General features: G+C 35.2%; 4 protein-coding genes across 4 annotated transcripts in view; 1 reads left to right on the top strand and 3 right to left on the bottom strand.

Annotated features, from left to right (window-relative positions):
- Positions 1–30,698: 30,698 nt before the first annotated feature.
- On the bottom strand, positions 30,699–31,201 carry LOC149795070 (uncharacterized). Its single transcript, XM_089964773.1, has 2 exons — positions 30,872–31,201; positions 30,699–30,826 (listed from the first exon to the last, which is right to left on the bottom strand). The coding sequence occupies exons 1-2, from the start codon at positions 31,199–31,201 to the stop codon at positions 30,725–30,727; spliced, it is 432 nt and encodes a 143-aa protein (XP_089820899.1). The 3' UTR covers positions 30,699–30,724.
- Positions 31,202–32,063: 862 nt separating this feature from the next.
- On the bottom strand, positions 32,064–46,516 carry LOC149795069 (spermatogenesis-associated protein 24-like). Its single transcript, XM_089964772.1, has 6 exons — positions 46,386–46,516; positions 45,460–45,537; positions 38,401–38,463; positions 36,311–36,441; positions 32,990–33,060; positions 32,064–32,610 (listed from the first exon to the last, which is right to left on the bottom strand). The coding sequence occupies exons 1-6, from the start codon at positions 46,506–46,508 to the stop codon at positions 32,375–32,377; spliced, it is 702 nt and encodes a 233-aa protein (XP_089820898.1). The 5' UTR covers positions 46,509–46,516; the 3' UTR covers positions 32,064–32,374.
- A 4,290-nt stretch (positions 46,517–50,806) lies between these two features.
- LOC149795068 (protein FAM184A-like) lies at positions 50,807–115,092 on the top strand. Its single transcript, XM_089964771.1, has 17 exons — positions 50,807–50,950; positions 56,809–57,681; positions 61,452–61,572; positions 65,099–65,280; positions 67,683–67,889; positions 69,121–69,243; positions 80,031–80,192; positions 86,043–86,164; positions 87,079–87,229; positions 91,144–91,356; positions 92,708–92,861; positions 97,206–97,333; positions 97,931–98,115; positions 104,493–104,639; positions 108,059–108,176; positions 110,383–110,490; positions 113,702–115,092. Exons 1-17 carry the CDS (start codon positions 50,807–50,809, stop codon positions 113,861–113,863), a joined length of 3,300 nt encoding a protein of 1,099 aa, XP_089820897.1. The 3' UTR covers positions 113,864–115,092.
- Positions 115,093–140,310: 25,218 nt separating this feature from the next.
- LOC149795067 (uncharacterized) overlaps positions 140,311–144,179 on the bottom strand; it is a 4,539-nt gene continuing 670 nt past the window's right edge. The window contains exon 1 of the mRNA XM_089964770.1: positions 140,311–144,179. This exon is cut by the window's right edge and continues 670 nt beyond it. Within this exon, the coding sequence (XP_089820896.1) occupies positions 140,814–142,331 (1,518 nt within the window). The 5' untranslated portion in view covers positions 142,332–144,179 and the 3' untranslated portion in view covers positions 140,311–140,813.

Genomic DNA, 144,179 nt, shown 5'->3' with positions numbered 1-144,179 from the left:
CCCATTAAATAACACTAGGACTCAATAAATACCCCGTCAAAATTTAGTTATAAACTTGAATTTTCTTCCGATAATCAGTCGAAAGAACAATTTATAAAATAATAACAAACATTTTCAAAATGATTGTGTCATACTTTGTTAATTCTTTATGATTGTTTGAAATTCGAACTTTGTCGCCCAACTTTCGATCATTTAAATATGCATAACATGTTGAAAACTAGTTTTTCGGCTAAGTTAATTTATTCATCAATATAATGAACAATATAAACACTCTTTTTTAATCTGACTTTGCATGGCTTTGTCAGGCTTTGTCAGGCTTAGCAGTATTTAGCAAGACCGCAGCATTACTACCACTACCGAAATAGCAACAACTTCAGGAGGAGGAGTAGGACTTGGCGCGGGTTAAGACTGCTAAAGCTGATGACGTCAAGTAATTAGTGGTTTTGTATTTAAAGAAAAATCAAACGCTACATCTCTTAAAAATAAGATACTAATAAATGATTGCCAGATCTAGTAAAAATTACATCCCTTCCCATGATTCAAATGAGTCCTTGTGTTGGTCTGTTTAGGCATTTTATCCGAACTAAAAGTCTCTTTTAAAAAAATCAAGACAAAGAGACACCTACTTTTCTTTCTCCTTCCCTCTTAGTTAGAATCACAATGAAATTTCATAATACAGCACACAAATTGATTTTCTTCTTCTTTCTTCCTTTCACTGTCTCTCTTTTATTTTTGAATTTCTTTTCTGAGTTGTTTCTTTTTAGTTTCTTTTAGTTGTGTTCCATTCTTGAATTTCTTGATGGGTATGGCTTTTTAATTTTTTTGTTTCTGAAGAAAGCTCATTTCCATGCCTCCCACTAGTACTAATATTAGTACCCCTATTCCTACTTCTTTCACAACATAATTATAATTATGTAGTAGATTTCTACACTATTTTTTTAAAAATAACTTAGTGATGATTTTTTGTGTGCTCCATTACATGATATGGGATCAATTCGTAGCCTCAACCAAAACAAATCAAGTTGAGGTTATGACATCGTAGCTAACCACCCACCTGCTTATTCTCTCTTGGGACACTCTGAAGACAAATGTCCTTCCTAACAATGATAACAGGCATCCTTTCCTTTGTCTCTCTTTTCTCACAATTACTCACCTTTCACTTCTACTTTTTCGTCGTCGTTCAAGATGATATCTGCCAAACCTGACTGAAGACCGGTTTCCTGGTTTGATTAACCATTTCTAAAGGAACCAGTACTTCTCCGACGGAGATAAAGTCATTTTCTACCGCTTTAGTTAGTGCTACTGCAGATACAAATGTGGCCTCACCTAGGACAAATTTACACGACAAATATATACCGGATGTCTCCAAACAAGAAGTTGTACTTAACAATCAATTGGTCTTTCTCGGCCAAATCTTTGTGGGTTTTGTTTTTTGGTCATCAGAGCGTCGATTGTAAATTTGGATTTTCAACAAGGAGACACACAATTGTGTACACTTTTATTCTTCATGTGTACTGGTTGTCTTCTTCCCAGTCCTTCCTTGACATATACAAATGACAGTAACAACAAAGTCAACGTTAGTTTTGCCGCCAACGCCCGTCACACACTTTTTGAGTCACAAAAGCATCAGCAGCTGCAACAATCATTTGGAACATTTGGAGAATCATTCTCCTATGACCACTAGTAACTCTTCGGAAACCAGAACCATCGAACTATGAATAACCAGTTTTTGTATCATTACTTAATGACAGTTCAATGGTTGTGTTCCCCATGAACATTTTACGTTGGTTCAAAGAACCTCAAGTCATACAATTATCACGAAGCTAATTGTGTAGTAGCTTTGGTAGAAATCATCCCACTCAAGCCATGAATATCAACTGTCAAAACACTTTCATCATTGATGTCCTTGTAGATGTTGTTGTTGTTGTTGTAGGGTTTAACGCCATTTTTCAGCACAAGATATGCTATACATTGCGGCCAGTGTTAATGGTGGAGGAAGAACCCTGGAAAACCCTGGAAAGAACCACCGACCCACGAGAAGCTACTGGCAAGCTTTCTCACATACCCACACTGGCCGAATCGGAGACTCGAACCCACGCAGACAGAGGTGAGATGACAATGATCCGTAACGGAGAGCTCTTTAGACCACTCGGCCACTCGGGGCCCCTTCACTGATGCCCTAAACGAAATAGTTCAAGAACAGCTGAACAAAAATTACCCTCTCTTGTCCAAATCCAATAATAGCAACTATTCCTCAACTGACCAACTATACCATGAGAATTCCTGTAGGATAATATTTTAATGTTCAATGTCTTGTCGAAACGATTGCAGTTATTTTCAACGATCAGTGTTGAAAAGCCCTGGAGAAAGCTCGTAAAAGTGTACTGAGTATCAAAATTGCTCATTGTCTTAAAATGCGTTTTACTGATGGCATGTCCATCACATTTTGTCTTGATTTGTATACTATTCTGTATGAATACACTGCTCTTGCTCCCATCAAACATGTTTGCAACGACAATAAATTCTACTGGTATTTCCGCTACCGTGTCGAATTCAACAAAGGACTAAACTTATTGTTTGTGTATTTTATCTTGTTGAGTATAAAGTGGTAGGAAACACTGCCACTCCGTTAATAAAAGTCATTCCATTTAAAGTGGATTCTGCCATCGCTGCTTTTGAGGAAGGTATAACCAAATTTCATGTTCACCGTGAATTTGAATTTGTATATCCTCATTATCTTCCAAAAGACCCATTCATGAAACAATTAAATAATACGTGTTTCTTCAGACTGGAAAATACCGTTTGGGTTACCGAGACATCCCTATAAATTTGCTCCACATTTTTGGCCAATGCATTACTTCTTCCTCGCTGCCGCATTAAGCTCGAGACAGAGAGGTCGAAACCTCTTCAGTTCTCATAAACACGCTCAGAACATTAATGAGAAAAGAAGCAAAGGAGAAGTCAGGTGTATTTGAGAACTAACTGAAAAACAAAAGAAACAATGATGTACTGATATTCTTGCAAATGTTCAAACTAACTGGACAAAGAGAACAAAGTAATACATCGATATTTTTTCGAATGTTCCAAGTCAGAACTTGTTCAGTTTGTCATGCCTCTCACAATCGTGATGACGCGGGAATCCTAATGGGTAGAATTGTATTGTGTTTTGTCTTCGACTACCTCAGCCCTTATCAAATTTGAAATAGAGCGACGAAGTCGATGATTATATAGATAGGAATAACAGTCACTTGAAAGTGAAAGTTAAAGTTCTCAAAGTGGACAACATCAACCCAGGTAAAGATGCCAAAGCAGATCCAGTCCACAATCTCAAGCACTCATTGTTCAGTGACACGGATTTGTACTTTAACAACAAACTAGTTAGCAGCAGCATGGATACTTACTCGTACCGGCCTTACCTGAAAATCTCGATGTGCGGAAAAGAAGTCAAAAATATACAGCTGAATGCTTCCATGGTGCAGAACCTAACACATTGGATGTCTTCAATGACAGTGTTGACAGAAATTGATGATCTTCACAATGTTGGATTTAACGACCATCGAAAGAAAATCAAAGAAAGATGCAAGCAGCAGAGGGGGCGAACAGACCGACCTTAGGAGGGTCCAAAACCCGAAATAAGGCTTCTAACTAAAAATATTTCGAGCTGAACATTTGCTTGAGAACTTCGGTTAATTGTCTAATTTATTAAAATTACTATTACAAAAAAAATGAACCAACTTGAGGTCATCGCCCCCTCTGCTGCTATAATTAATTCATTATGTTATAATAAAATGGTACATCCGGAATCTCATACTGCAAGGATAGCTCGAGAACGATTAGAAGCAATCAAAAAATTTCTCCCTGTTAGAGATTCATTTAGAAAAAACTTGCAAAAAAGTCAAGAAGCACATGTTGAGTACGAAGAAGACATTGAAAAACTATTTAAACCCGTCACTACTGTTACTGGAAAGGTTTTAACCGCAATCAAGGGAAAAACTAAGGAGGAGGTAGATAAGGAAGGTGGAAAGGAAGAGGAAGGTCTTCTTCAAGTAACTGAAAAAATAGCAAAACGAACTAAACAAACAAAAAAACTTTTACGAGTTCTTCCACCTGGCATAGCCAGGGAAATAGCTGCAGCCCAACTTGCACACGAAGAAATACCTGAATATGCTGGTAAAATTCGCACTGACGTCGAACCTGCATATGAACCAGTAAGAGAGAATATTAATCTCATTGAAAAATTTAATAAAGATTTTATCGAAGATATTATAAATTCTAAAGAAGATGATTTACCGGCAAAAATATTCCTTGGTATGCAAAATAAATCTGAAATATTAAAACCCGGCCATGAAAAAGTGAACGATGATAATTTTAAGAGATGGGTATATCGTACACGTTACAACATAAAACGAGTAAAACGTAATGATCTCAGATTCGATACACTTAATGAAGAAATAGAAAGACTTAATAAAGAACAACGTTCTCGACTGCGGCAACGAAAACAACCTTCTCCATCGCAAGAGTCTTCATATCAGCTTCCTCCACCCTTGCAACAGGCAGAAAGACAACAAAAGACTCGTAAAAAAATTTCTGCACCGGTAATGATATTTACACCGGTAGATTCACCACGTGGATTTCAAAGTGATTCATCTGGCACACCCCAGGTCATCACTGAAGTCCTTTCTCCGGCAATGCAACCACCAATATTTAAAACACCTCAAGATGAACCTAAAACAGGTCCTGGTTTATGTCCTGATAATATCATCAATGATGTATCGCGGTTAGAAGTTCTCATAGGGGAAAACGTGCCGGAAATAACTCAATATAAATTGTTAATGAAATATCTGATATTTGTCGAAGATTATTTCAAGGTGGTATTATGGATCGCAGCATTTATCGTTCCCTTATTGATGAAATTGCTGATGATTATCACAGCGACTAAACAATTAATTAATCAGTATATAAAAATGATTATACACACTGCTCAACGTGGACCGATCATGGTCAGAGCGGTAAACTCACGACTGCCAAATTACAAAGTAATTTACGGAGATGGACTTGGTGATGTTGTTCAGGGTTTATTTAGAAGGATGGCTCCAAAAGCAATACCGATTGCAAAACAATTAGGTATGAAGGCTATTGAGGCTATTCGTGAAAAAGCTCCTGGTGCAATTGTCAATGTTGCTGGTAAGGCGTTCTCGGCGATCAAAGATAGACTAGCACGATTAATAAGACGAAAACAACAACCACCACTGAAACTGGCAAGTACTGAGGTTATGCCAGCAAATGTCAGTAAAATAATAAATCAGGCTGCAAATCAAAAACTAGCGGAATTATCTGAAGAAGCAGAAAGAAATATAACAGCAAATTTAATAGCAGGAAGCGGTCTTCGTCGACGATGATCACCATTTGGAAAAATGATAAGTACTATAAAATGTTTAAACGTATGTCCGACCCAGCATTTGACATGGATGCACCGGTCCTCAAAGATGAATCGGTACGTGATTATCAATTTTATTCCTATGACGCAAGACAACCAAATCAGCGGTGGAGAATCGAATTACAGGTTCATGATACAAGTAGATATTTTTTACCCGCTGAAGCGTTTATTGAAGTAGAAGTTAGACTTGTAACGAATGTTGTAGCTAATACGCCATATGCTACTAATTTGCGTGTTGGTTTTGTCAACAACGGAATTATGGCACTGTTTGATAGCGCCACATACATGATCGATGGAAAAAATATTGAATCAATTCAGAAGGATGTTGATGCTGCTACAACAATAATTGGTCTAGCGAGATATTCTGACGATTTTACAAGATCAGCCGGTCCAACAATGATGTTTGCCAAGGATATTACCGACAACGCTGATCATGTTCAGTATACTAAATTACTGACACCACAAAATACTGCAGTTAATCCACAACCAGCTGATTTTGAACACGCAGACAGACCAGGTGCTGAATTTGATATTAAAAAAAGTGTTAATGCGACTTACAACCTAGGATTTGCAACACGCCGAGCAGCGTTGTCAGGAAATGATAGAAATTTTTCATGTGCAATTCCATTGTCTCACATCTTTGGATTTTGCAGAAATGTTAGAAAGGTTATCTTTGGAGCTAAACACACAGTTGTGCTCGTAAGAAAGGGTAATGATAATGATGCAATCTGGCGAGGTGATGGTGTTGCTGATGGTAAAGTAAATATATCAAAACTTTCATTGTGGATGCCAGTAATGATTCCATCTACTACTGAAGAACAAAAATTACTATCTTGTATGGATCAAGGCGGTAAATCATTGCTATCATGGTTAACAGTAACCACAGATGCTGCTCAAAGTTCTGTTAATGGTTTATTTACGTGGAATATAGCATCACAGCAAGGTGTTTCTGCGCCACGACATATTTTTATTGCTCTACAAGATGATGCTCGGACGAATAATCAGGAACATTCACATATGATATTTGACAACCTTGGAGTTAATGAAGTTTCCTTGCGGATAAATGGACATCAAGAACCAGCTGAAGATATATTGTTAAATTTTGATCAAAATCACGTAACGCGTGCATGTCATCGTTTAATGTCATTCATGGGACGTGATCAAAATATAGATACTGGTTTGCAAATATCACAATTAGATTTTACAGGTCTATATCCGATTTATTATTTTTCGCTGGAGCATCTTGATCTTTCCAAACAATCTGTCGTTGATATACACTTTCCAGCTCGTGTTACTAACCCTCCTGCTGATATAGCTGGTCCACCAATTATTCTCGGCACCTACAGAGCAATCGCGATTATACTCAGCGATAAAGCCATGTTACTTGAAGGTGGTAGTGGTCGAATGAGAATCGTTGATGCACCAGTGGAAAATCTTTGATCGTGTTATTTAGAAAAATATTATTTATATAAAAATGTCGTATGGTCATGTTAATGTTACTCTGACCCCCGGTCAGGTAAAAAAGCTTCAATCAAAAACCGCCAACAAATGCGGAACTAAAATATCACTAAAACGAGATCGGATTGGTGGTGGTCCAAACAAATTATCATTGACAAATAATCAGATTAAACATTTCAATAAAGCCCTAGAATCAAAAACCGGAGTTCAATTTCATCTTTCTCCAAGCGCCATCAAAGACATGGTTAAAACAGGTGGTATATTTCCACTTCTCGCGGCTATACCAGCGTTAATAGCTGCTGCCGCGTCAGCCGTAGCAAAAGCAGCCGCGTTAGGTGCTGTTGGAACAGCTGCTGGAATGGCTCTAAAGAAAGCAACAGGAAATGGATATGAAAAAAAGGGACGCGGCTTAAGATTGCCAGGATCTCGTTGGGGAAGAGGTCTAAGGCTTCCACGTTAGACGCTCCAGCATCAAATTTTGATTTACTTGATGCTGCTAAACGATTAAAAATAAAAACCTTCAGAGGTGTTTTCATGCGAGATCAATTACCAAAACAACCAAACAAACTCGAAACAGGTATTATTAATCTCGATGAACGTTCTGGACCTGGTACTCATTGGGTATCATACGTGGTTGATCCACGTGGAATCGTTTATTTTGATTCATACGGGTTAGCTCCACCTGTTGAATTTATCAAGTATGTTGCACCACTTCACGCAAGAACCTCTGGTTCCAGAGTTTGGTATTCAACGTTACCCACATAAACAATGATAGATCCGCCAATATGCGGCCGTGAAGTAATTAATGTACTTAACGATATATCAAAATCATCCAAACCACCACATAAAGTCGTGCATGATTATACAAGCAACCGCTTCGTTGCGCGTAAAGCGTTTTAAACAGCAGATCTTATTATAATGGTTGATATTTACGGAAGAAGGTCTTCCCGCGTTAAGAAAAAGTCCGATGACGTTGATTTGTCAAAGTACGCGACTAAGGATGACCTCGCTGATATTATGAACCTGGCTGGAGTTGACCCAGATGAGGTTGTTATTTTTCAGGATCGACATGGTAAACTAAAAACGAGCAACATCAGATGGAATGATATAATTCGACGAGTACTCGGTGCGGTCACGGATAATATTCCTGTGTTTACTGACAGTGGCAGAATTAGGGATTCAAGTATATCGTTTAAAACCATCAGAGATGAAATTACAAAAAATGTTGCTAATCGCGTGAAAAACACCGGCGACACAATGACGGGTGAACTCAGCATGAACGGAAATAAAATAGTAGTTTTAAGAGATCCAACATCCGACGAAGATGCAGCAACAAAAAAGTACGTTGACACCGTTGACGGTAAATTATCCACGTTGCGGGCCGAGTATGACGTTCACACAAACGCGTTTGCAAATCTCCATAGAAACTTTAGAAAGATTAATGAAACCGCAGAGGAATTCTTCGGCACTCCGTTGGTCGTTGACATCAAACTCGTTGATATCAAAACTAACCTAGACACGATCAAACAAACACAGCAAAACATCGTAGTGGGGATTCCTGAGATCGTTAATAAAACCAGTCTTATTAAAATCCCAGCTGGAATAACTCCCGGGCATATTACCAACATCGTATACACGGTATCATCGGGATTTGCAACATGGTCGCAGCAAAATAAAACCATTAGATATACCGCAACAGTCACTGGCGTGTACAGGCTGTCTGTGTTTAGTGCTGAAAAATTTGAAATATTTACAACGTATCCATGGCGTCATTCAACTGATAAGTTTTCCGGGGTTGTGTCTGTTATATTAAATAACGGAACCGAGGAAATATTTATTCTGGAAGCAGCTGGTAAGAAATTAACCGCAACATCTTTCTGGTGGTGTTTGGAATTTGTAGCTGAAACACCTCAATTGGTTACTGCATAAAATATAATGAGTACCTATATCGACGTTCAAAGATTTAGGTACAATCAAGCGCGTGAATGGCAAACGAACTTAAAAGATCGAGTTGAACAATGTACAATAAAAATTAAAAAGTATCAACGACGATTAGTTATCATCGACGTTGTTGTTTATTCAGTATCCGCTGTTGTTGCTGGAGCTGGAATAATATTATCCGCGGTAACGATGATGGCACCAGTAGCTGTGACTATTTGTGTTTGTGCAACTACGACAATTGCAGGTGTGCTTAATATCATTGCAAAAAAAATATGTACTTGCACGAATGAAAAATTATCCGATTGCAAGATAAAATTACACATAGCAACTGTCGCATACACGAGGTTATCCTCGTTGTTATCAGCGAGTCTCAGTGATGGAATTATATCTGATTTTGAGTTTTCGGAGATGATTAGCGTATACAACTGCGTTGGTATTAAAGGTACAAGTATCAATAATGACGGAATTACTTCAGCAGATCGTGACAAAAACAACCCCGCACAAGACCACGATGATCTCGGTAAGCTCGATTAATCCTGAATTTAGCATCAATTTTCCAACTGCAATTCGCGCGAATGAAATTGCGCTAGCGCAATTACGAGTATACTATAGTTGGCCAAACATCAGATCGAAATCATTTAATGATACACCAGCAAATAACTCACTTGTATTTGCTAATAAAAACAAACCCGACGGAACACCTGACTTGGTTGTTGTTGGAATACAAACTGGTAGTTATGAGATCGAACAAATCAGTGATGAATTTGCTCGTAGAATAAAAACAATAACCGGAAAAGAAGCAAAAATATTGATTAATGTTCATGAGCCGACGCTGTCCTCGACGGTAGAGATACATTCTCCTGATTATGCCGTTGATATTTATCAATCCACGATAAGATCCGTACTAGGTTGGCCTGATGTTCCCCCGGTGTATGAAGGACCACCAGAACCAAAATTAATTGAATTTCTCACGGACGATGCCAAGTTTATAACAACTCCAGAATACCAAAATTTGTATCCATGGACTGACAAGGATAATTATTACATTTTGAAAGATGGTAAAAGATATCCTATGGTACCGTTTTCTATCATTGATTTTGATACAAAAACTTCAACTAATATCGTTTATGAAAGAAATTTCAGATCAGGGGCTAACAAAATTAAAACCGAATACACAACTACATTAACGACATTAGCACGTTTATTTTAAAACTATATCCTGGAGTATCCCAATATCAATCTAAAATATCAGATCATTGCAACGGTACAACATTTAAATCAAATTGTATTAGATCTTAAATATTTTAATCAGACCATTATTGAGGTAATAAATGCTAATAATTATATAGATACAAGAGAAAAAAATAGTATCAAACAAGCATACACTGATCATTATAAAATAACTGAAGCAGAATTATTAAATTTTACACTACCAGGATTTGAAACTGGCGAATTGATAAGATCACTCAACGATATTATCAACAAAAACTTTCCTGAAATACTCGATGCGTGGAGAAAAATAGCACCACCAGCAACTGTTCTTAGATATAATAATGATCCACACGGCGGCGGCACACATGTATCTCCGGGAATCGTTAATATAACATCGACAATCGCGGTTAATCTAGTTTGTGACGTAATCGAAGGCAGTTATCAAATAGATCTTGGAAAATCAAATCAGGCTCAACAAGGATACATCCTATACACGTTCACACCACAAGTTCCCCCTGGCGATTTGATCGTGCAAGTACCAACCAATCCTGTTTATCCACGCACACATAATCAGTATTTGTCACGAATAAATTTCAAACTCACAGACCACCTTAATCGCTTAATTGACCTGCGTGGAGAAGAGCTTGTAATAAATCTATATGTGAAATCGTAGATCTTTGATTTTAAAGATCCAGTAAATATTATATAATGTACCAGCACGTGAGGGTTTTTATACATGACAAAGAAGTACTTGAAAACGCCATCAGAACAGCGTTTTCACAAAACACAGAGCAATTTAACGTTAATTTAGTTATTGATGAATACGGAAGCGAGGATTTCTTATTAACACAAGAACAGTTAGATGAACTCCGTCGAGAACATATTGTCGTGATCATTTGTGACAGAGATCAGATTCTAAATTATGCACACTCCTGTATTAAAGTCGATCAACTTAAAAAAATAATATTTCAGAATAAATAAATAAAAATATTGGTGCAAAATATATCTGATGAGGTAATTGTGTTGAAAAATTCATCTTTTTTGAAATATTTTATTTTTTTCTGAAAATTTGATCATTTCACATAAATCTGAGTATCAACTAACACATCAAATTCAGAATAAATAATAATAATTCAGAAATAAATAATAATTCAGAATAAATCTGAGTACCAACTAACCCATCAGAGTTATAAATTTGATTGATTTGCATAAATCTGAGTACCAACTAACCCATCAAAATTATAAATTTGATCATTTTACATAAATCTGAATACCAACTAACCCATCAAAATTATAAATTTGATTGATTTGCATAAATCTGAGTACCAACTAACCCATCAAAATTATAAATTTGATCATTTTACATAAATCTGAGTACCAACTAACCCATCAATTTCAGAAATAAATAATAATTCAGAAAATATCTGAGTACCAACTAACCCATCAATTTCAGAAATATATAATAATTCAGAAAAAATCTGAGTACCAACTAGCCCATCAAAATTATAAATTTGATCATTTTACATAAATCTGAGTACCAACTAACCCATCAAAATTATAAATATAATCTCAGAATAAATATAATCTCAGAAAAAATATAATCTCAGAAAAAAAATAATTTCAGATTAAATATAATCTCAGAATAAATATTTCTGATCAAAGATCTACACGTGGTCAGGCCAGTCATTTTCACTAGAATTATTACTTTGGATCGTTTCACTAGTAACGGGGTTACTCGCTAACATAATTTTTCTTAATAGTCTTATGCGAGTACTAATTGTTTTCTTTTCCTCGTACTCGTGGGATAACAGTGATCTAATTCTTTCTACTGCGGCAGAGAGAGGAACGAATTCCTTCACCTGATTATCTTCTACGATAGCTAGCGACTGAAACATTGCCGCCTGAATCCGTTTCATGACCTTGTATTCAGATGATAGTGTGTGTATTCCTTGGTTTTTACGTTCTTGTAAAATCTCAAAATCAGAAACTATTTTTTCAGGATTTAGTTCATCGGATATATTAATTTCATCTTTTTCCAATTTTTTAATAGCAACAATTACATCATTGATATTTTCGTAGTTCATTATTTAGTATATATATATTTAAAATAAAAAAAAATATTTCCCCTATGAATATCTATTCGAGTCTTTTAGCAAGTTCAGGGAGGGGAAGGGACAGTAAAACCAAGAACTCGTAGCTTGCCACCGCAATCAACCAAGTTCATCAGGCACACGAAATATTCCCTCTACGAGAGCCCCTAACCCGTCAAACAACGGTCTGGAGGCCCAAGAGGGAGGACGGCACAAACATATATTATGAAATGTAAGCCTCTATTCGAGTCTTTTAGCAGGTTTAAGTATGCAATGAATGAATGACAATCTTAATTAAGGACAGTACAAACATATATTATGAAATGTAAACCTCTATTCGAGTCTTTTAGCAGGTTCATTAAGTATGTAATGTAATGTAATGAAATATATGTAATGACATGAGATTAGATGAAATGAGGCCATTTTCTCCGCTCTCAGAACACCCACCCACCAAATAATCAACCCATGGGTGACACAAAACATGTATCAACCACCGGTGATATGTGGTTGGAAGGGTTCTGAGAGCGGGGGGGGGGGGAGGGGGAGGGGGGCTGGCGGTGCCCCAATTAATTTTAAAAATCGCTAATATGCGTAACCACCCGACCAGTTGTCGGTCATGGGATTCGATCCTGGACCGCGAGCGTCACAGTCCAATATGATATCGATTGAGCTATCGAATTTATCTAACACTATATGTTTCGGAAGTTAATATATAGCTACAGCATTTTTGAATAGATTGTAAATTTCTGTATAGATTGTAAATTTCTGTATTAAAACAGTGGTTATAAATATATTGTAAATTTCTGCATTAAAACAGTGGTTATAAATAGATTGTTAATTTCTGTATTATAAACAGTGGTCATAAATAGATTGTAAATTTCTGTATTATAAACAGTGGTCATAAATAGATTGTAAATTTCTGTATTTCTGAATAGATTGTAAATTTCTGCATTATAAACAGTGGTTATGAATACTTGTGCATTAAAAACAGCGGTTTCTGCCAAGATTTTGCACTAACAGCGTGTTTTGTATTACCACGGCACCACCACCTGCAGATCGGTTTAAATATTTCTGTAAGATTGTAAATATCTGCATTAAAAACAGCGTGTTGTGCCTCGATTTCTCATAACAGGTTTAAAAATAACTCGCTATATTGTATGATGGGAAATACGTTTATTTTTCTATTTTGTAAGTTAGAAACCATAAATATACTTCTACGAGTAATTAATTACGACGTAAATGGTTCAACTAACCAATTACGACCATAAAAATCGGAAATTTACGAAGAAAACTATATATTACAAAGTAATCTCCCTTTTGCATAATTAAAAATTCAGTAGTATAAGGGGGACATACAGCGACTGCAAATAAATGGTTAATAAATATAACTTAAGGTAATAGTGATAGTTTATCTCATTAACAATATTGAAAGGTGATTTTCTGCTTATATTTTTTTGAGAAAGTGGATTTGTATATATTTTCGCGACATAACGTACTGAAGGCATGCAGATATCAAAGTATTTCGAAGCCTCGTTCATTGATTGAAATATAATTTCTTTACCGGTTTCTGTATTTGTAGACTTTACCGCCCTCCTTGCAATTGTTTTACATCTTCCAGTATTACCATGTGTTAAGTTCTCGCTCTGTGTAACAGCTCGAAGATTGGATAAATTATTATCAATTTTCACCCCATTGATATGATCGATTACAAGACCGTCTTTGATCAACCCCTTGTGATACTCGAAAATAAATCTATGACAGAGATAAGTTTTCTTCCCAATAGAAAACAATAGATAACCCAAATTATTAATATAACCAACTGGTACTTTTTCTGACGGTGTCTTATCATACCATTAATATTTGATTCATAGTTTGTTATTGTAGGATGTTGGACAAATTCATTTTGCTCCATATATGATAATATTATTTGTTTAAATCATTGTTTGTCTGAAAACTTAGTTAGATAATCCTCCACGGATTTTATAGCATTTTCACTATTATTATTTTTTTTGTCATAATATCTTTTAAGCTCTCTGTATCGTTTACCACCGCACTTTCCAAATAATTCTGTTTTACCTCGCACTCCAGCACCACATCGCAGACATGGTATTGGTCCTAAGCTTCCACGGTTAACGCACTGCATGTGTTGTCCGCAGAATTCCTTTTTACAGGATTTATTACAACGAGTCAATGAACCCACCATGAGCCATCTGCATTGAGACATTGTATACATAATATTTTAATTTAAATATTTGTTTGAAATATAATATGAACGAATTCGATAGATTATCCCGAATAAAGCCCTTGAGCGGAGATAGATTTAATCTTGACAGAATATCTCCTGACTTGCCAATACGAGATTTGGTTGATCCAAAAAACAAGGGTTTGATTAATAAAATTCACGACGCCAAGAAAGAATTTCACACTGATGGTGCATCTCATGTCTGGTCAACGTTCAAGATTATACGCAACAAAAATATCATTAACGCTATGATGAACGACAAACCAGCAGCAATTATGATTAACTATCTTGATAATCGCAAGTATCTTTTCAGAATAAAATTCGTCGTGTTGACAGAAACAGATGATTGGATTATCCGTGACAAATATGATCCTGTCCACGGTAATAAAAAAACTGTCGTACTAAGTAAAGATTCCAAACCAGGTCTATTGGCTGGCATTGACAAACCGTATTATGAACGAGCATATCCTGTGACCGCGGTTATTTATGGAATCTATGTGATAAATGAAAAACCTAGCATTGATAAACTAGCGCCGATGAAATTTTCAAAAATAAATTGTGTAGCTGAACGAGTAACAGAACATTTTACCGTTTCGACTCGTGGAAACGGTCTAACGGATAAAAGACGTAAAATAATAAACACGTGGGGAGAAATGGTTAAAGATACCGGTGCGTCTATCAAAGATGTCGCTGAGTTAGGAAAAAAATTAAAATTTCCAATAACCGTAGCGACGATAACGGGAGAGATTTTGTATGAATCAAAATATAGATCAAAAGGAGCTTCGATCGAAATTATTGATCATAAGGCACACGCGTGGACTAACGCAGTAACAATATTTCCACGAGATCGAACTGTTAAATGTTATCCCGGAGACATGTTTGATTTCATTAACGAAATAAGTAAAAACGACCCTGTGTCAGTATGGTTATTTCAGTCTTGCGTGGAAGAAAAAAATCAATTTGATCAGTTTGTGAGACCAAATGGCGTTATGTATCGAACAAATCCTCTTCACGAGAAAATGAAAAATCTTGCACTGCAATATATGATGACACTGACGAATTATTGAGCAACTGTTTTACTGTTCCGTCAGTTGCGGCTCATTTTGCTAGAAAGAAAAATTCGTGGAAACCAACTCGGTTTGATTTTCTCAATGACATAGTATCCAGTTGTGTCGAATATGGACACGGCGGATTGTGGAATACTAAATACGATCACAGAGATGTTATTTCAGTTCATATGGTTGCGTGTTATCCCGGAAGTTTTCTTGGATACGGAGATTGTTCTGTGTATTTTGAGCGATTCGGTCATCCGACGCACGAAATGACGCGAGTATCGATAAATGGACCATTACCGGATTTTGACCTAACTGGATTTGCTCGTATCGAGTCATTCGAAATGTCTAAAGGACTTCATCCAATTTGTTATGTTTGGTTTGGAAAACATTTTTCAGAAAAAATGTGGACACCAATAGTACTATTACGGTATATGCTTGATTGTGCGATATTAACACGGTTGATTGTAAGTGAAGCAATTATATCATATCGAAAACAAACCGAGGTTTGGTTACTACATTCGGACGAAACCGATTCGAAGGATCTTGGTAGAAAAATAATTGGCAAATTTACACAAGGAGGAGCATATGATCACAGACGACATTGTACAAGATTGATCATGGACGATGCTGAGTTAGATTTTATAATCGCTGATACAACGAACAAGAACACGTTTATAAGTCGAGAAAGAGTTTTCTTGTCAAATGGAAATAAACTAGGTACAATTGTGAGCTACATGGACGGTGAGTCACCTCAGTATACTCATTTAAGATCATCGATGCTCGCGTATGTTTCAATAAATCTATTATCGATGATAAATAAGGTTTCTACGCTCGCCGTCAGAGTTGCTACTGATTCGTTTTATATAAGTAAAAAACATTCAATACTGTTAGAAGGATTAAACATAGGCACTTATGCTTCATGGGGTTCGTGGAGAATAAAAAAGGAATATATGCTCGATTATTCCGAATCCGCTGATGTTGCGGTTAAAGATATTTACTGTAAAAAATATCAAACGTTGACAACTTCGTTGTTACCATCGGTATACGATCCAATAACTAGACACAAAACGGTTTATCTAAATGGACCTGGTGGCTCTGGTAAAACCACTCGAGCTATCGAACTATTTCAGAATTCAGATATGATTGTGCTAACACCTACACATAGACTAGCGCGAGAGATGAAACAACACGGTGTTAATTCCTGTACTTATCACAGCTTTTTCCGATGGAAGGGTGATACATGGACATCTTTAATGATGGGCGAGAAATACATTCCAAGGATTATAATATGGGATGAAATATGCACTGTACCGCTAGAAACATTAAAAACATTTCTTGATTGGTTGTTAACAAGAAATACTGCTGTGATAATGTGCGGCGATCACGGTCAACCACCACCCGTAGCTGGACCATCTCCACATGGATGGCTGAAAAATTTCGTTGACCACTTCGAAGAAGTATCTAATGATCATGAAGCACTTGATGCAACGTTGAAGGAATTTAAAAAATTAATCAGACTACAACCGAATAAAATACAGTGTGAAGTAATACGCGAGATAATTTCAGAAACACCCATGAAAGACTTTCTGCAAACGTGGCGACCAAACGATTTGATAGTTGCAAGTAGAAAGATAGTTCGTGATACACTTCAGCGGGAGTTGTTTCAGTTACAACGAGAAAAGTTTCCAATGTTGTCAGTTCCGTTATGTTATCGACCAGCAGATACGCGACGGCAAAATATCGACGTTGATATACCAGGACACACCGAATCAAGGAAACAGAATCTTGTATTGAATGATATTGTTGCAGTTGATGTTGATGTTGTTGAAGATGCTCTACGTGCTGATAAATCCCCGTGGACGCTTGGATACGCGATGACGATTCATTCATTACAGGGATTAACTATTACTGATACAGTTGTTTGGATCGTTGATGATCGTATCGAATGGTCGAACTTGGTTTATCTTGCAGTGTCTCGAGTTAGAAAAATATCTCAGTTAAGACGAATCGTCATGGACTCGTCAATCAATGATGACCTCTATCGTCGAGGCCTTGACGAATGTCAAAGCGATATAATAAGAAAAAAATTATCTGGTTATAAACAATGTGATAAAAACAACAAACGCGATTTTGATCTTGCTGTTGATTTTATTAATGTGCTGAAACAACAACAGAATAATCATTGTGCAAGTTGTAATTGTATAATGCTATGGCGGTATCTGAAAAATGATCCAAGACAATTTACCGTAGATAGAAAAAATAACAATCTTGGTCATACACGAGAAAATATCATGTTGACCTGTCTTGAATGTAATCGACATTGTGGTGCTAGTTAAGTGATTTGGGTGGTAATTGTGTGTTATCGGGAATTATCTGTAATTGTTCACGTACAAATCCACGTTGAGGAGCAGTTGAATCCAGTCTGTAGATTGCGGGTCTACCTGAGGATCTTGTCACGGTGGATATCTTATGTGTGGTAACACTCCAAATAGGATCAGTTGCTCTTTTTTTTACCGCCTTCAAGTTCACCGGGCTCGTATAAATACCTAACAGTGATATTACCTAATAATGGTTGTGCTGAAAAATCACGCTGTTGTGTAGCTATATTCTTTTTTGTAATTGCGTTAAAAGGTTTCATGTTGGTTGTTTGAGTAATCTCATTATTTAACGCTGCTATCACATTTGGTAATCTTACCATCCATTCACGAGATCTTTTATCCTGAATCAATTCCTTCGCGTATTGATATCCAAATAACCGCTCAGCAAGTGTTCGATTAAATCTTTCAACAATTGCCTGATCACGATGAATTGCAGTATGTCCTCATCGTATTTTAGTATTATGCTGTTTCATCAACGATGATACTGGACCAAGAAATTCCTTGCCAGGATCATCTTGTAACAGCTGTGGCCATCGTAGACCATCTCGTTGATAAATTCGTTTAAAAGCATCGGCTACCTCAGTTGCTGTTTTAGTCATTAACGGTTCTGCATCTTTATATCTACTTGCAACATCAACAACAGTTAGCGCGTATTTGTACGTTTTTCTACGAATAGTATCATGTGGTAAAAACAGAATATCAGCTTGATGAACCTCATTAGGAACACTGACACTGAAATGTGCAAATCGAATTTGCTTAGGATGCGGTAGATAAATTTGCCATATTGCCTGTTTGGATAACCACGCTTTAGCAGTAGAATGTTTAACCGCTGCTGCATCAGCGAGTTTACTAATTGCTGCTTTACCCTTCCAGTATCCAATTGGTGAATAATAAATCGATTCCATTTATATATTACCAGCCCCTAGTGCTAATTTGCCTTTCATCGCGGATTTTACTAACCAATTAGCTAATTTTTCTTTGATATTTTTATTTTTAATAGCATTTAATGCATGAATTAATTTCACATCTGCAATATGCCTATGTTGTAGATCATTGCTTTTATATGCGACATCATGCTCATGACAAGCTCGATCAATAGTGTTTATTGCTTCCTCGCCTGGTTTTGGTTGATCCTGATTATCAAGCCTGATATCAAGTCGAGTAACAGGACCGCAATAATTATATCCTGGTAGATGTTTTTCTCCTGCGTATTTAGCCCACAGAGTACCTGGAAACTTTGACATCAAATTAGCAATATCACCACCGCGCTTATTAGGTAAAAACGAAAATTTCTTTCTACCGCACACAGAACATTTTCCACCATACACTATTTTTTTATTTTTTGTTATAACCGTAGCTAAATCAGTGGTTGGAGTTTTAACTTTACAGCGTAAACAATATAAATCCATAGATATTTTATACAGCATAGATATAATTGATTTTTCAGCGACAAGAAAACGAGAACCTGTCAAGCACCATCCTGCATTACCAAATTCCATCAGAATGATAATAATAGGACCATCTGGAAGTGGAAAGACAGTTGTTACTCAATCTTATAATGAGATGGTTAAAATGGGATAAATTGTATTTGGTAGCCCCGTCAGTTGATGATCAACGATGTTATAATGTACTTAAGGATTTTAATGAAAATGCGGATAACGGTGTTATCGAGTTTATAACCGATATTGATGAAGCACCATCAGTTGATTCCATAGACGGATTTATTAATAATTTAGTTGTATACGATGATGTGATGCTGGATAAACAATCAAATCCAGCTAGGATTTTTTCTCGAGGTAGACATAAAAATACCGATGTTATTTATGTTACTCAACGATACACACAAATACCAAAAGTGATCAGAGATAACTGTAATATTTTAGTTGTGTTTAATGGAGTTGATACACTTATGTTGCGAAATATTCATCAAACCTGGTGCAGCGGTGACATGGATATAATTAAATTCAGAAATTTCTTTTCACGAGCGCAAGCTACTCCGCACGGGTTTATAACAATAAATTTGCACGATCCTAGAACAAGATATCGTATTGGACTTGATAAAATATTTGGATAAATTAATAGCAGCAGAGGGGGCGATGACCTCAAGTTGGTTCATTTTTTTTGTAATAGTAATTTTAATAAATTAGACAATTAACCGAAGTTCTCAAGCAAATGTTCAGCTCAAAATATTTTTAGTTAGAAGCCTTATTTCGGGTTTTGGACCCTACTAAGGTCGGTCTGTTCGCCCCCTCTGCTGCTATGCAGGTTAGAAATGATGGATCGTTTGCATTGGGCACGTGGTTCCAAGACACGCATTTGTTGAATAGAGTGGACATATGCCTGAGACTGAATCAAAGTATTACTGTGTTCCATTTTGATGGCTAATGCTAATGTGTACAAAACTATTATGGAAGAAGCCAGACTTTACTTGTGCCATACATAAATCTTCTTTTGCGCTGTGCGTAAGTTTTTACTAAAGTGTGTGTGTGTGTGTGTGTGTGTGTGTGAGAGAGAGAGAGAGAGAGAGAGAGAAAATTGTGTGTGATTTGGATTTTTAACATAGCTTTAACAAGTTTTCAGATATATTGCTACCATGTCTACAATGTGGCAGTTTATAGTGATGTCTAGCACTGGGGCATCATGCCGCAGACCCATAGCATGATGTCCAAGGCAGTCACATTATCCTTACACCAGACCCAACAGTAACCTCTTAATGCTGAGTGCCTAGAGAAGCAGCTGTTAGTACCATTTTTTAAAATACATCTTTGGTATGACTCAGCCAGGGTTCAAACCCCCATGACCTCCTGCATCCGAGGCGGACGCTCTAACCACAAGACTAAAGTGAGAAACGACATTGGTCAAACTCTGAGTAGAACGACAACCAAGTATCCTCTGAGACGAATGAAAGTTAATACCTGCGCCACTACTTCTGGATTCCAATCCAAGATCGAAGATTGTTTACTATGGATCGCTACCCAAACCTCTGATCATTGGCATCATCAGCATTGCTGCCCTCAACGGAGCCATCGATCGAGACCCTTTCGATTTCCAAAGGTTCAACATGACCGACACAGAAGTCACCAGAAATTGCCATAAACTGTGTGCAAGACCCAAGATATCTTAACTGACACTGTTTGAAATCTCTGGACGGTTATATACCAACAGCAGCCACTGTATTTCATACGACGATTATGCAGGAGGATATACTTTACAGGGATTTGATTTCACTCCCGACCAAAGCAAAGATGAGGGAAATCTCCAAATAAAATCAAGCCAACTTCATGCGAAACTTCAGTTTGCAGTAGCCCGGGTAAACACTGAACCTCATCATATATGAAGAATTGGACAATACCCTGGAAATCGGCAGTCTGAGAGAAGTGAGAATATAAAAAAATAAAACAACATTCTCAAACCACAAGCGATGAAGACAAAAATATGGTCATGATGCCAAGATGGCCGTAACAAGAACGACTTTAGTTTCCTGCTTTGCTACTGACTTGACTGAAAGAATAGAACATCATTGTTGAAGACAAATTAATCATCCTAGTCAGAAACAATGCAACAAATATTACTTGAGAATGAGTCAAGAAGAAAAGTTGTAAGAGTATATAGAAGGTGCATGGACTCTTATCTCAGAAGAGTCATTTTTTGAGAAAGTAATACAAAGATTTGCGTGTCCATTCCTTACCTCCATTTACTAATCTGGAGATGAGACAAATCAAAGCAACATAATACAAAGACTACCCATTGTTCATCAACATGCTTGACAGAACCTTTCAAGGAAAAAGTCAAGTGTAAGCTAATCACTTATTAATGACATGTGAACAAAAAAATAAAAAAGGGAACTTCATTAATTTCTGCATCACAGTTCGTACACAGATGATTGGAATTCTGTAGTTTGTTCTAAAGACGAACTTCCTTACCGATAACCTAATGATGTTCACCAGTCACAACATTTGTCACTGATCCTGTTAGAGTAAAAAAGAAAGAAGAATTACAACCTCCCAACATTTCCAAGCAAGGAAGTTGAGAGAAGCCATCAGTTTAGTTTGATGGCAACAGTGGAGTACCAGCTACATCAAAGAGAGGAAATAGGAAATGTCTAGAGGGAGGCGACAACAATATCTTGGTCATTTATGTTGTATTTACATCCTACATCAACTATAAACAGCATCGACAACAAACATCTTGATCCCATGCTACATTATACAAAAGCAGACCAAGGTCAAACAAATTTTAACAGTTGAGTGAGCGGTGTATACACTAGCTTTTCTTAGTTGTCCTGAGCACACTGACCTCACTGACATTTAAATATATGCAAAATCAAAAGCAACTGACAAAGATATCTGGCTCAGTTCTGTACTTTCTGTACATATTACTTTCAATGCAGTTGATTGCAAATAACAGGAAACCAATTGTTTAAAGTTTCTCTATTTTATCAATATCTTAAGCTATGTTTGATTAGACATACTATGTCCATTATTGAAAGACATCATGTCAGAATGCCTTCTGTCAAACCTGGTCAGATTCTGTTGAGATTTGAGATAAGGTCATTTAAAGTTTTCCTAACAATGACAGCCAATGATGCTTGCTGTCAAATTTATTTAACTTCTGCTAAGTAGTTTTTAAAAGAACTCATATAAATGTTTATCTAGTTTTATGAATGGCAGTCATATCTGACAGTGAATTGGGATCGCGTATATAAATTTAAATTCCCATCATGTCAGGGTGGTTTAAACATTTTATTTTTAATAAAGGATACTATTTTAGTAATGGTGAACACATCATTTGTACATATTTAAGAGTCTTTCATGACAGGGTGCTTTCAAATTTGGTAAAATTCCATTGAAGATTTTGAAAATGTGTCACTTAAAGGTTATTCTATTGTTGGTAATATATCTTATTGGGATTTTGCATCATTTGTATGCATTCAAAGGCCACAATGATTTGCCAGATTTTTCCATAGTCACGACGATATTTTGAGGCAACTTGGCATCATTTATACAAATCTGAAAGGCCTCCATGTATCTGTCAGATTGGTACAATTTTGTTCAGTGGGTATTTAAAAGTTGCTGAACCTATTTTCCTATTTTTAGTAAAACTAGCCACATCTGATGATCAACTTGCAACATGTACCAACCTGATAACCCTTCATTCTTGGATGCTTTGTTTCTAATTTAGCCAAATTTTGCTGAGTGGCTTTTGAGAAGTTTTCTACAGGTAGCCCTATTAAATGGTGGACTGGCAAACTGGTACCAATTATAAAAAATTAAAAAATAAAAGATCTTTATGCCAGGATGCTTCCTGTCAAATGTTTTCAAATTCTTTTGAGTTTTGGAGATATCATTTAAAAGTTTTTCTATTTTTTTATAATGGTGGCCATATTTGATCATGGATTGGCATCGTTTGCATACATTTTAAAGGTCTTAATGCCATGATGCTGTCAAATTTGGGCAAATTTTCTGTGGCTTTATAATTTTTTTTTAAAGGTTTACATTTGTAGCAACAGTGGTTATTTTGTGTGAAATTAAAGCAGTGGTTTCTCAAAAGTTAAGAATCACAACTGTTGTCAGACGAAGCATAATGGACACAGAACCTTACCACATACCCAATTGGTTTTTGGCCAGATAAAATACAGTAATACTCTCAAGACTAAATACACTCAGGACAAAATTATGTTTGGTTTTTAAAGGGTTTTCAATCTACTGAATTTTTATATTTTCACCTAAGTATCCTCTAACACAAACCTTACACATATCTTGACAGAAACTGAAGAGACAGTCAGTCTGTAGAGATGTCTGTGACAAAAGGCAGTCAATATGAGAGATGTCTCTGATAATTCACAGACAGTCTGTAAAGATGTCTGTGATTACAGGCAGCCAAACCATAGACGTCTGTGATAATAAGCCAATCTGTAGAGATGTCTGTGATAATAGGCAGCCATCTATAGAGATGTCTGTAATAATAAGGGTTTCACTGCATCTGTATGACTATGTTTTCTACCTTGGGTCTATTTTGCTCAGGCCTGAAACTGTTTACTCAGCAAAGCTTGAATCTGTTTAAACACCGCTGGCAGCCCATATTTTACTTAGCATGGCTTTAACCTATTTGAAGACCACTGGCAGCCCATGTGCTTTACTCAACATGGCTTTAAGATATTTAAAGACCATACACTGGCCTCATGCTTTACTCAACATGGCTTTAAGCTATTTAAAGACTATACACTGGCCACACGCTTTACTCAACATGGCTTTATGCTATTTAAAGACCATACACTGGCCACACGCTTTACTCAACATGGCTTTAAGCTATTTAAAGACTATATACAATGGCCACATGCTTTACTCAACATGGCTTTAAGCTATTTGAAGACTATACAATGGCCACACGCTTTACTCAACATGGCTTTAAGCTATATGAAGACCATACACTGGCCACACGCTTTACTCAACATGGCTTTAAGCTATTTAAAGACCATACACTGGCCACATGCTTTACTCAACATGGCTTTAAGCTATTTGAAGACCATACACTGGCCACACGCTTTACTCGACATGGCTTTAAGCTATTTGAAGACTACACTGGCCACATGCTTTACTCAACATGGCTTTAAGCTATTTGAAGACCATAAACTGGCCACACGCTTTACTCAACATGGCTTTAAGCTATTTGAAGACCATACACTGGCCACACGCTTTACTCAACATGGCTTTATGATATTTGAAGACCACTGACTGGCCACATACTCAGAATAGGTTTTTTTAATGGGTTTCTGAGTGGAAATTGACACTAGCAACTGAAAACTTCAGCTTACTGATCAATATTTATGAAATTAAAGAAAAATTTCAGGTATAACAAGTTTCAGGAATGCCAGGTTTCCTTGTGTAAGTACTGTTATCACTGTGTTCACAGTATCAATACACTTCACACCAAGAATGGTATGGCAATTGTCAGCATACTTCACACCAAGAATGGCACTGTAATTATCAGCACACTTCACACCAAGAATGGCACTGTAATTATCAGCACACTTCACACCAAGAAAAATGGCATGGCAGTTGTCAGCACACTTCACACTAAGAATGGCACTGTAACTATCAACACACTTCACACCAAGAATGGCATGGCAATTGTCAGAACACTTCACACCAAAAATGGCACTGTAATTATCAGCACACTTCACACCAAGAAAAATGGCATGGCAATTGTCAGCACACTTCACACTAAGAATGGCACTGTAACTATCAACACACTTCATACCAAGAATGGCATGGCAATTGTCAGCACACTTCACACCGAGAATGGAATGGCAATTGTCAGCACACTTCACACCAAGAATGGCACTGTAACTATCAACACACTTCACACCAAAAATGGCATGGCAATTGTCAGCACACTTCACACTAAGAACGACACTGTAACTATCAACACACTTCACACCAAGAATGGCATGGCAATTGTCAGCACACTTCACGCCAAGAATGGCATGGCCATTGTCAGAACACTTCACACCAAAAATGGCACTGTAATTATCAACACACTTCACACCAAGAATGGCAAGGCAATTGTCAGCACACTTCACACCAAGAATGGCATGGTAATTGTCAGCACACTTCATGCTAAGAATGGCACTGTAATTATCAACACACTTCACACCAAGAATGGCATGGCAATTGTCAGCACATTTCACACCAAAAAAGGCACTGTAATTATCAACACACTTCACACCAAGAATGGCATGGCAAGTGTCAGCACACTTCACACTAAGAATGGCATTGTAATTATCAACAAACTTCACACCAAGAATGGCACAGTAATTATCAACACACTTCACATCAAGAATTGCATGATACTTCTAACATCTTCCTGGTAGAATTCTTCATTTAACTGTTTTCTTTGACTCTGATTAATGATCACAAGATTAAAATTATTCAAGTATTTTTAATTCTTTGCTGCTTAATTTGCTACTCAATACCCACCTTCAAACAGCTGTCAGTAAGTAAATTTTAATTGTTAATAATAATAATAATAATAATAACAATAATAGTAGTCTTTATTTATTCAGAGTGACATAATTAGCTAGCAGCTAGTTTACATTAAAGCCCTGAAATCAAAATAAATATATGTAATCAGTAAAAAAAATATACAAGATTAACATCTACTATATAAAAGAAAATAAGTTAATACAAATTAGTTAACATACTGTCATCTCCATGACATATCATAGTTACCATGTATATATGATTGTGCAATCATAAAATCAGAATTGTTCATTAAATACTTGCAGAGGTATAATTTATTACAAGTAGAGACATTACATACTTGTTTGGCATCATGTTGTAAGCTGTTCCGTATGGTATAAAGGAGCAAGTAAAATATTAATTCCTAACTACTGGTATACATAAATCATTGTTTTCACTTGACTGTGCACTCCTAATGTTCCTTAAACACTTCAAGGTACCATGGTACTCAATTATTTAAGACCTTAAAGTAACCTTTAGAACAGTATTTCCTACAAATATTGTAACTAAAACTTAAAAGCCATTTACAAGTGTTGAAAAGAAATAATCTTGATGATAAAATATTTGTAACATTTAAAATAAACCTGGCTGCTCATGTTAGTAAATTGTGTAGTCACTGCATGTAAGAATTACAGGCCTCACCCCACCTACCCAGCACTGCTGAAGCAGATGGAATGTGGAAAAACAACTGTTATACACCTTTAAGATCAACTGATCTGACATGAAACCTCTAACCCTTTCATAATTCCTATTTTCTTAAACAAATTTATAAAATCTCTAACCCTTTTTAGAATTCCTATTTTCTTTGATACATTTATAATACCTCTAACCTTTTTCATCATTCCTATTTTCCTTGATACTTGTATAAAACATATTTCAAAGTGGTTGGACCCAGATAAAGTATTATCAACAAACAGTTTCAACTGCTGTACCATCTGCAAGCACTGAGGTCTTATTATATAAGATTTAAGTCAAGCAAGTTAAAAATTTCATTTAGTATTATAACCTGTGATTGCAGTAGCTCAATGGCTTGTTGCTCTCTCAGCAATGCAACATACCATGGAGTAACATTTACATATACATTTAACATTAGTGGAGTAACATCTGCATATACATTTAACATTGGTGGAGTAACATCTGCATATACATTTAACATTGGTGGAGTAACATCTGCATATACATTTAACATTGGTGGAGTAACATCTGCATATACATTTAACATTGGTGGAGTAACATCGGCATATACATTTAACATTGGTGGAGTAACATCTGCATATACATTTAACATTGGTGGAGTAACATCGGCATATACATTTAACATTAGTGGAATAACATCTGAATATACATTTAACATTGGTGGAGTAACATCTGCATATACATTTAACATTAGTGGAGTAACATCTGCATATACATTGAACATACTCTTTAGTAACATCTGTATAAACATTTAACAAGCTGTGAAGTAACATCTGCATACTCATTTAAAATGCTGTGAAGTAACATCTGCATACAAAGTCAATGAGGAATGTTTCAAACACACTAGAGAATAATTTATACAAAACATGAAAACGATGATCCCTGAAATCTCAGGGGTACTCAATGTTTCTTCCAATAAAATGCAAGGTAGTACTTCTCCAACTCATATGAGATAAGATGAAAATCATATCACTGTGGTTTTGTAACATTTAATTATGTACTAAAACTTTATCATTCTCAGTACTCAAAGCTGTATATCGATAAAAACAAATGAGACCAATTAGTTTCCCGACCATCAATGTTCCTTAACTAGTGCTCAATCAAACCAGTAAGTGTTGTCTTGAAGGAATGATGTAGGCAGAAGTGTGAGTGGCAAGGAATAATGAAATTATTTTCCGATGAAGTCATCCAAGAATTAAAAAGATGTCTTTCTAGAAGTTAGTTAACATATAGATCAGATCCACATCAATAATATCTTCACTTGATTTGTCTCCCAACTCAAAGACAGAATCAGCTTTTTCTGTCCAATCACCCACACGTTTCTTTGGATATAATACATGTGCAAGTCAGTGGTTCAGCAATGCAATTTACTAATGACAGCTTTAATAGGTCCATGGTAAAACTGACCGCTCCGGTAGCCTAGTGGTTAAAGTGTCTGCCTCAGATGCTTTAGGTCATGGGTTCGATCCCCAGCTGAGTCACACCAAAAGACTTATAAAAATGGTACTAACAGTTGCCTCACTTGGCGCTCGGCATTAAGCGGTTAGTGTTAGGACTGGTGGTCTCGTGTCAGGATAATGTGACTGGATGGGACATCATTCTACATGTCTGCGGCATGATGCCCCAGTGCTAGACATCACTATAAACTGCCACATTGCAGACATCGTAGCAATATGACTGAAAAATTGTTAAAGCATAGTTAAAAATCCAAATCACACTACATACACACTCCATGGTAAAATCATCAAAAAAGGTAGTCCGATTTTAAATGGGGTGGGAAAGGACAGAGAAAACTGGGACTATAAACCCAATGGCATTTAAATTGGATATTTGTTAAGTTTTCTTTCAAGCAAATTCCTCTGTAGAGGTATCTGAAAGGATGTCTAACTTGATATACAAGTACAATATCTGGCAGTGATGAATCAGATGAATCAAACTCATTACAAATTCCTAATCCAAGAAAACAGAAGAAATTATTAAACTATCTGCAATTTTAGTATAGTCATTCAGTCATATTTGTGTGTGTGCATGCATGTTTGTGTGTGTGTCCAATAGGCACACATCTGCCATGTAGAGCCTTTCATGTGGTTAAAAATGGTGTTAATCTCCACAAAAATAAAAGCACATGTTTATTGACTATGGGGTTATTCCCCTAGAGATACATGATCATCACATGGTATATTTAGTTTGGAAAAGGAACAAATGTAAGCAAATCTATCATGTAAATATTAAATACACTATGGTTGCAGTAGTTTCAGCAACAGGCAAGTTTTGTGTTTTTCATTCATTTTTATGGACAAAAAGTGATCATTCATGGATTTTTTTCACATCAATATTTGCCAAGTCTGTCAGGTATGTTGAAACACATAGGCTTCCAGGATTCCCTCAGGATTCCACAAACACTGATATAAAAAGGATCATGCATTATTCTTATAAAAAGAACTGGATGCACTTACTGGTTTTACCTCTATTGTCACCATTTCTAGGTTGGCAGTGTTTACTTGTTTTACCACCAATGCCACTATTTCTGGATTGACAGTGTTTACTGGTTTTACTGCCAATGCCACCATTTCTAGGTTGACAGTTTTTACTGGTTTTACCTCCAATGCCTCCATTTCTAGGTTGGCAGTGTTTACTGGTTTTACCTCCAATGCCACCATTTCTATGTTGTCTATGTTTACTGGTTTTACCTTCAATGCCACCATTTCTAGGTTGGCAGTGTTTACTGGTTTTACCTCCAATGCCACCATTTCTAGGTTGGCAGTGTTTACTGGTTTTACCTCCAATGCCACCATTTCTGGATTGGCAGTGTTTACTGGTTTTACTACCAATGCCACCATTTCTAGGTTGACAGTTTTTACTGGTTTTACCTCCAATGCCTCCATTTCTAGGTTGGCAGTGTTTACTGGTTTTACCTCCAATGCCACCATTTCTAGGTTGTCTATGTTTACTGGTTTTACCTCCAATGCCACCATGTCTATGTTGTCTACGTTTACTGGTTTTACCTCCAATGCCACCATTTCTTGGTTGACAGTGTTGACTGGTTTTACCTCCAATGCCACCATTTCTAGGTTGGCAGTGTTTAGGTGGCACTCTACAGTTTCGTATTTTCCATAGGGTTAGGATTTTAAAGAAAAAGAATTTCCCTGGCTTTCCTCACTGGTTATACTGGCTATTTAAAAAAGACCTTGTATATCTTAGGTATAATTAAAAGAACCTTTAATTCCCTTTATTTTGGTGTATGATTGATGGGTGTACTATGGGTTATAGAGTATACAGCTTGGCCTTACATCAAATGTGCACCTTTCAAAAAAGTGCTAGCTCTACTTGGTCATTTTCACTTCCTGAGCTTCAGAGGTAAATTGTATAAAAAAGAGCTGATAACTTTTTTTACATTTTATATATTTGGTAATTCATTCATTGCACTTTCAGAAGCTGGTATTGTCAAGTCTGGCAAAATTCATTTTCCCTATTTTTATAGCTGCTATGTAAAGTGTACTTTAGACTAATTCAGGCTGATTTTTTAACACAAGGGAGCAGTCATTTGAGTTAGCAGTGTGCTTAAATCATGTAGAATTTGCAAAAGTACAATATCCAAAGAAATATCATCCACATTACATTACTGTAGCATATAGGTATGCCAACATTCTCTCCATTGTGCATGTTTTAAATGCGAACTAATTCACCTTACATACGTCACTCTCTCTAAAGTACATATTAATTGGTGAGCGCCCCCTTACTGGTTTTACCTCCAATGCCACCATGTCTATGTTGTTTATGTTTACTGGTTTTACCTCCAATTGCCACCATTTCTAGGTTGGCAGTGTTTACTGGTTTTACCCCCAATGCCACAATTTCTAGGTTGTCTATGATTACTGGTTTTACCTCCAATACCACCATTTCTAGGTTGGCAGTAAGAGGCCCCGAGTGGCCGAGTGGTCTAAAGTGCTCTCCGTTATGGATCACTGCCATCTCACCTCTGTCTGCGTGGGTTTGAGTCTCGGATTCAGCTAATGTGGGTATGTAAGAAAACTTGCCAGTAGCTTCTCGTGGGTCGGTGGTTCTCTATGGGTTTTTTCCCAGGTTCTTCCTCCACCATTAATACTGGCCACCATGTATAGCCTATCGTGTGTGGAAAAATGGCGTTAAACCCTACAACAACAACAACAACTAGGTTGGCAGTGTTTACTGGTTTTACCTCCAATACCAACTTACCTCCAATGCCAACATTTCTAGGCTGACAGTATTTACTGGTTTTACATCCATTGTCACCATGTCTATGTTTACTGGTTTTGCCTCCGATGCCACCATGTCTATGTTGTCTACGTTTACTGGTTTTACCTCCAATGCCACCATTTCTAGGTTGGCAATGTTTACTGGTTTTACCTCCAATGCCACCATTTCTGGATTGGCAGAGTTTACTGGTTTTACCTCCAATGCCACCATTTCTAGGTTGTCTATGTTTACTGGTTTTACCTCCAATGCCACCATGTCTATGTTGTCTACGTTTACTGGTTTTACCTCCAATGCCACCATTTCTAGGTTGGCAATGTTTACTGGTTTTACCTCCAATGCCACCATTTCTGGATTGGCAGAGTTTACTGGTTTTATCTCCAATGCCACCATTTCTGGACTGACAGTGTTTACTGGTTTTACCTCCAATGCCACCATTTCTAAGTTTACTGTATATATTGGTTTTACCTGCTGTGTTCGCTAGTTTTTACTTCCAATGTAGCCATTTCTAGGTTGGCTGTGTTTGCTGAGCTTGCCACAATTTCTAGGCTGACTATGTTTACTGTTTTAGCTTGCCACCATTTCTAGGTTGGCTGTGTTCACTGTGCTTGCCACAATTTCAAGGCTAACTATGTTTACTGGTTTTAGATTGCCATCATTTTTAATTTACTGGAGTTGACTTTATCAAATTAGCTAACTCTAGTAAATCTGAATTTCATTCATAACAAGCTTTCATCTAAGCTACAGAATAGATATGTGAATCTGGGAATATCATTCGAAATAAGCTTTCATCTAAGCTGCACAGAGATCTGGGAATGTCACTGATATCAAACTTTCATCTAAGCTATAACACACGTTTGAATTTGAGAATGTCATTCATAACAAGCTTTCATCTAAGCTGCAACAATGATGTGCAAATCTGGGTTCAAAACAAGCTTTCATCTAAGCTACAACACTAATGTGCTAATCTGGGTTCAATACAAGCTTTCATCTAAGCTACAACACTAATTTGCAAATTTAAGAAAACAATCAGATAAACCTTCAATGACCCCTTCCACTCCTCATTACCATTCAAGATCTATGGAGGTATGAAAACAAATTATGTTTCTTAAACATCTATTCAAATTTCTGTTGAACAATTGTACCTACTTATCACTTACTCAACTTAAAGAATCTAAGGCTGGAAGGCATGCATTAAAATTAATCATAATGAAGCTAGACTCATTCATATAGGCCTGACCCTGTCTGAAGTCAAATAAGTAGTGCACTGTTAAGCTGTATCACAATGAAGTAACATATCTGAATCAAAGTTTGTGTTATTTCCCAAAATAATACAAATGGTAACAATACATATCATCTATGTGGTTCTATAACAGTTCTGTATTATGCAGTAAGCAACCACTCTTTTTTTTTACATTTTTTAATTCAACTCCTCAAACATCTGCTAACAATGTATGACATTGCATTGCTTCAATCAATTTCTTATACACACATGCCATACAAACTTAAAATTATTTTTTGTCTTGTTTTAGGTCTAATGCATCATTATATCAAATACTGTCTAATGCAAAATTCCATCAGATATCACATAAAACATAATTCCATCTGATATCACCTCCTGTTTGGTTTTGTTTTAGGCACAGCATCACTTAAAGATCTGTTCTTTTTTCTGCTTTGCTCTTCTAACATCTGCATAATGTACTGTTCCTGTCGCCGCTGGAGCTCAGCTTCATTCTGCTGGTTACGCAATTTTATCTCCTGTTTTCGTAATCTCTGTGACAATGTCTCTATCTCCTGTGTCTTGTACTGCAGTATTTCATCTTTCTGGTCACATTCTTGTTCAATTACTAGGCAAAAACAATGTTTAAATTTTTGTAGCATTTTTGTTAGTTAAAACTTTCAGTGTACTAGAAACTTACTGTAAACCCTATGTCAAATTTCTTAACACCACTACTGTACACTTTATGTAAATGAGAACTTAGACAAATGGTAAATAAACATTGAAATGATAAAATGTGGCATATATTTCTCCAACAATCAAAATCAATCAATGAATTTCACTGAAAGCAACCAATTCATTAATTGAAACAGCACTTAGTCTATCACCTATTATATATGGCTAATAAGCTAAGATGTCATACCTTAATGATAACGAGATTAGCAAAGCATACCTTAAGAAGTTTTGTACTTTTTAACAGACAGTGAAACAGACAAATCTCAGCTTACCTGAGCATTTGGACTCTAGCTTTACATTTTTTGTGGTCTCTTGTATGGCTTTATTTCGTAGTGCCCCAAATCTGAAAGAAAATAAAAATGTTTATTAACTGAAAATTTTCTGTAAATCATTATATATCCAGACCTGCTAATACTATTATGACCATCTCAGTAAAGCAGTTGATTTTATGCTGTAAGCATGACCAGTTTTCAGGAAGGTGTAACAAAATATCCAAAATATCATATCATTCTACTGTAAAGTTGGAAAACATATTTAAAAAGTTTGGTATTTAAAACATATGATGGTTGTTGTTGTTGTTGTTGTGGGGTTTAACGCCATTTTTCAGCACGATAGGCTATACATGGCGGCCAGTATTAATGGTGGAGGAAGAACCCGGAAAACTCCAGAAAGAACCACCGACCCACGAGAAGCTACTGGCAAGCTTTCTCACATGCCCACATTGGCTGAATCTTAGACTCGAACCGCCGCAGACAGAGGTGAGATGGCAGTGATCCGTAACGAAGAGTGCTTTAGACCACTCGGCCACTCGGGGCCCTTAAACATGTGATGGTAAACTGAAAAGTTTGTAAAGACCACTAATAAAGTTACACAAACTTCAGCTCCAAATCCTGTGCAGCTCAATGGTTTGTTGCTATCTCTCAACAAAATTCTTGGATTTTTTTACACTGACAATGGCAATCATATTTCCCATCACAAGACATACTAAAATCAACACAATGTCCAAAAATTGTAGCTGTGTCCCTTCCTGCTTTTATTCAGAAGAATCTGAATATTCCTTTTTATTTTTCTGCAATGATTATTAACACTTTTTAAGATACTTATTTTCCCTTTTATCTTATACATGCATCGCTTGCTGAAAGCCATTTTAAAAAAAAAACTTGTATCAACACTTTGGTCATGCATATGCTTTACATGAAAAAAATATATGCAGTTTGAAGTGTCATAGAGACAACTATAACTGTTGTTGTTGTTGTTGTTCTAGAGTTTAACGCCATTTTTCAGCACAAGATAGGTTATACATTGTGGCCAGTATAACTGGTGGAGGAAGAACCCTGGAAAACCCAGGAAAAACCACCGACCCACGAGAAGCTTCTGGCAGGCTTTCCCACGTACCCATTCTAGCTGAGCCTTGGACTCGAACCCATGCAGACAGAGGTGAGATGGCAGTGATTCGGAATGGTCAGCGCTTTAGACCACTTGGCCACCCAACTATAACTGTACTTTTAAGCTATTATAGTAGCAAAGCTCATGTAGCAAGAGACCATTATAAGTGTACATTTAAACTATTGTAGCAGCAAGGAACAATGTAGCAAAAGACCATTACAGATGTACATTTCAGCTATTGTAGTTGCAATGCTCAATGTAGCAGAAGACCACTATAAGGGTACATTTAAGCTATTTTAGTAAAAGGATTAATGTAGCAAGAGACCACCATAAGTGTACATTTAAGCTATTTTAGTAGAAAGGCTTAATGTAGCAAGAGACCACCATAAGTGTACATTTATGCTATTATAGTAGAAAGACTTAATGTAGCAAGAGACCACCATAAGTGTACATTTAAACTATTTTAGTAGAAAGGCTTCATGCAGCAGGGGTCCTCTATAAGCATAAATTTAAGCTATTTAGGTAGCAATGCTCAATGAAGCTAGAGACCAGCATAATTGTACAAAAACTATATTTGTGTATATCCTATAATTTTGAGTACTAATGCTGACACATCTTTAGAACGACTGAAAAAAGAAGGAAGAAAATACAAAGCACACCTCTCCCTTGATAACTTGCACACAACGGGGTCCACAAACATACCGCACTATAAGAGAGGCACGAGTTACCGAGGGACCTCCAAAAATTGACAAAATAGCTTTGACATTGAGAAAACCATGTGGGGGCAGTGGCATTAGGGAAATGGGTTGTTTATTGACTGAATCCTTATTTTACAATCACATCGATAATAATTTTTAATAACGCGCTTTTTCTAATGAAGTTGTTCGTTATTCTGTTTAAATAATGTTTATTTTCAAATGTCCAACATATGAAAGATCATTCCAACTGGTTTCAACAACCATCATGTGTACACGAAAAAATCTGTTTTTTTTATGTCACTTCTTTTTGTTTTCTTGACGAGTCTAGTTCCCGAAGTGGTGTTTAATATTATCCTGCCAAACAGGGAGTCCGCAGGCAGGGAACTAGACTAACTGTTCATACACCACCAAACAAGATTCCTTTTTTTCAAAAACATGCAACATTTGTTTCGTGAGACAATCATCTACGTCAAAACTCAATTTCTGTCTTTTTCAATTAGTACAATATTGATGTCGTGATTTCATTGGAAGTAATAATGAAACTTCTTATCATCCTTGAGGATATCTCTAAGTGCCAGTTAAAGAATTCTCTGAAACTTGCTTGCCCACAATGATCCGTATCTGTGAAATCAAGATCTTTATTTTACAAAGTATTCATTTCGCTTGGCTGCCTTGTTATCTTTGACCAGTTATGAAAGAGTTGGTTAATTTAAGGTAGTTTATGTTACATACACAATAACATTTATAAGTGTTCGCTTGAGTTCACCCGACTTACAGCCGGGGATTCTAGATTTTAAGTTTGTAGGATTTTCGTGTCTTAACTTTTCTATCATTCCACCTACTTAATTTGATTCAAAAAAGATAATTAACGTGGTAATACAAAGGAGGCCAGCTTTTAATTCAGTGCAACAATACAACAAATACTTCCAGAAGTCAGTTATCAAAACATGGCTGGCACTTAATTAGGTTCTCAGAGAAACGCTTGTGGACATAGTTTATACGGTAGATTGATGCATTTTACGTTTAATTACAAGTGGACACATTGCATTTATGACGATTACACTTAAAAGGAACTAAAAAACACAAATTTAAATTGATAAAAAAATTATTTAATTTGTATTTATTTATTAAAGTACTGCCTCCACTCAGCGTGACATTTTCATTGATGAGATTTCCTTAAATATCGTTAATTGTGGTGTACTAGGAATGTCGTTTGGAAAGAAAATGTAAAAAATGTTATAACCGACTTTTAAATTTGATATTTCAAAGTGTTAATTAAAATTTCCAGGTCCTATCTACTGTTTTCGGCGATAAAATGAGCGATACATCAAAGCTTCCAATACCAATTATGATCGCAATTTTCTTCAAGTTCAATAAATAGGGATCAATTTTTAGGGTATTTTCTGGTATAAAAAATGGGAGCCATGCCTGACCCCGGGTTCACGAGTTATCGAGGGAGTGGTGTATGAAGCCTCCATCTGCTATTGGTGCAATGGAGTGATAACTCACTCTTTTGCAAATGCAGCCTTTTCTCTTTCAAGCTGTTTCTTTAAGACTTCTATTTCACCCAAAGCAAAGTCAAGTTTTGCAATAACTTCTGACATCTTAGCTTTTGTATTGGCATGTAGCATCTTTTCTTCCTGAAAACAGATAACATGACAGAAATCATTATCGTGGGCCTTCTCATCAAACATAGAGGTTTTAAATAATGATATTATATTACTACAAGTATTTCCATATTGAAAAAGTTATGATCTTGGGTCTAAACTATGTAACAGAAAGATGTGAAACTATTAAGTTTAGTAAAATAAACAAATATTTCTCAAAAATACAAAGTGAAAGTTTAAGAGACACAGTATTGCAAATTCAATCCTTTATAATCCTAAATGTCCTATCAAAGATCCACAAGTAAAGAATGTTCCGAATGAATTCCAGGAGTCTTGAAAATGATGATGTGCCACAATAATACAATTCAGAATGTATATGAATGAGTTATCAATAATCCCAAAGTAATGTTTTAGTCTAGAAAGTTAATAAGCACTTTGTAATTCTAATGAATAATTTAAATAATTCTTCTAGAATTATATATGACAACTATAAACACTGATCACAGATTCCTGAAGACTGCTATTACACAGGAATGAATAAGTGTTTACCAAATCTCCCTCATTTCCATGAGAAATTCCACTAACCATTTAACTTGAATTCTAGTACACATCTTGCTTACTATTCAAAAATCATGACATAAAGTCAGGTACACAATATAAATTAAATACACAAAATAATATTATACTACCACTGTAATATGACTCCATTCCATAATGACCTATACCATATCTCTGGTCTTTGAAAGTATTTACCTGGCACAGTTACTATCACGCTTGAGATTATTTAATCCCTTTAAACTTTACACATTTAAAAAAAACTTCTATCAATGCTAAAACAAATTAATTTGGAAAAACAAAATGGCAATTGCAATGTTAAAGAAATTATTATTTAGTAGATGGAGGAACTTAATATACAATGATAGGCTCATGGTTGTGACACAGATGCTCGCACGGGTAAAAATAAAAGTTGTTACATTCATACTGTATACAACATGCATGATTATCAACCACTATAACCAGTTTGAAGAAAAAAAAAGGAGGATGAAACTACTGGGACAAAATTCTTTGAATCAATAAAATATCATTAGATTATGTCATCAATATAACATCACTTCTAATCCACATGTATCATTGCAATACTCACTCTGGCAAAGACTGAATATAAAATGACATAGCTGTAACATACCTCTTTTTAAACAATTGATATGGAAAAAAGCTTACATAACTTTTATAACTGCAAACCTGTCAAAGTTAACAGAACGTACATGAAACACTGGACAATTATTAACTATCTATTACATGCCATAAAATAACCATAAAGGCATTCTGGTGCAGAAAACTTATGTGAACTTACTGTGTCATATTAAAAAATTTCACTTGATGAGATGACAAGATCTCATGATTTAAAAAAAAATACTCATTCGAGCCTTTTTGCATGAGTGATTTCTGACAAGGTACTTTTTCCACACACTTTTCAATGTAATGATTCCTACTTAGGGGTAGAGCTTCAACAAAGAACAAGAAAATGCAAACCAACATACAAGTTTGTAAGCACTTCTGGACTGAATGTACCCTTTGCCATTGAAAAATATAGTTGTTCAAAAAGTTTTAAAAAATCCAACACGTCATAAGCATTCTTAATTGAAAACCTTGGAAAACCAAGATTTTCATTTGAATCCAAAACAGAAATTCTGAATTGGTCTTTAAACCTAGATCCTGATTTCATTGCTGAAAAGAAATTCTGACTTGGTCTTTAAGACTTTTCAGTTTTGACAAGTCTTTGTAGATACAACTGCATTTTACAAAATGCTAAGAAATGGTTGAAATATTTTTTAAAAAAATATAATCAAAATTAATTTAAAACATTATCTTACTTGACTTCATTTAACAAAGTTAGACTCAAACATGATTGTCTCTGACATAGGAGCCATAACATAAGATCAAAGTGTTGAGTATCTGGTGATGAAACATTAGCACCGTCAAAGTCCTCACCTCAAGCTGCTTTAATACACAATCATACTGCTCCTTAACAACATAATCATTGATAAGGCTCTCCTGAAAAAGAGACATCACTATATATTATAGAAATAAAGGCATTCTCATCAAAACAAATCACTATCAAGGAAATAATGGTTTTACCATAAAGACAAATCATTATAATAGTAAAATGTACTATGGAAATAATGACATTCCCATCAAGACAAATCACTCTCAAGGTGAAATGTACCACAGAAATAATGGCATTCAATTAAAGGCAAATCACTATAGCAGTAAACTGTATAATGGAAATAATGACATTCCCATAAAGGCAAAGCACCATCACAGCATAATGTATCATAAAAACAATGAAAGTCCCGTAAAGGCAAATCACCATCACTGTCAAATGTACCATGGAAATAACAACATTCTCATAAAGGCAAATAACTATCACTGTGTCAAAGTAAAATTACTATGGAAATAAGGAAATTCCCATATAGACAAATCACAAACAAGTCATAATATACCATGAAAATAATGACATTCTCATAAATGCAAACCACTATCACTGTAAAATGTATCATGGAAATAAGGCAATTCCCATAAAGGCAAATCACTATCAAGGTGAAACGTACCATGAAAATAATGACATTCCTATAAATGCAAACCACTATCACTGTAAAATGTCTCATGGAAATAAGGCAATTCCCATAAAGGCAAATCACTACCACAGTAAAATGTATCTTGGAAATAATGACATTCCTATAAAGGAAGTAAATAATTAAAACCAAAATCAAACAAGAAAACCTCCTGCAACCCATTAATACTTTAAATTCATTTATTGATTGGATACCAACCTTTGTGACTTCTATTGTTCCTTATAACCACACAGCAACACATCTAAATATCAATTTATGTAACTATATAAGCAACAGTGCCAATAAAAGAACACATTAATGCCATCATTCTGTCCTTTGAATAAAGCAAATAAAAAGGCTGCATCAACCACATATCACAAAATACCATGAACAGCACATTATACACCTGCCTTGTGTTTAATAGTCCCCTCCGTAGGCTCCAGTAGAACATGGTTTACTTTGAAGATTACTGACTTATAGGTCTTAATGCCACAGACCTTTAGTCAAACTACCATGTATACTCACTTAATTAAAAGCTGATTTTTAAAAAAAATGAAAATTCAGTTCATGCAAATCATGGGTCATTTAATAAGTCTGATATATATTAAATTTTATAAATCTATGGGTACAGACAAAATAATGTCAATACAAATATTTGCATGCTATGATGCCACTACTCTCATTCTGGAACGCATTGAGTTTATTCATTTCATTTTGGTATTCATTACACAATACTTGTACCTATAATTTTGGGGATTTTATAATTTAAAGATATTAAATTAAATATTACTCACAAAGTCAAGTGTCCATCAATGTTGCTTACTACGGGTGTTTACTACTATATTGCTTCCATTTTTTGCAAGTTCAAAGAACTTGTATTTGTAATATATTATAAGTCTGCTGTACCAAACACTGTTTCCACTTGATGCAATCCAAGGTTTGATATGATCTGTATTTACCTACTTCCTAGGTCACAGGTGATTCATAAGTTTTGATTTGGTTTTTTATTTTCCTTCTGCATAAGCATGATCTAAGTGATATTTTTTGTTACCTACAAACACCAATGGGACAATACAGCACCCACTTTGTTTTCCTAGTTGATAACTCCTATGATAGAACTGCAAATGACCAAGTAAAGTCCTATTTTCAGTTAAGTGTGGGTAAATCTTTTAAGCAATTTAACAACTCTCTCTGTCTGACCATAACCCTTAGGTTTTCCTGGTTGACAATCCTTGGACCCAGCTGCAGATCTGATACTTATTCAGTGGCAAGTAGTAATATTCAGATGATTATGTCCTCGCATATGTTTGAGCCACAATGAACCTGACCCTTTGACATTATATTCCATAGTTTAAGTGCAAGCTCTCCACTAAATTTGGTCAACATATTTGATCTAGAATCAAAGTTAAGATGCACAACCATTTTGCTTCTTACAGTCAAAGCAACCTTTCCCTTTCACCTTTCACCACAAAATCTCAACACTTCTTTCTTACACAATGAGTAAGTCATGCACAAACTTTGGTGAATGTACATGGCAGAAAATTGAAACCTGTGTGCAGAAATCATCATTCTTCTTTTGGTCTGTGACCTTGTCTTTTTGCCTTTCTGAACACAAAATAATTAGGCTTCTTCCTTACACCAAGTAAAAGCCATCAATAAGGTTTGGCCTACTTACTATATCTACCTAAGCACTACCACCTCCATTAGGCATTACTTATAAAGTCTCCATATTCCTACTATGTCTAAGTACTTCTACTCACATTAATTATAAAGTCTCCTTACACCTACTATGTCTAAGTAATTTTACTCACATTATTCACAAAGTCTCCTTACACCTACTATGTCTGCCTAAATGCTACCACATTATTCATAAAGTCTCCTTACACCTACTATGTCTAAGTACTTCTACTCGCTTTAATTATAAAGTCTCCTTACACCTACTATGTCTACCTAAATACTACCACATTATTCATAAAGTCTCCTTACATCTACTATGTCTACCAAAGTACTGCTACCCAAATTATGTAGAAAGTCTTCTTACATCTACTACATCTACCTAAATACTACCACATTATTCATAAAGTATCCATACACCTACTATGTCTACCAAAGTACTGCTACTGAAGTCCACTTTGCACAACTTTAGGCTTTCAGACATTAGCAATATCAGTCCTCTGGAGGTTTTTGAAATCACACCATATGTACATTTCTATTAAAACTGGTAAATAGTTTTTTTCACCCTGAGTATTGTCTACATTTGTATACTTACCTGCTTGTAGATTTATTATTAATCTAACCCTCCTAATTATATCAACCAAACATTAGATTTCTGTGATGATATAAATAATGAATGTTTTGCACTTTTTCATCGAATGTATCCGAAAGGATCCTCGGAAGGTGATCAAATAGAAATGCTAAGTACCAACTTTATTTCGGTATTTTAACTTTTTGTAAAAAAAACTTGTCATGGATGCATTGTATCTTTTTACAGTTTATGTCAGTAATACTATTGTCAAAGACTCGGGATTAACCTGTTGTGCACCATAATGGGGTTGTTGTGTATATTTACTACTGCATGTGAATTCTCCATATGTTATTAGAGATGTTTCTTTTAAGATATTAGTGTCACATGTTTAGCTCATTGGACCTTGGGCAGTGCAAGAGCATGTAGTTGTGGCAAATTAGTTGCTATGTGGTTACATGAATTTTTACGTATAACTTCTCCCTATTTTTGATAATGTGCCACTTCATAGGCATGTTCTCAGACTTCCTGTGGTCCATGGAGTCAAATTATACTGAATTACTAGTTGGGTAATCCCATATTTATTATGCCTGTAGGAAATCTATGTCAACAAGTTTTAGCTATTACCATGTTGATCATTATACACTTGGTTGTCAAGGTTTGACATTTTACATTCAGCACCATTTCTTGCACAAATTACATGCCTGTGTTACCTTATTTATTACCAAATGTGTTTCTCCATCATGTGGTTGCTTGATGGGAACATCACGAAACTTGTATTAAATATGAAGTTTCAGGTTGTTCATGTTTCAAGGTAAACAAACTTTTCAACGATCGAAACAAGTTCTTATGGACACCATTTTTATTTGTTTGTGACCCATGACCTCGATGGTTCAATATTACAGGTATCTGATTCACATACATTTACACTCTGATGAAGTCACAGTGAACTTATTGCTGAAAGTAATATATGAAATATAATGACTTTATATAAAACTGTTAGATTTATTGAGTACAGTAGTCCCCCTCTTATAAGGCCACCCCTAATGCAGCAGGGAAGTGGCCTTATAATGCGGGTGGCCTTTCTAGAGGGGGATGACAAATGCGAATAGTAAATACATATGAAAAAAGTCAAAAGTACATTTAATTTTAAATATTTAATATTTTAATTAAAAAATCACATGCATGATGTGAAATAAATGTAAAACAAACTTTGTCATCATTTTCAAAAGAACGCTATGAATAACCATTGATATAGTTTTAAAACTGTCTTTATAATTACGTTACAGTTCACATCATCTGTCACTTTGTTGGTAACAGTCTAAAAAACAAACCAGTCTCGTCACATTAAAAATATCCTTGCTGTCATATCCCCTGCATATATCGTTTAGTCTTTTGTTCCAATCTTCGACAACTTCATTATTAACATCAGCTGATTCGCCGCTAAGGACAGAACACTTGATATTGTGTCGCACTTGAAATCTGTGCAACCATCCACTACTTGCAGTAAAGTCTTCATATCCCAATTCAACTGACAAAATGTTTGCTTTTTCTTGTCTTTCAAATCAGGATACAAACGTCTCCTGGCTTAAACAATCTTCCTTTCTCCGTCCATTTCACCTTTCCACTTCTGCAGAATTGTTTCATTATCTTTCACAATATTGTTTATCTGAGTCTTCCCGACGTTAGTTTTCTGCAAGGATCCACGACAACCCTCCCCGTCAGTTGAATTACTTTCACGTTCTCCTCTAAACTGAGAATTTTATTTTCCTCGATGACATGTTGATCTTTTTGCAAAGTTATTCATGTTGCCAACTACAATACTGATAAAACAATTTTGTATGTATCTAAACAAATTGCTGTGTGTTTTTAAAGGAAGTGATCTTGTCACTTGATTCATTTGTCGCAGTCTGGTACCCTATTGTTTTTATACATTTCTTTACACTAAGTGAGAGAAGCCAAAACGGCTTCGATATGTACCATTAACATCACGCAGATTTGACCTCGCGGCCGCTAGGACTCGTAATTTTGACAATTATTGTCAGTAGTAATAGCCACTGATTACCAAAGTGAACAAGCTCAACATCTTACTAAGGGAAGCCATAAAGGCTACCAAACCATTTTCCTGCTGACTTGGGTATTGTACATTGATACTGCCACTTCTCAGCTGTTACTACTGTTCGATAATTGTAATCTTAACAATTATCAGAGTGACTAAACCAGACATCTTATGATAACACAGCAGTAAGGATAATTGAATTACATGTATGTACCCTTTTGAATGGATTAAATTTGAGTCTTTCTCGGTTTTTATGGAATAAATTTGGCTTCTCGTGAGGCATAAATGATATAATATTAACCTTAGTGGTAAATGTACTTTACGCAACACTTCTTTCAGTAACAAAAACCTGACATCGGGAAACAGAAATCGGATTAACACACGTTATGAATAAACTACTGGTTCTGGATACGTATTCAAATAAAATGCGGCTGCTTGTGAGGGGTAAATTTTATAATTTTGCACTAATATGCTGGCCGCTGGTCGCGTTAGCTGGGTGGCCTTTCGTGAGGGGTACTTTTAAACACAAACTCATCGGTGCCAACGGATTCTGGCCGTAAGGAGAGGGTGGCCGCTGGTCGGGGGGCCGTTCAAGAGGGGGACTACTGTAAAGCAATTTGTTCAGTGCATAGTTGCAATCTCCCCGGCAACTGCAATTGTTTTAGTATCATTATACCCTGTCATTGGTTTGCCAGTTCATCCATTCGAGAACTGTTGTTCTGCTACTGAAAACTATTTAGAAATATTGGGATACAGAGTTTTTGTCTCTGAGTTTTGTACAGAATAAGATATAAGATGTGAGAATGTTTTATATGCTGGAATATATTGAACCTTATTCATATGGGGCTGATATCACAAGATTTGTGCTAGACTGAGGTTTGCCATTTTTCCACATCTGATTCATTGGCGGATTCGGTCTCCCAATTCTGACTGGTTCAGTACTGTCACATGGTATAAAACTGAAGGTTATATATTGGAGTGGAAGACAGTACTTGTCAGATAACTGCAGAGAGCTGTCAAATTCAAAACCAGAACTGACACCTGTGAAGTCCAACACCCCTTTTAGGTAATGACATATATTAATTGCTAAATAATAATAAAAAATAATAATAATAATTGTACAAGACTGACAAAGTAATAATAATACTCTAAATTATTTGGACGTTAATTAGCTGAAAAGCTAGTAAAATAAGCAATACTTTGAACCTTTGAATGTCTGTGTTTTTAACAATATGCATAGGCAAACATTTTGGAACATTACGTAGGGAATTTTTGAGTAAGTAAATTAATCTTCCAAATTATCGTGCAGTTATCTCCCACCAAATTGGTAACATGGGTTAAACGAATACAAAGCAAATCTTCAACTCTCATCTGTTGGGGTCACTCTATGATTTCTAATCATTATTTAATTTATTAACATTGAAACAGACTACTATGTGCTGAGACGTTTTATTGAAATGATCCAGGAACAAGACATCAAAACTTAACGTCAGTATCTAATTGTTACAATACAAGAGTGCAAGCAACGAGTGTTTCCTTGCAGGAGTACATGTGTCTTATTCCAGTGAATATTATGTACTGGTGACAGCTTTCCAGTTTCTTAGTTATGTTACTTTCATTAAACATTTTCAGTTGACTTTATTGTTGAGTGGAACTTTTCAATGAACCCTCCCTAAGAGACAGGAATTAGAGGTCGCTTACACTATAGAGGTATCATATCAAAGACAATACTACTATGATACATGATGTATCAAACACAGTTCTCCTGTGCTACATATCAAAGACAATACTATCATGATACATATCATATAAAAGACAATACTAGCATGATACAGATCATATCAAAGACAATACTATAGTAATACATGTACATATTGTATCAAAGTCAATACTATCATGATACATATTGACAAAGATAATAAATCATGATCAATATCATCATACAACGTGACAGGCAGTATCCAGCTCTAACCATGATTTCTTTCACTGTAAAGAGCAGTAGTTCTTTGCTTTTTTACCCTCTTTTTTTCTTCTGCATGCAAAAAGACTGAATTATTTCTTTCCTTAAACATATGCACATGAAGAGCCCAGGCAGGTTAACTTTATTAAAATTGGTCAAACAGGCAGTGACATACCTGTAGCCTCTTTAAATCAGCACCATACTTGTCTTTTGGCACAAATGTTTCATGAATTGTTGACTCTTGAACTGAGGCCTGGAAAAATGTAAGAGTATTATCAAAGATGGTATATGTGTAAAATTACATGAATTTTTAATTTTGGATGCCTTCAATTCCAGTACAGTAGTCAAGTCCTCCGCAACATGCTTCAACACCTGATTTAAATAATTGCCATTCAGCACACCTGAATCCACCATAATTTAAATCCTATCATTAATTTTGAACATTTGCATTGGCACTGGAGCCTCTTTATATTCTTCCACATACATGTGATATCAGTGAATCGTTTTATTTGTTGGAGAAATAAGAAATCCCACTGTAATGTGCAGATATCCTCTGGTTTTGAGTGCTTATGAAATGTGTGCTTTTCTCATTTACATGTTTTTTTGGTACTTGATTTACATTAAGCATCATGCTCTAGATTAGCCTGATTCTTTAAAAGACTTGTTGACAATGCAGATGGTAGATCCAATTCTGATAAAGAAAGCAAATACCCAATACAATGGGAGATCTGTTGAATAAATCATGGAACAGGTCATTCCCTATGGTTGCAAAATTCATACATGTACTAATATAATAAATAATACTATACTGTATATACATGTATGATAGTTAAATTGTAAGCAACGGTACTTGCCCTGTGGTTTACGGGGAAGATATAAATATGCAAAAATGGGACCATGATAAATCACCAAAAAGTTAATTACCCGTTGAAATAGCATTTTTAAAAATACAGACAGAGAGAGAGAGAGAGAGAGAGAGAGAGAGAGAGGGAGAGAGAGAGAGAGTGTGCAAATTTATGTGATCTCATCATCTCGGTCTCAACATTGGAATAATGATCATTTATGGTCCAGACAGTACACCCTTCTTTCAGATTGTCTTACGTCCTGCTTCATCTTCTGAAGTGCTACTTTCTGCGCCAAAATAATATCTTGCATTTGCTTCTGTATAAGGATATGTGTTGGAAGTTGAGATTTGCCTGAACTTGTTTTGTCGTTGTCAGCCATTTCTTGCTTCAAAGATAAAACGGTGCCAATATAGATTTCTCTTGGATGCAATAATATCCTCTAGTTGTTAAATGATGTATAAACTCCACACTTAAAATATCACTACGCTTGTTGTGCTATCTATCTATCTATCTATCTATCTATCTATCTATCTATCCTTTTTAAATTAAACTATTGCTAATTTATTTTCATTTTAACTTTTTCATTATCTCACGAGTGTTATGAATTTGGAGATTGATGCATTACCTAAAACTACCAACACGGTGATTACTTAAGTCTAGGTCGTGGTTTCTTGCTTAATTTATATTTGCTTGTTATCTGCATTTTCTGCCACTTATTTCAAATCTAGTTTACTATAGTCTTTTGATGATATCTCTTAACGTAAAAAGAAAACGTTTCGGGCTATTTACTTTACGTGAAGAAAAAAAACGTATCAGGCTATTTATTTAAAGTGAAATACACAAAATGACGCATACCATGAAAGTCTAACACTAATATCTGATGTTTATAACCAACTGATTTTTCCTTTTGGTGATTTTTTTCCCAACCTGATATTGATATAATTGCATTTCGAAGGCGTAGCAATTCAAAGACATTGTACGTATATTCCATCCAATTTACATCATAGATTGATCTGTTTAATTAATACATTATTTGGGGCATCGAGTGGCCGAGTGGTCTAAAGCGCTCTCCGTTACGGATCACTGCCATCTCACCTCTTCTGTCTGCGTGGGTTCGAGTCTCGGATTCGGCCAATGTGGGTATGTGAGAACGCTTGCCAGTAGCTTCTCGTGGGTCGTTGGTTCTTTATTGGGTTTTCCCGGGTTCTTCATCCACCATTAATACTGGCTCCATGTATAGCCTATCGGGTGCTGAAAAATGGCGTTAAATCCTACAACAACAACTAAATTATTGTGCTTGCCAAGATCATTTGTACTATCAGGAAGTCAGACGTAAACTCAGATGAAACAAGAACAGTGATGCTTATTATTTTATCAAATTTAAATTTATATGTGTGTGTGTGTGTGTGTGTGTGTATTTTATTTTTTGTTGTATGTTGTTTTGTTTTTTAATGCATGCTGTAAACGATTGCAAGAACTGGCTTTAATGCTGAATGTGCTGTTTGCCTCGCTCATTTGTGATTGTGAGATTTAACCACACATTTCACTTTGCTCACCATATTTCTGGAATTAGATTACTTTGTTACAGTACTTAATTTAACTTCACTATCATCATCATCACACACACACACACACACACACACACACACACATTACTTCTATTGATTATGTTGTTTCCATATCTCTCAAATGTAATTATCAGCTTAATGAGCCAACCATCAAGGTTTGTTCAAAGCTCATCTATGTTTTTATGGTTACACAAGAAGTTTAAATAATATTGGAGATGAAACTCAGTTTCAATATAGTTATATTACGACAGACTTTTAGAATTTTGAACATTATTCTTCCTGTCTGATAGAAAAACTTATGTAATCCTTTGTTAGAAAATATTGAAATTAAATTTAAACTATTTACAAAATTGGTAAATGGCTGATTTGACGGCATGACAAATAAAAAGTATGTGATCATACGTCCATAAATTATGATGCAAAAAAAGATAGTAAGGCAGATGGAAACAAATGCTGTCCGTTTAGTATACTCAATATTGAATCCAAGGAAGACAACAATTGCAGGCCGGTTAGTACATTCATTAGTGCAGGGTCGGATCAGGTCAAGTGTTGATTTTTTTTTTTAAATTTGAAAAGGGCCATCACTTTCCTTCAAAGGGCACCAGAGCAAAAGTCTATGGGTCTATTTACTGAAATTGTGGAGAATATCCAAAAAATGTGCGCGAGACTGTAAGTTTTTCTTTTCAGCTGGGATGCGTGGGTGGTTCATGAAACCCCGGCCCACCCCCTTTCCACCATTCGGTCCTGTATCAAGTCCAAGGCAAACAATAGCGCGCCGTTTAGAACACTCCGATTCGAAACCAATATTATAGAAAGAGAAATCTTGGTTCAGCTATACCACTTGTGATCTAAGAATAACTTATATGAAATGCCGTCAGATTTAGGGGAATGTACTAGCACATGCTTGATACATCTTGTTAATCATATAAAGATGTAAGGGTGCAAAGGTTCTATACTGGCATGGCCATCCTCGACTCATAAAAAGCAATAGATTCTGTTTGCAGGTTTTTGTTGTATGCAGATGACATTTTTATAATGTTTTCATGATATGCCGGATTTGGTATAAAAAAATATTTAAAAAAAATCCAAGTGTATAGAGTAAAGTTGATTAAGAATCAGACTATGAATTTGAAAGTGTAGAGATGCTAAAAGTGTGGGAAAAAGTAAAGCAATTAAGACTAAATCACTGTCATTCGATTTTTTTAAGCTGAGAAATGTAGATCTAAAACGAGCAAAAGATTTGTGAAACTTAGTGATCATCGCCATTTTCACAATAAGAATAGTAAATTTAATTTCATTTATAACACAGTAAACGAATACAACCTAGTACCCCGACTTATTTAGAAGATTTCAAATAGAGATAATTTCAATTTTGTATTAAGTCATACCAATGAAACCAAAGCTGATCAAAAGAAAAGATTCGCTCATATTTGCCTAGAGTTATTTTTTTTGTTTGATATGTTTAATTCTAAAATTAATTTGTAAGTTTATGATAATTTCTTAGCATAGTTGAATATATAATTTTAATTTGCAAAATGTACAGTCGCAAAATGGTGATCCAACATGATTCCATTGGAATTATATTCCCCCAACTTTTACGGGTCATCGTTGGTGGACCATGTAGTTTTATGTTTTTATTACAACTGCTTCTATGTATGTACGTAATTTATCCATTTTATGTGACTAATTTATATTTATTATCCTACCTACCTACTTTCCTAACTATATTATTATTATTATTATTATTATTATTATTATTATTATTATTATCATCAATGGATTACTAGTTTTATAAACTGCTGCGTCTGCAATTACAATTTGATTCTTACGCTCTTGCAAATATTAAGATACGAATATGTTAATACAAGGAATGTCTATTTTATTGTATATTTAATGTAATTGTTGGTCTGTTAGTTATAATTTGTTTTTATTCCATTACATGCTAAAGTAATGTAATATTGTTTACTGGATTTGATATTATACAGAATAGAGTTCAGTTCTATTTGACCTGACTGTTTTTTTTAAAATATAAATATTTTGTTCATTTTCGATATAAATTAATAATAGAAACATTGTATCTAGTTGCTGACCTTGTTTCACAATCAGTGAGAGTTTTAGTAAACAACGTTTATTTTTAAATTAGAAGTTGGTTATTATACTTCTCAGAGTAAATATCATTAAGTTGAGTCAAGGTCATACCTGGACTATGTGACATCAAGCATGTATAAATTGATTAACAAACTTCGATTTTTTCGCTAGAAGGATGAACCCTTGACCCTCATCCGGGAATCTGTTTTGCGTTTGATTTAGTCTTATAACTGATGTTATGGTAAGAATTTTATCAGTCGTGCTTTAAACACTTTAAATTCTTGATACGTTAAGCTGTTTTATGTTGTGTCCAGTTTGGGCTGAGTTTTTATTTTCTTCAAATTATTGAATTTTAAGTGATTGTTTTCCCTGGAAAAACAAAAGTGTTCTGATAATTCTTGGACAAAGACATTTACTAGAATTTATACGGAATGCAAAAACTGGAATAATGTTTTCTGTGATTCAAAAAGAAACTGTTGACACATCAGTACAATGGGATTTTAACTGAGATTCACTTATAACTTTTCAATGATAAAATGATAAGACTTGTGTTTAATAATTCTTGGATTATTTTTGGATTTAATTCACAATACCTAAGTTCTTTTTTTTTCCCTTATTTTTAAAACTGTTTATTCTAGGGAAATAAATTATTTGCTAAATTTTACAAAGCCTGTTGTCTTCACTCTTTTCTATTACTTATTTTAAGAGCATAGGCTCGTAACACTATTTTATTTATGGATTTATCTATTGACATTACTTATCTCCCCTTTTTCCAAGGCAACGATGTAAACTAACTAGTCCCGGCTTTTTCAGCGTACTAATACAATATTTAGTGTGAAAATGTAAAGTCGTTCTCTTAAATGCTATTCTATTTTCATACACTTAAAAATATATATTCATTCCAAATCAGTTGCGTTAAAATTGAGCAAATATTACTGGAAAAATATATTCAAGGGGTTGCTTCTGAACTATAGGTTATAACGGAGGTTCTTATTCTTCGAAGGTAAATTGATCTAGAAAGATGGCGGCTTCTAAGACTGGGATGGCTTATAATTTTTTTCAAAATGGTAAATACGGGGGTCTTCCGCAGAACCTAGGCAACGACATGGAGCTCACACAAGATATGCATCTTAAGATGTCGAAAAAAATAGCGCAGTTGACAAAGGTGAGACTTTAACCATTACAGGATGGAAGTAAGCGGTGTCCCCTTCTGGTCTGAATTTAGTCCTACAACGCAAGACACATCACCCGATATTTTCGATATTTTTGTTATGTGGGGTGATGGCGCTAAAACAAAACCAACATGTGTTTACATTGTAGGACTAAGTCTGAAGGGTCAAATAATGATACGGCCATTGTCGTATCTTTCATTGGATTAGGATCAGTCGTTTGTTGAAATACTTTAATATACCCGCACCCCCCCCGAAAAAATAAACACACACACACACACACACACACACACACACACACAACAATCCAGAGTATTTGCAACTGTTACTATTCTTGTCTCTGGCAGTATGCACAATTAAAGTACAAACAGCTTCCCGCCCCTTAGTACATAACGTTATTACACAGTCTGTGCACATTCTTTTGTACAGCATCTGTGCCTAGGATTTGGGTCTCTAACATCAAGGGTTGGAACCCTGGCCAAGAGATTGTTCTCAGCTACATTTTGCTATTCTTTGTCATTACTGCATATGTTCTGTTAATGGATAGTCAGACTTTTTGGTAAAGGACAGAGAAATTAGCACATAACTGAGCTACAGTCACAGCTGGATTTTACGTTTGTATGCCAGTTTTCTATTCTAAGGCTGTCTTCACAAATAGCGTCAGCATCTATACCTTTAATACATGTATTAAGATATTCTTCCCTGAGAGCTTATTTCTTAAACTTAAGTGGCAGACTTGTCAGACACTGGATTAGTCATCGGACCATTTCAAATATAAGCACAGGAAGTAAGTTAACTGTTTTTTATATATATTTTATACATTGACCACCATGATAACTTACCGTGTTAGCAGGAGATTAAGTGTGTGAAGCTGCTTACTAAGCAGCCTAGATTTTAGTCTTGTGGTATCTGCACCTGATTGTGAATAGAAGAACAGGTTTTTTTTATTTTATGGTTTAACCACTGCCATAAAATAAAAAAAACCTGTTCTTCTATTCACAATCAGGTGCAGATACCACAAGACTAAAATCTAGGCTGCTTAGTAAGCAGCTTCACACACTTAATCTCCTGCTAACACGGTAAGTTATCATGGTGGTCAATGTATAAAATATATATAAAAAACAGTTAACTTAACAGCCCCCCCCCCATTACATCTATTTACTGTGGACTATTGAGAAGTTGTAATATACTGTGTTACATAATCAATCATAAATCTATTTACTGTGGACTATTGAGAAGTTGTAATATACTGTGTTACATAATCAATCATAAAATGTTGACTTTGCTAACCTAAGATGTGTCTGATATCCAGTTTTTTAAATTAATGGAAGCTTTGTTTAAAGTAATATCTTTGCTTTACAGCTTACTTTGTAAATCATTGCTGGAGAAATATGAAATTATAATCAGGAAGAAAAGTTTTATGAATTATTATTGATTATAAGAAATGCAATTCATTTTCAGTGCAAGTTTAACACTTTAGTTATGTATCCTAATACAGTACTGTGAATTGCAGGAGTTTCACTTTAGCATCAGTAAATTTTAACAAGTCTAAATTTCAGCATAAAAAGTTTGCAAAAAATTTTTTATTTTAGGTGTCTGATTTTTAGATAAGCCATTGTGAAAAGCTATCAAGGTTCTTAATAGCAAGAGTCCCTGTTTCCGGGTTCTGGTCTCTCAGTTTGCAGAGCTTGCTCTTTAGTTTTCCATATGCTGGATCTTCATTTTGGTCTGATGACCATTTGGTATACAGTGTATTTTTAGAAATGGAAAAGCTCAATGGCTCCAACTGTAATGTTATTTGTTATTGAAGAAAAACTGCAGAAAGCATTCTATACTATTTATTAAAAACCAGACATCAGTACAGTTAGGAGAGGGAGAAAAGACTGCCCAGAAAGTATTTTTCCCATGGAACTTAAACCCTACTGCTGGTCCATGTTATGTTCAATTATAAAGTATCTTTTTGAAGTTAATTGCTGCTACCATTTTCAGCAGATGTACAAAAGCACCACTTTACACACTATTGGTTAGTTGGCGTTACATATTAAGGGAGGCAACAATGAAACCCAACAGATGTTGCTAGGACAAAGCACTGAAATATCTTATCATTCCGCCAAAGTGTAGATAGGGTTAACATATTGGAATCTTGGCTAACAAAGATGGAGAAACCTTGAAACTTTTATCTTGGCACCATTGCAAGAAATTTCGGTTGAAAGCATCCTTTTTGACCCAGATTTCTTGCTCTCAATCAGATGTTACTTAGAGTGATTTCAGGTCCACTTGAGCCATTTTGTTTAAAATACAGAAAATAATATGGCCCTGTGGTTCTGTTTTCAAAATACATTGTATTACAGAGTTCTGGATTTGTAAAGACAAACAAAATTTCATCTGATAGCTTTTTTGTCAACATAATTGGATTACATATTGCAAAGACAGGTAACATGAATCACTTGCAACCATAAGAGATGTTCAGATAAAGATATGTATTAAGACATCATTCACAGTATTTCTTACAAACATTGGTCCATCTACCCACTTTATTACACAGGAAAGTCATAAAATGGTGACTACTAAGAACTAACCCCATTTCTGGAACTATAGTCTTTATGGATAGTCATTTGTACATACAGTATATACTCATTTATAAGTCAAGTCAGACTGCAGAGAGCATAGAGCCTGATCTGCCATAGCATAATGCACCTGCAGATCATAGTTTATGATGTTTATTTTACTGATTACTCCTAAAAAACTGCACAGAACCAGATAATAATAATAATAATAATAATAATAATAATAATGAGGACTTTGTATAGCACCTAATCGTTAGAAGCTCTAAGCACTTTACAACATTAGACAACACCTATAACATAAAAAAAACATATATAATAATATGATTACAAACAAACAAAAACACAATGAAATTAGAAAGCATAAAAAACATGCTGAAAATATTTAAGGTAGGAAACATTATTAGGTCTTTAAGTTTGTTCGTGCAGTTGAATTAAGTGAGTTTTAAGAGCACTCTTAAAATGGGATCACTGTGTCTTCGAGTCTAAGTTCTGTGGGCAATTCATTCAACGTTGCTGGGCCCTGGTATGCAAAAGAACATTGTCCATATGACTTTGTTTTCATAGTGGAAATAATGAGTATAAGATTTGTCAGAAGAGGAGCATAAGTATCTTGCTGGTGTGTTCACATGGGTGAGGTCGGTTAGGTATGTTGGACGGAGTCTGTCAGTGAAACACAGTACAGAGAACAAATTATGTGTTTCATTCTGGATCGAATGGATAGCCAGTGTAGTGTACAGAGCAGCGGGTGTGTGTGCTCTGATCGTGGTACTCTTAAGTATGATGCGAGCAGCTGTGTTTTGAACTTTTTGAAGTTTCTGGAGCAGATATTGAGATGAACCAGACAGAAATGAGTTGCAATAGTCCAGTCTTGAAAGTACTAATGAACACACAAGTGTTCTAGTGGCATCAATTGAAAGATAATTGCAAATGGAGCTCTTGACATGTTGGTGCAATGTGAGAGTACTGTCCAGAGTAACACCTAGGTTTTGTACTGAATGTGTGAATTTCATGTTGGTGTTGCTGATATTTATTGTTTGAGGTAAAGGATGTGAATGAGAAAGTCTTTATGTTGTGATCAAAATGGCCTCAGTTTTATCATCATTCATCTGTAGCTTGTTACATGTCATCCATGATTTCACATCAAAAATGCACCTGTCTACACCTTGGATGGTAGCATCAACTTCAGTTGGGTGGCTAGATTTGTACCTTTGGGTGTCGACAGCATACAATTGGTGAGACACTGGATGATGATCTATGACACTTGATAGTGGCTGAGTGTATAGAGTGAGTGAAGAGAACAGGTCCAAGAACAGACCCCTGTGGAACACCACAATATAGATTAACTGGGCTGGAGTGTATTCCATTTGCAGACACAGTTTATGTCCTGTTGACCAAGTAGGACTTGAACCACAGTAAGGCTGTATCATGAATGCCAAATACATGCTTGAGACAGTGAAGTAATATATCATGGTCTGTTGTGTCAAATGTTGAAGACAAATCAAGGAGGGTGAGGACTGTACTCTTTTTGCTATCCAAAACAGAGAGAATGTCATTAACTGCTTTTAGGAGAGTAGTTTCATTACTGTGGCAAGGGCAATATACAGATTGTACATTGCCGAAAAAGACTGTTGAATTCAGATAAGATACAAGCTGGGATAGAACAACCTTTTCTATGATTTTTTATGTGAATGGGAGATTAGAAACTGGGCAGTAGTTCTTTAAATCATTATGGTCTAGTGTTGGTTTCTTAAGCAGAGGCTTTACAATGGCAGTCTTGAAAAATGATGGGGATTTCCCGGATGAGAGAGAGGTATTAATAACATCAGTTAATGAAGGCAATACAGGATCTAAGCACTTAAGCAGCAGTGATGTTGGAATTGGATCAAGTGACTTTGGTGCATTCTTCATCACGATTGTATGTACTAAATCCATAGAGACAGGTTCAAATGCTGCTAATGGTTGCCGCAGAAATTCTGTATCCCAACTGTATGGTGATGACAAGTCAATTGAAATTGTGTTGTCAAGCTTATCTCTAATGGTTTGTACTTTGTCACGGAAGAAATTTGCAAACAGGTCCGGAAGGTTGACAGGAGAGAAGGTAGATGGAAGTAGTGTACATTTGTTCCTTGACATTAGCTAGTTATTAATCTCCAAGAGCTCTTTGCAGCTGGAACTTTCCATGATCTTTAAGTTAGTACTGTAGTGGGTTGATTTTGCTGCATGGACTATGTTTGTGACGTTCTTCTTAGCAGCTTCATAGATTTGCTTATGAATAGTGAGTATGGTGAAAAGCCAAAGCCTCTCCGCTTTACAGTGGTCTCTTTTAGCAATACGAAGCTGGTCCCTAACACTGCTATACCATGGAGAACACTTTTGAATTGATACTCTGCACTTGGTGGATGGGGCATGTTTGTTGAGCAATGAATGCAGGCTATTATCGAGTTGTTCTGCTGTACAAGGTAAGCAAGTTGTTAGATTTGCTTGGATGTCATGCATTAGGGTGGTATAGGCTGAACAAATGGACTGACCTTTGTTCCAGTGTGAGTGTGGTTAGGACTAGTTTAAACGATGTGTGGTAGAAATTGAAAGTTTTGGCAGCAAATTATGCGACATAGATCTAGGTTTGTGCAGTTTGCAGTTGGACTCTTCTTATAAGCAAGTACATATGGTATATTGTATATAACCTGCATTTATGATATCTTCATAGAAAAAGTTTGACAAAAGTGTGAACATGAATTAATTTACTCTTTAAATTCACTATTTTGTGATTGACAGTATTCTATTGACCACTTTGAACATTGACCGCTCAGATGGTCTATTGGTTAGAGCGTCCACCTCGGATGCAGCAGGTCATGTGTTCGATCCCCGGCAGAGTCATATCAAAGACTTACAAAAATGGTACTATCAGCTGCCTCTCTTGGTGCTCAGCATTGAGAGGTTAGTGTTAGGAATGGTCAGCCTGGCATCCAGATAATGTAACTGGGTGGGACATCATGCTACATGTCTGCTGCATGATGCCCCAGTGCTAGGCATCACTATAAACTGCCACACTGCAGACATCGTAGCAATATGACTGAAAAATTGTTAAAGCTACATGAAAAATCCAAATCACACACACACACACACACACACACACACCCACACACACACACACACACACACACACTTTGAACATTATTTAAAGGTCAATGTGACCAAATTAAATTTTATTCTTTCTGTGTGACCAATTAAATTTAATTCTTTCTAAGTAACCAATGACATTTAATTTTTTCTATGAATCTTTTCAGGTCATCTACGCACTGAACACAAAAAACGATGAACATGAAAACATTGTGCAGATTCTTAAAGAGCAGCATGAGGAGGAAGTACAGAAAATCTTATCTGAAACTAAGGACAAAATTGCTGTTTATAAGGCCAAAATTGATGCAGAATCAGAGGTGCGGAAAAGAGTTCAGTCACTTGAAGAATCTCTTACAGATCATGAGAAGCACCGAGTTCGTGCCATTACAGAATTTGAAAACTTTAAAAGACAAGCTGCAGAAAGAGAGAACCAATTAAAAACAGAAAATGCACAAAAAATACTTGAACTTTCACAAGATGTTTTGAAAGCTAAAAGAAACTTTGAAGAAAAGATAAATGAATTTGAGAGATGGAAGAAAAATGTAAATGAAGATAAAGAGGCTGCTTTAAATGAGCTCCGACGGGCACATGAAAAAGAAGTCAATGACCTGAGAAATTTTCAACATAATCAGAGTAGCGACTGGTTAAATGAAGTCACCAAATTGGAAGATAAATATAAAGTACAGATAGAGGACCTAAAGGGAAATTATGAAAAACTAATGGCAGAAAAAAATAAGCTTATGGAAGATTATGATTTGAAACTTAGCAAGGCTCAAGCATTTTATGAAAAAGAACTTGAGGCATTGAGACAATCACAAAATCAGACAGAAGAAAGTGCGTATAGACTTTTACAAGAAAGACAAGAACAGTTACGGAAAGACTTTGCAGTGCAGGAGGCAGAGTTAAGAAAGCAGGTTGACAGTCTCGTAAACCAGCTCACGGAAAGTGAAGACCTAGCTGCCAAATACAAGAGAGATTTAGAACAGCTTCTATCACAGCTTCAGAACAAAGATCAAGCCTCTTTAGAACTAAGTAGACAGGTAAGCACATGAACTCCCAAATTGGGTCCATTAGAAGCTGGTAGACAGGTAAGCACATGAACTCCCAAACTGGGTCCATTAGAAGCTGGTAGACAGTTCAGCACATGAACTCCCAAATTGGGTCCATTAGAAGCTGGTAGACAGTTCAGCACATGAACTCCCCAATTGGGTCCATTAGAAGCTGATAGACAGTTAAGTACATGGAGGCAGAGTTTAAGGACTACACAATTTTGTCCATTCAGAGTTGATAGACAGGTAAGCACATGGAGGTATAGTTCAAGGACTCCCAAATTTGGTCCATTCAGAGTTGGTAGACAATTAAGCACATGGAGGTAGAATTCAATGACTCCCAAATTTGGTCCATTCAAAGTTGGTAGACAATTAAGCACATGGAGGTAGAATTCAATGACTTCCAAATTGGGTCCATTAGAAGTTGATTGACAGGTAAGTACATATTGGTTCCAGTTTCTCATCAGTTTTTTCACTATGGAGATAGATGTGGTCATGAAAAAACAGAAAACATGACTTGTGTACATACTAAAGTCTGTTTTTGTGTGATTTGACTATTTAATTTTAATACATTTGCCCTAGAATATATCCAAGCATTTTTTTTTCATATTTGAAATATATTTTAGGGGAAATCTTTATCAAAATTGTATTGGACTTGTTTACAAATAGTATGATTATATATGCTATAGACATGCCTGATTCAGTCCATGTGTCTGTCTGTCCAACGTGTTTGGTTTTGCTGTGACATTTTAGCTCATTTGTACAAGGTAAATGAGTGCTATTGTACTACCCATGGCATCAACATGCACATATTAAATTCATGTACATATATATATGTACAGCCTAACTGCTTCTTAAGCATTCTTTCTTTATACAGTCCTAAGTTCAGAGCAACAGTTTCAAGTAGATTTCATGGCACTTACACCCCTAGGGATGGGGGAGAGGGGACTAACTTTGAAGTTATATTTACATTATTTGTGAATTTCTGGTTTAATTTGTACACCCTGTATTCATATTGCTATACCTGGAATATGAAACTTGGTGAGTGGGATGTATTTCGATGACTACTACACCCTCATCACAAAAGTAGATCTGTGTGACCTGTGGTTCATGCTTTTCATTATGTTTGGTTACATTTGGGGTTTTAAGTCTGTTTTTCACTGTTCATTCTTGAACCATTAAACTAAATTATGCAGCTTGATGAGTACTACACATTTATGACAAATGAAGATCAGTGTGACCAACATTTCACATTTTACTCAGTAAGATTAGGTTTTGCAGTTGGCTCATGACCACTGTTTTTTTTTTGCATGTTGTCTAATATTGTCCTACCTAGAATCAGGAAATTTAATGAGGTGATATGTCTAAACCTAATTGTAAAGATGGGTCACTCTCACCCATATATTATACTTTGTTGACTTTGTTAAAGTTTATATTTGAAGTTCATTTTTCAGACTTTTTCACTTTGAAATAGAGAAAGTTGTTGATAATATGCATCTCTGTTTGTACAAGTCCCTACAGACTGGTCCAGTAGCCTTAGTGGTTAGAGCATCTGCCTCAGATACAGGAGGTTGTAGATTTGAACCTCAACAGAATCATACCAAAGACTTATAAAAATGGTACTAACAGCTGCCTAGTTTGGTGCTCAGCATTAAGAGGTTAGTGTTAGGACTGGTCAGCCATGTGTCAGGATAATGTGACTGGGTGGAACATGATGTCTGCAGCATAGTGGTCCAGAGCTAGACATCACTATAAACTGCCACACTGCACACATCATAGTGATTTGACTCAAATTGTTAAAGCTACATTAAAAATCCCCAAAACAAGGACACACACTCAACACTCCTACAGCAAAGAACTCTATTTAAACTTCTAATGTTTGGGAACAGTTTTAGTGTTTATCAGTTTTGCGATGCTTTACTTGTTCTTTCCTATGTACAGTAATGAAGCTTGGTTAAGGGATGCATTTTTACACACCCTTGTTGCAACAAGAGTTTGCTGTACATCATGTTTTAATGATTTTGGCTGAATGTGTAAAGATTATTACTTGGATACTGTTCATGTCAGAGTCATGACTTGGATAAGGTGTTAGCATTTAGCTCAGGACCAAATAGAATTTTGCTTGCAGTTGATAGTAGGAAAAAATATCTGTAAACTTTCCATAGTCAAAGAAATGGTCCCACCCTAGAACACTGAAGATATGTTCCTGTTTGATTTGCTTGAATACAGTAATACAAAACAGTGCAGTCAGTGCTTCTGACACTCAGTTAACTCACCCTAGAACCACTGAAGATATGTTCTTGTCTAATTAGTTTGTATACAGTTATAAAAACAGTGCAGTATCACTGCTTAAAACACTCAACTGGCCCACCCTAAAACACTGAAGATTTGTTTCTTTTTTATTAGTTTATATACATTTGTAAAAACAGTGCAGCATTGGTGTTTCACTCAACTTGCCCACTCTAGAACATTAAGATATATTCCGATTTGGTTGGTTTTATATACAATTATAAAAACTGTACATCAGCAGGTGTTTAAGACACTCCACTGACTCACTCTGGAACACCATAGATATGTTACTGTTTGATTGGTTTGTATACAGTTCTTAAGAACCTCACGTACATGGACCACCATAAGTTAACACTTTGTCATAACATTTGGTTTGTTGGACTTCATTCCTTTACTAAACTGTGAAAGAAGTCATTCTTCCCATTAACCATCAGATGCTGGAGCATGCGTGTATTGCAGTGCAAATTGAATTAATCTATTTTCATAGCTTTGAGAGTTTTGCATTAAGTATAGTGATGTTACAAGTGTTTGTCAGTAGAAATTAGTTAGCATAATATGTGTTAGTAGTTCAGGGTATTTTATTCTTGTATACTGTGTTCATTCTGTTTGTTTGCTGAGGGACATATGGAAAATTAGCACATGCTGATTATGCAAGACTATTATCCCCATGCTTTTAAAGAAATTTGGGAATATTATGGCTGAGTACATCTATTTGTATGATCACATCTGTTGAAGCACCTCCTGGACTGCTTTTGCTATACACATGAAACTTGGATCCATGAGAGTTCTATGGGTGTAGATTGTACCAATATGTTTTGGAATTTTGATCATGCTGTTGATGCATAGTTTGAGGGGTAGGTGTGAATTTTTACATAAATGTTTGTCTCTCATGTCAGAAAATTGATGTATTTATTAATGACACAAGTGTCTGGGACCTCTGGTAAATAAATTAGGGTTTTTTCCTAACCCTTTTCCAGAGACTTAATCCATGAGTCATAACAGAATACACTATTAGTGAATTTGAAAAAAACAAATTTATGTAACTGATATTAACTTCAAGTATATGTTTTATAAACAGATTGTTTAGTTTTTATTACTGGTTTTATTATTATTGCTATTTAAATAACCTTTAAAATATGTTCCATTAGCAGACATTGATGATTTTAAGGTGAATTCTTAAGACATCTGTAAAATGTCCTGATAGTTAAGTCATGAAATATATTGTTTTTATTTGAATGAATGAATCACCACCAGAGAATTTTTGCCACCTCAAGTGGTTAAGTAAATACTAATGCTAACATTGCTCTAATAGTCATAATAATAATAATAATAATAATAATAATAATAATAATAATAATAATAATGTTATTATTATTAATAATATTACTGGTATTATCATAATAATAATAATAATAATAATTAATATTATTATTATTATTATTATTATTATTATTATTATTATTATTATTAAGTTACAAGAGACCAAGCAACAGTCCATGGATGCTTTAACAAAGCTGAAGACTGTAGAATCAGAACTTGCTGCAATGAGGGAAAGGTGTGCTGAACAGAGCAATGAACTTCTAAAAAAATCAGGTAAATAGATAGTCACCTTCTTAACCAAACCAGAGTAAAGTCTATTGCCACAATAGTGGGCCCTTCTTAAAAAGGACCTTATCACTGTTCTGCTTTAGAATGGTACTTACTTGAACCTTTTTGTACACCTGCAGGGTTCTCTCTTGTTTAGAAAATTATTGGCCCTCGCAATGGGCTAATGAATCACTTTTCAACAGTAATGAAAGAAATATATAAGCAGGAATAACAATGGGACATTTAAAAATGTAGTGGTCATCTGGAAAATTGATGGACCAAACAGATATCATATTTGAATTGACATATAGAGACCCATTCAAAAGTGAATTCACTTTAACTGTATTTGATGTGCTATTTTCTGTCTTGCAAGAAATTGACAGTGGCCAGTGGAATGCCATCTCTTCATTATAGAATGGGTGTTCTCAGAAGTGTGATACCACTATACTGTTATGACATTTTTGAAAGAAAAGGCAATTATTGTTATTTTGCTTAATTAGATGTGTGTGCATGAGCATTGTTGAGCACCATTCATGATAGAGATTCAGACCTTGGGATATGTTTATGGGGGTGGTGGATGTATGTTAAGATATTGTTACAACCCTTAAGGGTGGTGGTGTTTTAAATAAGTTCAACTATAAACTAAAATATAAGAATTAAATAAGAATTGGTGTGTGTATGTGTGCTTGTGTGTGTAATTATCCATCCAAGTGTCAAAATATTTGAAGAGGTTTCAAAGGGAGCCCATGGTTGTGCACCAGATACATACAGTTGTTGCCCCTGAATCACAACATTGAATTTTTTTAGATAACAATATATATATATATATATATATATATATATATATATATATATATATATATATATATATATATATATAGTGACCCCGCTATAACGTGCTCCCTTATAACATGAATTCGGGTAGAACGCGGTCGTGGCGTGGCTCCTGAAATTTCACATACATGTATTTTTCTTGTGCAAAAAAAAATATAATCTTAAGAAGTACGAAAAAAACGTAAAATGTTGCTTATTATTTTGGGGAAGAGATCGCGTACGATTGTTGTTGTTGTTGTTGGGTTTAGCTCCATTTTTCAGCACACGATAGCTATACATGGTGGCCAGTGTTATTGGTGGAGGAAGAACCCGGGAAATCCCCAGAAAGAACCACTGACCCTCGAGAAGCTACTGGCAAGCTTTCTCACATACCCACATTTGCTGAATCCAAGACTCGAACCCACGCAGACAGAGGTGAGATGGCAGTGATCCGTAACGGAGAGTGCTTTAGACCAGATCACATATGAATAATACAAGATGATCGTGGCTTGGCTCCTGAAATTTTAGATGCATTTTTCTCGTACATGAAAAAGTATTTTTTCTTCTTAAAAGTAAGAAGAAGAAAAAAAATGCATTAAAAGGTTTATTCTGGGATCACGTAGGTCTTTGCCAATGTCGCAAGCTTGGATTGTTTTTCCTAACTGGCTGCAAAACATGTCATGTGCCTTTTTTATTTATTGGCGACATTGTTGGCTGTTTAAATTTTTTTTATACAACCATTGGTTAGGAGTGCAGAAATTCAGAGGTCAAATGAAAGGAACCCGGAAACTGGATATAAAATGCACTGAAATGTATCTATTGTTACATAAACAAATTTTTTGTCCATACTGACAAACCATCTGAACAGTGCATTGTTATATCATAATCCACTTATCTTGACATCTAACATGAGTTCTGTATGTTCTGAAATATCCGTTTTTTTTTTTGTTGTTGACATTTCTGGTAATGGAGATCAACCGGACGAGGCATTGTCTCGTATTCTATCTTTCATTGGAATTTCGGCCACTCGCTAGTAATTAATATATTTACAAAGACTGACATTTGTATGCGGTTGGTAAGTAAAATTCCTCTTCTTTTCAGGATTACATCCTTCAGAAAGCTATCATTTTCTGTAATAATCCCAGTCATCAGAACACCTGTTGTCCATTGACCCTTTGTTAATTTTCAGATGCATGCGTGGAAGGCAGCATCACGCTGCTACCACAAGTGTATAAAAAAAAAAAATACATCTTACTTATTGGCTTATTCAGTAGGCATGGAGGGATAGTAACTAAAATAGTCTAAACAATGGCCAAATCCTTTTTAAAAATGTACCCAGATAAAATAGTTTCCTGAACTTTCAAAGGAAACAGATTACCTTTGAAGCACCAACTGTTATGAAAACGTACTCATCAAATGAAAAAAAATACCAGTCTCAATCATATCATGCAACACAATTATTTGATGTTGCCACCACAATAAGAAATGGGCATTCATTTGGTTCTCCAAATCTGTCCTTTAGAGGTGACTTCAATAGCACATGTACCCTTCATCAAAGAAAGCCAACTATAATCTTTCAACAGTAGCAAAGAACTTTTCTTCAAAGGAAGTCAGTAACAAACTTAAATAAAAGTGATGGAATCTGGTGGATTTTTGCATTTTCCAACATGAGTGAAACACGTTAACTGTGCTGTGAAAGTTTCCTTTTTGTAGGGAAAAAGTTTATGCTTATGAACACTACCAACGGCGGCTTAAAACGCAAACTAACTTTTTAACGACTTGGAATGTATTTTAAAGTAAATGTGTTTTGCAATCTTTACTTGACTGTGTTATGTTTATCCACTGAATTCAGACCAATATAACCTGTTATAAAATTAATGACTATTTTAAAGCTGTGTGTGTGCATATTTTCGATGGAATCACTTGTTTTGTGGATTCAATGTATATGATGAGGTTCGCAGGTGAGTACACGGTGTTGATACTCTAGTCATGCTATACATTAGACATTTATAAATAAACAGGATTTACGTACCAATTATGTACCAGTTCATGGTTCTCTAACTAAAGTAAACTGTTATATTATGTCTTTGCTGTTTTCACTACAGGTGCATTTCTCATTCAATATGCATCAATTTAAGATGGTAACTGTGCCGACAAAGCACGTATTTTACCATCCACATTTATTACTCCCACCCACCCCACCCAATTTTTTTGTGGTGGTGGGGGGTACATTTTCTTCAGCTAACTGCCTTGGTTGCATATAACACGGCTTGGTATATAACGCGGTCAGGTTTATGGCTCTCAACTACCGTGTTATAGCGGGGTCACACTACACACACACACACACACACACACTTACTGGGCTTAAAATAACTTGATGCTATTGGTCATGGATTTTAATATGGGTGAGACAATGCTGGGGTTGAGGGGATATGTGTTTTATATTATTCTAGTTTTTGTGTGTTTTGACTTGATGTTTTTATTAAGGTATTAAGGGATTCTGAGTACATTCCAGAAAGAAGATTGCATTATTTACTTACAAATGTATTTGTAATTTTAATGGGAAAATATTCAGCCAAGGCAAACAGAATTTTAAAGGTATTTGTTTATTTATTAAATACTATCTCACATTGTATCTACTATTTGTACCTACATGTACCTACCTACCGACCTTTCTACTTACCTTCTTAGATTGTTCTGTTCTATTCTTTTAAACCAGGTGTAATTGGGGAGCTAGAGGCCACAAAATTACAAAACCAGTCTATAATAACCAGTCTCCAGATGGAATTATCAAAAATAAAGGACAGATTGGTTTGGCTAGAGAAAGAGAGGAAAGATCTGGAGAGGCAAAAGAGTTCCCTGAGTGAAAGTCAACAGTCTCAACTCAAAGCATTGGAACGGGTAATTTTATTTCTTCTTTTTGATCATTCTGTAACATGATGGATGCTATTTGAACAAGATAAAGCTGGTAAACTTTTAAATCATTCTTTAGTTATGTTATATGCAGTTTTCAAAGGATAAAGCTGATAAACTTTTAATCATTTTTATGCTACTACGATTTTATATGAAGCAGTCATATACATGTACTGTTACCAATATTTGTCCATTCTGTTTTGTTAGGTCAGAGGTATAAATAATTTGAAAATCCATGGTAACATTATCTCGTGTGTGTGTGTGTGTGTGTGTGTTTGTGTGTGTGTGTGTTTCCAATGATGATTTTCTCTTTTCTTTTACTGGAATAGTTAGAATGCATGTGTATGTGTCTGTGTACATATATGTGTTTATGTACATGTGTGTGTGCATGTACATGTATGTGTCTATGTACATGTGTATGTATCAGTGTACATGGATATGTCTATGTACATGTGTATATGTCTTTACATGTATGTTTCTATATACATGTGTATCTGTTTGTGTACATGACTTTTGTATATGTGTCTGTGTACATGTCTGTTTGTGTATTTGTATGTGTGTGTGTGTGATTGCACAAGTCTTTGCCTGGAGATAAAACCATTAAGTAGAAATCTTCAAAACAATAATTGAGATTATTTTCTTAACTGCATTGTGATTTAGTTTTGAAATTTCGTTGGAATAAGAAAAGTAATACATCTGTAAACAGGTCTAAAGTTATTGTAATAAAAAGTCCTACATGAGCAATCACATTCATTATATTGGACATGAAATTGTGTTTTTTTAAAATCCACATTAATAGCGCAGATTCTAATGATACACACCGGAATAACATAGAAAAGGATTGTCAGTCCTTCTAATGGAAAATGTGTTAGAAGTCTGCACTGCAATTCATTTTGACATCATCATTTTATAGGTAATTAACAGAATAAGACAAGCAAGTTCTACTTGCGTATAATATCTAACTTCCCTACTGAGGGAAAGTGTCCCAAGAGTCTACACTCTTACCTAAGCAGCAGAAGATAACTAAACAATTTCCTTTTCATGATGTTGTCTCTTTATCTGTCAGTTTTCTAGTTGTTGGGCCACCCATGACCAGAACTTGTGTATATTTTATGTTTATGAGTCTACCTAATTATTATGTTATTGTTAATCCGATACTGTTAATCTAGTGCCTACCCTGTCAGGTGAATGAAACATTCCACCAGGGACTTTTGTTTATGCAAAAACCATTTTCCTGCAGGATAGTAGGGTATTCAAAAACAGTTATGATTGGTTCGATTGTTTCAACATAACGTATTTCTTAAACTCTATTCAACAGCTAGAAACATCTTTCACATGCCCATTTCTTAATCAGACCAGTGAGAAAGCATGATACTAGATGATAGGCATTCAGTGTGTCAAGTTGATGATGACAGAAAGTGCTACCTTTACGCTGGTGTGTTGATGACAGATACATATGTGAAGGTCTTATTTCTTTAGGAAATCAATCCTAGTTGCTGGTAGTATTGACTGTAATTATTTAATCAGACAGAATTGCTGACATCTCTTGATTATCATGGCCTGTTACCAGAAACAGTCATTCAGTTCTTAACTAAGGGCCAGTTTAACAGTCATGTGTGTTTTGTTGGAAGATACATACAATTTTATTATAAATTTTAACATAATCATTTTTTGATAATTGATTTTGTTTGCCCATCGTGACTAAATAGTTGCCTGGCATTAATTTTTCATTGCCCCTTTAATGACTTTCGGTATACATTCATTACACCCTCAGTCTATTTTGCTCTTTTTCACATATGCACATAAAATTGGTATGTAAATGCATGTCAGGAAGAGCAACCCTTCCATCATAAAACTAGGTCACTCTGACCTAATTTTTAAACTTTAGTGATTTCGTTATTTTCAGCCATTTGTTTGTTAAATCCTCTTTATATTTAATCCTGTTTATCTAGACTAATCAGTATCTTACTGATGCATGGGTTTAAATCCTGTCCAGACCATGGCTGTTTTGACCTACCTCTGATGGCATTTGCCTCAACAACATAAATACTCCATTCTGCAGATCATTGACAACTGAGGAGATACATGTTGGCAAGCCAACATCTTGTTTTTGGGGAGAGGAGCATCATAAATCCATACAACAGGATAAGAGTTGTAACTTTGACACTCTTTCAGATGCCTCAGCATTGGATTTCTACTTTGTAATTATTTATGATCTTTTTAATGAGATGAACACTCATTTGATGTCTAGGATTTGAGATGGGCATATGATTTGCAATATAGCTTTTGTCCTGTGATAAAACAGGAAAGTATTTAAACCAAAAGATAAATCTCAAATCTTTGCTAACTTAATAAATTTAAATTGCACACTCACTTTTTATTGAACTTAGGCCCTGGAGGACATGTCTGTGGAGAAGCAGACTTTGAAAGAGAAGCTGGAGCATGAAATTGAGAGCTTGAAGAACCGATCCAGTCAGAGTGAGAAAGATAGGGAAGACAAGCACAAGGCAGAGATAGAGGAGTTGAGAAGACAGGCAAAAGATGAACTTCATGCAGAGAAAAAACGAGCTGAAGACCGTCTTCTTGCCACTAAGGAGGTAAAATGACTGATTGGTAATTATGAGTGGATGTGAAGTAAAAACTGTGGAATATATATATGAAATAAACTATTCATCAAATCATGGTCATAACTGTATGGTTTAACAAACTATGGTCAAACTGTATGTGCTAACAAACCATAGTCATAACTGTTTGATTCAACAAACCATGGTCAAACTGTATGTGCTAACAAACCATAGTCATAACTGTTCGATTCAACAAACTGTGGTCAAACTGTATGTGCTAACAAACCATAGTCATAACTGTTTGATTCAACAAACCATGGTCAAACTGTATGTGCTAACAAACCATAGTCATAACTGTTTGATTCAACAAACCATGGTCAAACTGTATGTGCTAACAAACCATAGTCATAACTGTTTGATTCAACAAACTGTGGTCACAACTTTATAATTTAATAAACCATAGTCATAACTGTTTGATTCAACAAACTATGGTCAAACTGTATGTGCTAACAAACCATAGTCATAACTGTTTGATTCAACAAACCATGGTCAAACTGTATGTGCTAACAAACCATAGTCATAACTGTTTGATTCAACAAACCATGGTCAAACTGTATGTGCTAACAAACCATAGTCATAACTGTTTGATTCAACAAACTGTGGTCACAACTTTATAATTTAATAAACCATAGTCATAACTGTTTGATTCATCAAATCATGGTCAAACTGTATGGTATAACATACCATGGTCATAACTGTATGATTCAGCAAACAACGTTTCATAACTGTTTGGTCAGCAAACCGTGGTCACAACTGTATGTTTTAACAAATCATAGACATAACTGTTTGGTTGAATAAACCATGGTCATAATTGAAGATTTTTGTGATGTTGCAGTGTGATTAATGAACCTATCTCAATACACCTATAATGTCCATTTTGAATACAGTTTTAAGATCTTTACGGAATAGTTGTTGCCTTAAAGAGGTGTAGTGTTTGGCACATGTTTGAAGTATAAGCTTTTGTTCAATTCTCAAGGCGTTTATTTTTTATGAAAGTGTTAAGTATGTTTTTTGTTAACAGCAATCAGATTTTGCTAGTTTGTAAATGTCTTTTCATGATGAAAGTATGTTACATGCATTTTTTAAAAGAAATGTTCACATGTATATGAAGTTAATATAACATAATGATACATTTTGCAATTGTTACAAAGTTTTGTTTATCAGGTCAGCATGGAACAAAATAAAGTTTTCATTGCTTTTTCAGGAGCTGACAGGGAAATATGTTAAAGAAATAGAAGAACTACAAAAGGAGAAGGAACAGCTAAAAGCCGAATATGAAAAGGTCAGGTCTGAACTTTCTTCCAGACTTCAGTCAGCAGAGGATGAGGTAAACAAGTCTTACTGCTTTTTTCTTGCACTTGTTCACTACAGTGGTCTCCCTCTTATAGCAGCAGGGAAGTGGCCTTCTAATGAGTGTGTCCATTCTAGAGGGGGGTCACAAATGAGAATAGTAAATACATATGAAGAAAGTAACAACTATATTTAATTCTAAAACATTTGATATTTTTATTTAAGAATCACATACATGTTGTGAAATCAATGTGACACAAACTGTTTCATCAATTTCCAAAGAATATTATGAATAACGGTCAATATAGTTTTAAAATTGTGTTTATAATAATGTTACAGATCACATAATCTTTCACCAGTAGACACTTCACTTCAATACAGATGTTACCAAGAACTCTTAGGCTTGAAATATGTATCCAGTTTCATTTGTCCCATGCTTTCCACTGGTTTTCTTTTGTCTTATTTAAGAATGTCATGTGTTTTCGTAATTATGTCCCCAAGTTCAACATTGTTTGTTGCAAGGCCATAATCAATCAATTCTGTGGAATGTAACCATGCAGTCTGCAATGTAATGCACTGTTTGGCTGGGTTTTGATTGTCACATGTTGTTTCACTCTCATAGTCACTTTCCTCATCCTGGCATGTTTCACTGGAATTTCTAGCACCTTCTGACATTAATGACTCCCACTAATTGTGTTCTCTGTAGCTAATGCATCATCAAACTGAACATAATCCTTAAGGGTTGTTCCAGGTGATATAAGTGGAAGATAGTCCTCTTTATCCCAGTTTTCCTTCTCTGCCTTGGGTACAACTGAAACCTCTCGGAAAAATACACATTTCCGAAAGCACTTTTGAATCGTCTCAGCTGTCACAACATCCCATGCTGATGTCAGCCATTAGATTGCATCCAGCAGAGTCACCTTTTGTGCTATCTCATTGACTGTCTGGTTTATCCCTGCATCGAGGGGCTGAAGTTCTGAAGTTGTATTTGGAGGAAAGTATGAAACCTTGACATTTGACAAATCGAGTTTTGGGCGTGCAGCACAGTTATTGAGGAAAAGCAGGATATGTCTGTTCTGCACTTTCATCTGCTGATTTAGCTTTTTGATCTAAATCTAATATCTATCTTGTCATCCATGCTTTTCTGTTTGCCTCTATGTAACTCTCAAAAATGTCCAGCTATATCCCTTGAAGAAACCTTGGATATTGCAATTTTCCAATCACAAGTGGCTTCAGTTTCTCACCAGAATAACTATCGCAGAGCACAACTGTTAAATCTCTCCTTTGCTTTTTTCCCACCTTTACACGAGTCCCCATCTTCTACCAGCAACTTTGTTGGTAACATTCTAAAAAACAAACCAGTCTCATCAAATTAAAAATATCCTTGCTGTCATATCCCCTACATCTGTCATTCAGTTTTTTGCTCCAATCTTCGACAACTTCATTATTGACATCAGCTGATTATCCACAAGGGACAGAATACTTAATGTTGTGTCGAACTTGAAATCTGTACAACCATCTGTTACTTACAGTAAAGTCAGCATTTGTTGCCTTTTCTTGGATCATTCGACTGGTGAGTGTAATGTTCTTAGCACAGGCAGTGCAAAACCATTCAAAAACCTAGTCATTAAAATCAGTGTACAAACATCTTCTGGCTCTAACAATCATCCTTTTTCCGTCATTTCCACCTTCCCATTTCTGCAGAATTGTTTACTTATCTTTCATTTTTCTGCATTCAAACAAAATGTCATGTGTTTTTTAAGGAAGTGATCTTATTGTGTGATTTTTTTGGTCAGAGACTGGTTCCCAACTGTTTTTACATTTCTTTACACTAAGTGAGAGAGCCAAAACAGCTTTGCTACCATATTAACATCATGCAAATTTGACCTGAACAACAGCACCTCATGGCCGTTAGGTTTTGTAATCTTTACAGTTATTGTCTGACAGTAGTAATAGCCGCTAATTATCAAAGTGAACAAGTTCAACATCTTACTAAGTGAAGCCATAAAGGCTATTAAACCATTTTCCTGCTGACTTGTGTATTGTACATCAATACTGCCACTTCTCAGCTGTTGCTACTGTTACAATAATTGTAATCTTAACAATTATCGCCAGCAATTATCAGAGTGACTAACACGGCAGTAAGGCTAATCAGATTACATGTACTTACCTTTTTGTATGGATTAAAATTTGAGTCTTTGTCGGCTTTTTGGAATAAACATTGCTTCTCATGAGGTGTAAATGATATAATATTAACCATAATGGTACATGTTTTTTAGTCAACACTTCTTTCAGTAATGAAAACCTGACATCGGGAAACAGAAATCGGATTACTTAACACAATTTATAAATTAAATATTGGTTCTCGAAAGATATTTAAATAAAATGTGGCCGCATTTGAGGGGTAAGTTTTATATTTTTGCACTATTATGCTGGCCACTGGTAGTGTTAGAGGTGTGTCTTTTCTGTGGGGTACTTTTGAACACAAACTCGTCGGTGCCAAGGGATTCTCGCCATAAGGAGCGGATGGCCACTGGTCAGGGGGCTGTTCAAGAGGGTGACCACTGTAATTCATCCAGGGACATGGAAGATAATGGGTTCCCTTATCCTATCACAGATGATAATAATAGTAATAAATGTGTTTATTTATCAAGGGCAACTGATTTGAATTCAACTTATCTCTCTAAGCAATGTATTATTTACAACATTTACAAATTATTACACCTGATATCCTCATAGCATGATCAATCCACAACTCAAGCACTTTCCTTTCTACTTCCATAGTAGGTCTCTGACATGCATTGGGCCCTTTCCTTTCTGTTTCCAATGCAGCCCACTGGCATGTATTGAGCACTTTCCTTTCTACTTCCACTGTAGTCTACTGACAAGCTTTGATCACTTTCCTTTCTGCTTCCATTGTAATCTGCCAGGCATGTATTGGGTATTTTCCTTTCTGTTTCCCTTGTAGTCTGCTGTCATCCTTTGAGTACTTTCTGCTTTTATTGTAGACTGCTGACATGTATTGAGCACATTCATTTCTGCTTCCATTGGAATCTGCTGACATGCATTTAACACTTTCCTTGTTGTTTCCATTGTTGTCTGTTGCCATGCATAAAGCACTTTTCTTTCTGCTTCCATTGTAGTCTGCTGACATTTATTGAGTACTTTCCTTTTGCTTCCATTGTATTCTGCTGACATACTTTGATTACTTTTCTTCTGCTTGCATTGTAATCTTCTGACGTGTATAATGCATTTTCCTTGCTGCTTGCATTGCAGCCTGCCGACATGCATTAAGCACTTTCCTTTCTTTTTCCATTCTATTCTATTGACATGCATTGATCACTTTCCATTCTGCTTCCATTATAGTCTGCTGACATGCAGTGAGCAGTTTCATTTCTGCTTCCTTTGTAATCTGCTGTAATGTATTTGGCAAACTAAGATTGGTCTTTGACAACTAAATGTGCCAACACGTATTAGGCTAAGTGAGGCTTTGTCCTTGACATCTAGATGTGCTGACTTGTTTTAGACAAAGTGAGGGTTGGTCCTTGACATCTTGATGTATTGACACATATTAGATAAAGTGAGGATTGGTCTTTGACTTTTAGATGTGAGTAACATGATACATTGTGAATGCTTTGATTGCTACTTGAATCATTGTTCATGGAGTATACATATTGCTCATAGTAATGCTTGTATGCTTTATAAATTTAGTTATATCCAACATAACTTGATCACATTTTATGAGCAGATGACCTGCTGTAAATCAGTTGCTGTATTATGTTGAATCCAGGTTAGAAGGAATAAAGACGTAGCAGTCAATTTTCCCCCATAGACATCATCATCATAAACAGTTCTTTTAGGTTTTTGGTTAAAGATTTTCCTTTGCTTATATTTCTTAAACCCCATGGTGGATTTTCTCCATACTTTGACTTGAAATGAATCATTTAGAAGCTAAGACAATTTATTCTGTGATATGCATGCATGGTTCTTTGATCTTGGGTTTAATGTCAGTCTTTGATAGTTTGCAATAAGGTTCTGGTTAAAGTTTTTTAATTTTTTAATGATTATATTTCCTAAAGCGCTTGATGGATTTTCGTCATACTTTGCAATAATCGTTATGAAGCTAAGAGAATTCATTTTGTGGCTGGTTCACTCAGCCTTTTGACTTTGTGGTCAAGGTCAAGGTCATGCATTTTACAGCAATGCTTAGATCACTGGCTCAACATGCAGGCCTTGGCCATTATTGTGTTGATGTGTATGTGTGTGAGTACAGTAGAATCTTCTTTGTCCAGTTATATTTAAGGAAATGAAAACAAGGTGAAAGTTATTAAGATATTATTTGACCAGTATCATTTCTGTTATGGTCATAAAAGGAAAGGGAATGGTAACAAAAAATTTGGATAGACTTATGCAGTAATTTTAATTACTGGGATTTATTACAAATTTATTGCACATTTTTTTATGTTTTCTTATCATAAACATGCAAAAAAATAATGCCTTATTGATACCTCACATGCTTCTGCTTGTTATTTCTAAAGGGTACAGGGGAATGATTAAAAAATTTCTATCACCAGAAACTATACCTTATTCTTCAAAAGAAATGATCAAGTACAAAAGTGAAGTGAAAATGATTTTTTCTGTTTGTATAGTGCTTGCTAAAACTTACAAAAATGCTCACAGTGGATTTATTGTTCTGCAGAAAACTTGCACAATCAGATCTCAATATTCCCAACTTTTATGAATTTCTTGAGAGAAATTGTACATAATAACACTAACATTCAGCTCTTGAGAAAAATTGTATGTAATGACACTGTCATTCAACTCTTGAGAGAAATTGTATGTAATGATACTATCATTCAGCTCTTGTGAGAAATTGTATGTAACGACAGTCATTCAGCTCTTGAGAGAAATTGTATGCAATGACACTGACAATCAGCTCTTGAGAGAATTGTATGCAATAACACTGACATTCAGCTCTTGTGAGAAATTGTACATGATAACACTGACATTCAGCTCTTGAGAGAAATTGTATGTAATGACACTGTCATTCAGCTCTTGAGAGAAATTGTATGCAATGACACTGATGATACAACTCTTGAGAGAAATTGTATGTAATGAAGCTGTCATTTAGCTTTTGAGAGAAATTGTATGCAATAACACTGTCATTCAGCTTTTGTGAGAAATTGTACATGATAACAATGACATTCAGCTCTTGAGAGAAATTGTACATAATAACACTGACATTCAGCTCTTGAGAGAAATTGTATGTATTGACACTGTCATTTAGCTCTTGAGAGAAATTGTATGCAATGACACTGTCATTCAGCTCTTGAGAGAAATGTATGTAATGACAGTCATTCAGCTCTTGTGAGAAATTGTATGTAACAACAGTCATTGAGCTCTTGAGAGAAATTGTATGCAATGACACTGACAATCAGCTCTTGAGAGAAATTGTATGCAATGAACCTGACAATCAGCTCTTGAGAGAAATTGTATGCAATGACACTGACATTCAGCTCTTGAGAGAAATTGTATGTAATGACACTATTATTTAGCTCTTGAGAGAAATTATATGTAATGACACTGTCATTTAGCTCTTGAGAGAAATTGTATGTAATGACACTGACAATCAGCTCTTGAGAGAAATTGTATGTAATGACACTGTTATTTAGCTCTGGAGAGAAATTGTATGTAATGACACTGACAATCAGCTCTTGAGAAAAATTGTATGTAATGACACTGACAATCAGCTCTTGAGAGAAATTGTATGTAATGACACCGACAATCAGCTCTTGAGAGAAATTGTATGCAATGACACTGACATTCAGCTCTTGAGAGAAATTGTATGTAACGACACTGTTATTTACCTCTTGAGAGAAATTATATGTAATGACACTGTCATTTAGCTCTTGAGAGAAATTGTATGTAATGACACTGACAATCAGCTCTTGAGAGAAATTGTATGTAATGACACCGTCATTTAACTCTTGAGAAAAATTGTATGTAATGACACTGATAATTCAACTCTTAAGAGAAATTGTATGTAACGACACTGTTGTTTAGCTCTTGAGAGAAATTATATGTAATGACACTGTCATTTAGCTCTGGAGAGAAATTGTATGCAATGACACTGTCATTCAGCTCTGGAGAGAAATTGTATGTAATGACACTGTCATTTAGCTCTTGAGAGAAATTGTATATAACGACACTGTTATTTAGCTCTTAAGAGAAATTGTATGTAATGACACTCATAATTCAACTCTTGAGAGAAATTGTATGCAATGACACTGACATTCAGCTCTTGAGAGAAATTGTATATAACGACACTGTTATTTAGCTCTTGTGAGAAATTGTATGTAATGACACTGATAATTCAACTCTTGAGAGAAATTGTACATAATAACACTGACATTCAGCTCTTGAGAGAAATTGTACATAATAACACTGACATTCAGCTCTTGAGAGAAATTGTATGCAATGACACTGTCATTTAGTTCTTGAGAGAAATTGTATGTAATGACACTGATAATTCAACTCTTGAGAGAAATTGTATGCAATGACACTGTCATTCAGCTCTTGAGAGAAATTGTACATAATAACACTGACATTCAGCTCTTGAGAGAAATTGTACATAATAACACTGACATTCAGCTCTTGAGAGAAATTGTATGTAATGACACTGTCATTCAGCTCTTGAGAGAAATTGTATGCAATGACACTGATGATACAACTCTTGAGAGAAATTGTATGTAATGAAGCTGTCATTCAGCTTTTGAGAGAAATTGTATGCAATAACACTGTCATTCAGCTTTTGTGAGAAATTGTACATGATAACACTGACATTCAGCTCTTGAGAGAAATTGTATGTAATAACACTGTCATTTAGCTCTTGAGAGAAATTGTATGCAATGACACTGTCATTCAGCTCTTGAGAGAAATTGTACATAATAACACTGACATTCAGCTCTTGAGAGAAATTGTGTGTAATGACACTGTCATTTAGCTCTTGAGAGAAATTGTATGCAATGACACTGTCATTCAGCTCTTGAGAGAAATTGTATGTAATGACAGTCATTCAGCTCTTGTGAGAAATTGTATGTAACAACAGTCATTGAGCTCTTGAGAGAAATTGTATGCAATGACACTGACAATCAGCTCTTGAGAGAAATTGTATGCAATGACACTGACAATCAGCTCTTGAGAGAAATTGTATGCAATGATACTGACATTCAGCTCTTGAGAGAAATTGTATGTAATGACACTGTTATTTAGCTCTTGAGAGAAATTATATGTAATGACACTGTCATTTAGCTCTTGAGAGAATTGTATGTAATGACACTGACAATCAGCTCTTGAGAGAAATTGTATGTAATGACACTGTTATTTAGCTCTGGAGAGAAATTGTATGTAATGACACTGACAATCAGCTCTTGAGAGAAATTGTATGTAATGACACCGACAATCAGCTCTTGAGAGAAATTGTATGTAATGACACCGACAATCAGCTCTTGAGAGAAATTGTATGCAATGATACTGACATTCAGCTCTTGAGAGAAATTGTATATAACGACACTGTTATTTAGCTCTTGAGAGAAATTGTATGTAATGACACTGTCATTCAGCTCTTGAGAGAAGTTGTATGTAACGACATTGTTATTTAGCTCTTGAGAGAAATTGTATGTAACAACACTGACATTCAGCTCTTGAGAGAAATTGTACATAATAACACTGACATTCAGCTTTTAAGAGAAATTGTATGTAATGACACTGACAATCAGTTCTTGAGAGAAATTGTATGCAATGACACTGACATTCAGCTCTTGAGAGAAATTGTATGTAATGACACTGTTATTTACCTCTTGAGAGAAATTATATGTAATGACACTGTCATTTAGCTCTTGAGAGAAATTGTATGTAATGACACTGACAATCAGCTCTTGAGAGAAATTGTATGTAATGACACCGTCATTTAACTCTTGAGAAAAATTGTATGTAATGACACTGATAATTCAACTCTTGAGAGAAATTGTATGTAACGACACTGTTGTTTAGCTCTTGAGAGAAATTATATGTAATGACACTGTCATTTAGCTCTGGAGAGAAATTGTATGCAATGACACTGTCATTCGGCTCTGGAGAGAAATGGTATGTAATGACATTGTCATTTAGCTCTTGAGAGAAATTGTATATAACGACACTGTTATTTAGCTCTTAAGAGAAATTGTATGTAATGACACTGATAATTCAACTCTTGAGAGAAATTGTATGCAATGACACTGACATTCAGCTCTTGAGAGAAATTGTATATAACGACACTGTTATTTAGCTCTTGTGAGAAATTGTATGTAATGACACTGATAATTCAACTCTTGAGAGAAATTGTACATAATAACACTGACATTCAGCTCTGGAGAGAAATTGTATGTAATGACACTCATTCAGCTCTTGAGAGAAATTGTATGCAATGACACTGTCATTTAGCTCTTGAGAGAAATTGTATGTAATGACACTGATAATTCAACTCTTGAGAGAAATTGTATGTAATGACACTGATAATTCAACTCTTGAGAGAAATTGTATGCAATGACACTGACATTCAGCTCTTGAGAGAAATTGTATATAACGACACTGTTATTTAGCTCTTGTGAGAAATTGTATGTAATGACACTGATAATTCAACTCTTGAGAGAAATTGTACATAATAACACTGATAATTCAACTCTTGAGAGAAATTGTATGTAATGACACTCATTCAGCTCTTGAGAGAAATTGTATGCAATGACACTGTCATTTAGTTCTTGAGAGAAATTGTATGTAATGACACTGATAATTCAACTCTTGAGAGAAATTGTATGTAATGACACTCATTCAGCTCTTGAGAGAAATTGTATGCAATGACACTGTCATTTAGCTCTTGAGAGAAATTGTATGTAATGACACTGATAATTCAACTCTTGAGAGAAATTGTATGTAATGACACTCATTCAGCTCTTGAGAGAAATTGTATGCAATGACACTGTCATTCAGCTCTTGAGAGAAATTGTACATAATAACACTGACATTCAGCTCTTGAGAGAAATTGTATGTAATGACACTGTCATTCAGCTCTTGAGAGAAATTGTATGCAATGACACTGACATTCAGCTCTTGAGAGAAATTGTATATAACGACACTGTTATTTAGCTCTTGTGAGAAATTGTATGTAATGACACTGATAATTCAACTCTTGAGAGAAATTGTACATAATAACACTGACATTCAGCTCTGGAGAGAAATTGTATGTAATGACACTCATTCAGCTCTTGAGAGAAATTGTATGCAATGACACTGTCATTTAGTTCTTGAGAGAAATTGTATGTAATGACACTGATAATTCAACTCTTGAGAGAAATTGTATGTAATGACACTCATTCAGCTCTTGAGAGAAATTGTATGCAATGACACTGTCATTTAGCTCTTGAGAGAAATTGTATGTAATGACACTGATAATTCAACTCTTGAGAGAAATTGTATGTAATGACACTCATTCAGCTCTTGAGAGAAATTGTATGCAATGACACTGTCATTCAGCTCTTGAGAGAAATTGTACATAATAACACTGACATTCAGCTCTTGAGAGAAATTGTACATAATAACACTGACATTCAGCTCTTGAGAGAAATTGTATGTAATGACACTGTCATTCAGCTCTTGAGAGAAATTGTATGCAATGACACTGATGATACAACTCTTGAGAGAAATTGTATGTAATGAAGCTGTCATTTAGCTTTTGAGAGAAATTGTATGTAATGACACTGTTATTCAGCTCTTGAGAGAAATAATAATGACACTGTCATTCAGCTCTTGAGAGAGATTGTATGCAATGACACTGACATTTAGCTCTTGAGAGAAATTGTATGTAATGACACTGTCATTCAGCTCTTGAGAGAAATTGTATGTAATGACACTGTCATTTGGCTCTGTTTTTTGAGAAATTGTACATAATAACACTGACATTCAGCTCTTGAGAGATATTGTATTTAAAGGCACTGTCATTCAGCTCTTGTGAGAAATTGTACATAATAACACTGACATTCAGCTCCTGAGAGAAATTGTATGCAATGACACTGTCATTTAGCTCATGAGAGAAATTGTATGCAGTGACATTGTCATTTAGCTCTTGAGAGAAATTGTATGCAATGACACTGACATTCAGCTCTTGAAAGAAATTGTATTTAATGACACTGATGATACAACTCTTGAGAGAAATTGTATGTAATGACACTGTTGTTCAGCTCTTGAGAGAAATTGTAATGACAGTCATTCAGCTCTTGAGAGAGATTGTATGCAATGACACTGACATTTAGCTCTTGAGAGAAATTGTATGCAATGACACTGACATTCAGCTCTTGAGAGAAATTGTATGCAATGACACTGTCATTCAGCTCTTGAGAGAAATTTTATGCAATGACACTGTCATTTAGCTCTTGAGAGAAATTGTATGCAATGACACTGTCATTTGTACATAATAACATGAAGGACTGCTGTGATTATACCAATATAAAGTTCAACTACCTTAATTGTACCTGTATCAAGTGACTGTCTTAATTATAATGGTAGCAAAGGACTGTTGTATTTATACATGTAGCAGGGGAACATTCTAATTTTCCAGTGGTTGTACTGCACTAATCATCATGATGCCAAAATTATTAAGATAAACACAAGATTCTGTTCTTTTGATAAGATCTAGGTAGGTTCAGTGTCTAACAAAATGGTAGCCCAAGTTACCTGGATATCACATTCATATATTTATTTACAAAATTATTTTATGGTCTTATTATGCAGGTGATGCGTCTGTCTAAGATTGTTCAAGAAAGTGAACAAGGTTTGGGCTCAGCCTCCAGTCATATAAGCAGTTTGAAAGAAGTCTCCAACCGTCTACAAGCTGAACTCAACAAAACCAAGAATGAGTTGAAAGATGCCAAAATAAGGGCAGCTGATCTGCAGGTATATGCAATTCCTGTTTAAAATGATATGCTGGTTAGACTCATCAAAACACTACCTGTGTCAATAAGTACATTTTAGCTACTAGTTGTGAAATTGTAAAATCCTGCAGGTGTGTAGATGCAATACAAGCTCATTGAATATTAAGCAGAACTCTGTGATAATCGATATAGTCAAACTACAGGTTTGGTGAAGATTAAACTAAAAATCTGTTAAAAGAGATGTGACCAATCTACAGATTTGTGAAGATTAACCTGAAATCTGCTCTAAAAGATATAACCATATACAGGTTAGTTAAGATTGATCTGAAATCAGATCGAACAGATGTTGTTGTAGCCATTTTCAGCACAAGATAGGCTATACATGGCGGCCAGTATAAATGGTGGAAGAAGAACCTAGGAAAACCCCGGAAAGAACCACCAACCCACAAGAAGCTACTGAAAAGCTTTCTCACATACTCACATAAGCCAAACCAGAGACTTGAACTACACAGACACAGGTGAGATGGCAATGATCCATAACAGCGAGCACTTTAGACCATTCGGGGCTTCTCGAACATATGTAGTCAATCTACAGAATGGTAAAGATTAAGCTGAAATCTGATATAACAGATTTAGTCAATCTGCAGGGTAATGCATTATTCACCTAACAGGATATCAGCTAAAATTTAGGTTATGCTGTCATCTATTTTATACAGATTTTTACTTTCTGACATGTTTGTTGTCTACTTGAAATCCAATCTTATCCATAAAAACTGCTAAATACTGTGATCTTTTGTTGCTTTTGTTGCTGTTGACCCAAAATAAAATTCTGTATTGGGATAGCTGATGGTTTTGTCATATATGTAAGGTTTTATTATATTTGTAATTCACAATCATGAACTGCTCTGGTGGCCTAGTGGTTAGAGCATCCGCCTCGGATGTGGGAGGTCATGGGTTTGATCCCTGGCCGAGTCATACCAAAGACTTACAGAAATGGTACTAACAGCTGCCTCGCTTGGTGCTCAGCATTAAGGGGTTAGTGTTAGGACTGGTCGGCCCGGTGTCAGGATAATGTGACTGGGTGGGACATCATGCTACATGTCTGGGGCATGATACCCCAGTGCTAGACATCACTATAAACTGCCACATTGCACACATCATAGCGATGTTAAAGCTACGTAAAAAATTCAAATCATGTCAGAATCATGCTGTACCTGTTAGAATTAAGCTTGTGAACTAGCAAAAATGCTTAAAAAGTTATACAGCATTGGGTATTTTTGTCCTGTTGATCTTTAGACCAACAAATTTTTCTACACATATATACAAATATATACAGGTTCATGTACCTTAATTTGTCTTTCTCAGTCTGACAGGCTAAACGTTTTAACATTTCATCATGAAAGTTATATGTAAATTTCTAAAACTACTCTGATCAAATAGTTTTGTACTCAAACCTCATGGTTTCAAACTGAGTTAAATATGTGCATACTGAGCTAGATATTCACATCATCTGATAATCATATTTTGGTATTCATACTGAACATGATAAATACATCAACTGATAATCATATTTTGGTATTCATACTGAACATGATAAATACATCAACTGATAATCATATTTTGGTATTCATACTGAACATGATAAATGCATCAACTGATAATCATTATGTGGTTTTCATACTGAGCTAGATATATGCATCAACTGATAATCATATTTTAGTATTCATACTGAGCTAGATAAATGCATCAACTGATAATCATATTTTGGTATTCATACTGAGCTAGATATATGCATCAACTGATAATCATATTTTGGTATTCATACTGAGCTAGATAAATGCATCAACTGATAATCATATTTTAGTATTCATACTGAGCTAGATATATGCATCAACTGATAATCATATTTTAGTATTCATACTGAGCTAGATAAATGCATCAACTGATAATCATATTTTGGTATTCATACTGAACATGATACATGCATCAACTGATAATCATATTTTGGTATTCATACTGAACATGATACATGCATCAACTGATAACCATAATGTGGTTTTCATACTGAGCTAGATACATGCATCAACTGATAATCATATTTTGGTATTCATACTGAACATAATACATGCATCAACTGATAATCATATTTTGGTATTCATACTGAACATGATACATGCATCAACTGGTAATCATAATGTGGTTTTCCTACAGAGCTAGATACATGCATCAACTGATAATCATATTTTGGTATTCATACTGAACATGATACATGCATCAACTGGTAATTATAATGTGGTTTTCATACTGAGCTAGATACATGCATCAACTGATAATCATATTTTGGTATTCATACTGAATATGATACGTGCATCAACTGGTAATCAAAATGTGGTTTTCATACTGAGCTAGATACATGCATCATCTGATAATCGTTTGTTGGTATTCATACTGAGCATGATACATGCATCAACTGGTAATCATAATATGGTTTTCATACTGAGTTAGATACATGCATCATCTGGTAATCATAATGTGATATACTGAACTAAATACAAACATCATGCAGTACTCATACTATAATATTCATACTAAGCTAAATGCATGCATCATCTTGTTATCTTACTCTGATATGCTTAACTGGATATATGCATCATTTGGTAATTATGCTGAGTTATTCATACTGAACTAGATGTGTAACATCATCTGGTAATCATACTGTGGTATATTGAGCTAGACATATGTATGATCTGGTAATCATTCTGTGATATACTGAACTATGTATATGCATCATCTGGTAATCATATTGTGGTATTCACACTGAGCTAGATCACATTTGTTCATTTGTTGTATTCATGCTGAACTAAATACTGTAGTACTTATGCTGAACTAAATACTATGGTGTTCATGCTGAATTAAATAGTATAGTATTCATGCAGAATTAAATACTATAGTATTCATGCTGAATTAAATGTTGTAGTGCTCATGCTGAACGAAATGTTATAGTACCCATGCTGAACTAAATGCTGTAGCACTCATGCTGAACTAAATACTATAGTATTCATGCTGAATTAAATACTATAGTATTCATGCTGAATTAAATGTAGTACTCATGCTGAAATAAATGCTGTAGCACTCATGCTGAACTAAATGCTGTAGCACTCATGCTGAACTAAATGCTATAGTATTCATGCTGAGTTAAATGCTGTAGCACTCATGCTGAACTAAATGCTGTAGCACTCATGCTGAACTAAATGCTGTAGTATTCATGCTGAATTAAATGCTGTAGTACTCATGCTGAACTAAATACCTACATCACCTGGTAATCATGCTTTAGGATTCATTTTCATTTTGAGACCTGCATCATCTGGTAATTATATTGAGCTAGATACAGGTGTCATTTGGTACTTATCAGGTGTCTAAATAAAACCAGTTTTGGATGATATAAGTATTCATGGATCCTACTATGAAAAAGCATATGATTTGACTTAATCTCAGTACCACACTGTTTTAATTCATATACTATGGACTTGGTACTGTGCACATGTTAATCTCAACATCACACCTTTTCAAAAAATATACTGTGGACTTAGCATTATGTTATTAATTTCAACATCACTCTGTTTTAAGTCATATACTATGGACATGTCTATGTGTTAATCTCAACATAACACCATTTTAATTCATATATTTTAAACATGTCACCATGTTAATCTATCACCAGGGTTGGTGCTGGCTTTAAAGAAGTTGTTGCCAACCTGAATATTTTGTCGCCAGTGTTTATAAAATGTCACCATTTTCATAATACAGTACTATCTGTTTATCTCAACATCCTCAGGACCAAGGTAATAGTGTCAACATAAGCGGATGTTGTGATAAGTGGTGGGTGGCTGAAAATAAATTGAAATTTCACATACAAGTAAAAAGAATTAAAAGGTGACCTGTTGTCAGTGACTAGAGTTTACAGAGAGAGAGTAGGCAAGAAAGAAAACAAAAACAAGGGAAATTTTGATTAAATGAAGACAACCAGTCTGCAATACACTTGTATATTGACAACTTACTTTTGTGTAGTACACTCCACACTGTGTTAAATAATATACATATATATGAAAAATCCATGATGTCGAGTATTAGATCATATGTTAGAAAATTCATGTATCAATCAAATCCCGTTAAACAACTAACATATATATAAAAAATAGTAGTCCTCATTTGATCTATATTGTATTTGCATCAAACACATCTCACGAAACAATTCACTCTGATATTCATTATCCTCTAGAGTAGCATGTTGCTGTATAGTTGTTTATATGCTACATGTAATTAAATTGGCTTACATTTTGGTCAATCAGAGACAACTGCCATGATAATGAGGCTACCAAGGGAATGAGGCTATTCAGTCAGAAATGAAAACATGTGAACAAATGAAAAAATTTAACTAACATTCTTGCAAGCTGTCCCACCTTCATTTAACTTGATGTCCAGATATATGTTGTTTCAAAATATTTGAACTTTAATTTGATTTTATACTGCCATTGTTAGCAGTCATAAGCATGAATATTTTTGCTGCAAACAGGAAACTTTCACGGCACAATAAATATGTTCCAATCACAATGAAAAATGAAACAATGCATTTATTTAAGCTTGTTGTTAACTTCCATTGATCAAAGGTCTTCAGTTTGCTTTGATGAGGGTGCATGTGTTATTAATGGCATCACTAAAGGTCCTCTTTGAAGGACCAAACAAAAGCTCATTTGTTATTGCTCCTGCAACATCAAATAATAGTAGAACATTGACTGAGACAGAATTTTTTTCATTTGCCATGTGTGTATGTGTGTGTGTGTGTGTGTATATATATATATACATATACATATATATATATATATATATATATATATATATATATATATATATATATATAGACAAAATGATCGACACTATTTTTTCTGGTACATTTTTCAAAGAGATAAAATATTGCCATTGTCTGGTTGATCATAGTCATTTCCTTTCCTGCCTTCAGAGCTGGTCGATTGTAGCTAGTCAGGTAGCATGGCTATTTTGGTTATATTACATCATACAGTACCAAGTCCAGACATCAGCATATTAAGTGGATTATGATATAACAATGCTGTTAGGGTGGTTTGTCAATATGAACAAAGGATTTGTTTATATAACAATAGAGTCCAGTGCAATTTTATATTCAATTTTGCGGCTTCCTGTCATGGATCCTTTGAATTTCTCCACTCAAAACCCAAGACTATATACAATTTTTAACACCCAAAAATGTTGTTGCCCAAAAAATTACTAGATGGTATATTTTTTCACCAGTATGGAAAAAACTCAGTTTGCCACATAGGCAAAGCCCAGCATGATGCCTGCATCACAACATTTAATTCACACGCTTTAGCCATGTCACTGTGTTATTCTCAACATCACGCCTTTTAATTCATGTCTTATGTACATGTGACTGTGTTGATCTCAGCATCAGATCATTTTCGTTCATATACTTTAGACATGTCACCATGTTAATCTCAGCAACACGCCATTTTAATTCATATACTTTAGACATGTCACCATGTTAATCTCAGCATCACACCATTTTAATTCATATACTTTAGACATGTCACCATGTTAATCTCAGCATCACACCATTTTAATTCATATACTTTAAACATGTCACCATGTTAATCTCGGCATCACACTATTATAATTCATATACTTTAGACATGTCACCATGTTAATCTCAGCATCACACCATTTTAATTCATATACTTTAGACATGTCACCATGTTAATCTCAGCATCACACCATTTTAATTCATATACTTTAGACATGTCACCATGTTAACCTCAACATCACCAACTTTTTCATTCAGGCTGAGTTAGACAAGCTGAAGATGCTGCACGATACCAAGATGAAGGAGGCAAGTGCTGAGCAACAGAGAAAACTGGAACAACTATCAAAAGATTTGGAACTCAAATGGTCTGAAACACTCAGGTAAGCAATTTATGTTTTTATCCAGATTTTTATAAGTGATGTTGGCATGGACAGCTTACATTAGTATACGTCAACAACAAAACTTCAGGAATGTGAACTCTGTCCACTTAATACATTTTTATTGGAATTGTAAGAGTTGATTACATAGCAAGCAAAATCAGTAGCTGAACACTAACTGCAGACCAATAATATCTTCATCAGCATTATCAGCAAGGTAAATTATGCAGAATGTGGAAATACAAGTTCCAAAAAAACAAATTATCTTTTTAAAAAACACATTATTCATTAGATTATGAAGTATTTGTATCATCAGTGAAGCTAATCAATGGAATCAGTCTGACTGAAATTATCAATAGAATTGGGCTGATGGAACTCATCAATAGAATCAGTTTGATAGAACTCATCAATAGAATCAGTCTGATTGAAATTATCAATAGAATCAGTTTGATGGAACTCATCAATAGAATCAGTCTGGTGGAACTCATCAATAGAATCAGTCTGATGGAACTCAGCAATAGAATCAGTCTGATTGAACTCATCAACAGAATCAGTCTGATAGAACTCATCAATAGAATCAGTCTGATGGAACTCATCAATAGAATCAGTCTGATAGAACTCATCAATAGAATCAGTCTGATAGAACTCATCAACAGAATCAGTCTGATGGAACTCATCAATAGAATCAGTTTGATGGAACTCATCAATAGAATTAGTCTGATTGAACTCATCAATAGAATCAGTCAGGCTGAATTTGATCAACATAATTAGTCTGAATGAACACATCGATAGAAACAGTGATTGACCTGAACAGAATCAGTTGTATTGAACTAATTGTTATAATCAGTCAGATTAGAAGCTCCTCAAGTAGAACGTAAACATGAGAAATGTGAAACTACTGTTTTTTTGGCTTTTAGATCTGAATGTGCCAAACTACGCCAGGAGTTGACAGAACAGAAGGAGAAAGAGAACAGATCTGCTCTGCAGCATCTGGCAAGCTTAAAGGATGAGGAAATTGCAGCGTCTAAAGCTGGGTGGGAGAAGAGAGTCAATGACCTCATGAAACAGGTAACTTCAGAACTGTGAGAAAATCTGTCAGTCCTATATAAAATTATAGTTCAGGTCTCACACATCAATCTGCTAACAGTTTATGTCAGAACCATTAGAAAGTCCAGTTTTTGCCATCGCTTATGCAGTACACCATTTGCAGGGTCTATTCTTCTGTTTGTAATTTATAAACCTTTACAAAGGGCATCATTTCCAAAGTCTATTCTGTTATGTGAAGTTTGTCACCCCATACACAGGGCACCATTTGCAGGGTATATTCTTGTATGTTTAGTTTGCCATCCCTTACACAGGCACCATTTACAGAGTCTTTTCTCATGTGTCGATTTTGCTAACCCTTACACTGGTACCATTTGCAGGGTATATTCTTGTATGTGCAATTTGCCATCCCTTACACAGGCACCATTTACAGAGTGTATTCTTGTATATGCAGTTTGCTACCCATTACAAAGAGCACCATTTGCAAGGTCTATTTTTGTATGTGCAGTTTGCCACCCTTTACACCAGAGGTCTCAAACGCAAAGAACCCTGAGGGACACATGAGGGCAATTTTGATGGCCCAAGAGCCGCACCACATTTGTCATCTCTCATGACACCTTGTGACGCTAATCATTTGTGGGCCACATGATATTTCTTAGCGGGCTGCAAGTAGCCCACATGCCATGTGTTTGAGACCCCAGCTTTACACAGTGCACCCTTTGCAGGGTCTACTTTTGGATATGCAGTTTGCCATCCCTTACAAAGGGCAACATTTGCCTGGTATATTATTGGATGTGCAATTTGACATGCCTTGAGCATGGCACATGCAGAGATTGATAGCATGATTATTGTCTTTATATCAATTCATGCACACATGTGACCATACTCATTTAGTCTGTGTCCAGTAATGTGTTCCCATACTCATTCAGTCAGTGTTCATCAATATGTTACCATACTCATTTAGTCTGTGTTCAGCAATGTGTTACCATAATCAATTAGTCTGTGTTCAGCAATCTGTAGCTACACTTGTTTAGTCTGTGTTCATCAATGTGTTACCATACTCATTTAGTCTGTGTTCATCAATGTGTTATTATACTCATTTAGTCTGTGTTCAGGAATCTATAACTATACTCATTTAGTCTGTATTCATCAATGTGTGACTATACTCATTTAGTCTGTGTTCAGGAATCTATAACTATACTCATTTAGTCTGTATTCATCAATGTGTTACCATACTCATTTAGTCTGTGTTCAGTAATCTGTAACTATACTTGTTTAGTCTGTGTTCATCAATGTGTTACCATACTCATTTAGTGTGTGTTCATCAATGTGTTATTATACTCATTTAGTCTGTGTTCAGCAATCTGTAGCTACACTCGTTTAGTCTGTGTTCATCAATGTGTTACCATACTCATTTAGTCTGTGTTCATCAATGTGTTATTATACTCATTTAGTCTGTGTTCAGGAATATATAACTATACTCATTTAGTCTGTATTCATCAATGTGTGACTATACTCATTTAGTCTGTGTTCAGGAATCTATAACTATACTCATTTAGTCTGTATTCATCAATGTGTTACCATACTCATTTAGTCTGTTCAGTAATCTGTAACTATACTTGTTTAGTCTGTGTTCATCAATGTGTTACCATACTCATTTAGTCTGTTCAGCAACCTGTGAGGATAGTCATTTAGTCTATGTTCAGCAATCTGTGACTATACTCACTTAGTCTGTGTTCATCAGTGTGTGACCATACTCATTTAGTCTGTGTTCATCAATGTGTTATCATACTCATTTAGTCTGTTCAGCAACCTGTGAGGATAGTCATTTAGTCTGTGTTCAGCAATCTGTGACTATACTCACTTAGTCTGTGTTCATCAGTGTGTGACCATACTCATTTAGTCTGTATTCATCAATGTGTGACCATGCACATTTAGTCTGTGTTCATCAATGTGTGACCATGCACATTTAGTCTGTATTCATCAATGTGTGACCATGCACATTTAGTCTGTGTTCATCAATGTGTGACCATGCACATTTAGTCTGTGTTCATCAATGTGTGACCATGCACATTTAGTCTGTGTTCATCAATGTGTGACCATGCACATTTAGTCTGTATTCATCAATGTGTGACCATGCACATTTAGTCTGTGTTCATCAATGTGTGACCATGCACATTTAGTCTGTGTTCATCAGTGTGTGACCATGCACATTTAGTCTGTGTTCATCAATGTGTGACCATGCACATTTAGTCTGTGTTCATCAATGTGTGACCATGCACATTTAGTCTGTGTTCATCAGTGTGTGACCATGCACATTTAGTCTGTGTTCATCAATGTGTGACCATGCACATTTAGTCTGTGTTCATCAGTGTGTGACCATGCACATTTAGTCTGTGTTCATCAATGTGTGACCATGCACATTTAGTCTGTGTTCATCAATGTGTGACCATGCACATTTAGTCTGTGTTCATCAATGTGTGACCATGCACATTTAGTCTGTATTCATCAATGTGTGACCATGCACATTTAGTCTGTGTTCATCAATGTGTGACCATGCACATTTAGTCTGTGTTCATCAGTGTGTGACCATGCACATTTAGTCTGTATTCATCAATGTGTGACCATGCACATTTAGTCTGTGTTCATCAATGTGTGACCATGCACATTTAGTCTGTGTTCATCAGTGTGTGACCATGCACATTTAGTCTGTGTTCATCAATGTGTGACCATGCACATTTAGTCTGTGTTCATCAATGTGTGACCATGCACATTTAGTCTGTGTTCATCAGTGTGTGACCATGCACATTTAGTCTGTGTTCATCAATGTGTGACCATGCACATTTAGTCTGTGTTCATCAATGTGTGACCATGCACATTTAGTCTGTGTTCATCAGTGTGTGACCATGCACATTTAGTCTGTGTTCATCAATGTGTGACCATGCACATTTAGTCTGTGTTCATCAGTGTGTGACCATGCACATTTAGTCTGTGTTCATCAATGTGTGACCATGCACATTTAGTCTGTGTTCATCAATGTGTGACCATGCACATTTAGTCTGTGTTCATCAGTGTGTGACCATGCACATTTAGTCTGTGTTCATCAATGTGTGACCATGCACATTTAGTCTGTGTTCATCAATGTGTGACCATGCACATTTAGTCTGTGTTCATCAATGTGTGACCATGCACATTTAGTCTGTGTTCATCAGTGTGTGACCATGCACATTTAGTCTGTGTTCATCAATGTGTGACCATGCACATTTAGTTTGTGTTCATCAATGTGTGACCATGCACATTTAGTATGTGTTCATCAATGTGTGACCATGCACATTTAGTCTGTGTTCATCAATGTGTGACCATGCACATTTAGTCTGTGTTCATCAATGTGTGACCATGCACATTTAGTCTGTTCAGCCTTTATTCTTCATATACTACTGTCATGTCACAGTTAATAAAAATGTTATGTTGGAGACAATGGTGGCATGGGTCAGAACATATAGTATATGAGATACTATGGGACTAAGATGATGCATAATAATTACTTGACATAAAGATAAATAATTAAAATTATAAATGACCTCAGCAAGTCTTACATTTGAACGGATTCTTGGATAAGAAATATAGTCTGGGGGACATTGACCTGTATGTGGGTGACAAAAATTTAACTTTCTGATAGACACTTGCTCTAATGTCACAGCAGTCATATGAAACATCATTGCTGAGTGAAATCAGAGACATTGACTGACAAGAAAAATGTGCATTTTATGTTCCTCCTCATATAAAACCATCCATCTTGTAAGGCCAGCAGTTTATGACCTTAGGAATTTCATCATAAGGTGGAGATCACTATTATATAATTAATAAGTTTGAAATTTGAACAAATGTCATTTCATCCATATTAGGATTCATTGCTCTGGGTATTTTGTTTGCTTCAGATTGCCATGTTGAAAGAAAACTTGCAGAACAGTGAATCTAAAATTGGTGAGGAACTGGAGCGATTCCGTCAGGATGCAGAGGCAGAGAGGAAACGGCTAGAGCAAGAACTTCTTGCTGCGGCAGATGAGTATGCTAACAAGATCCGCATCATGGAGGAGGTCCAAGTAGAGAAAATTAAGAAACTGAAGGAACAGAAAGATCAAGAAATGGAGGTATCATTGAAAGCACATGAAAAAATTCATCTGAAATCGTGTTTATACTTAAAAGAGAAAATATGAAATTGAACCTGCTTAAACAAACTCAAAGAGGCTTGCAAAATTTGTAAGGTTAAACTAAATTTTGTTAATATTAAACAGAAAGATGTAGATTATTTAGCAATTCTAACCCTAATTATAGGGGTCTTTCAGAAAGGTTCATTGATATGAGTTGTTTTCAAATAATATAGAAAAATTAGCAACCTATAGGTATGGTAGTTTTAATGCCTTCAGATTTGTGTGTGTGATTTAGACTTTTAACATAGCTTTTAGTCATATCGCTACGATGTCTGCAGTGTGGCAGTTTAAATTTATGTCTAGCACTGAGACATCATGCCACAGACATGTAGCATCATGTCCCACTCTCTCACATTATCCTGACACCAGGCTGACCAGTCCTAACACTAACCTCTTAATGCTGAGTGACAGGCAAGGCAGCTGCTATTATCATTTTTATAAGTCTTTTATCTGACTTGGCTGGTGTTCGAACTCATGACCTCCCACATCTGAGGCAGACACTCTAACCACTTATGGCACTGGAGCAGTTGTCTCCAAATTTAAATATTACACTGTTATTGATATTCATCTTAGTTATGTTTCACTGTTGTTAATGTTCTTCTTGGTTATGTTATTTCATGTGGATAATGCTCAGCAAAATAATTGTCCACGTCAGTTAAAGAAAGCTTTATATTTTTTTAATTTGATTTGTAATGTTTTACTGACCCTAACTTAGCTCTTGTTTTTTCCATGAAAATAATATTGTTCAGTGGGAAGTTCAATTGAAGTAACCACAGAAGTGTGTACTTCTCTGTTTTACAATAGTTTATAGGTAATACTGTACCAAAATATGGGCTACTGTTCAATCAGTCAGTTTGATTGGCGGAAATCTTTATGTTCCAAGATGCTGCAAGCCAAACTGAAGTGCTTGATATTGCTGTACTGCATTTAAGCATCTGTATGATTATGAGTTAGGCCAATACATATGGATCTCCTGAGTTTATGAATTGTTGACAAATAAATAAGGGAATTGGATTTATGATCACAAATTGAGACCTTGCATTTGTCAGTTCGGGCAAACTGCATTTGACATAGAAAGGAGCATGCCAGCTATCTAGAGGGTGAATGACACTAAAAATAGTAAATGTACACTTTGTGACTTCTTTTTCAAAACATAATATTAGATGAGCTGTCAATATTGATATGGAAAACTTCTATCAGGTGGCAAAAATTATGGATTTGACTTTGGAAAACTACTGACTACAAAGTCTACACAAATTTTAGAATTCAATGTGTGCTTTTCATTGCACAGGAACAACTGTTCAAGATGAAGGAGAAGCATGTAGAGGACATGCAGGCCCAGATGACAGCACACAAGGTGACGGTGGAGAGTATCACTAGCCAGGCTGAGAAGCAGCGAGCTGCAGACTTACAAGCGCAGCAGGATAAATATTCAAAAGCTTTGGGTTTGTATTATTTTACTTGTCATTAGTACCAGATACATTACAGATAAAAGTCAGTTTCCAGTCACTTCTGTTGTTATCAGTAGCATCCCCTTCCCCCACCCCAAACATTCCATATGAACTTTTTATGTTCATCAGATATTGAGAATTCATTTATTTCTTCTAGTATATGAAAAAGATGACTTTTCTTGGTAATTTATCATTTTAGTGGATTTTATAGTGTTGTTAGGTCTAGCTTTCATTTCTAGAAAGCAAGGTATAAGTGTCATTTTAACAGCAGTAAGATTGGCATACACATTAGCAAAGTGAAGAGCATTTTTCAAGACATCATTGGATAGGCATCAGCATAGTGAAGAGCATCTTTCAAGATATCATTGGATAGGCATCAACAAAGTGAAAAGCATTTTTTAAGACATCATTGGATAGGCATCAGCATAGTGAAGAGTATTTTTTAAGACATCAATGGATAGGCATCAGCATAGTGAAGAGTATTTTTTAAGACATCATTGAATAGGCATCAGCAAAGTGAAGAGTATTTTTCAAGACATCAATGGATAGGCATCAGCATAGTGAAGAGCATCTTTCAAGATCATTGAATAGGCAAAGTGAAAAGCATTTTTCAAGACATTGAATAGGCATCAGCAAAATGAAGAGTATTTGTCAAGACATCATTGGATAGGCATCAGCAAAGTGAAGAGCATTTTTCAAGACATTGGATAGGCATTAGCAAAGTGAAGAGCATTTTTCAAGACATCATTGGATAGGCATCAGCATAGGGAAGAGCATCTTTCAAGACATCATTGGATAGGCATCAGCAAAGTGAAGAACATTTTTCAAGACATTGGATAGGCATCAGCAAAATGAAGAGCATTCTTCAAGACATTGGATAGGCATCAGCAAAGTGAAGAGTATTATTCAAGACATTGAATAGGCATCAGCAAAGTGAAGAGCATTTTTCAAGACATCATTGGATAGGTATCAGCAAAGTGATGAGCATTTTTCAAGACATCATTGGATAGGCATCAGCAAAGTGAAGAGCATTTTTCAAGACATTGGATAGGTATCAGCAAAGTGAAGAGCATTTTTCAAGCATGGCATATGTATCAGCAAAGTGAAGAGCATTTTCAAGCATGGCATATGCATCAGCTGAATGAAGAGTATGATCTAACGCTTTGTGGCATAGGCATCAGCAAAGTGAAAAGATATTCTAAAACTTTGGTATAGGCATCAGCATAGAGGGGAGGTATGTTTCAAGACTTTATGGCACAGGTATCAGCAGAGTGAGCAGCCTATGTCAGGGCTTCAAGGCATAGTCATCAGCACAGCATAGAGTTTGTGCTAAGACTCATGGCATAGGCATCATCAAAGTGAAAAGCACTTTTCAAAATATCATGGCACAGACATCAGCAAAGTGTTAGATCATACTCTTCACTTGGCTGATACCTAAGCCATAAAGTCTTTGATCAACATATTCACTTTGCTGATGTCTGTGCAATGATATCTTGAAAAATGCTTTCAAATGAAGTCCTGACACAGACTCTTCACTTTGCTGATACCTATGCCACAAAAAGTCTTAGCACATACTTTTCACTTTGCTGATGTCTATTCCATAGTCTTAAAACAAATTCTTCACTTTGCTGATACCTATGCCTATAGTCATTAGCACAACATAAGAGTACGTGCTAAGACTTCATGACATTTTCATCTGATTCAGCAAATTGATGAGTCTGCTTAGACTTAAAGGCATAGGCATCAGATAAGTCCAGAGTCTATATCAAAACTTATTGGCATAGGTATTAGCAAAGTTAAGAGTCTGTGTCAAAACTTCTTGCCATAGGCATTAGCAAAGTGAAGCATCTGTGTCAAAACTTCTTAGCATAGGCATCAGCAAAGTGTAATATATGTGTTATAAACTTGAAATTTGATGATTTTGAATGACACATAAATAAATGATAAATCATAGTTGAAAACACTAGTATTACACAGTATTTGTAGAACCCTGGTTATTTTAACTTGGCAATTTATAAACTGCCTAATATTTGTATGCTTACAAATTAAAATTAAATTGACTGAGCAATCTTGAATTTGCTACCATTCTCTAAAAAATTTAAAGTTATTGATTTTTGCAAAAGTTTCAGAGTTAATATGAATGACAAACACTTTAAAGTTTTCATCATGTAAGACCTATACAGAATCAGGGTTCCCATGCTGGGTTTGTTCCTCAATAGGAAATGGGCTTTACTTTTGCAAATATTGATTAAAGTCAGGGGAAAAACAAAAGATCGTCATCTGCCATTTGATTGCAGAAACAATACCTAATTGAGCCATAATTAAGCTGGTTGTAAGTTAAATATATTTGGTTCTTACCGGAATATTTAGACGTTGTGAAACTCTTTAGTCAGATGAGGTACAATTGCTTGTGGATGCTTTTCCTAAACATATTTGGATAGGTTCTACTCTGAAGTTTCTTACATTGCACAGGGTTGGGGTTTTAAAGAAGTATAATTTCCCAGGTTTTCCTCACTGATTATCTTGGCTATTTACAAAGACCCTGCATTTCTTAGATATTGTTAAAATAACATTTAATTCCCGTGATTGTGGTATATGATTGTTGAGTAATATTTGGGTTATAGAGTATATAGCTTGGCCTTACTTCAGATTTGCACCTCTCAAAAAACTGCTTGCTCCACAAGGTCATTTTTACTTCCTGGACATGAGATAAATTGAAGGAAAAAGTAATTAACTGAAAACTCTGTTAGTTTTTATGAATAATTTATAATTCACTTATGTCTCTTGCAGAAGTTATTATTGTCTACTCTACCAAAATGTATTTAGCAAATTTTAATAACTGCTAAAGTTAGTATACTTTGGAATAGTTCAGGTTAATTTCTCAAGTACATGGCAGTAACTATTTTAATCATAAGCGCATTGATTCCCTAATGCCACTTGTTTAGGCATATTACATGTACATAGAAGAATGCAAACATTCTCATCATTGTGCAAATGGACACAAATTCACCTTATGCTTCTTCCACTTTCAGAAGCACTAATAATTGTAGCATGGAGCCATAGTCAATCCAAGTGCTCATGTGATCAGATTAATCAAGTAGATTAGTTCTTTCATATTCAGTTTTATGTCATTTATAATTCTTAAGAATAAGGTGTGAATACCAGTCTAGTTTAAAAATGTGCTAATAGGTTGTTTGCATTTTGTGATCATGATAAGTTTAAGAAAATAAATAATTTAACTTATCTTCCCCAGTTCTCCTTTTGATATGTAAATTTAACAAACATATATAGTGATAAATCTTTGCTTATTTCTTCAAAGTTTGCATTGGGAACACATTGTTCAACATTGTCATCAATATTAACCTTAGAAACAACTCCCATTCTGCTTTTGGGGTGAATTTTAATATCATATCTTAATAAATGCATGGAAATCAACTTACTGCTAGCTAAGGGCAATTTTCAGTTCAGAATATTTTTTAAGACATCATTGAATAGACAATGATCTGGATATACTTAGCAATTATTATAATGAATATACAGTCCAAAGTCATATTGAAAATTAACAAAAGGCACCAACCAAATGTAAATGGAGTTTTCTTTTTAGATAGTTATATGAAGGTATATAATTTTTATGGACTTTTTGTCCAAATTTAAAACAACCATTTAAAAACACATTCTTCATATCAACAAATGGAGTTGAGCTGACTGATATTAACATGTTTTTTCAGTACATTTAAATGAGTTACATGCAAATTTATATGAATTTCAATAGTTATCCTTGTTTCTAGGGATATATCCAGGTAGTTTAGGTCATATTCCCAATTTAGATATTATAGGAGAGTCTTCAAATTTAAACAGCTATTGATTTTTAAAAAACCCAACACATTTCCAAAGTTAATTCCATTTTGTAAAGGTTATAAATGAACCTTGAAACAAAATCAACTTTGTTCAGTTATTCTGTCATTATTTTATAAATACTGTACATGTTAGAATGAAAAATTGATATGTTCTGGATTGTTCCTAATTTTCCAGAAGTTTTTATTCTATGGTCACATTCACCTTTGTAAGTTTTCTGTTTTTATTTCAACCATTTTTTGTGCTCAAATGATGTTGAATCTAAACCTTGTCAGATTTTCTAGCTAAACATTCATTTGTGGATATAGACAGCTAGGAGAAATTTGGTACATTCAGATATTTCATTCCCAGAAAAGACAGTTCAGCCGTTGACTTTTATGACTAAAGATATTGTAAGGAAAATGTTTATTTAAAATCCAACCAATAATTGCAGCTTATATTAATGATCAATTGTCTGATATGTATGTTATTATTTGCTTGTAGAGGACTTGCGGTCTGACTTGGTCGAGAAGCATTTGGCGATGTTAGATCAGAAGCAGAGAGAGCATGAGGCACAGATACGCACTGCTCGTATGGAGCTTGAGAGAGCTGTTGAGATTTCTAAGTCAAAGGTTTGTGTTTTTTATTTCCATATAGAATGAAATGATGTTTGCATACATTACTTGTCAAACTTGATGATTATGAAAATCATGGAAAATGCTTGAATCCATTACTTTTCAGACTTGGTGACTAAGAATGTCATGGATGATGAACTATATATACACAGTGGATATTGCTTTTAGTGAGTAAATAGAGAAAAGTAGTTCTTCCTCATGTTTTCTTTTAAGAGCAACACATGCCTGCTCAACCCAATTGAAGTTACATGCAACCCAATTGAAGTTACCTCACATTTTGATTGGGTATATTTTGTAAACCCAGTGTAAGTGACATGTAACTCTCACATTTTAATTGTGTATTTACATCAGGAAATAGATTCTTATATACAACATCTGACTTAAAAACTTGTATCACATTACTGACAATAATATCTCCATTAAGATTTATAAAATTGTGTATTCCATGATCTTGATAATTTTTTGGAGTTAATCAGTATTGCTTGGCACAAATTTCAAAGTTATTTTGATGATTAACTGTGGATTAAAAATGAAAAATTCAATCAAACCCTGTACAGGTTTTAAAAAAGTGTTTAAAGATTACATTTTTTGCAGGAGAGAGATCATCAAATAAGAGTGGAAGAGCTACAAGGGGAGATAACTCACCGAGAGCGGCATGTGATCAATTTGAAAGAGGAGCTAAGATCTCTTGAGTCCAGCATTAGTAACCTGAATAAAGATATTGCATCTAAGGAAAAAGAAATACAGAAAGTCAAGAGTGATGCAAAAGTCCAAGTTAAGTATGTTTCTTTTCCAGAATATTTTTTACAGATTTAATTAAATAATTTACAATCCAGGCAGTCAATGCTCTTTAACTTTTCCTTTTACAGATCTCTGTGATTTGGAATCCATAATTCAGTCTACATGTGCTTGAAAGTACTTTCTGCTTAGTTCTCTTTTATTAAACACTGTCTTAAAATATTTATTTAAAACTTTCCCTTTTGTTTTAAACACATATTTTATAATGACCTAAATCAGTTGCTTAGAATTGTATGCACATATACATTGTATGGTGACCTAAATCAATTACTAACAATTTTATATATACACATACATATTGTATGGTGACTTACTAACAATTTAATGCACATACACATTGTATGGTGACCTACTTTGAATGTTATGCACATACACATTATACAACGACCTACTAACAATTTTATGCAAATACATATTGTATGGTGACTTACTAAAAATTGTATGCACATACATATAGTATGGTGACCTACTAAGAAGTTAATACACATACACACTGTATGGTGACCTACTAGCAGTTTTATGCACATACACATTGTACAGTGACCTACTAACATTTTTATGCACATATGCATTGTACAGTGACCTACTAACAATCTCAGGTACATACACAGTATGGTGACCTAAACTTTGTATGCACATACACATTTTACAGTGACCTTCTAACTATGACCTACTAACAGTCTCATGCACATACACATTGTATGGTGACCTACTAACAATTTGATGCACATATATATTGTATGGTGACCTACAAACAATTTTATGCACATGCATATTGTATAGTAATCTACTAACAATTTTATGCACATGCAGATTGTATGGTGACCTACTAACAGTTTTTTTCACATATTGTATTGTGTCCTACTAACAATTTTATGCACATATAATAAGGTGACCTAATTTACTTACTAACAATTTGCATTGATTTGGTACTTATTTAAAATACCTTTTCAGTGATTATATTGGGGAAAGCTAAAAAGCAACAACAAACTTACTTTGTAGTTACTCTGTTGCATGAAAAGAAAAAGGGTCATCAGTTATTGAAATGTCAGTAATAATTAGCAGAATATGTAAAAATAAAAAATTTGCTTCATGCACCTCCAATTCTGTGTCCTAGATTGTACTTGCAGGTGAGTGCATTCTGTTTTTCCTTATCCTTTTTGTTTGCTGGTCTTTCTTGCATAGTTTGGCTAAATTTCATGATGTTATTTTATCTTTATTGCTTAATATTTGTCCATGACAGAGAGTCATGTCTACTGGATTTTTTGTTATGATTTTAAGAACTAAACAATATGAGACAGAGAGAGATTTTGTAAATTTCTGTTTAATATTGGTCTTTGGGAATCTATGATCAGAGTTTATAGTATTGTTTAGATATAATTTTAGAGGAATTATTTATTTAAATTATTCTTTGGAATTAGAGACTGATTATTTTTTTCTCACTAAAACAATACTTTGGGATTATTGAGAACTCATTCAAAAGCATGTGGGATTATATCATTGTGGTATATCAGGACATTTGTGACTGTTGGAATTCATTTGGAACATTCTATACTTTTGGATATTTTTACAGGATATATAGGATAATTTGGAATTTAATTCATATTACTGTAAGTGTCTTTGAATTTTCACTTTGTATTCTAGGCAGATAAATTATTTGTTGAATTTTACTTAAATTGTCAATTTCATTTTCTTTCCTGTTACCTTGTTTAATCCCATAGAGTTGTAATAATGAAAATGAGGGATCCTGCAGCAATCTAATTTATAAATACATGCTTATGTTTCCATAACTTGAACCTGACTAAATCTTCATCTTCCATAACTTGAACTTGTTTTAATGTTCACCCTCAAGTACTTGGGCCTGATTTAAAAGTCACTGGCCATATCCAACATTTTTCTGTTTACATCAGGTTTGCATTACATGATTAAAAGTACAGTAGTTATACCCATGCAAAAAGAATAAAAAAATTATCAAGTGTAAAGAAGAAATAATAATTTAATTACTCGAAATAGAAGTATACAGTGATGTTACTTCCCCTTAGCTACGATTTCCCACCTATAGAGGATGCCAACCAGAAATGATGTACATTTATCCCCATGATACAAAGTACATGCCTGGATTGTGTCACTTTCAAAACTGTTCCATTGTTTCAATTTATTTTCAAAATTCCCATTTATACAGGTAAAACGGAATCAATGTTGGCATCCCTATGTCAGCCGACTTTATAAAGATAAAAGAAATCAGCACACCTAAAAGAATCCAAAGGAACCAAAGTTGGCTTCCTTATGTCGGCCAACTTCATAAGAAAAAATCAGCACACTTAAAAGATACTAAAGTCAGTTTCTGGGGTTGGCTTGCTTTGTAACAAAATAACCTTTATATTTGATATCCTGTCTGTAAGTTTAAGCAAGGAGTTTATTGCTTGCCGCCAGTTGTGTTTATTCATCATCTGGGCATTAATTTGTTTGCCACATGTAATCATAATTGATGTTTACAGGGAAATAGTATACACACAGCAATAACTAGCTTTAAAAATACTTTTGTAACCTATGCTAGCCAACAGATTATCATTTGCATGTGTTTTAAAATAATGATTTTTTTTAATTTGCAAGATACTGTTGTATAGTTAACCTGGATACAACTCAGTCTTGGTCATTATGCACCTTATAATGTATAATGCATGAATGGCAGGTGCCTTCAAGCAGTCTGGCGATATTTTCATCTCATTTGCGATTTTGTTATCTGATATAAGTGCTACACACTACTGTAAGGATACATACAACAGCTGGCATCATCTGCTACATATACAGAGTTCATGGATATATTTATTTCTTTAATAAATTTCGCATGATGAAAAAAGAAGGAATAAATGATAACAATTCAAGGTTAGTTTCTTTCATTTTATTTTCAAATACGTGTTTGTTTATCAATTTTACTGTACCCTGCAGGGGGCAGGTGTCACAAATTTAACACAAAATTAGTAGTTCCTTTCTTATTTGTATGGAATAATGGAGGAAATATGATTGACGAGATTGACTAGTAATGACAGGCTTTCAGTTTACGCACGCACACACTAAGGCATCAACATGAAAATAAAAACAAACAATAAAAAATTTAACTGGTAAGAGCTTCATATTGCAGCAACTAAACACTGACAAAATGCTCAGCATTATTCTCTCTCTCTCTCTCTCTCTCACATGTGTGATCGAGTGAATATTGTATGCAGCAGTGTTACAACCTGAAGCCTAAAATTAAATATATTTGTCATAATATCTCATGTATGCTACCCTTAGAAAAATGTGTATGTATTCTGTAGAATATTATCTGTTAAGTATTATTGTTTTATAAATCAATACTGATAATTTGACCAGAAGACTTAAATTGAGAATGTTGTTGTGTATTGTAGATGCATATATTTTTTTAACATAAATATAAATATTTTAATTAGAATGAACAAGATTTGTCAGTTTGTCTTTTCTCTCATATACACCATTCCCTCAATAACTTTTGCCCTGATAACTCGTGAACCCGCTTATAACACAGTCAGGCATGGATCCCATTTTTTAAACCAGAAAATACCCCAAAAATTTATCCATATTTGTTGAACTTGAAAAAATCACAATCAAAATTTGTAACGGAAGCTTTGATGTATCACTCGTTTTATCGTTAAAAATGGTAGATATGACCTGGAAATGTTAATTAGCACTATGAAACATCAAATTTAAAAAAAGGTCATACAATTTTTTACATTTTCTTTCCAAACGGCATCCCTAGTACACCGCTATTAACGATATGTAAGGAAATTTTGATAAATGAAAATGTCACTTACCTGAGTGGAGGCAGTACTTTCACAAATAAATAAAAATTAAATTAAAAAAATTATAAATTGAAATTTGTGTTCTAGTTCTATTTTTTAGTTCCTTTTAAGTGTAATCATCATAAATGCAATGTGTCCTCTTGTAATTAAACATAAAATGCATCAGTCTACCATAGCAGCTATGTCTGTGAGCATTTCTCTGAGAACCTAGTTAAGTGCTGACCATGTTTTGATAACTGACTTGCAGAAGTATTTGTTGTATTGTTGCACTGAATTAAAAGTTGGCCTCATTTGTATTTTCACGTTTATTATGTCTTTTGAATCAAATAAAGGAGGTGGAATAAAAGTAAAGTTAAAAGGCACGAAAATCCTACAAGCTTAAAATCTAGCAGCTCCAGTCGTAAGTCAGGTGTACTCACTTCATTTATCAATTGAACACTTATAAATGTTATTATGTATGTAACATAAACTACCTTAAATTAACTGACTGTTTCTTAACTGTGATAAAAAAATAACAAGGCAGCCAAGCAAAATTAATACTTCATAAAATAAAGAACTTAATTTCACAGATACGGACCACTGTGGGCAAGCGAGGTTCAGAGAATTCTTGAACTGGCACTTAGAGATATCCTCAAGGATGATAAGCTGTTTCATTATTACTTCCAGTGAAATCATGACGTCAATATTGTACTAATTGAACAATACAAAAATTGAGTTTCAACGTAGACGATTGTCTTCTGAAATAAATGTTGCGTGTTTTTGTAAAAAAGGAATCTTGTTTTGTGGTGTATCAACAGCTAGTCTAATTCCCTGCCCTGCGGACTCCTGATTTTGCAAGATACTATTAAACATCACTATGGGAACCAGACTCATCAAGAAAACAAAAAGCAGTGATGTAGTGCACATATTGTTTGCATACATGTGATGGTTGTTGAAACCAGTTGGAACAATCTTTAATATGTTGGACATTTTGAAAATAAATGTTATTTAAACAGAATAACAAACAACTTCATTAGAAATGTGTATTATTATAAATTATTATTGACATGATTGTAAAATGAGGATTCAGTCATTAAACAGCCCAGTTCCCTAACGCTGCTTTTTTTCTTAGTTTTTTGAGGTCTCTCGGTAACTCATGCCTGGTTTATAGTGTGGTCTATGTTTGTTGACCCCGTTGTGCGCGAGTTATTGAGGGAGAGGTGTATATATACGTTACGAAGGATAATTATTTTCTTTTAAAGAATATCAAGATAGTTTACTTTGTTTAAATTTAGTTTCTTTCCTAAAACCTATTCTATTTAACAACCTATAACAATTGTCAGAAACATTTTGTCCTAAATAAATTATATATATATATAAAACATAATAGCTACTTCTTGTTTGAAGAAAAACAACTTGTTCAAACTATTGTTAAGTTGGGCCAATTTGTATTTCAAGTTGGGCCGAATTGTCTCTTAAGTTGGGATGAATGTTCTTAATTTCAGCCCAAATTGGGCCAAAATGTCATGAGTCAAATTGTCTTTTGGGCCAAATTGACTACAAACCAGCGTAATTGGTTCAACTTTCCCATCGCTCACCCTATTTGATCCCACAGCTTCAATCCACTTTTTTTTTCTGTTGGTAAACAGGGTCTTTTGGAAAAGAAAGAACCCTTTTATCCCATCATCACTCTTTTGTTACATCCATTTGCACCATATTTGCTGTACAAAAGCATGATCATAAGATATATCACATAACACATTTACTTGGGGAAATTAAACACTGGATGGCTAGGTTGAATAGAAGGGATAAATGTACATCATATCTGTTTTTGGCATGTGGAAACTATTAATTGTTTATGGAGATTGGCAAATAATTTTTTCATTTAAAAAGTGTATTTTTAAGTCTAATTAAACATTTTTATGGTGTGCATGCATAACCAATGCATTTTGTTTATAACTATAATAATATCACACATTTGTACAATATAGGTGGCCAGTGACCTTTAATGTTCACCCTTCAAACTAATACCTGTAAAATATTCACCCTCCTGTATTTGGACTTAATTTAATGTTAATCCACTAATACTTGGACCTGATTTAATGTTCAACCTCCTCGGATGAATTTGATAAAGTTATAGCCCTTTCTATTTGTAATTTTTTTTAATAATTTTTTTCCAGTCATATTTACTTACTATAATTATTCAACTCAGAAAAATTATTGCACATATATACATGTTGTTTCTATCATTGGTGTGCATTAGTTTTGAAGAGAGTTTTGTCCCATTTTCTCTTTTAATCCTGTCTTCGTTGTTGCTAATGTCACATTGAAAGACTATCTAATAGTCAGAAATGTTTGTGTTGAAATTTCCATATACTTGTGGAAAAGATAGAAAATTTGAAAGTAAAATGTAATTGTTTCAGAAATTTACTCAAAATTCACAGAATTTATGCCTTTCAAATTTCTTTTGTGTTTGAAACTCCAAACTTTGAACTATACTTTTTTCTTACACATTTTTGTTCCATACACATTTTAGTTCTTACCTAACACATATATTTCAGAAATCGTGAAGAGCAATTGCTTAAGAAATACCAGGCAGAATTAGACAATTTACAGGCTGATCATATACGTGAGTCACAGGAACTTGTCACACAATTTAACCAGGCACAGGAATTACTGAAGGACAAGATTTCTGAGCTTCAGATTCTGTATGTTGAATTTATTAATCATTTTGTTTATTATTGTCTTGATAATCTTAGCATTTTCATTATTCCTAGTGATATCCAGTCAAAAGTGGTTTGTTTCATTATTCCTATTGGTATCCAGTCAAAAGTGGTTTGTTTCATTATTCCTATTGGTATCCAGTCAAAAGTGGTTTGTTTCATTATTCCTAGTGGTATCCAGTCAAAAGTGGTTTGTTTCATTATTCCTATTGGTATCCAGTCAAAATGGATTCTTTCATTATTCCTAGTGGTATCCAGTCAAAAGTGGTTTGTTTCATTATTCCTATTGGTATCCAGTCAAAAGTGGTTTGTTTCATTATTCCTATTGGTATCCAGTCAAAAGTGGTTTGTTTCATTATTCCTATTGGTATCCAGTCAAAAGTGGTTTGTTTCATTATTCCTATTGGTATCCAGTCAAAAGTGGCTTGTTTCATTATTCCTAGTGGTATCCAGTCAAAAGTGGTTTGTTTCATTATTCCTAGTGGTATCCAGTCAAAAGTGGATTCTTTCATTATTCCTAGTGGTATCCAGTCAAAAGTGGATTCTTTCATTATTCCTAGTGGTATCCAGTCAAAAGTGGTTTGTTTCATTATTCCTATTGGTATCCAGTCAAAAGTGGTTTGTTTCATTATTCCTAGTGGTATCCAGTGGATTCTTTCATTATTCCTAGTGGTATCCAGTCAAAATGGATTCTTTCATTATTCCTAGTGGTATCCAGTCAAAAGTGGTTTGTTTCATTTTTCCTAGTGGTATCCAATCAAAAGTGGATTGTTTTATTATTCCTAGTGGTATCAAATCAAAAGTGGTTTGTTTCATTTTTCCTAGTGGTATCCAGTCAAAAGTGGATTTTTTCATTATTTCTAGTGGTATCCAGTCAAAAGTGGTTTGTTTCATTTTTCCTGGTGGTATCCAGTCAAAAGTGGATTGTTTCATTATTCCTAGTGGTATCCAGTCAAAAGTGGTTTGTTTCATTATTCCTATTGGTATCCAGTCAAAAGTGGATTGTTTCATTATTCCTAGTGGTATCCAGTCAAAAGTGGATTGTTTCATTATTCCTAGTGGTATCCAGTCAAAAGTGGTTTGTTTCATTATTCCTAGTGGTATCCAGTGGATTCTTTCATTATTCCTAGTGGTATCCAGTCAAAATGGATTCTTTCATTATTCCTAGTGGTATCCAGTCAAAAGTGGTTTGTTTCATTTTTCCTAGTGGTATCCAATCAAAAGTGGATTGTTTTATTATTCCTAGTGGTATCAAGTCAAAAGTGGTTTGTTTCATTTTTCCTAGTGGTATCCAGTCAAAAGTGGATTTTTTCATTATTTCTAGTGGTATCCAGTCAAAAGTGGTTTGTTTCATTTTTCCTGGTGGTATCCAGTCAAAAGTGGATTGTTTCATTATTCCTAGTGGTATCCAGTCAAAAGTGGTTTGTTTCATTATTCCTATTGGTATCCAGTCAAAAGTGGATTATTTCATTATTCCTAGTGGTATCCAGTCAAAAGTGGATTGTTTCATTATTCCTAGTGGTATCCAGTCAAAAGTGGTTTGTTTCATTATTCCTAGTGGTATCCAGTCAAAAGTGGTTTGTTTCATTATTCCTAGTGGTATCCAGTCAAAAGTGGTTTGTTTCATTATTCCTAGTGGTATCCAGTCAAAAGTGGTTTGTTTCATTATTCCTAGTGGTATCCAGTCAAAAGTGGTTTGTTTCATTTTTCCTAGTGGTATCCAATCAAAAGTGGATTGTTTTATTATTCCTAGTGGTATCAAGTCAAAAGTGGTTTGTTTCATTTTTCCTAGTGGTATCCAGTCAAAAGTGGATTTTTTCATTATTTCTAGTGGTATCCAGTCAAAAGTGGTTTGTTTCATTTTTCCTGGTGGTATCCAGTCAAAAGTGGATTGTTTCATTATTCCTAGTGGTATCCAGTCAAAAGTGGTTTGTTTCATTATTCCTATTGGTATCCAGTCAAAAGTGGATTATTTCATTATTCCTAGTGGTATCCAGTCAAAAGTGGATTGTTTCATTATTCCTAGTGGTATCCAGTCAAAAGTGGTTTGTTTCATTATTCCTAGTGGTATCCAGTCAAAAGTGGTTTGTTTCATTATTCCTAGTGGTATCCAGTCAAAAGTGGTTTGTTTCATTATTCCTAGTGGTATCCAGTCAAAAGTGGTTTGTTTCATTATTCCTAGTGGTATCCAGTCAAAAGTGATTTGTATAGATGAAGAAATGATAACACTTTTTGTACATTCCAATCATTTTCTGAACTTGCATAACAAATAATCTCCATAAATGCCAATATTTATAAGAGAATAAATGTGTCACAAAAACTAATATGTATTTTGTATCAATTTTCTAGATTTGTTTAGACTTTTGATATGGGTCAATTTTGCATGGATCTTTTCACCCACTAGAGACAAGGTCATAATCCATATGTGAAAGATCTGAATTTATGGGTTTTTTTCCTTCATGTTAGTTTCAAACAGTCTTATTTATTTGTTTATTTATTTATGGAAATGAATGCACATCTTCATAAATTCCAATATTTATGAAATACATGTAGAATATTTATTTGTACATTGTTAGAGATTTAAAATTTCCTTTTATTATTAAATATGTAGGGTTATGGATATTCAGGCAGTTACTTAGATGAGGTATCACAGAACAGCTTTGTATTATTCACCAAAGGATAATATTTTGTTTTATTCATATTGTTTTATTTGTAAAGATATCCATACTGTATATCCATGTTTATTCCTCATTATTTACCATGGCATATGCATGATTTATGTTGTTTGTACCAAGGGAGGATACTAGTACAGAAATACATATGTGTTAGCTTGGCTTATGATAATGTTTTGGCCTGCACTGTGTATAAGTGGCTGGACATTTTTTCCTAGGTCACTTTTTATGCAGTTACGAAGATTTTCTTTCTATGTGACTTTGCAGGAAATCAGTCCATTCATGATAAAATCCATTCCACATTCAATATATGGGATGCAGTCATTATGGCCTTATATATAAAATATTTTTGGTTTTGTTCGATAGGTTTTTGGTAGAGTTGAAAAAAGTAAGTTTAATGGCATTTCATGTATTGTTGGGATGAGTTTAGTGTGACCCCAAAGAGTGTGGTCATTGAAAGATCACCTTTGCCATGACAATCATTTTTTTTATTTTGTTTCTTCCTTGTTTGAAGAGTTTAAAAATATTTGCACATAATAAAGGTTATGGAATTTTTGTTACATAAAGTGGTGGGAGGGGTTCATCCTTAACTATGACCTGTTTAGTGCTACCTTAAAGACTGAGAAATATACGGAGACATATACTGATGCCTAACTACAAAATTTTAGTCCAGACAGTTATGTTTACTAATAAATAGACAGTTAATAAAATTAAATATTTATTTTTGATAAGGCTTGAAGAAGCTGAGGAAAAATATCAGAATCGTGAGTCTCGACCTGAGGATCTTGAACTGATTGAACAGTTAAGGGAGTCAATTCTAGAGAAGGAACACCGTATGAAGCAGCTGATAGTGAGTGTGCTAATTTGTATTAATATTCTTTGTACTGGTATTTTTTTCTCTTAATATGATCTGTTTAATGGTGACATTTTTGTACATTTATATAAATGCATCAGTGAATTAGCTGTACTTGTGCTTCATTTTGACAAAATTTGATTTTTTACAGACTGTTTGGAATTGATTTTCATTTCGTTATGCATTATTATTCATGAACTTTACAAAAGACATGGATAATGTAACCTGCCAATCATAATATGCATGCATGCAAGTTTGTAAGCATATTGTTTGACAACAATTCGAAAACTGTTCCAGTGACTTGAAATATTGTGATATGATTGGGAATTGTGCATAGATGTGCACAACAATTCCAGATAGAGACTTGAAACCATGTGATATTATTTGAAATGGTCTGATGCTGTACACAGTGGTTCCAGATAGGGACTTAAAACTATTTGATATTATTTGAAATGGTCTGTTGATGTACACAATGGTTTCAGATACATACTTGAAACGATGTGATATTATTTGAAATGGTCTGATGCTGTACACAATGGTTCCAGATAGGGACTTAAAACTATTTGATATTATTTGAAATGGTCTGTTGATGTACACAATGGTTCCAGATAGATACTTGAAACCATGTGATATTATTTGAAATGGTCTGTTGATGTACACAATGGTTCCAGAGTGAGACTTGAAATGTTGTGATATGGTCTGTTGATGTACACAATGGTTCCAGATTGAGACTTGAAATGTTGTGATATGGTTTGAAATGGTCTGTTGATGTACACAATGGTTCCAGATAGAGACTTGAAATGTTGTGATATGGTTTGAAATGGTCTGTTGATGTACACATTGGTTCCAGATGGAGACTTGAAACTAGGATATTATTTGAAATGGTCTGTTGATGTACACAAAGGTTCCAGATAGAGACTTGAAATGTTGTGATATGATTTGAAATGGTCTGTTGATGTACAATATGGTTGCATGTAGAGATTTGAAATATTATGATATGATTCAAAATGGCCTGTAGAGGTACACAATGGTTCCAATTAGTGTTGAAACATTGTGACCGTGATACGTTTCAAGATAATGTTTTTAGATCTTAGAATGATATTGGTCGAGCTTGCTGGGCAACCTTGCAATATGGTGGTGAAGGGTATGTTGGTAGATGTGCACAACTGGTTTTTAATTTTTGAAACATCCCCTAACGGTGGGGTTGGGGATGACATAACTTTAAAGAATTCCTAGATTATGAGACTAATATGTCTGAGAATTGATGTGTTTGATTACCAACATTAGGATAAATGAACCTCCTGGGTCATGTCCAGTGGGCATATAGTTGAAATCTGCAGCTTATAAATATTTATACACTTGTTTGGCATAAAAAGACAGATTCATATATGCAACTGTCTTTGGCCCCTTTGTCTTGTGTTTACCCTGAAGGACTTAACTCCTGGATCATATCATAGAAACTATCAAGATTCCTACCCTGTTATCATACATACACTTGCTTGACATGAATGTGAAGAAAAGACAACTTTTTACATGAAAGTGACATGGGTTATAGGCATATCCTTATCCTAACAGACCCTGAATCTTAATTTTACAAATATTGAGATACCTACCAATTTTTTTCCAGTCACCTGTCTACTACTCATTTTATATATACCATTTTGTACACAAATATGAAACAAGAAACCTAATTTTTAGTTCAGCTTTTAATGCCAGTAACATGCATAATTAGAAACTTCGGCAAGCTTGACTGCATGAATGAGTAAAGCATAAATCCATTGATCCATATTCTTTGAATGACTAGAGGTCCTTCAAAGGGGAATGGTTATCTTTTCCATCAGGTTTAGCATATTGGCATGTTAAACTTTAAAGTGCCTCGCAAGAATTAAGGTACTAATGATATCATCCATAATGAATTGAAAACAAAATAAATGGTCAAATGAGAAAAAAGTATTGTAATATATCCACATTGTGATCCACTCTATAGTATTGACAGATTGGGAGAAATCAAGATGATATCTATTATTTCATACACAGGACATGCCATTATGTCAACTTTTTTTTTGCAATGTGATCAGAGGATTCGTGATTGCTTTGGTCAAGATATGTCTCAGATGACTTTTACTTTACTCATTTCATTGTTCAAGAAAACATGCAACAAATTTTGGCATACATCAGTATCAAACTGTAAATTGTCTTTCAGGATGAGAAGCGTTACTTCCAAATGGAACTAGTCAACAGGGAAACTAACTTCAACAAAGTCTTCAATGCCAGTCCCAATGTTGGAGTGCTGAATCCATTACAAGTCAAGGTAAGTTGTCAGTTGCAAAGTTTGAAACTCGGATCTCTCTTGATCTCTCTCTCGATGCTCTCATTCAGTTACTTAGAGATAATGTAGCAAAACTACTTCTTTGATAAGAAGTATCTTTTCTTACTAGGATCTTCGGATTAAAATACAGTACAGTTTCTTTGCTCCTTTTTTAAATCAGAATTGTCCCAAATTTAGCATATAATTACTTGAAAGATCAGCCAGGAATTGTTGGCATGTGTCTATGCATTCCTACATTACGCTTTTTCATTAAACTTGGCAGATCAGAATTTTATGTAATCCAGTTAGAAATGGAATCATGAACCTCTTTGGTGGCCTATTGGTTAGAGCAACCTCCTTGGATGCAGGAGGTCATGGGATCGAACCGCTGCCAAGTCATACTAAAGACTTATAATGGAATTGCTTGATGCTCAGCATTAAGAGGTTATTTTTAGGACTGGTTAGCTTGTGTCGTGATAATGTGACTGAGTGGGACATCATGCTGCATGTCTATGGCATGATGTCCCAGTGCTAGACATCACTATAAACTTCCACACTGCAGACATCATAGAAATATGACTGAAAGCTCATTAAAGCTACATTAAAAATCCAAATCACACACACACACACACACACACACACACACACCTGGGATCAGGTATATACTCTTGATACTGTCAACACTCATCAGAACAACATGTATTACAACAGATTATTCAGGTATGTATCATTGATACTGTCAACACTCATCAAAACAACATTTAGTATGATTAAATATTCATGATTAAATGAAATGTGTGCAGTATAATTTGTGGTCTTAAGAGTATTATATTTAGCTTCTGATTCCCGATCATAAATTTGTGCATGGTTCTTTATAATGAATTATGTCAAAGGATGGTAATTATAGATTTTATTTCTAGATAATTATATATTAAATATATAAAAATATGCATTAGTTGTAAAAACTATAATAAAGGTAAAGTTGTATGTGATGCATACATTCATATTTCTGTCTCATTCTTCTCATTTGCACATGTTGTTTAACACAGACAGTAAAACGTTAAAGGGAGGTAACCACCATGCACTTAAAGTATGAGTCAGTTGTTATGGGTTTAACACCATTTTTCAGCACATGATAGGTTATACATGGTGAATAGTATATTTGGTGTAGAAAAACCTAATGACACGTTTTCAGGTTACTTGCAAGATTTATCACATACACATATTGGTCAAGTCAGAGACTCAAACACACATTGACAGATGTGAGATGTCAGTGATCTGTAAAGGCCAGCACCTTAGACCATTTGGCTACCTGGAGACTCAGAATGTATGAGCTTTACAAGGACAGATTCTCTGTGGTGACAAAAATGACAAAAATCAGCTTCTTTTTTGCAATGACAGTACTAAATACATTGTTTTCATTTTCAGTATTTGTTAGCAACATTTCATAGTTTTAGGGCCATCCTTAATTGTGGCAATTTACTGGAAAAAGTTTCATTGTATTAGTGTGCATTCAGGTCAGTATTTCTACACTTATAGCAGTTATGTAATCACTGTAACCATACAACACTAATGTCATTGTAATTATCTAGAAACATAGTCATGACAAACATAAAACACCTATGTCATTGTAATTATCTAATAATGACAAACATAAAACATGTAAGTGTAATTGGCAAATCAGGACAGACATAAAATCTATGCTGTCATACTCTAGTCACAACAGACATTAAACTTCTACTGTCACTGTAAGTGTATAATCACAACAAATATAAAACCTAATGTCATTATAAGATAGTCATGACATAAAATATATATTGTCAGTGTAATTATGTAATCACAACAAAACCTAAAATGTCTGTTGTCATTGTAATTGTCTAGTCAGAACAGACACAGAACCAATATTGTCATACTCTAGTCACAACAAACATTAAATCTCTAGTGTCACTGTAAGAGTATAATCACAGCCAACATAAAACATCTTTTGTCATTGTCATTGTCTAGTCAGGACAGACACATAACCTATACTGTCATACTTTAGTCACAACCAACATAAACCTCTAATGTCATTGTAATTATCTAGTCTCCTAGTCATGACAAATGTAAAGCATCTTTTGTCATTGTCATTGTCTAGTCAGGACAGACAGAAAACCTATACTGTCATACTTTAGTCACAACCAACATAAACCTCTAATGTCATGGTAATTATCTAGTCTCCTAGTCATGACAAACATAAAGCATCTTTTGTCATTGTCATTGTCTAGTCAGGACAGACACAAAACCTATTCTATCATACTTTAGTCACAACAAATATTAAACCTCTGTTGTCATTGTAAATATATAACAACAAACATAAAACCACTGTTGTCATTGTAATTGTCTATTAGTAATCAGAATGAACATAAATCCACTATTTTCATTGTAATTGTCTGATCATAACAGGCAAATCCACTGTTGTTATTGTAATTGTCTAATCACAACAAACATAAAACCACAGTTGTCAATGTAATCATTTGATGACAGCAAACAAATCCACTTTTGTCAGCGTAATTGTCTAGTCACAACAAACATAAGTTTACTATTGTCATTGTAATTATCTGAACACAATGAACATAAATCTTCTGTTGTCATTGTAATTGTCTAATCAAAACAAACATAAATTAATTGTTATTGTAATTATCTAGTCCAAACAAACATAAATCCACTATGTTGTCTTGTCATTGTCTAGTTACAACAAACATAAATTCACTGCTTTTGTAATTGTCTAGTCACAATGAACATAAATCCACTGCTGTCATTGTTATTATCTAGTCACAAAAACATAAATCCACTGCTGTAATTGTCTAGTCACAAAAACATAAAACCTGTGTTGTCATTGCAATTATCTAGTCACAAAAACATAAATTCAGTGTTATTGTAATTGTCTAATCACAACAAACAAATCCACTGTTGTCATTATAATTATCTAGTCATAACAAACTTAAAACCTCTGTTATCATTGTCATTTTCTAGTAATGAGAAACATTAATCCTGTTTTGTCAATGTATTAGTCTAACCATAAGAAACATTAAACCTCTGATGTCATTGTAATTATAAAGCCATGACAAATATAAAACCACTATTGTCAGTGTGACAGAATAGTCACAACAAACACTAATTGCTATTGTCATGACGGTCATAGAGATAAATAATTCATTTTCTTGTGAATTTTCAGACCAAGAAAGGAGATAAGGCCATTGCCAAGTTCACCAGTGCACCTAATTTTAGTCAAGGAAAGCGACTTGACCCCTTACCTGGCTCACCAATCCACACAGGGAACCTCAACCCTTCAAAGCCTCTCCCATCCCCAGCCTTCAACAAAAAATTTGTCAAATGAAAAGAAGAGTAGAAATTTGTGCTGTATTGTATTAATCAAATGGAGTTTATTTTTAGTTTCCAGTCTTTTGCTGTTTTTAATCTAGTTATGTTTACATAGAATTTATGACTTTACTTAATGAGATTATTTTAGTGATGGAAACACCAATATAACATGTGATATTAGTGACGATTAGTAGGTATTTGTTTGGTGCTTATAAGAAAATAATTGTTGAATATGTATAATATTGGTCAGTCAGGAGAATTGGACTCTGACAGTAACTAATTCAAATAATCATAATCAGTATTTAATTGTACTTACATTTGTTTTATTAAACTACAGTAAGATCATATTGAATGATATGATCTTAATTTTAAAAAATAGGTTATGAAAGATGGTAGATTGAAAGAATTGATATCTATCCGTTTTTCTTATGACTCTAAATATGGTGCTGTAACCAAATTTGTACAGAAAAGAAACATTTGCTAAATATGCGAGACAGACACCATAGCACCTTATCCAATTAAATTTTGCTAATTTGCAAGACACCAAAGCATATCCAATGACAGTTTGCTAATTTGCTTGACACAAAAGCACATTATCAATGACTATTTGCGAAATATCCTAGACAACAAAGCATCTTATCCAATGACAATTAGATAATATGCTAGAGACCAAAGCATATTATCTGAGGACATTTCCTCGTGTGCTGGACACCAAAGCATACTATCAATGATCATTTGCTAAGTATGCTAGACACGAAAATCACACAATGGAAATTTTTCACTATTTTGCTAGACACCAAAGCATGTTATCCAGAACCAATTTCTCATATGCTAGACACCAATGCATTTTATCCAAAACCAGTTTCTAAAATGCTAGACATCAAAGCATATTATCCAAAGACCATTTGCCAAATGTGCTAGACACCAAAGCATATTATCCAAATACCATTTACTAATATGCTAGACGTCAAAGGAAAATTGACCTCTTCAGTAGGAAAGATTTACTTGTAGATCATGAAGATGGAGATAAACACTTAACAGCTTTGTTGAATAAGTAGTTTTATAGCTATTTTAATAGACACTTAATAACTTTTATAATAAATGCCTAATTGCTTTGTTAATAAATGCTTAGTTACTTTGTTAATGTCTTTGTTAATAAATGCTTAGTTACTTTGTTAATGCCTTTGTTAATAAATGCTTAGTTACTTTGTTAATGTCTTTGTTAATAAATGCTTAGTTACTTTGTTAATGTCTTTGTTAATAAATGCTTAGTTACTTTGTTAATGTCTTTGTTAATAAATGCTTAATACCTTTGTTAATAAGTTATTCATAGCTTTTAAATAAACACTTAATACATTTTCTAATAAATGCTTAATTTCTTTGTTAATAAACATCTAACATTTGTTAATTGACATTTACTAATTTGTTAACAAAAACTTAATAGCTTTGTTAATAAATGCTTAATAACCTTGTTAAGAAACATTTAATAGCTTTCTTAATAAACACTTAATAGCTTTCTTCATAATGCTTACTAGCTTTCTTAATGAACAGTTAATAGCTTTCTTAATAAACACTTAATAGCTTTCTTGATAACGCTTAATAGCTTTCTTAATAAACAGTTAATAGCTTTCTTGATAACACTTAATATCTTTCTTGATAACAATTCATAGCTTTCTTGATAACACTTAATAGCAGTCTTGATAATACTTAATAGCTTTCTTGATAAACAGTTAATAGCTTTCTTGATAACACTTAATAGCTTTCTTGATAACAGTTCATAGCTTTCTTGATAAACAGTTCATAGCTTTCTTGATAACACTTAATAACAGTCTTGATAATACTTAATAGCTTTCTTGATAATACTTAATAGCTTTCTTGATAAACAGTTAATAGCTTTCTTGATAACACTTGATAGCTTTCTTGATAACAGTTCATAGCTTTCTTGATAACACTTAATAACAGTCTTGATAATACTTAATAGCTTTCTTGATAATACTTAATAGATTTCTTGATAACACTTAATAGCAGTCTTGGTAATACTTAATAGCTTTCTTAATAAATGTTTCATAGCTTTCTTAAGAGACATTTAATAGCATTCTTAATAAATGCAAAATAGGTTTGTTAATAAACAGTTAATAACTTTCTTGATAACACTTACTAGCTTTATTAATAATCACTTCATAGCTTTCTTGACCTAGAAACATCCAAGAAACTATTGACTTAAAAGTTTTCAGAAATATAAGAAAAGAGTGAAACTAATGGCATATGTAGAAGTTAATGAGTTTGTTGGTTATATTCAGTTTGTTGTTTGGGATATTTATTGGTTAAAGGGACTAAAGCTTAAACATTTCACATAAACAATTCTGCATATTATCATAAGCAGATTGATATTAATCTTGGTTTTTTTTCTTTACACACACAAAGTAAGCATAAGTAGGTCAAGCTATTTTTAGAATGCCAATGTAATTTTGTATGTGTCGCTCAACAATAACTTTAAGAATGATGTGATTGTCATTACATATAGTGCCATTTTCATGTGTTACAATAAATACAGTTATGATCTTGAAGATACTTCAGCAGCATTCTAATATAGAAAGATATAAAACATTTTAAATTGTTTATAATAAGCATGGAGGTCTATTAGTCATCATAAGAGAATCATAAATACATAATGTCATCATTTGTATACCATAAGCATGTAATTCCATTTATTTGTCATCATTTGTATGCCATAAGCATGTAATTCCATTTATTTGTCATCATTTGTATGCCATAAGCATGTAATTCCATTTATTTGTCATCATTTGTATACCATAAGCATGTAATTCCATTTATTTGTCATCATTTGTATACCATAAGCATGCAATTCCATTTATTTGTCATCATTTGTATACCATAAGCATGCAATTCCATTTATTTGTCATCATTTGTATACCATAAGCATGTAATTATATTGTTTTGTCATCATTTGTATACCATAAGCATGTAATTATATTGTTTTGTCATCATTTGTTTACCATAAGTATGTAATTATATTGTTTTGTCATCATTAGTGTATCATGAGGATGTAATTCCATTTATTTGTCATCATTTGTTTGCCATAAGCATGTAATTCCATTTATTTGTCATTTGTGTACTAAAAGCATGTAATTCCATTTATTTGTCATATTTGTGTACCAATAGCATGTAATTCCATTGATTTGTCATCATTCCTGTGCCATAGGCATGTTTATTTGTCATCATTTGTATGCTACAAGCATGCATTTTTAATGTTATAAATGCCAGTATTTGTATGTTCTGAAAAGGAGGTTCAGCTGATTTGTCAGTAGCAAAAAATGTTATTTACAGAGTTATATATCTTAGGTGGACTGCATTATTATGATAATCGTGTTTACAGAGTTGCATGTCTTGGAGTGACTGTATAGTATGTTTACAGAAATGTATATCTTGGGTAAACTGCATATGATATGTTTCCATAGTTGTATGCCTTGGGTAAACTGCATATGATATGTTTCCATAGTTGTATGCCTTGGGTCAATTGCATATGATATGTTTACATAGTTGTATGCCTTGGGGCGATTGCATATGACATGTTTACAGAGTTGTATGTCTTGGGTATACTGCATATGACATGTTTACATAATTGAATGCCTTAGATTGATTACATATATGTTTACATAGTTGTATGCCTTGGGTCGATTGAATATGACATGTTTACAGAGTTGTATGTCTTGGGTATACTGCATATGACATGTTTACATAATTGAATGCCTTGGGTAAACTGCATATGATATGTTTACATAGTTGTATGCCTTGAATCAATTGCATGTGATATGTTTACATAGTTGTATGCCTTGGGTTGATTGAATATGACATGTTTACAGAGTTGTATGTCTTCGGTATACTGCATATGACATGTTTACATAATTGTATGCTTTTTGAACTGCATATGAAATGCATGTTTATAGAGTTCTGATTTGGGTGGACTGCATATGTTGTGTTTACAGAATTATATGTCTTGGGTGGGCTGCATATGATACGTTAATAGAGTTGTTAGTCTTATGTGAGCTGCATATGAAATGCATGTTTATAGAGTTCTGATTTGGATGGACTGCGTATGTTATGTTTACAGAATTATATGTCTTGGGTGGGCTGCATATGATATGTTAATAGAGTAGTTAGTCTTAGGTGGGCTGCATATGATATGTTTATAGAGTTGTACGTCTTAGATGGACTGCAGAGTTGTATGTTTTGGTTAGACTGCTTATGATATGCATGTAAATGGCTCTTGTTTTTACCCACACATACCATTTTACAGATTTTAGTAGTAATTTTGAACATTCATTAATCATCTAACTTGGTTTCTGATTAACAGAATTTTGTATCTGGTAATGTGAAGTATATCAAGGTATGTTGTTGATCTTCATTTCTTTGGCACTATTTGCATATTGCCTGTATATTGACTATGCAGTTTCATATATGTATGAATGTCTGTGTGCGGGAGAAAGGAAAGAATGTGAATACATTGTTGTATGTGCATGCTGCATTGTAGAAGTATGTGTATGTGTGTATATGTGTGTGTGTGTGTTTGTTGATTTATGTATCAATATATTCCATTGTTTGAGGGTCTCATTGTGGATTAGTTCTTCAACAAATTGTGTCACCCTCTTTAATTAAAGTCATTTTTATTATTATTATTATTATTATTATTATTAAATTTATAACAGTTTGTAACTGTTTCAGTAAGTGGTCACAAAAAAGTTACTCTTCAGTTTTGATTTTGGTAATTAAGGTTATAACCAATTACCATATTCAACTAAATACCCACAGTCTTTTCTTAAGAAATTAATTGTTTAAACTGATCATTTGTGAAGTTCAAGTTCATTATAAATATAAACAATATCTCCATGACATGAATGTGCATGCTAGAAGAGTTGTCTCCCTTTGTATGGGAAATCTCCATTTTGGAGGTGTACTGTTTCTTCCAAATTGGTCATGCTGATTAAAACTTACATAAAATTACTTTTTACAACTGATTTAACCAATTAGGCTAAATAGTAGCAAATCATCAGGCATGGATAGTGGTAAGTGTTAAGAAAACCATCATCAAAGCAGATTTCAGTGTTTGCTTCCCACCTACAATCTAAGTGAGTGTTAAAGGCTGCATCTCTCCCACAGTCTTTGTGGTTTTGGGGTCTGTTTCCATTCCATAATGCATACTGCATACATGATGATAAATTGAAGAAAACTATGAACTGGGCATTTTAAGTGTCAGTAAAATCATGCTCTACTTTGATATTAGAGGCTGTTAACTTGCCACAGTGAGGCATGTATAATTGTAAGTTTCAAGAAAAACCTGCTCTAGGTGGGTTTTAGAGGCTGCTCCCTCACTCTTCATCCCATGTAGCATGTACAGTGGTACATTTCAAGAAAACCTACAATAAGGCAGATTTTAGGGGATGGTTCCTGCCCATGACTCCATAATCAAACTGAATTTTAGCAACTGCTTCTCTCCCACAAAGCCATGATTTAGGCATGTTTAGAGGCAACTTCCCTTCCACAAGGCATGCTTAGACAGAGAATTTGTGCACTGATTTAGGCTGCATCCTCTCCATAAAGCCATCATCTAGGCAGGTTTTAGTAGTTGCTTCTGCACCACCAGGCCATGATGTATGTGAGTTTTCATGGCAGGCCATGATTTATTTAAGTTTTAAAGGCAGCTCCCCTCCCAAAAGGCATGATAAGACAAAGACACACACAGAAGAGGCTACTTCCTTTATATGAAGCCTTGATCTATACTGGTTCCAGCCTCTTCTCTCACACAATACATGATATAGACAGGTTTTATCTGCTTCTTTCATTTAGTTGGATCTTAGCAGTTGCTTTTCTCTCACCAGGCCATGATTTAGGCTTGTTTTAAAGACCGTTTCTTATCCAAGAGGCAAGCAGAGCTATAAAAATGTGCACTTAAAACAGAGGTTGCTTTCATCTCATGAGGATATGCTCTTAAGTGGGCTTCAGCAGCTGCTTCTCCTCCCACCAGATCATGATTTAGGCAGTGTTTGGAGGCAGCTCCCCTCCCACCGGGCAGAGGTGTGTGCACTGTAGAAATTTTTTTTTCGCCAAGTTTTTACCAAGATCGTGTGTGGTTCTTATGTGTAATATGGTATTTCTTGCCACTTTTTGGTGCTTCCCTCTTACTCAGTTTTATTTGTATGTCACCATGCTTGTAAGAATTACATAGATTTTTGAAAACATTCTATCAATTTTCTACTCTGACTCACTATGTTATGACAGTGCATAAATTATTTAATTTAGAAGGCTATGATTGTTGCAGAGACTGAAGTTTTGCTGACTTGCTAATCTCTCTAAATTCACTAAATTTTTATAATAGACTGGCATGTGGACTTAATAGTTCACTTTGTTCTCTCTCCTTTTTGTGTGTTCATGTCAGGACAACTTTTTTCTAAACATATTTGGCAATTTGTCCTAATATTTACACTTGTCTCAAGCAATTTAATAACCACATATAAAGAATTAAATATTGTTAACAAATTTAAAAGAATAAATAAATTAAGCTTACTGTAACTAAAGCAGTCCTTTTCAATAAGGTTTGATATGTACAGTATCCACATTAAGGTTTTATATGTATACTGTATCCACTGTAAGGCTTGATATGTAAAGAATCCACGATGGATTGATATGTACAGTATCCACTGTAAGGCTTGATATGTACAGCATCCACTGTAAGGCTTGATGTGTACAGCATCCACTGTAAGGCCTGATATGTACAGTATCCACTTTAAGGCTTGATATGTACAGCATCCACTGTAAGACTTGATGTGTATAGCATCCACTGTAAGGCTTGATATGTACAGTATGCACTGTAAGGCTTGATATGTACAGTATCCACTGTAAGGCTTGATATGTACAGTATCCACTGTAAGGTTTGATATGTTCAGTATCCACTGTAAGGCTTGATATGTACAGCATCCACTGTAAGGTTTGATATGTACAGTATCTGCTGTAAGGTTTGATATGTACAGTATCTGATGTAAGACTTGATATGTACAGTATCTGATATAAGGCTTGATATGTACAGAATCCACTGTAATGTGTGATAGGTACAGTATTCCCTGTAAATGACTTGTAATATTAGTACTTTATTTATTTATATGTATGAAACTATGAATGAGTAGAGGTGGACAAATAGATGGTTGTTTGTGTTTGGATCTGAATTATTTGTTATAGAAGAGTTTTTTAAACCCTAAAGTTTACTTCTTCACATGCATTATGTTGTACATTACTTGACTTATATACTGAAATAAGTGACTATAAATATCTAATGCTAATTTTACAGTCGTGTGAAATATATTTGTTGATACAATTATTTTTATATTCATTTATTTGTGAATCATGCCTGTAGAGGGTAATTGTTTAGGTGTTTACCACTAAATTATTCATAAACATTTTAACTGTGATATTTATTGGCTATCCTTTGTTTTGCTAATTCTGTAAATACTTGATTTCTAAAAGAAGAAAACAAGACCTTTAATATATATCAGTATTAGTGTGGTTATACTTCTAGTTCTTTGTGCTTACTAGTGTTGGACTTATTATTACTAGTGTTGAACTTCTCATTACTAGTGTTGGACTTCTGACATTTGCATTATGAATCCTGAGATTTAGATTTATTATGTGTAATATAACTCAGCACCCTTATTGTTACTAAATTGTTTGAATGTACTAATGGGATTTTGAGACTGGTTCATTGTTTCAAAAGCAAAATTTATGACATGGGATCAAAAAGTTGATAGTGCACCATTCAAAACTTTTTACTTCAGGTTTTTCTGTGATCAGAATAGTGCCTTGGATGTGATGATCTGAGCTACTTGTCATATCACATAAGCTGTGGTCATTTCTTTTATTTAAATTCACTAAAGGCCACAATAATTTTATGGTCCATACAGACTGTTTATGACAGTTTATGACTAAGATATCTCTCATTTACACATGCATATCAAATCATTCTAAGATTACACAGCAGATATATTGGTATGCTACTAGTGATGTTACATCATGAAGCAGTTATTATTTGGATTTCTAATATCAAAACTGTATTTTTCCTGTACTGGTATTTACTTCCATTCATATTGTTATGACTGCCATCATAAAACATTGTTGTGGCATTTACTTGTCATGGCTGGGTCTTGATTATATGTTCTTTGCTTATAATGTCACAGAGGGTGTTCAGATAACCACATTTGTATCCCTACAATTCCATCTAAGTGGATTTTGGTCATAATACAAAATCCTGAGATGTTCCAAATGGGTTGTTTAATGGGTAATATATAGGTTAGTTCTTTTAGGATGATGTATTGCAAGTTTTGGTGGAATTTTGTGCCATTGTTGCCATTTTTAATGATGATAATGATAGACACAGGCATTGTATAATTGTATAATCTTGATAGTTAATATGACTTTTCTTTTCAAATGTTGTTGCAGTGATCAGTGCTCAGGAACAAATTTTTGAATTGATTGAAGACCTGTCTTGGTTTTCTGATATTTTCTATATGAACAGAATGAGTAGAATTCGATTCAAACACCGATTTGTTTTAATTTGCATCAAGAAAATTCTTGTTTATTATGAACTTGAAGAGTAAATAAAGGTCATTGTAATATTGCATCCATAATTAAAGTATTAAATTGTTACAAAATTATTTGTTTTGTTAATATTTCCCTCCATCTAGTATGTAATGTAGGGAGATATCTGCCTCTCTGCCTGTCTGTTCATAAACATATTCATTTCTGGAGCACAACTCTAAAATTTTTATAGTATTTTAACCAGACTTGATACACATGTTATGCAACTTGGCATAAATGTGCCCTTTGAGATTCAGATTTTTCTACATTCAGTATTTTTTATGTTAGCATACATTTGGTATACAAAAATTGAGAGTACTGGATGATATAGATGCTTTCAGTAGAGGCCTTTACAAAAAATTGGAATGACTGATACTTTCAGTAGGGGCCTTTACATATGCTGGAAATTGTGAGAATGACTGATGTTTTCAGTAGGGAACTTTTCATATGCTGGAAATTGTGGGAATGGCTGATGCTTTCAGTAGGGACCTTTTGATATGCTGGAAATTGTGGGAATGACTGATGCTTTCAGTAGGGACCTTTTCATATGCTGGAAATTGTGGGAATGGCTGATGCTTTCAGTAGGGCCTTTTCATATGCTGGAAATTGTGGGAATGGCTGATGCTTTCAGTAGGGCCTTTACATATGCTGGAAATTGTGGGAATGGCTGATGCTTTCAGTAGAGCCTTTTGATATGCTAGGCATTGTGGGAATGGCTGATGCTTTCAGTAGGGACATTTTCATATGCTGGAAATTGTGGGAATGGCTGATGCTTTCAGTAGGGCCTTTTCATATGCTGGAAATTGTGGGAATGGCTGATGCTTTCAGTAGGGCCTTTTCATATGCTGGAAATTGTGGGAATGGCTGATGCTTTCAGTAGGGCCTTTACATATGCTGGAAATTGTGGGAATGGCTGATGCTTTCAGTAGGGCCTTTTCATATGCTGGAAATTGTGGGAATGGCTGATGCTTTCAGTAGGGCCTTTACATATGCTGGAAATTGTGGGAATAGCTGATGCTTTCAGTAGGAACCTTTTCATATGCTTGAAATTGTGGGAATGGCTGATGCTTTCAGTAGGGCCTTTACATATGCTGGAAATTGTGGGAATGGCTGATGCTTTCAGTAGGGCCTTTACATATGCTGGAAATTGTGGGAATGGCTCATGCTTTCAGTAGGGCCTTTTCATATGCTGGAAATTGTGGGAATGGCTGATGCTTTCAGTAGGGCCTTTACATATGCTGGAAATTGTGGGAATGGCTGATGCTTTCAGTAGGGCCTTTTCATATGCTGGAAATTGTGGGAATGGCTGATGCTTTCAGTAGGGCCTTTTCATATGCTGGAAATTGTGGGAATGGCTGATGCTTTCAGTAGGACCTTTACATATGCTGGAAATTGTGGGAATGGCTGATGCTTTCAGTAGGGCCTTTTCATATGCTGGAAATTGTGGGAATGGCTGATGCTTTCAGTAGGGCCTTTACATATGCTGGAAATTGTGGGAATGGCTGATGCTTTCAGTAGGGACATTTTCATATGCTGGAAATTGTGGGAATGACTGATGCTTTCAGTAGGGGCCTTTACATATGCTGGGAATTGTGGGAATGGCTGATGCTTTCAGTAGAGCCTTTTGATATGCTAGGCATTGTGGGCATGGCTGATGCTTTCAGTAGGCTTAAACATTTTGGGATTTGGGGGAATGACGATTGCTTTCAGTAGGGGCCTTTACATATGCTGGGAATTGTTGGAATGACTGAAGCTTTCAGTAAGGGCTTTTATATATGGTGGGAATGACTGATGCTTTCAGTAGGGGCCTTTTACATCTGTTGGGAATTGTTGGAATGACGGATGCTTTCAGTAGGGGCCTTTACATAAGCTGGGATTTGGGGGAATGACTTGTTTATTTCTATTCTTATTCCTCTGTATCCTGATTTGTTTTGTCTGCAGAATGAAGCAACAAATACCCTTGTGTACAGCTATGATTACTTCTTAATGATTGGTTTAAATACAATAAAAATGTACAAGCCTATGTTTAAATTTTGTTGCACACTTTCAAATTTTAATCATGTTTTTCTGATGTACATTTTGAATGAATTATACGCTAAGAGAAGTCATTTAGTCATTTGTATTCATAAAACCATTCATTTTAGTGAAGTATTTCAATTTGTTTGTGTCAAGAAATTGTGTTGGTATTTATTTTGCTAGTGAAAACAAATGAATCAGGTTTTCTGTTAAAATAAAAAATAAAAAAATAAACGGAGTTTTGTGTCATTTATATTATTTTCAACACCAAAAATGTATGCAGACAATTTTATTTGCAAGACAGTAATAGGAAAGTTAAGTTCTAGTATTAAAGTTTTGACATTGAATTGTTGTTTGTCCAGATTCCATTTTTCTTCTTGAAATATATTATCTGATCAAAATGCCACAGGAGATCTACTACTGCCTTGCAAAACCGGCCCTCCCAGAATTTCCATGTAAGCAGTTTGGAAGTTTTCTTCCTTAAAACAAAGAGGAATTTCGTTGTCAAAGGGAATGTGCTCCGTCTATAAATTTCAAACATTTCTGTTCTTTTAAATATCAACAACAGAGTTTTGGACTTTTCAGTATTATCATTTTTTCATCTTCACAGACTTAGGACCCCTTGGTACATACCTGCACAGGTCGAGATGGCGTCGCCTAACATTTCTATAACCATATTAATAAGCATATGTCTGGTGCATGATATAGACAACTCATTTAATATTGCTGTATAATTTCCAGTAAGCTCAGATACAAACGGGTGATTTTCCTATGTTGTCTTAGTATCCATATCATAGATTTATACATAGCATTCTAATGATTTTATCCCTATAGAATGCCATTGGTCCTTTGCTACAGGTAACATTGTCTCATGATGGATATTGTAGTATCCAATTTGTAAGTATCAATAATGATGCTTCAGTGATTTTTTATATGCAGATATGTGTGTACTATAGAATACTCAGTTATAATACTGTATGTCTTCCATTGTGGTTGGATACATACATGCAAGTTTTCAATACATGTTTTACTTATAGGGTCCATTTCACAGTACTATAAACCATGCTTCGGTGATTTTACCAGTACAGCCAGTTAAAAATTGGCCTTCCTACAGGTAACTTGTTACTTGAATTTATTATTTAGCACCCACTTTCTAAATGTGTTAATAGTGATGGTCCAATTTTCTACCTGTACAGGCCATGTGTGCTCCTTCAGTGGTATTTTGTCATAGTGTGTAACTCTGTAGGACACTCCTAAGATCATAAAGCAAGATGCATGCTGCACTACAAAATCCTGTATATATTGTCTGCTCTATTAATTTGGTATTGCAGATTTAGATTACTGGCAAGACTAGACTGACAACCACTCTGTATGTGTAGTTTCCTTTGGTTATCATTCTTTGAATACATGTCAGACTTGCATATTATGGACAGAAGTCAATGGGCAATAATTCTAGGGTACTGAAAGGAAAGGTGCAGAAGGGGTAAAGACATCATCAGCTTGCACACAAAGTTTAAAAACTATATTTACATGGGAGCAAGATAGTGGGCAACAACAGCCTAGTGAGTTACCACCTTTCATATCAGAATTATGGACTGGCTATGTGAATTAATATCCCATACCCCATTCTAACCTCCACAACGGGGGCCCCGAGTGGCCGAGTGGTCTAAAGCGCTCACCGTTCCAGATCACTGCCATCTCACCTCTGTCTGCGTGGGTTCGAGTCCAAGGCTCGGCTAGCGTGGGTATGTGGGAAAGCCTGCCAGTAGCTTCTCGTGGGTCGGTGGTTCTTCCCTGGGTTTTCCAGGGTTCTTCCTCCACCAGTTATACTGGCCGCCATGTATAGCCTATCTTGTGCTGAAAATGGCGTTAAACCCTAGAACAACAACAACAACAACCTCCACAACTAGATAGGATTAAGATTCCCAGCCTGGTGCCTCAGTACCCAAGAACCCAGTTCATGAACCCAGTTATACAGCAGTATAATCTTCACTCATAGTTCTTCTGGGAACTTCCTGCGGACAACGTCCACTTTGTACAGAATACAACCATGGATCAGTTAAATCTATATATTGCTGTTAGGCACATTCTGCAGATAACGTCCAGTCTACCTTAATCCAAAAAAGATGAAACTGGCTCGTAAGTTCTTTCATCGTTATTAGATCCTTCTATATGATTTGTCTTTACAGGCCTGGGTTGAGGTTTTCTCCACCCACTCCCATCAGAGTTCTGTCCTCCTTATTCCTCTACAACCACCTACATGGTCTACAGTTCCGACAGCAGGTGATACTTGACTAAGGAAGAATCTACTTTCAATTGCTTCCACAATCTGAAAGCGTTACTCCACCCTGAATCTCACCGGACATGCATGTGAGCCTATTTACAGCCCACTTCTTAAGAACAGGCGGTAACAGCACCTACGAACTTACAACTGGTGGAACGAGATGAAATGCCCTCTACATCCACCTTTCTAAAAGACCATCATAGGCCAAGTTACGCTCTCAACTGTATTATTTAATCTACTCTTTAATGATCAGGTTGACGGAATTCGCAAACAAACAACCAAGGATGTCTTCTTTCCATCCCTCAAAGTCTCAGCTAAAGTGGAGAGATTTGCAACGCAACCAACAAAACATCGCAGGGATATTCACGGAACACATGCCACTGGAAAGCAGTCCTACCGAATTCACTACCGTCAAAATCGACAGTTTTCAAAAAGCTAAAGTGGACACAAGCAAAGGGAGGGCGATAGTTTTCACCAGAGTTTCTCTCTAAGAGACGCTTCCTATCTCATATGACAACCCTTTCACGCGCCTTTATCACATATCCCTGACGAACGAGGAAGATTTGCCTTGACGACTATGGATTCGACAAGTGCTTTCCGGGGGGAGCGACTAATCACCCCAAGACCGGGGACATCATTTCAACTTTTTCAGGGGTGGGTGGCAAAACTTGATGGGGGGTGGGGGTGGGGCAAAGCTTGACGGGTTTGTTAATTTTCGTATATAGGTTACAGCAATTTTACAGCACACGCCAATGCCCCCCCCCCCCCCCATGACGTCCCAGCCCAAGACTTCCCCAAAACACTCTCACCTACCCGGTACGCATATATACAATTAAAAAGATCAGATAAAAATGTAATCAGTATAATTATGCATTGCATAATTATCGAGTAACATCAGTAAAGTTTTCCCATTGTAGGTCATTGCCAAAGGAAAGACCCCAAGACACCCCAAGACTACCCAAAAACTACACCAAAAGACTCCGAGACTGTCCCAAAACACTCTCACCTACCCGGTACGCATATATACAATTAAAAAGATAAGATAAAAAAGTAATCAGTATAATTATGCATTGCATAATTATCGAGTAACACCAGAAAGACCCTAAGACATCCAAAGACTACACCAAGAGACCCCAAGACTGTCCAAAAGCATTCTCACCTACCCAGTATACATATATACTTTAGAACAATCAAATAAAAAAGATGATCAGTATGATTTTTGTCAGTAATTTATTTAAAGGTTTTTGTTTTCAAAAAATTCTTTTCTCTGACAAAGAGGGGTACGCTTAATAATTAGATCCTAAGGACACTACATTTATATTCTTAAAATTATTTTATTGTGTTTACAAAACCTATCAAAACTTTTAATTTTGAGAAAGAAATCAATATGCCAATTAAATAACTAATTAAAGAAGAACCGAAAAGTTAGTCCTACATGTAAGACCTTGACGCTGATAGTTGTGGGCGTAACTAAAACAAAACCAACATGTGCAATGTCTTACATTGTAGGACTACCGAAAAGTGTGCCTTTGTTTGACAATATTATTAGTATCAAAATTATTTTTATTTTGTTTGTTGTGTTCGCTTAGTGGAGAGCATAAATATCATGGTATCAAAGATGTATAGCAAATCAAAGGTGATTTGTCTGGCAAATTGTAAGACTCGTGAATTTAATCTCCTTAACGGCTACAGACTAATGACGACTCGCGGGGGGGGGGGAGTTTGATCCAATTTATGTATTAAGGGAAACCGAAAAGGATGCCGTCATCGGACAAAATGGATGATATTCTGGCATTCATCTGCTTAATTAATGAGCCGCAAACTTAATTAATCAGTATAAAAAGTGTTTCTTTTGTTTCTTTTTCTTGCGCGGAAAAGTGCGAATATCAGAGCATATGTAGTTAGGCACGGACGACGAGAAAGCTCTGACCAAGGCTATCGAACACGTGTTTCCTTTTGCAAGACGATATTTGTGCACAAAACATCTAAAAAGTTTTACCGATAAAACAAGGTAGGAAGTGACAAGGTCGAGCGTGATACAGTCATGAGGTCTCTGTTTGGTTGCGAAGGTATCGTGGACGCCAGTACTACAATGGAGTTTGAAAGGCGCTCTGAAAAACGTGAGCAATTAATAAAGGAAAAGTTTGACAGCTTCGAACAATGCTATGTCAATAATCTAAAACCAAGACTTCAAAAATTCGTGTTTGAACCGAAATAAAATAAACACTGGACCAATAACAACGCAGAGTCCATCAATAATATTTTTAAAATTTCGGTTGACTGTAAGCCTAAACATACTAGAGATTTAATAAACAAACTTTACGACGTTGCAGACTTGCATTTTATGGATTATAGACGTTCTTTACATGACATAGGAAATTATCAACTGATTAATGAAGAACGAAACTACCATGTTCATGATGCAGTCTGGCGTTGCTTGTCTGAAGAAGAAAAAAGCGAACCTTTCCTAAATTTTCTCATTGACTCAAAACATAGGCAAAATTCAAAATACATAAAACCAAAAGATGGAAATTTTCAGTCATTAATAAGGCGAAAGGAATTGCATGCAAACCAGGAAAGCGACGGCCTCCCGTGAACGTGTTTTTTGAGACTTCATCATAAATGATATCAAAAAGGAAAATCAACAATGAGAAATGTACTCAGTATCTAATAGAAATGGACCCCCCAACTACAAACCCCCAAACAAACAAAAGCGAAGAACGTCAATAAAAATGGGCCATGGAAAGAGCGCCTCCTCGTAGTGTGGCCTGGATACATATGGATAAATGAAAATAAAATGAACATTCAATTACTCTGCGGTGCATTTATTATTCATTTATCCACAAGTAATAGAACGTTCTTATTCAGTACTTAGAAGAAATGCACGAAGGATAACTCTTCGCCATTGTGGTGGTCAAGAGATAAAGAATTTAAACGGTAAAACATGAGTTTATGTGTCTTGGGGTGATTACAAGAGTCCTTGGGTGTCTTGGTGGTCTTTCCTTTGGCGATGACCGACAAGGGTAAAAACTCTATTGATGTTAAACAATAATTATGCAATGCATTATTATACTTTTCACTTTTTATTTGACTTTATTTAATTGTATAGGGTAGTCTTGGGGTGATTAGTCAGTCCGCTTTCCGGGGGGTGGGGGTGGGACTCAGTATCACGTTCAGCACACCTTCTCCTTTGCCGAGAGTTCCTTCACTCAATAAACTCTTTTACGTCCTTGGATTCACGATGGAATGGAAGATTGGGTTCTAAATGTCCTCCATTGGTTAGATTAGGCAGTGTGGACTTGCAGGAGGCGTGACTTTACGTCCCCACTCTCATGACTTCCAGAAAGTCCCGTGATTCGCCTACAAAACTTACATGTTATACAACAGCTAGTTATATATTGAAGCAAGACATGATATCACTTGTTACCTTCCTTCTCAGTATCCTTGTCAACAAGGACATCTCCTACCTAGTATAATTACAAGATTCCAGTCATCTAGATCTAAAACTCCACATTCAAGTAAATAGAGTATGTCTCTCCCAGGAACAAGAACTGAATTATTACAGTGGTGGATTCCTTGCCTAATCCACCAGTTAGAGAATTCCTTCACCTGTTGAGTTTGTGCAATTCGGCAGCGGACGTATTAGTCCGCGATAGCTTTCTTCGTCGCCCATTAAAACGGTTGTGTGGTCCAAATGGAGGCTAAACATTCGAACACTGGATCACCTTTCACAATCTGCACACTATGAGGTTCTATCTCGAAGGTAGAGAAACCTCAGGGGATTCCCGTCGGGGATACCTCTGCAATTACAAATTACAACCTCTAGTAATCATGATCTGTACGAATGTGAGCACAGATGACGGGGGAGGTCTATCATTTCAGGATGCCAGTGGAGTGTGCCCCCTCCGAATAATTATTTATATATCAACTTTCTCGAGATGAAAACCGTTCCGAAAGCTTCTTTATTGGTGGCTGTAGAACCTACGTAGAAATGGAGTCTTCATTCTATCCGACAACTCCACTGTGGTGACTTATGTCAAAAGGCAAGGCGAAACTAAGCCCCCAGACCTGGTACTCTTATTTGGGATTTTCTAAAGTGGTGTCCTTATCGAAAAATCCAGGACCAAGTTCGACATATCCTAGGCCGGTTAATGTGTTGATGAATTTATTGTCCCACCAATACAAACGGAATGGTCTCTACATCCATCGGTGTTTCGCTCAATAGGTGCCCAATGGGATCGACCTATGACGGACCTATTGGCGACAATGTGGAATGTCAAATCCCAACCTTTGTCTCACCAGTTCCGGATCCAAAGGCATTGCTATTCGATACTCTTTCTATAGATTGAAACGGACAAATACAAATGCTTCTCCTCCAACATCTCAGATTCTGAAGGTGAAACATGAAGCAAATTAATTGGAGTGTCTCCTCATCCTGATTAACCCACTCAAATGGGGAATCTTGGATCAACATCATCAATTTATCAACATAATATCTAGAAAATCAAGATATTCCTTCATCTGCTCTAAGCAACCACGATAGCATGTTTGCATCCCAGTCCAGAGTTTATGAACTTACACGTCTAGATCTTATTAATTTACGACTTCCGGAACAATAGTTCTTACGACCAGTGGTGGAGAAATGCCTCAGGTAAGTTGGCTGTCCACCCTAAGGGCGTGCGAGGGAAAAATTATACAGTCCGACAGTGGCACCCACGAGCACACTTTATACCACTACATGCATCCATGCCTCAACAGTTAACTTCGTATGAACCTTCGACGTTAGACCAATCACAATTAAAATCTATCGTTCCACTATTACTGGTATATTGCGTTATTATGGAAGAAAGGACATCGGACCAGCCAAAGACCTAACCAATATACTGTCCATTTTGGATTGCACATGGTCAGTGTGTTGGATCCTTGCCCAAGTGGAATATATCTTAGGTACAAATCTGGCTGAAACAAGACACCACTTAAACAGCTCAAGATTTTCATTGGTTCACTTGTCTCCTCGCTGCATTAGCGAACGTCAGACGGAATCAGCGAATGCGTTCCTTATTTGTGGACCAGTCTACACGCAATCAGTATCAATGATGACTGTTCCTGCTTTCATTGCCAAGAATAGGCTCATCGTTCATGAGTAGTTAGACTTTGTAATAAATTCCTGTCTACTCTGGATACTTGATCTCAAGGTCATCTACAGGACCCAGTTCGGGCTCTGAAGTGGAAAACTGAGCCGTTTCGTCCAGGTTGATCTGGCCATTTCATATCTTTGCTAAGAAAATGGACAATATAAGAATTGGATATAGCGGGTTTCGCTCTGCATATACGAAATAACTCCACACCTGTGAATTTTCCTCGCATCTAGGCTCAAAAAATTATGACAGTGGCCACACACATTGCATATAGGCGAAACTGTTCTCTGCTATTATCTATACCGTGTGATAAAAAGCCGAATACACTTCTATAGTTTGTATCTCAGATATTTCATCCTGAAAGGCTCAACTCAATCTCATGGGATATATAGCCGTGGCGCTAAATGTTATCTTCCGAGTTCGTCTGACAGCTTGATATGGACGCGGCTTCACGACTTCTGCTGAATTTGAGGGAGAGAAAATATTTTCTTTTTTAAAGCCGCTCCACGACATATGGAGTCTGGGTGTGGGGTTATTTCCTATATGCAGTTGGAATATCTAGAAGCTGTCTCAGAATAACTTACGTGACAGGAGATATTTTTTCCGTGGTAAAGGGACGTATCTCCCTCCACCTCATATCACTAAAATTGCTTTTAGTGTGGTATCTATTGGTAGTTTATCTTGCTTCACTACCCCGACCCAGTCCCAACTTTCTACTTATCCTGGCTAGTGTAATGGCTTCAAATAGTGGCACGGAATTCCATATTTTCACAGAAGTTTCGATTTATGGGTTGCCAGTACGTAAATTTATTTTTAACAAATCTCAACATGCTTGTGGTCTTTTTCACTGTTTTGTTAATGTGGTTTTTACCAGGAGAGATTTAATGAAGTATCCACAAACATGCATTAAGTACAGATGGCGACCTCCACGTTCTGTCTTTTAAGGCTGCACGTGAATAGAACTGCAGTCCTTTCTGGTCATCATGAGAACTTTACACGCCTTCGAAGGAAACGGCATTCTAAGCGTTGCTTCCCACTTTGCAATATTACTCAGATCAATTTGACATGAAAGACTTGATCCATTCGTAGGTTTATCCACTAATGGTTCGACTTTCTTAACAACCTCAAGGTTGGTAACCCGTCGAACCCCTTAGAAAGAAAAGTCCAGGATGATCAGATCTAGTTGTCTCCTCTTGTCAATGGAAGCTGACATTTCATATAGAGTTATATGTTGTGCCTCGCCACTTTGTCTTTCCCTTGATGCATGCTGACAATAGGTCAGTATCCGTTGTGTCTCGCCACTTTGTCTTTCCCTTGATGCATGCTGACAATAGGTCAGAATCCGTTGTGTCTCGCCACTTTGTCTTTCCCTTGATGCATGCTGACAATAGGTCAGTATCCGTTGTGTCTCGCCACTTTGTCTTTCCCTTGATGCATGCTGACAATAGGTCAGAATCCGTTGTGTCTCACCACTTTGTCTTTCCCTTGATGCATGCTGACAATAGGTCAGAATCCGTTGTGTCTCACCACTTTGTCTTTCCCTTGATGCATGCTGACAATAGGTCAGAATCCGTTGTGTCTCACCACTTTGTCTTTCCCTTGATGCATGCTGACAATAGGTCAGAATCCGTTGTGTCTCACCACTTTGTCTTGCCCTTAATCCATGCTGACAATCGGTCAGTAGATGGTGCTGTTATTTTGGATATTTTTTTCTTTCCACGGTTGCTGTTTCAATCTAAACAACTTTAAGTTACAGTTTTTTTTTCTTTCTTTTCTTTTATTGTTTTAACTTTGTCACTTCTTGTGCCTGTGATCCGTTTTCAACATCAGTAAATTTATCTGTGCGACGTTATGGAAATATATTTACGTTTGCCAATATGAACGTTAAATTTATTTCCTATGGTTACTGCGGTCCGTATATATAAGAGAACTACTTGATTTGTTTTGTGCACCTAGTTGTCACCACTCATGTGTTGTGATGGTTGCATCTTAAAAATGAGGAATATCCGCATAAAAATGTTACATACTTACAACACTGCAAAATACCTGCTTTACAATTCTTGTCTGTTACGTATGCTTTTCTTTATAAGTTTCGTCGTCCGGAAGCCCTGGACAATACTGTATGTCGCATGAATACATACACACATGCGTTTGTATATACATAAACATCTACAAGAAATTCGATCATTCACATGACAATTTTAAAAACTGAAATTCACGAAACTATACCCGTCTTGCCATTGTGTCTAGTATCGATAAGACCATGTTTGTTTTCACTATGGAACATATTAACCATCCGGGGAAGGGGGTAAGATCAGAACAACTTTTATCAGAAGAAAGAAGGGATGGGGTGGCGTGGAATTGTATCCATATGTCACAAATAAGAGACAGGTGTACATCCCTTTCTAAAAATAAAATGATCGATCTCTAATTCCCACTTGTGCTTGATGCTTAATACATGTCATGTATGGACAGGTTATGTTGTTTACTTAAAATCTCCCAAACAATAAACACAAGTACATTAGTAGAGTAGTGGTGGGTTGTTTGCAAAATATCTGACAAATAGTATACACAAATACATTAGTGAAGTAGGTGTGGTGGATTGTATGATTAGCCCGTACCAAAAAAGTTGCAACAACGTGTTTTGAATCTCTTACATCTATTTTTATCGAGGATTACATTACAGTTAAGATCTAAAGAGTCCTTATTGCTGGAACTACTAGTCTTTAAATACCTTACACGAATTTTAGGTAGTTCGGTCAATACAGCAGTGCTTGAAAATGCAATTGCTGAGTTTCTGACAATACGCATCTTCAGTGAATCAACTGTCAGAATTATATTAAAAAGATCATTCGGACTTGTTTAGGAGTCTTAGACGTATTCCATAGAATGATGATAAAGAAAACTTTACTTTTGTAAACCAACCCACCCACCCCCAAAGAAAAAGGTTTAAACTCTTTACAGTGTACTATTTTGGGTGACATGAATATTCCCCATAAAGTTGGAATACACTAGTGAGACGTACTATACATTGATGCATGTCACCATAAATTGGGATATACTGATGAAACATACTGTATATTGAAACATGTCCCCATAAATTGGAACACACTAGGGAGACGTACTGTACATTGGAACATGTCCCATTAGTGAGACGTACTGTACATTGAAACATGTCACCATTAATTGGGATCTACTACTGAAGCATACTGTATATTGAAACGTGAAATTAGAATACACTTGTGAGACGTACTACACATTAAAACGTATCCCTATTAGTAAGTCGCACTGTATATTGAAACATGTCCCCATTAGTGAGACGTACTGTACATTAAAATATGTCACAAATAGTGAGACATACTATACAGTGAAACATGTTTAAATAAAATGGGATACACTAGTGAACCATACTGTATATTGAAACATTTCCCCATAAAATGGAATACACTATTGAGGCGTATTGTACGTTGAAACATGTCACCATAAATTGGCACATACTACTGCAGCATACTGTATATTCAAACATTTCATCATAAATTGGAATAAACTAGTGAGTCATAATGTACATTAAAGCATGTCTCATTAGTAAGACTTACTGTACAATGAAACATGTCACCATAAAGTTGGTATGCACCAGTGAGACTTACTGTACAGTGTAACATTCCCCCACTAATGAGACGTACTGTACATTGAAACATGTCACCATAAATTGGGATATACTAGTGAAGCATACTGTATATTGAAACGTGTCCCCATAAATTGGAATACACTAGTGAGACGTTCTGTACAATGAAACATGTCCTCATAAAGTTGTTTTCCTCTGCTGGCAATTTTTTAAAAAACAAATCTCATTTCAAAGAATGTACGGAGACGATAATGCAGAGGCTTGCAAATTTGCGAGGAAACTAGAATTGAGACAGAAATATTCTAGTCATGGGGTGGGGGTATATTTTTTGTCCTAACGAGTTATATGATAGAAATGTGCCAACTACGTTATTTGTTGATTACCCCACACTTACATCTTTTCATTTACATGAGGAGACGCAGGTATGTTGAAATCTGTGATTCTTCTTCCTTCTCCTTCTTCTTCATGTATCTTCCTTTTTTTACACGATAAATGTATAGGTCTGTGTGCTAGATGAGCAGAGCGTGGACCATTAGCCACTCGTTGGGACACAGAGCGTATATAATTTTAACGTTCTTCGGCAGATAATAGTTTTTTAAAACAAGAGCGAACGTTTCAAATATTTGATTTTCTCCAATTAATGTGACTCAGAGAAGACTTTGGTGATGTGTTTTCTTTAATTTACATTCTCTGTTCAATCCTTTTCTATAAATACCAATCCTATTCTACTCCTTTTTTTAAAAATTGTTAAAAAGTTTTGTAAGCAACATTTACAGCACAGCAATCTGTGGTCATATATGGTTTTACTTGCTATTTTCATATTGTGTTAGTGCCAATCTGAAAGAAAGAAAAAAGACCAAAAACAATGCGCAAATCAACAGAAATCAGTCAAAAAGTCCAAAATTTGTATGTAACCAGAAAAATGAAAAACAGTGTGTCGGAAGAGAAGGCATAATGACGCGCACAGATTACCGAAAAAAAAAGAGACACACGCGCAGAAGCTCCAATAATATGAGCACTGGTCAGTCCTAAACGTGAGTCTTCTGGAGTTGTAAAAATGGATAAGACGGCTTATGGAGAAATAGGGCATCATATTGAAATGGTCAGACTACAGAAATCTATGTGCGTGGGATTCTCTTGAACAACCGTTGCCACGAAAATAATATTTGTCAAGATTCCTACGTTTTGAAAACAGTTTGAGGACAGAGTATTCGACGTCAGATGCTTGGAATGGCAAACACGACATTTTAAATGGCAAACATGGCATTTTGTCAGAAATTAATCCGATCAGTACGAAGATATAGTTCTTCTCTTCCATTTTTTCTTATGTGATCGCGCACATTTTCCTTGCTTTTTACGCGTGCAATTGTTGGACGCATGCTGGACTTTTAAAATGATATGTAATTTATGCAAATTAGTATTGAATTATGCAAGAATAACAATAGCATATAGTTTGCTGTATGCAAAATGTCTGCCGGGGGACGCACGAAGAGTTTAAATGTTTGTTTTGAAGCCATATCTCTTTGTCATAAGGCTGTAAATTTAGTGTAAAAATACCCACGTGAAGAAAAGCAAACGCTTTAATAGCTGAATCACTCATTTTAAATAGCACGTTCTGCAATCTTTTCTATACAATGGCTTCAGTGAGAAAGTGATGTTTTTTTTCTAATGCGTACGAGTAAACGAAAAGGAATTCTTTACTTGCAAAGATACAGCAAACGCCCAAATGACGTTACTACGTAACATGCGTCAGATGTCACAATATATAAATACTTAAATAATTTAAACACAACTGAACCGCTTTACATAGTCTGCTTCCTTAACCTCATGGTGTGTGATTCGATGAAATAAGCGAGAATAAAGGACTTAGGCAACGTTCTAATGCGCGGGAACATTTGACTAAGATTCAGATGACCAGGTGGTGAGAATGGCCATCCGGCTGAGATGATCTGAACATGAGCTGTGAGGAGCATGGAAGCGTCTTGATAAGTATGTCTGCCAATTACTGATTTTAGCAATATACTGTCTACACTTGGATTCTGATACTTTTTAAAAAAAATGTACAGTAGCGAATAATATACGTTTCTTTTTATAATACTAGCTGCGAATGTACTTGACAAATTTGTAATTTTCGTCACCTAAAATATATCATAGGGTATCTGAGAATAAAAACATAAAGCGGCTTAAAAGTGTATGTTTCCATTAACACGAATTACTTGTCAGTACTTGTTTATTAGTACAAATAACCTGTCAGTTCTTGTAACAAAAATGAAATCGGTGAGGGCTTTCATTACGTCTGAAACAAAGGAGGCATAGTTGCATGGCAGGCGAGCACGCACCAAACATCTATATAGAATTCTTATAAAGGAGTAATTTGGAAATGTATTTATGAAATAAGTTTGAAAAAAATATTGACGGGCGCATATTTCTAAGTCCTCTTGTTCCTGCGTTATCACACAAACCCTTTCTGTGCAGCCGCCACGCAATCAACCAATCAATCAAGGCATTATTTTTAATGCTTTCAATCAATTTATCGCCCTATTAACCTGTTATGGCTACTGGAAGTAAATGCCAATAAAATGCTTAATTTTCCGACTAATACAGTCGCCGCTGATCTTGTTCTTAAATAACAAAATAGTTTATTTCCTTTCAGAAAGTATTTCCGCTAGTCCACCTGCAATGTATTTGTAGTTTGGTCGATATGCGAAATGCCATACATTTATAATGAGAGATTTCTATTTGAAACATCACTAATACGAATTCTCCCGCAACTTTCACAAATCATTGGAGTTGCTTCTGAAAAAGTGGTACAAGTAGAACAAAATCATTTACAACATTTGTTATCAGGTTTATATCAATAATGTTTTTAGCTTAGTTTTGAAAAGGAAATTGATAGGTCTAAAAATGAAATTAATAGGTCTAATTGTCTCATTCATCGCTGTGGATGGGGGCATGGGGGACAACAAAAGAAACGCCGAATATTTTCATTGTTAAACCGATATGGAAAAAAAATCATTTGTTAAGCTTCAAGTGTTCAAACATGTAAAAGCATCCAGTCGGTTCTAGTCATTGTTCTAAAAAGTACATATTTTGTCTAAATTACTTGTGCTCCCCAAACAAGTCACATTTCATTCTCCTAAATTTCTTGTGTTCTTAAACATAATCGATTTTTAAACCTAAATTACTTGTGTTCTCAAAAACCACACATATGAAACCTACATTACTTGTTTTCTCAAAAGGTATATATTGTTAAGTCTAACTTTACTGTGTTCTCAAAAAGCACATATTTTTAAGTCTAAATTACTTTTGTTCTAAAATGAAAAGATTTTAAGCCTAAATTACTTGTGTCCTCTAAATGCACAAACATACATTACCTGTGTTCTAAAAAAGCACATATTTTTAAGTCTAAATTACGTGTGTTCTAAAATGGAAAGATTTTTAAGCCTAAATTACTTGTGTCCTCTAAATGCACAAACGTACATTACCTGTGTTCTAAAAAAGCACATATTTTTAAGTCTAAATTACTTGTGTTCTCAAAAAACGCATATTTGTAGGCCTATATTACCTGTGTTCTCAATAAGTGCAGCTTTTTAAGTCTACATTATTCGTCAGTCTGATTCAAATCATACTGAATTAGCCATGCTCTCAAAAAGCGCATTTTTAAAGTCTAAATTACCTGTGCGCTTTCTTAGCTTTTAGTGTTTTTCAAAATATGTTTTGAAGATCAGAGTTCAACATCAATATGTAAACGCATTTATTTATTAAGAAATCATGGATTGTAATGAAATAATCTGGTGTATATAGCTTTTGCTATAAAATAAGTGCCCTTTATTACGTCCCTTAATTCGATGGAATCGCGCGAGCGCAGTAGAATGCAAAATTACGGGACCTAGTAAATTACTTATTTTACAGCAATGAAATGTGGTAGACGTGTTAGCGAATGCTGCACCCAAGAACTTAATTAGTGATACATTTTCTGTAGAAAATGCATTTATTTCGTACAAAACTTCAACTTATTTTTTTAAAATACTTCCCTTTGTAAAAACTAATTGGAATAGTACTGATGAAGTTCTGGCGTCATTGCTTAATCACTGATGCATCTTGACACGTTTATTACTACAAAGATAATTAAGTACAAATTTTTTTAGACGCTTATTACTACAAAGATAATTAAGTAGAAAGCGTAATAAGACACGTACGCACTGAGATAAAATAAATCGCTCAAATGTACACATTACAGTGTCATAAAAGTAGAGGACGATGATGATTTTCGCTGGTGAGAACATCTGCTCCAATTTCAGCTATTTTTAAGAAACCGCCATTATGGCCATTTATTTGCAGTAGAACGATTTATACAGCAGTTTCTTTGAATAAAAAGGTTAGTAAATCTGTATCTGTTAATAAAGAAAATACATCAACTCCGATTTGGAAAGTGTGAAATATTTGTAATCTTGACGAGATCTGGTAGGACGATAGTGGTGTATTCTCTTTGAAGATTTAAAAACTAGCTAAGACATGCCAAACAGAATAATTCTTTTCATGGAAAGACAACTTGTCAGTGCTAATAAAACTAAAAAATATTTTCTACAAGAAAATAAAGCATATTTATCGGTAGTTATATGTACAGTACTACACGATATTGTCTCGCAGAACGAATTGGTATTACTTAAAACCTCCAACATTCTTCTTTCCTGTTGTGTTTAACTAGTGTGTTGTCTTAAATTTAATGTTGTTGTAATTATGACAGCGATGCAGAGTGTCGTATTACTTTTTATTTTGTATATTACAGACATAAATAGAGATGTACATATTCAGATAGATATTTCTACAGAGTAAACATGAACAGCAATATCACAGCTCAACAGAAATATTGAGGTTTTCTTTTTATAAATGGTCACATAATTTTGACTAATCTACAACGATTCCCCCTCTCACACACTAAATCAATACATTTTTAGTGCATTAAAATTGACAGTTTAATTTATTAACCCGTATATCAGTTGTGAGAAAAATACGAGGTGGTGTTTCTTTTTTCAAACAGCGCAGAGAAATAGAGAAACAGTATTTGGTACTGCAATTACAAACCTAAATAAATGGTCAAATACTTTATAATGGCGTATTGCAAAGTATTGCAAAGATCCCTCTTTTATATATATATATATGGAAAAATACGAGGAATCGCGGTGGGGTTTAATTTAACATGGAAGAGAACATGTATTTTGTATTGCAGTAACAAACCTATGTGTTGTCAGGGCTCGTATTATAATATCCGAACTTCGTACGATTTGTAGAGAGGTTTCACATCCGGTTCGTCTGCTGACTCGATGTGAAACAGCTCGATGTTATTTGGCACTTCCGGTACATTATCCTCTATTACAGGAATCACTTCTTTTTGAAATTCGACCTCTTTAAGACTGTGCAACCAATTGAACACTTTGAGATTTCTGTGAGATCTACCCATTTCTTGTCCCTTATTCCACTGCTCCAAATCTCGAATTCTAATCTCATGGTAACGTGGTCTTCCCATTCTAACTTTGATGTCGTCTTTTATCACAAAACTAAGTTCTGGTGATATCCGAATCTTTTGCGTTATCCGGGGCTTTATGCAGAAATCCTCCTCGACATGCATAGGAAATTCATCATGACGTCCGATAGCGGATCTCGGACGGTTAGGTTCGCCTAGCCCAGTTACTCTTTCTAATGCATTCGCTGTGGACTGAATTTTCTTTTTCACTCTAGCTGTTAAATCACGTTTAAGGTCTATCTCTAGAATTTCCTTGTCCCCCTTCCACACAGACACGCGTTCGTTTGGCGGTGTCTCTGGGGCGGATAGTTCAGACGGAGAAAACGGCCTAAACTCTGATGAAGAATCCGACTCCATCTCTAGAGAATCAGACACCAAGGAGAGAATTGATTCTTTGTAAACCAGTTTTCTACCTCCCATCGCTTTCATCTTACTCGTTTTCTGCTCGGCCTTTTGTTTATGAAGAAGCATTTGCCTTTTCAGTTCGTTAAAATCCAACAGTTTTCCTCTTGACTTAGTGACACTTGCCGAGACGATTCTTCTTGACTGTGGAGATGTTTCTGACTTGATATTAGTCATACTGTTACTTTTCTTCATATCCGTGGCATATCGAATACCAGTTCGTTTTGCGGTTCGAATAAGACCAATTCTTTCGTCTTCTTCCATAAGAGCGAAAGCTTCTGATTCTGTTTCGTCACATCCGCCAATGTAATAATCCCTGATGGCCGCGGTGTGACTCTTTGCCCACTTATCGAAAATTCTTGCCTGTCGGCGACTTGCTAACTCGACCCATTTAGATGGCGGTTTAGGTGTTTCTTCAGATATCGTTGTGGAACGCGAAACTGCGCGTCGGCGGCGGCGTCCTCTTCTTGTTGACGCCCGTGAGGAAATAGTGCGTTCTCCTAGTGTGGAACAAGACAGTAAGGACAAGTCTGTGGCCAGAGATTCAGAGCTATCTGCATGCTTCAAAGTTGGTTCTTTTCCCAGTTTGGCACTAAATACGGGTTCTACAGGAGGTTTTTCTTTTGGCATCAAGGGCACAATAACGTATTCTGGCAGCCAGGACCTTAGGGCCCTGGACAAACGCCCCTCGTCAGTTTCGCAAACAGACATATCATCTGCTTCCTCGAAGATTTCTGCCTGCTCCTCGTACCCTGCGTGATAGACGTCGCTGCTTTCACTGGGTAACGGAAGAGGCGTGTCTGCGAATTCGTCAATACGGTACACATTTCCAAAATCTGTCAAGGTACCCATTATGAGATCTGATTGCTTTTGGGATTCCCGTAAGAGTTGTTTGTCCAATTGTTTCCTCAACAGGTAAATAATCCCGTCAAACAAAACGAACGTATCAGTCCTGTTTGTCCAATTATATCGACCAAATGGTTTTCATCGACAATTCAACGCACGAGACAGACAGGTCATGAAAAGATCACCGATCAAAGAAGAATTTAGCTCAGCTTATTTCTGTATGAACACTTTTAGTCTTCACTACGGGGGCAGCTAAAGCCGTCTGTCTTTCAAAATGTCACCATATCAATTGGCTTGCATCTGCAAGGGTTCAGTGTGTACCAAATATATCTCTTTCATGATTTGACATACGTGATCCAATTACGAACGAGTTTCTTCGCATACATTCCTCAGAGAACATGCCTACTCCCAAGGCGAGCTACGAGTTCATTCGCACTATATTCCGTTTCTAGGTACACTGAATTAATAAAGGTTTATCATTCATGCTTTTACATTATGAATTATCCAAGCTTTTACCGTGTTAAAAGTTATGTCCGTTGTGTTTTGGTTACTTAACATTATCGACCCTGCACTCAAATCACACTATGTGATTAAACTAACGTTAAAGATATCATTGTTGGACCATGAATATCAAACAAACTGGTCGGTCTCGATTTTGTGTCAGTTCAATGTCCAGGTAATATCAATATCGAAATCCAAATATAATGTCATGTAGTAATCAAACTTTTAATTCCATTTCGACTCATTACTTTGAAATTGTGTAATGATTAGGAAACACTTTTCAAATCCATGGTGATATGGAATCGGGTTGTCTCACCTACTTAAATATTAAATGTCCGTACCGCCACTCAGCGAATGAATTCCTAGGGTTTGTTATTAGTTTTGAATGAACCTTCAGACGAAATACAATATCAACAGCGTTCCTGAAAATCCACGATCCCTACAGCTAATCAATTACGTATACTACATGGAAAACATAATAGGAAAATATGAAACGTATCAACGTTCCCTTCGTAAAAAATGTTGGTCCATTATCCATTTTTAACGTCAGCCATTTTCAATCTGTCACTACTAAACATGCATGACTTGAGTGAAAGCTAGACCCAAGCGGGTAGATTTGCCAGTACGATAATGTCGATATACCTTGAGCTTTTAAGCACATAATGAATAGACTGTAAAACCCGTATTTGCTCGGTCAATTCTTGAACAAGCACTTCAAGTTCACATTGATTATCACGAGGTGGTGGTACTCATTGAACCTTCCACGCAGAGATCCGTTAGGAAGAAAAGAAATAGTCTCACACTATTTTCCTTAAACAGATTGGACACAATGGACACTTCTGAAATACACAAAATATATACCTCAATTATTTGTAGCACGCCAACAGAAATTATTTGTAACCCTCTTCAATGTTAGACAATTGTAATCCATTCAGATGGCCCTTTTGATCCGTTACACCCCATATTAGACTCAATCAGTACTATTTTACAAATTAGAAACAAATCATAGAATTTCAGTCACGTCAAACCTGTCAGTAATACAATATCGAAAATATATCGTGTATATTTTATCTCTAAATCATTAACGTAATGAATTTGTGAATATATTGTTCGAGTGATGAAAGATAGAACTGAAGATGTCAAAGTTTATACTAAAAAATGTAGCTAAGTCTATCGTCAATAATAATTAAACACTGCATTGGACTTGGCCACATGTATCCGATTTTTTTCCCCAGTACATCCGATATTATGGAGCACGACTTTATAGTCAGTAAAATTCCCTAGGCCCATGTTTTTGGTAGATTCCTGTCTTTACATCTAATGAAAATGTTTTTCTGTTTTAAATACCTGTTA

Source organism: Sinohyriopsis cumingii, chromosome 7 (genome assembly GCF_028554795.1).
Source record: "Sinohyriopsis cumingii isolate HCF-2022 chromosome 7, ASM2855479v2, whole genome shotgun sequence".
In the NCBI taxonomy this organism is placed as follows: domain Eukaryota; kingdom Metazoa; phylum Mollusca; class Bivalvia; order Unionida; family Unionidae; genus Sinohyriopsis; species Sinohyriopsis cumingii.
The sequence above is the reverse complement of the archived record's forward strand: the minus strand, read 5'-3'. Positions and strand labels throughout refer to the sequence as shown.

What these genes read in the sequence shown, in the direction of transcription:
- LOC149795070 (XM_089964773.1), bottom strand. Translation starts at nt 31,201, where the DNA reads ATGGTGGCATTGGAGGTAAAACCAGTAAACACTGTCAGTCCAGAAATG. An exon ending in TAGAAATGGTGGCATTGGAG is followed by an intron (nt 30,827 to 30,871) that starts GTAAAACCAGTA and finishes GTGGCATCGGAG; the next exon opens with GCAAAACCAGTAAACATAGA.
- LOC149795069 (XM_089964772.1), bottom strand. Translation starts at nt 46,508, where the DNA reads ATGGCTGACAACGACAAAACAAGTTCAGGCAAATCTCAACTTCCAACA. An exon ending in TTCAGAAGATGAAGCAGGAC is followed by an intron (nt 45,538 to 46,385) that starts GTAAGACAATCT and finishes ACATTTTTCCAG; the next exon opens with GCCTCAGTTCAAGAGTCAAC. An exon ending in CTGATTTAAAGAGGCTACAG is followed by an intron (nt 38,464 to 45,459) that starts GTATGTCACTGC and finishes TCTCTTTTTCAG; the next exon opens with GAGAGCCTTATCAATGATTA.
- LOC149795068 (XM_089964771.1), top strand. Translation starts at nt 50,807, where the DNA reads ATGGCGGCTTCTAAGACTGGGATGGCTTATAATTTTTTTCAAAATGGT. An exon ending in AGAAAGATCAAGAAATGGAG is followed by an intron (nt 91,357 to 92,707) that starts GTATCATTGAAA and finishes TTCATTGCACAG; the next exon opens with GAACAACTGTTCAAGATGAA. An exon ending in TAAATATTCAAAAGCTTTGG is followed by an intron (nt 92,862 to 97,205) that starts GTTTGTATTATT and finishes ATTTGCTTGTAG; the next exon opens with AGGACTTGCGGTCTGACTTG.